This window comes from Dipteris shenzhenensis, chromosome 14, assembly GCF_047967505.1.
Source record: "Dipteris shenzhenensis isolate YYH24624 ecotype China chromosome 14, Dip_SZ_1.0, whole genome shotgun sequence".
In the NCBI taxonomy this organism is placed as follows: domain Eukaryota; kingdom Viridiplantae; phylum Streptophyta; class Polypodiopsida; order Gleicheniales; family Dipteridaceae; genus Dipteris; species Dipteris shenzhenensis.
This window is the reverse complement of record NC_141609.1, coordinates 11,947,612-12,070,258: the sequence shown is the minus strand read 5'-3', so window position 1 is coordinate 12,070,258 and position 122,647 is coordinate 11,947,612. Positions and strand designations below refer to the sequence as shown.

Sequence of the window (122,647 nt, the reverse complement as noted above, 5' to 3'; positions counted from 1 at the left end):
TAACATGCTATTAAATAAGACCTTTTACCATTTACCAAAAAGTTTATCAATGGGCAGATTGCATGAGCAGATAGCAGATATCAGTGGACATATTACATATATCAGTGGACAGATTACATGTCATGGGGCATATTGGAGCTTGATGATTATAGTGGTCATTTTATTTCATTGTAAATCTTTATTGGTTATTTTTCTTGCATTTGTACAAATATTTAAGCTCATTTATTGTCATAAAAAACCTTGCACAGCCTTCTAGGCTATTTTTCACATTTATTGCCATATGAAGCGCCTTGTAATAAACCCAACCATTCACTATTTAATGAGTATCAGTGGGCTGCATAAGTGGATATTAGTGGAATAGTTTTTAGTGGGTAGATTGCATCAGTTGGGTATCAGTCCACAGATATTAATGGATGGACAAATTACATGTCATCACGAAGATTGAAGCTTTATCACTAGAGGGCATTTTATTTCATTTTCAAGCTTTATTGGCTAATTTTCTTACATTTGTACAAATATTTAAGCCTTGTAAAGCCTTCTAGGCTATTTTCCACATTTATTGCTATAAAATACTTTGTAAAGCCCTCTCCGCTATTGGTCACATTTATTGCCATATGAAGCCTTGTAAAGTCTTTTGGGCTATTTCCCACATTTATTGTATCAAGCGTTATATATTGTACTTTCCTTGTATGTATCTAAATTCTTCATTATCTTTTCTTATAGGCATGGTGTACCAACTTCTAGGTGCTTGCTTTAAGCCGTATAGACTTTTCTTGAGATGGCAAACTTGATTCTCCTTTCCTGGTTCAATATAACCTGCTAGTTGTTGCATGTAGACTTCCTCGTCTAGATAACCATTGAGAAATGCATTCTTGACATTGATCTGGTACACATTCCATTTGTTGAGTGTCGCTAGTGATATCAAGAGCCATATGGAATCCATCTTTGCTCCTAGAGCATAAGTCTCATCATAATCTTGACCGCTATGCAAATCCTTTTGCAACTAGTCTAGCTGTGTATCTTTGAATGCTTCCATCTGGATTGTACTTCACTTTGTATACCCATTTGTTTGCTATGGCCTTCTTTCGTGGTGGAAGGTCGCATAATTCCCAAGTATTATTCTTATACAAAGCATTTATTTCTTCATTCATAGTAGTTTTCCATTTTGTCTTGTCTACTGCATCTTTGAAGAAGTACACTGGCTCTTCTATAGCCATGACGATAGTCATAAGAGCATAGTTGGTGGTTTCATTTTGTAGATGATTGTGAAATCGATGCATCTATCTCCTATGTGTTTGAGGTTTTTCATTTTGATTCCTCATCAAAAATTACATCTCTAGAGATAATGCCTTGTGGTTGATGGGATCATACAACTTGTGTGCTTTGCTTTTTTCACTGTAGCCAACCATGATGCATTTACGTGACTTCGCATCCAATTCTTTGCATTGGTCCTCATGTATGTGGGCATATGCTATGCAACCAAATATGCAGAGATGCCCAATGTGTGGCTTGTGTCTAGTGAATGCTTCATAAGGTGTCATACCCTGAATCGGTTCAATCGGAAGCTGATTAAGCAATTAGTTTGTAGCAACTATTGCTTTTGCCCAATACTGATTCGAAAGATGTTTCTCAGGAAGCATTGCTCTAGCACTATCTTCTAAAGTACCATTCTTCATTTCAGCACTTGCATTCTACTAAGGAGTATCTGCACAAGTGAATTGTCTTCTAGTGCCATGACTTCTGCAAAAGTTCATGAATGTTGAAGACATGTATTCACCTTCTCTGTTTGATCTCATGACTTTGATCTTTCTGCCTGTCTGGTTTTCTACCATGGCTTTGAATTCTTGAAATCTGGAAAAGACTTCACATTTCTCTTTCAAAAGTAGACCCAACAATATCTCTTGTAGTCATCGATGAAAGTCAAGTAGTAAAGTGAACGATCGCATCTAGGCATAACCCCATACATCTCTATGTATCAAATCAAGAATACCTCTTGCTCGAGAGGTGCTTCTGCCAAAGTTGGTTCGCTTTTGTTTGTCGAAGCAACATGCTTCACAAATTTTTCCAAGAAACTGTAGCTTAGGAATCCCGATTGCCATATTCTGATTCCTAAGATCTATCAAGCTCTTGAAATTGATATGACCATATCTCTTGTGCCATTTTACAGATAGTGGCATCTGTTGCGGTTGAGCTGACATGGCATGCAAATTTGGTACTGTAGCTAGCATTCGATACAAGCGTCCTTCCTTGACTCCTTTTCCTACTAGCTGAAATCCTTTGGATTTGTCTCTGATAGTGCATTCATCTCCATCAAAGATGACTCGATAGTTGTGTTCCGTCATTTGACCTACTGACAAGAGGTTCTTACTGAGCTTTGGAACAAAGAGTATGTGAAATTGTTCATAGGGATAATTCATGTCCCTTGAGCTAGATTCGATGTATTGTCTGCTGTGTAGATGTCTGCTGTGTAGATGACATTCTTCTGACCTTCTAATGGTTTCATCTCTGTGAACCATTCGTGATGATTTGTCATATGAGATGATGCACCACTATTGATGTACCAAGGATCCTGATCTTCTTGATCGACTTGATAGCTTAAATCCTCTTTTGAATTGCAATCAGTGTCTAGATACACTGTATCAGTCTTCTACATTTCCTCATTGTTGAGATATCAAGCTCTACCCCTGATATATCTCCTGGATGACTATCATTTATGTCACCGCCTATGTTAGTTGTACTTGTGGTGTAGTTAGACTACCACGTATGTTTTTGGTTTGGGTTCACATATGAACCACGTATTCTAGGGTTTGACATATAGGGTATTTCCCTCTTCTATTGTATTGTTGTTGTGTGCAAAAGTGAAGAAAGGCTTCACCCTCCAACCGTGTGTCCTCTCTCTTTTGTGTGTTGTGAAGAAAGCTGCACTTGAGTCTCCTATCTCTCTCCCTTTTTCTTTACATGGTATCAGAGCCTTGTTCGTGGTAAGGAGCTCAAGAAAGCAAGCCAAGTTTGTGGTGTCCTGGTAAGAGGACCAGTGTTGCTTTCCTATTTCGAGTTTGGGAGCAAATCTCTGCAGGTAGCACAGCAAGAAGTGCAGGAGTGCACTGTTTCAGATTGAGAGGCCCTTCGCGGTGTGGCGAGAGCCCACAATGACTTTATTTTTTTGATTTGAGGCCATTTCGGGGCCCGTTTTGAAGGCGGAAGTTCTTCGCAGGCACTCAGAAAAAGGCCCTGTTTTTCGCTGTGCGACCACTGCGCGTGCAACCACTGCGCGACCACCGGCTAGTCGGTGGAAAGGTGCCACAGAAATTGCATCGTATGCCTGTGTGCAGAGATATTGGGAGTTGCAGATTCATGCCTGTTGCCTGTTGATGCAAAATCGTCACTAGGAAGTGACTGTGTGGTGAAATACCACTTTCGTCAGTGTTGCGGATCTGCCCCTGTGAGGCTTTTCGCAGAAGTTTTGCTATTTGCCCTTGTGAGGCATTTGCTATGTTTACAGGTTGCTGTTGCAATTCGTGATTTGTAAAATGTCTGAGAATCTGTCTACCATTGTCAGTGAGAAGCTTGACAAGAACAACTTCCAAGCATGGAAGTTCAGGATGACAAACTTCCTTATGGGAAAGGGAGTTTGGGATTACATCAGTGGTGAAACTGCGAAACCAGTTTTGGGTGCTGCTTCCACTCCTGCTGAATTGAAGGCCTTTAAAGAATGGCATGAAAAAGCCAAAAAATGCTTGTATTGGCTATCTGTTAGCATTTCAGATTCTATGATTGTGCATATACAGGATGTAGAGACACCTAAGGAGGCATGGGATACATTGGTGAAGCTGTATAGCACAAATACCAAAGCATGAAAGATGCAGCTAAAGCAGGAGTTGCACAATGTGCAAAGGAAAAATCTGAATATAAATGAGTATTCCTTGAAGGTGAAAGGCCTTGCAGATTCTCTTGCCTCCATTGGAGCACCTGTTGATGATGAGGACTTAGTGTTCGTGACCTTGAATGGTCTTGGGAAAGATTATGCACAGTTTCGGACATCCATTGGAGTCCGTGAAACATTTCCTGATTTTTAGGAACGTATTGCTCTCTTGCTGACTGAAGAGCAAAGGAATGGTTGTTCAGCCACCTCAACTTCTCAAGAGACTGCTTTCTACTCGAATACAGGTAGAGGCAGGGGTAGAGGAAGAGGCCGTTTTGGTGGCCGTGCAGGAAATCAGAACCAACAGCAACAACAGGAAAACCAGTCCTATGGAGGAGGACGTGGTAGTTCTAGAGGCAGGGGGAGCCAAAGAGGCCGTGGTTCATGGCAAAGGAACCAGCAAGTAAATAGCAGCACAGAATGCTATTATTGTGGAAAGCCTGGACATAAGGAGAATACATGCTATAAAAAGTAGAATGACATCAAAAGTGGGAAGTTGCAGCAAAGCAACTATGCATCATCAAGTGGGCATGGTGACGACAGAAATGAGCACCTTTTTGTGATGCAGCATATGGTTAACTCCATGTCAGGAGATGCTGCAGCTTGCAATGATGTTTGGTATGTTGATTCAGGTGCCTCTAACCACATGACCAGTCATGGTGAGTGGTTTCATGATGTTAGAAATTTGGATAAGCCAGGTTATGTTGAAACAGGTGATGATACTGCGCACCCAATTACGCAGGTTGGTAAAGTGCCATTGGCTATGTAGGATGGCAAAACGAAGTACTTGGCAGATGTACTTCATGTTCCAAAAATCACTAAGAACCTGGTTTCAGTTGGCCAGATGGTTGAGCAAGGTCTGCAGGTTAGATTTAATCCTGATGGATGCTTTGTTGAGGACTTGAAAAATAAGTGCCGCTTGGTTGCAAAAGGCAACAAAAATGGCAGAATGTTCACCTTGGATGTTGATATGCCTGAGGTGAAAGCTGCTATGTTTGCGCATGGGAGAGGTGTCATTGCAGATATTGAGATATGGCACAAGCGCATTGGGCACGTGAATATACAAAGGCTAAAATCTATGCAAACGAAAAATATTGTTGCAGGTTTGCCTAAATTCAGAGTTGAGGGAATGCAAAAGGTATGTGAAGCATGCCAAATGGGTAAGCAGGCCAGACATGCATTTCCCAAAAATGCTAAGGTGAGCAGAAGACCTTTGGAAGTGATCCATTCAGATGTTTGGACAACCAAAGCTGCTTCTATTGGTGGATGCCATTATTATGTGACGTTTATTGATGACTACACTAGGAAGGTGTGGATTTATTTTATGAAGCACAAAAGTGAAGTGTTCAGCCATTTCAAGGCTTTTAAGGCCATGGTTGAAAAAGAGAAAGGTGTGCATATTAAAGTGCTAAGATCTGATGGAGGGGGAGAGTACTTTTCAGAAGAATTTTGTGAATATCTGAAAGAACAGGGAATTCAAAGGAAGTACTCATGCAGGTCTACCCCTCAGCAGAATGGGGTTGCAGAAAGGAAGAACAGGCATATTGCAGAAGTAGGACGGGTGATCCTAAATGAGAAAAACATGCCTGATTATTTTTGGGCTGAAGCAGTAGCAACTGCTGTTTATATTATGAACAGAACCCCCACTGCAGCTGTCCATGGCATGACGCCTAAAGAAATGTATACAGGCCAAAAACCAGATATTTCTCACTTGAAGGTATTTGGTTGCATAGCTTATGTTCATGTTCCTGATGAGAAGAGAACAAAGCTGGATCCAAAGGCAGAAAAATGCATCTTTACTGGATATGCTCTGCATCAAAAAGGGTATCGCTGTTATAACCCTTCCACCCGCAAAATGCAAGTGAGCAGAGATGTTGTTTTTGATGAAATGAGCAGCTGGTATGCACCAACTGTTATGGTAGGAGATGCAGATGCAGGAAATGGGAATGCTGCAATAAATGCAGAGCAGCAATCTCAAGCCTTGAGTGGACCCAGAGAGTCCTCTACTAGTGGATCTAATGCATGGACAGGGAGATTGAGATCTAGTGAATCGTCACATGGCAGTCCTGATAGTGTTGTGCAGATATCACATAAGGGAAAAGAAAAAGTAGACAATGCTCCAGTGTTTGATGTGTCTGCTGGTAGCTCTCATGTTGATGGAGAGTCAAGTGGCTCTCAAATGAGCCTTGATGAGGAACTTGGGATTCCTTCTGTTGTTACACCTGGTGCAAGGAAAAGCAGGCATGATTTAAAGACTCCTGCAACTGATCCAGCTGTACGGAGGTCCACTCGTATTAAGTATCCAGTTGACAGGCTGAGATATGATGGGTATACAGCACATCACTATGCTTATATGGTCAAGGTTCTAGAGGAGCCAGAGCCCACATGTTTTGAGGATGCAGCAGGGCATAAAAATTGGGAAGCAGCTATGGATGAAGAGATGGCTTCCTTGGATGCAAACCACACTTGGGATTTGATGCCTTTGCCTCATGATAAGAAGGCTATTGGCTGCAAGTGGGTTTACAAAGTAAAGCACAATGCTGATGGGTCTGTTAGCAGGTACAAGGCAAGATTGGCTGCCAAAGGTTTTGCGCAGACATATGGAATTGACTATGAGGAAACTTTCAGCCCAGTTGCAAGGATGGCAACCGTGAGAGCAGTAATTGCTATGGCTGCTGCAAAGGGATGGTCTTTGCATCAGATGGATGTGAAAAATGCCTTCTTGCATGGTGATTTGCAGGAAGAGGTTTATATGATGCAGCCAGAAGGTTATGAGGATAATTCACACCCCGATTTTGTATGCAGGTTGCGCAAAGCCTTGTATGGCTTAAAATAGGCGCCGAGGGCATGGTCAGACAAGATAGGGCAATATCTTGTCACTATTGGATTTCAGATTTCCAATTCAGATTTTTCACTTTATGTGAAAAGGACAAACAGAGGGATTGTGCTTATAGTCATCTATGTTGATGACTTGATTATTACAGGTGATAGTGATGTAGACATTAATGAAGTGAAGCTGCTCTTGAAGCAGAAATTTGAGATGAAGGATTTGGGAGAGCTGCGTTACTTCTTGGGCATTGAGGTTATTAGATCCTCGAGTGGGATATGGCTATTGCAAAGGCAATACGGTTTGGACATGCTGTCCAAATATGGGATGACAGGCTGTAAGCCTATCTTTGTTCCATTGGAGCAGAATGTGAAGCTCAATGCAGAGACAGGTGAGCTTCTTGAAGATATTACTATGTACAGGCGCATAGTAGGTAGCTTGATTTACATGACTATAACCAGACCAGATTTGAGCTATGCTGTGGGGCTGGTGAGTCAGTTTATGCAGGCACCGAGGAAGCCACATTTGGATACGGCTAGGCGCATACTACGGTATGTGAAGTCCACATTGCATTATGGACTGTTTTATGAAGCTGGGTGTGCATTACAGGTACATGGATACACAGATGCTGACTGGGCTGGTAGTGTCTCAGACAGGAGATCTACTAGTGGTTTTATGTTTTCCCTTGGGAGTGGTGCCATCAGTTGGAGCAGCAAGAAGCAGCCAACAGTTGCCTTGTCGAGCACAGAGGCTGAGTACAGGGGTGCAGCAATGGCTGCATGTGAGGTAGCTTGGTTACGGAATCTACTTGCAGATATGGGACAGTCAATTCATGCAGCAGTTGTCATTCATTGTGACAACATTAGCAACATCATGCTTGCTAATAACCCAATTTATCATGCTAGAACGAAGCACATTGAGGTGCATTATCACTTTGTGAGAGAGAAGGTTCTAGCTGGTGAGATTGATCTTGTCTATGTCAGCACTGAGGAGCAGGTGGCTGATATTTTTACGAAGGCATTGGGTACCGAGAAGCTTTGCAGATTTAGGAGCTTGCTTGGTGTACGTGAGATGGATTTGAGCTTGAGGGGGAGTGTTGAGATATCAAGCTCTACCCCCGATATATCTCCTGGATGACTATCATTTATGTCACCGCCTATGTTAGTTGTACTCGTGGTGTAGTTAGACTACCACGTATGTTTTTGGTTTGGGTTCACATATGAACCACGTATTCTAGGGTTTGACATATAGGGTATTTCCCTCTTCTATTGTATTGTTGTTGTGTGCAAAAGTGAAGAAATGCTTCACCCTCCAACCGTGTGTCCTCTCTCTTTTGTGTGTTGTGAAGAAAGCTGCACTTGAGTCTCCTATCTCTCTCCCTTTTTCTTTACACTCATTTGCAAGAAACATATTCCCATGTTCATTTGCATAATGATTGTGACTAGAATGTCCACCATGATGATTTCCTCTTCCGCAAAAATTCCCTCAATTGTTGCTGGATTGACCGCCTTGGTCGCATCGCTTCTTGTGGCAATCTCTTTCATAGTGTCCAAACTTATGATAGTAGTTGCACTGAACTTTTGACACGTTGATGGATGCATTCCCTCGTCCTCGAAATTTTCCTTGATTGGAACTGTTTCCTCTTTACTAATTCTAATGTTGCTAAGGCTGATGTTGATGCTGATTCTGACTTTGCTGATGATTTTGTTGCTGATGATGACCACTTCATTGGAATGATCTACCTCTACCTCTGCCTCTACCTTCACTTCTATGTGAAGCTATGAATGCATGATCATTAGAATAACCTTTGCATGCATGAATGGCTTGCATCCTAAGTTCTTCACCAAGTAAGATTGACTAAAGTTCTAGTGTCAAAATTTACCGTTGGATGGAAATACTCTGGACTAGATTCTCGTATCCCTCTCTTAGTCCATTTAGGATGACTTGAACCATTTCTGTGGGATTCATAGACTCTCCTGCTACTACGAGTTGATTGTTGTAGTCTTTGATCCTGAGCACATAAACATGATCGGTTTCACTGCTATTGCAGAAACTCTAGTTGATTTGGTTTCTCAGTGTGAGAATCTTGGGAGCATTCTTGGACTCGTAGAGAGCTTCGAACATATCCCATGCTTCTTTGGATGTCTAGCTAGAGATCCCACTGTAGCTCCCTGTGTTGGTGCTATGATAACAGGTGGAGTAGAGCTACTACTAGCTGGATCATCCAATGGTCTAGGTGTAGATCCATCAACATACTCCCATTTGTCCGGAATGGTCTCCATTTGGTATTTCCATGTGCCATAATTGGGGTTGTCTAGCTTAGCAGATGCCTCCAGATTAAGGTTGCTAGAAGTAGACATGGTGCAAGAAATGTAAAAGTGTGGTGAAAATCACTACCTGAATCAACTACAAAACACTGATTGTATCAAGTGAAATCTAAATCGTCGGTGAAGGTAGAGCTGTAATATATAATCCAATCTATTACAAGGCTTATGGCAAATGATGTTAGGAATAGCCAAGGTGCTTTACAAGGCTGGAATAAAGTGCGCAAGCGTGAAATAGCCAAATAGGTTTTACAATGATGGCATGTGTTTGTGAAATCAAATCATGTGCTATCTGCCAACTGATCAACGGTCAATGCCTATGAACACTCTAAGGTCTACTCATTGAACTGATGAACGTCAAGTTTTAGGTAATGTGATGATGTGAAACTGTATGTGAGCGTACAGATTGACTGCGAATAGGAACTAGTCGGGAATTTTGGGCATGGCTTAGATTGGCAACTTGAAGAAATTCAAATTGTCTCCTCTATGGTGATCTAGTCTACTTTTATATAGATCTATACAAACCATTGATCGATGAAAGAACATCAAATAATTTCTTTTTCTTTTGTTATTTTTATGTGCTGGGTCAGATGCGTCGATGTAGAGGCTGATGTGCATGTAGAAAGTGGATTTGTTGGTGAGGCTTAAAAGTGAATGATAATTGCATCAAAATGTGTGCATGATGTCATGAGCATGTAGAGCACCAAAAATCGAGCGATTTTCCTTTTTGGAGTGCACTCAAATTCTTCCTGGATCAAGAGATATGACTTGATCTAGGTGGAGGGGCAAAAGGAGTGCAAATGTGCTCAATGATGATGTGGCAGTCAGGGGTCACATGCAGAAATAGTGCCTGTGAAGGGACTGTGCCTGTGGAGCAATGTGTTGAGGTGGGAGTGAATGGTCACATGCCAAATGAAAGTTGTGCCTGTGGAGAGACAAGGGTGCCCAGCTAGCACTAATGAGGTGTCACTGCCAGGTGGCATTCTGACATGGCTACTGATTGGGTAGGCTTATGATGTGGCACACAGGCCCATGCTAATGTGGCACTAAGGCCACCTTGATGATGTGGATGCTAACATGTTAGTGATGATGACATGGCTTGGGGCCAAGGATGCTGACGAGGTAGATAAGGATAAGATGCCACGTGTCAAAATGTTGACCACACTTCTCTGTGGACACCCAACTGTGGGTTAACCTAACCGAGGGTTGGCTTGACCAACCTGATCTACTCTTAACCTTACCTGAGTTACCTTTACCCACTAACAAGGTGCCACATTTCAAAAAGCAAACCACCCAGTGAGCCCAAGTTTAGTTAGACCTATCCCGGATAAGTTCCTATCTGCCATGTGGCCTAAGGTCTGAGACCTTGTGGAAGACTTGCAGGATGCAAGGCGACGGAGTTTGGTGCTGAAGGGCCATGACTGTTAGCTGCTTCGGAGGTGGAAATGGTGCTCAGAGATGATGGCTAGGAATCTGATTGGTTGTCGTTCTTCTGCCTACAATAGGAGTTGGCCACCTTGAGCCATGCGTGGGATTTGGCTTTGGAAGAGGCATTGTCTGCAGTCGTTGAAGGAGGCAGCCATGTGGAGAGCTACCTATTGGATCAGTTGTGGATTTGGAGGTTTGCTATGGAGCAATGAAGGCACGTAGGACATAGAGGCTGGCTATGAAGCAGCTGTTTCTGTATCTTCAAGCATGTCTAGGTACATTTTGGTCTGCCAACTTCCATAGTCTTTAACAAAGGTTCTAGGTTTATTTCTACTTATCTTGTGGAAATCTATGTACACTGAGCTCAACATTCTATAGCCTAGCATCCACACACTAATGGCCAAAAAGAGGCTATTAATTGAGTTTTAGTTTAGCTCATTAGAATTTATTCTCAATAAAAACTCATGAATTAGGTTACCCATTTTACATGCCTATAACAGAGTCCCTCATTCTTCCATTGGTGAAAGTCCCTTTGAAGTCTATCATGGTTGTGCACTAGATTTATATATGGATTTGACTTTACAAGGCCCTTTTTCAAAGCATCTTCTTCGAAGGTAGTCAAAGAAATCGTCAAAGTAGAAGACTTTTCCAAGCATCTCCAAGAGTTCCATCAATTGGTGCATCATACTTTGGAACAAACTTAAACAAATCACAAACACCAAGCTATAAGCACAGGTACTATTACATTTAAAGAGGGGGGTATGGATATTTTCATTTGCACAAAAAATAGTCCTAATGTAAAGATCCAATCACTTAGAGATGGACATTTCAAATTTCTCAAACTAATTCATGCAATTGTTGATCTACCCCTTGGACTCTTTCTCAACCTAGTCTTCAATGTCAAGTTGTTAAAACCCTACTACTCCTCACTTATCTTTGATGATTTGCTCGAATCCACCGTTCTCTTCCCATGTAAGAGTGAGCTCAAGCTCTTCCACCTTGGCCCGGTATTCTTTTGCTCTATGTATTGCGGCATGGCTTGTTGCCTGGGTGACGACCATTGTTGATTGGCTTTCATGCGCAGAGAGCTAGGCTTGGATGAGACTGGAGGAGAGTTGTGAGGTTTGCTCCTGCCTCCTTTGTAAGATCATGCAGGCAACCTAGGACAATTGTGCCATGGCTTCAAAGAGGTTTAGCTCCATCACATCTACACGTGACAGCTACTCTATCGTCATGTGGCTATATCCACCCAGTGCCCTGTACTGGGGCATGCTACAAAATTGTATGGCCTCCGCTAGGCCTGCCCATGGAGTGGAAGAGGTGCCGGTGGTGAAGGATGTTTTCTCCTGAGGGGTGGTGGAGACTGAGACATAGGGTGCAGCGGCGGTTGTCGGCATAGTTTTGACTCCTGTATGGAGGCCGATTTCGATTGTCTCATTGCTCTGGAGGTCTTCAATGAGAATAGGCCCTCCTTGAACCTATTTGCCCTTATCTTGAGGATTTGCCCGCTGGAGGCGTAGTTGTTGTTGCATGAATTCATGCAACTGGTAGTCCTCATATTGGTTGACTTCCTAAGTAATAGGGGACCAACATGTACAACATGGGATTATCGATAATGCCCCCATGGGTGCCGAGATCATTTCACATATGGCTGCAGAAGTAGTTAGCCTAGTTCGTCTCTTGGAAGTTCACCATTTGCAGCAAGATATTGGGAACAATGGATTGATGATGGTCTATGTGCTTAACTTGAGTGAGCCATTGCAAGGAACTTGCTGGTCACTCTACTTCGGGCTTGTAGATGGTGGTGAATTGGATGCGGCCCCTACACATGGCAGTCATAGTGATAGACTGTCTTGATGGCGTCGAGCTTTTTCTTTCGCTTGGAGTATTTCTCCCCAACCACTAGCAGGTTGAAGGTTGCCCGGACCATGTCTTGATTGATTTGGTAGTGCTGGGGGTTGCCTGCCGCATCACGTAGTACATCGATGTTGGTGTTGTTGTTGTACGTCTTGAGAAATTCCATCAGTAGTGTCATGTCCAAGTGGCATGGGAGACGGGTGGCAATTCTGCCCAATCCTGCAAAGTTGAGTGCCTCCATGACTGCCTGGTCATAGAGAGTGGCGTATGCTACTGCTGTATGATATTGGAGGCTGTATTTGTGGCCCTGTATGCAAAGTGTGAGTTTATCATGCAAGCATTTAGCTCTTGGAGCCATGCTTCTCCAAGTGGCGAGTGTGCTTGTGAACGTACGATTTTGTACTCGCATGCGGTTGGCGTCAGGATGCGCTTTCATGTCCTCGTGGGAGGCATGCCTACCATAGTTGGATCTTCTTGAGTGGCATGCCTGGTGGAAGTTTCTTCACCTTGTTTAAGTCTTCCACAGGTATCTCGGTCGTCATGCAGATTGTGATAGGAGTGCTTTGTGAATCCGATGGGCCAATGGCCTCTAGGTAAGGGCGAGGGTGGAGTCCCAGGTTCGCTTTAAAAGTCATGTTCGAAATCCATCGCAAACAGGAATGGAAGTTGAATGATGAGGTAACCGGTGGATGAGGAAGAGCAAGAGGACATAAACTTGCTGTTTGGATTGTAGTGGAAGGAGGCAGGAAATTGTCAAACTTCTGGGCAAATTTTGCAAGAGTTCTGTGGCAAGGGCTATGGCGATGTCCCGACAGGGTAGGCCTGCTTATATAGATTTCCTATCCCCTAGACCGGCAGGATACTGGTATGGCGATGGTCGATTCTGAACTTTGATGGTGGCGGCTGGCGGGATCTGGCCAAGGCCGCGACTGGTGTGGTACTCAATGACAACCGGGTGGTGCGATTTGGGATGGCGACGAGTGGCAGTGTTTGTCTTTGGCGTCGATTGATGGGATATCGAGATCGTGATGGTCAATGCTGAACTTCAATGGCAATGGCCAGGAGGATGTGGCCAAGGCCACGATCGGCATGGTACTCCATGACGATGGGGTGGGATGGCGACAAGTGGCGGTGTTTGTCTTTGGTATCGATCGATGGGATATTGGGATTGCGATGATTGATAGCGTACTGGTTTAGTGATGGTTGATGGCATACTTGTTTGCGATGGCCGATGGGGTAGTGACTGTGTAAAAGAGAGAAAAAGAAGGAAGGAGTGGTGTGCGAGGAGGGAAAAAGGGTGACTAAGCAGAGTGCACTTGTGTGATGCAAATGTGATAGTGTGGTCAGCGTGCAAGATCATGAACACTTGTTAAAAATGCAAGAATGGACCCTAATCACGTGGTGCTGACCGTGTATGTGCGTGCAGTGTGTTTGATAGGGACTAGTGGACTGCGGGTGTGTCAGGTGAGATGCCTACCATACTGACTCACCTAGACTTGGACGCAATGATTATGATAAATGCAATGGAGGCGGGTGCCGTACTACGGCATATCGTGTAAGGAGCCATGAAGAGTATGTGTTCAGCTTGTTCTTTACCTTGGATACTAGGGGCACATTTGTATTAGACTTCATTGTTGTTGCAGGGTCTGTCTTCTTTGTAGAAGCAAGCTTTCATGAGTCTACCGATGGGATCAGCCCTTGCTTGTCTTGTAGCTTACTCTTTGGACTTCCAATAGTGTTTCGGAAAAACAACCCTCACCATGGCTGCTACAAATTGCTCCACCGTGTTGGCTAGAACTTGCTCCATCATGGTGGCTAGAACTTGCTCTACCCTACCTGCTCTCTACATCATTCTTGGCTTGGGGAGCTGCCTCGTTGTCTTCCCCACCTTAGCTGCTCTCTATCCCATCCTTCCTAGCCTTGAAGCTCTCTCGCAGTTCCTGCATCACCTTTTTGGTTTTTGCGTCACCTCTGGTTTCTGCATTCTCCCTTTTTAGCTCCTCCATCATCTGGTCTTTTTCAATGTTCAATGTGTTCTGCATGTTGTAGAGCCATTTGTAAAGACCCTCCTTTTTGGCTCTCTGATCTTCAAGATATTTTTGCATCTTTTCTTGCTCCTTGTCTACCATGTCCCCATCATTTCTCACTTCTTTGAGCCTATCTCGGAGCTCCTTCATGTGCTTCTCTGCTTCTTCTCTTCTATGCCTTTCCATGTTGACCAATTTTATAGTGGCCTTAGCTTGCTCTCGTGCCTGCAAGGCCCTTGCTTGTGCCTCCACTACCTTGGCTTCTGGACCTTCCTTGAGACTTTTCTCAAGTTGCTCTACCTTTGCTGCATTAGTGGCTTTCTCTTGTAGAAAAGTCACCTTTCGAGACATCTGCTTATCATATTGCTAAAAAATCCATGCAATTCTTCAGGTTGGTTAACACCCTCTTGGAGACCGCCCTTGAGAAAGATACATTATGTCCTTTCAGTTCTTCTACTACTGCTTGAACGTACCAAAACTTGCAAGTTCCTCTTGTATCAGAAAAGAAGTGAATGGTCTTCTTCAGCACATCTTGGAGGTCTATTGGCAAGCTTGAAATCTTGACTCCACCTTCTTTACTAGTTTGAGCATTGGGGTATACATCTAGAAGCTTCTCAAAAAAGTGTGCTTGCAAACTAACTCCAAAAATTCCTAGAGCCTTTTCAATCACGCTTTCATTGATGGTAATCTTTTGATCTTGACAGACTAGTTGCCCCTCCTTCACATTCACCTCCTATACCAACCTGGTGAAGTTTTGGAGAGCATCCAAATTGGGCTTTTGAAGAGCGAGAGAGAAGCTCCATATGTCACAATTTCAAGATCAGGGGAGGAGGGGCTCTCGCACTGTGCTGCAAGAGAGAGGAGCTCCCATATGTCACGATTTCAAGATCAGGGGAGGAGGGGCTCTTGCACTGTGCTGCAAGAGGGGGAGGAAAGATTGTGTGAGGAGCTCTTGGACTATGCAAGGTTCATTACAAGAGGGGATAGAAGTTGCTCGAAGAGTGCAAGGGAGATAGAAATGGCCGAGAGGGATAGAAGATGAAACAGTGAAGGAAATGGAATAGTGGAGGCTTGAGTTTGCAGTTTGATTGCAAGGGAGAAAGAAATGGTCGAGAGGGATAGAAGATGAAGCAATGAAGGAAATGGAATACTGGAGGCTTGAGATTGCAAGGGAGAATGAAATGGTCGAGAGGAATAGAAGAAGAAATGGTTAAGGGAATGGAATAGTGATTTGTAGCCTGGCTACACTGTCAAGGTGAGAGCCACTGTGTTGGTTGTAGCTTGACCACTGTCAAGGTGAGAGCCAATGATGGTGGTTGGCCCGAATTTCTATTAATTCAAGGCGGCAACACTGACTTGCATGGTAATGAATGATTAAAGGTGGTGGCATCTAAGATTCCCATCCACGTTTGTGGTGGCGGCTAAGATTCATCGGGATGGTAGTTAATTACCAGCCACCATAGTGGCCCGCAATCACTCAGCTTCCAGTCACCACCACCAGGCTTGCATGCATGATTACTACGAGTGCAGTAAATTACTAGTCATTGGGCTTGAATGATCAGGAGATTACTAGAGTGCATGGTAATGAGGGATTCAAGGTGATTAGGCTTCATGATTTACTTTTGTGGGAATAACTACCCAATGGTGGTGGCTTTCATCAACCATGTCTTTTTTGGCTATGATTCCACCATGCCACTACTCACCCACCACTGGGCTTAAGCATGCATGATAACTATGAGTGCAGTAAAAATTACCCACTCAGTAGGCTCGGATGCTCAGTAGAGCATAGAGTGCATGGTAAGGAGTGATTAAAGCCACATCTGTCAAGGCTACAATTCCATCGGGCTGGCAATTAAAATTACTAGCCACCGCTCACCCACCATCAGGCTTAAGCATGGATGATCACTATGAGTGCAATAAAAATTACCAGTCATCAGGCTCACATGCTTAGTAGAGAACTAGACTGAATGGTAATGAGTGATTAGCCTAGCGGTGGTGGTCCTCATCAGCCATGTTTGTCGTGGCTAAGATTCCATCGGGCTAGCAGTTAATTACTAGCCACCTAAGTGGCACCACATGGCATCTTCTTCATTATTACTAGCCCGTCTTGGGTGGCATCTAATATTCCACCGCAGTGGCCTGCAATTAATATGGATGGAACCTCGGGCTCCACCAGCTGCCATGGTGGCTCGAACTTTATAATATATGTCCAAAATAGAATTCAACCCTAACCCAACGCATGCCATGTTATTAAGCCAGTGAACATGCTCCATTAGTAAGCCAGCGAGCATGTTGCACTAGTAACCCAGCGTCATCTATAGGGCTAGAATTTTCAAATTTCAGCTTATTAAAAACATGTGAATGAAGTTTAATTATACTTAAACCAATTGAAACCTTGAAAATGCTAGCATGGCTAATATATGTAACTCTACCCCATACCCTAAATCCTAAACCTTGATCCCTATAGCCTAAACCCAAATTTCCTATACCATAAACACTATTTCCTATAACTTAAACCCTAAAACCTATACCCTATACCCGATAGCCTATATCCTAAACCTTAAGTCAAAAAATAGTATTTGAGGTGTGTTATTTGACCATGCACATAACCGATGGGCATAATCCTTTGGACATGCGTAAATAAAATCTATGTTAAACCATGTGCAAAGTAATATATGCATTAGATATGACTTCGATCATCAAAGTCCCCACAAATCCCATTTTTCACCAAGTGTTATGCACAACCGTCAATAAATAGTATTTGAGGTGTGTCATTTGAATGTGCACATAACCGATGGGAATGATACTCTTTACACACGAATCCAATCTATGTTAATGTATGTACAAATTATTGTACCCATCATATATGCTTTGGATGGTCAAAGTTGCCACAAACTCCATTTTCCATGTGTAACAATGCACAACCATCAAAAAATATTATTTGAGGTGTGTTATTTGTATGTGCACATACCTGATCTGCACGATAATCTTCACTTATGTCAATCCAACTTATGTTGAGGCATGTACAAAGTACTTTTCCCATCGGATATGCTTTGATGGTTAAACTTGCCACAAACCCCATTTTTCACCAAGTGTTATGCACAACCACCAAAAAGCATGCTCTAAGGTGTGTTATCCGAGATGCACATACCCGATGGGCATGATACTTTGCACATGTATAAAACTAACCTATTTTGAGTTGTCTGCAAAGTATCATGCCCATCAAATGTGCTCAATCAAATGTTGAGATATCAAGCTCTACCCCCGATATATCTCTTGGATGACTATCATTTATGTCACCGCCTATGTTAGTTGTACTCGTGGTGTAGTTAGACTACCACGTATGTTTTTGGTTTGGGTTCACATATGAACCATGTATTCTAGGTTTTGACATATAGGGTATTTCCCTCTTCTATTGTATTGTTGCTGCGTGCAAAAGTGAAGAAAGGCTTCACCCTCCAACCTTGTGTCCTCTCTCTTTTGTGTGTTGTGAAGAAAGCTGAACTTGAGTCTCCTATCTCTCTCCCTTGTTCTTTACATGGTATCAGAGCCTTGTTCGTGGTAAGGAGCTCAAGAAAGCAAGCCAAGTTTGTGGTGTCCTGGTAAGAGGACCAGTGTTGCTTTCCTATTTCGAGTTTGGGAGCAAATCTCTGCAGGTAGCACAGCCAGAAGTGCAGGAGTGCACTGTTTCAGATTGAGAGGCCCTTCGCGGTGTGGCGAGAGCGCAGTATATGCTGCGGGTCGGGGCGAAGCCCTCGGTGACTTTATTTTTTTTATTTGAGGCCGTTTCGGGGCCCGTTTTGAAGGCGCAAGTTCTTCGCAGGCACTCAGAAAAAGGCCCTGTTTTTCGCTGTGCGACCACAGAGCGCGGCTAGTCGGTGGAAAGGTGCCACAGAAATTGCATCGTATGCCTATGTGCAGAGATATTGGGAGTTGCAGATTCATGCCTGTTGCCTGTTGATGCAAAATCGTCACTAGGAAGTGACTGTGTGGTGAAATACCACTTTCGTCAGTGTTGCAGATCTGCCCCTGTGAGGCTTTTCGCAGAAGTTTTGCTATTTGCCCTTGTGAGGCATTTGCTGTGTTTACAGGTTGCTGTTGCAATTCGTGATTTGTAAAATGTCTGAGAATCTGTCTACCATTGTCAGTGAGAAGCTTGATAAGAACAACTTCCAAGCATGGAAGTTCAGGATGACAAACTTCCTTATGGGAAAGGGAGTTTGGGAGTACATCAGTGGTGAAACTGCAGAACCAGTTTTGGGTGCTCCTCCCACTCCTGCTGAATTGAAGGCCTTTAAAGAATGGCATGAAAAAGCCAGAAAATGCCTGTATTGGCTATCTGTTAGCATTTTAGATTCTATGATTGTGCATATACAGGATCTAGAGATGCCTAAGGAGGCATGGGATACATTGGTGAAGCTATATAGCACAAATACCAAAGCACGAAAGATGCAGCTAAAGCAGGAGTTGCACAATGTGCAAAGGAAAAATCTGAATATAAATGAGTATTCCTTGAAGGTGAAAGGCCTTGCAGATTCTCTTGCCTCCATTGGAGCACCTGTTGATGATGAGGACTTAGTGTCCATGACCTTGAATGGTCTTGGGAAGGATTATGCACAGTTTCGGACATCCATTGGAGTCCGTGAAACATTTCCTGATTTTCAGGAACTTATTGCTCTCTTGCTGAGTGAAGAGCAAAGGAATGGTGGTTCAGCCACCTCAACTTCTCAAGAGACTGCTTTCTACTCGAATACAGGTAGAGGCAGGGGTAGAGGAAGAGGCCATTTTGGTGGCCATGCAGGAAATCAGAATCAGCAGCAACAATAGGAAAACCAGTCCTATGGAGGAGGACGTGGTAGTTCTAGAGGCAGGGGGAGCCAAAGAGGCCGTGGTTCATGGCAAAGGAACCAGCAAGTAAATAGCAGCACAGAATGCTATTATTGTGGAAAGCCTGGACACAAGGAGAATACATGCTATAAAAAGCAGAATGACATCAAAAGTGGGAAGTTGCAGCAAAGCAACTATGCATCATCAAGTGGGCATGGTGACGACAGAAATGAGCACCTTTTTGTGATGCAGCATATGGTTAACTCCATGTCAGGAGATGCTGCAGCTTGCAATGATGTTTGGTATGTTGATTCAGGTGCCTCTAACCACATGACCAGTCATGGTGAGTGGTTTCATGATGTTAGAAATTTGGATAAGCCAGGTTATGTTGAAACAGGTGATGATACTGCGCACCCAATTACGCAGGTTGGTAAAGTGCCATTGGCCATGCAGGATGGCAAAACGAAGTACTTGGCAGATGTACTTCATGTTCCAAAAATCACTAAGAACCTGGTTTCAGTTGGCCAGATGGTTGAGCAAGGTCTGCAGGTTAGATTTAATCCTGATGGATGCTTTGTTGAGGACTTGAAAAATAAGTGCCGCTTGGTTGCGAAAGGCAACAAAAATGGCAGAATGTTCACCTTGGATGTTGATATGCCTGAGGTGAAAGCTGCTATGTTTGCGCATGGGAGAGGTGTCATTGCAGATATTAAGATATGGCACAAGCGCATTGGGCACGTGAATATACAAAGGCTGAAATCTATGCAAACGAAAAACATTGTTGCAGGTTTGCCTAAATTCAGAGTTGAGGGAATGCAAAAGGTATGTGAAGCATGCCAAATGGGTAAGCAGGTCAGACATGCATTTCCCAAAAATGCTAAGGTGAGTAGAAGACCTTTGGAAGTGATCCATTCAGATGTTTGGACAACCAAAGCTGCTTCTATTGGTGGATGCCATTATTATGTGACATTTATTGATGACTACACTAGGAAGGTGTGGATTTATTTTATGAAGCACAAAAGTGAAGTGTTCAGCCATTTCAAGGCTTTTAAGGCCATGGTTGAAAAAGAGAAAGGTGTGCATATTAAAGTGCTAAGATCTGATGGAGGGGGAGAGTACTTTTCAGAAGAATTTTGTGAATATCTGAAAGAACAGGGAATTCAAAGGAAGTACTCATGCAGTTCTACCCCTCAGCAGAATGGGGTTGCAGAAAGGAAGAACAGGCATATTGCAGAGGTAGGACGGGCGATCCTAAATGAGAAAAACATGCCTGATTATTTTTGGGCTGAAGCAGTAGCAACTGCTGTTTATATTATGAATAGAACCCCCACTGCAGCTGTCCATGGCATGACGCCTGAAGAAATGTATACAGGCCAAAAACCAGATATTTCTCACTTGAAGGTATTTGGTTGCATATCTTATGTTCATGTTCCTGATGAGAAGAGAACAAAGCTGGATCCAAAGGCAGAAAAATGCATCTTTATTGGATATGCTCTGCACCAGAAAGGGTATCGCTGTTATAACCCTTCCACCCGCAAAATGCAAGTGAGCAGAGATGTTGTTTTTGATGAAATGAGCAGCTGGTATGCACCAACTGTTATGGTAGGAGATGCAGATGCAGGAAATGGGAATGCTGCAATAAATGCAGAGCAGCAATCTCAAGCCTTGAGTGGACCCAGAGAGTCCTCTACTAGTGGATCTAATGCATGGACAGGGAGATTGAGATCTAGTGAATCGTCACATGGCAGTCCTAATAGTGTTATGCAGGTATCACATAAGGGAAAAGAAAAAGTGGACCATGCTCCAGTGTTTGATGTGTCTGCTGGTAGCTCTCATGTTGATGGAGAGTCAAGTGGCTCTGAAATGAGCCTTGATGAGGAACTTGGGATTCCTTCTGTTGTTACACCTGGTGCAAGGAAAAGCAGGCATGATTTAAAGACTCCTGCAACTGATCCAGTTGTACGGAGGTCCACTCGTATTAAGTATCCAGTTGATAGGCTGAGATATGATGGGTATACAGCACATCACTATGCTTATATGGTCAAGGTTCTAGAGGAGCCAGAGCCCACATGTTTTGAGGATGCAGCAGGGCATAAAAATTGGGAAGCAGCTATGGATGAAGAGATGGCTGCCTTGGATGCAAACCACACTTGGGATTTGATGCCTTTGCCTCATGATAAGAAGGCTATTGGCTGCAAGTGGGTTTACAAAGTAAAGCACAATGCTGATGGGTCTGTTAGCAGGTACAAGGCAAGATTGGTTGCCAAAGGTTTTGCGCAGACATATGGAATTGACTATGAGGAAACTTTCAGCCCAGTTGCAAGGATGGCAACCGTGAGAGCAGTAATTGCTATGGCTGCTGCAAAGGGATGGTCTTTGCATCAGATGGATGTGAAAAATGCCTTCTTGCATGGTGATTTGCAGGAAGAGGTTTATATGATGCAGCCAGAAGGTTATGAGAATAATTCACACCCCGATTTTGTATGCAGGTTGCGCAAAGCCTTGTATGGCTTAAAACAGGCGCCGAGGGCATGGTCAGACAAGATAGGGCAATATCTTGTCACTATTGGATTTCAGATTTCCAATTCAGATTTTTCACTTTATGTGAAAAGGACAAACAGAGGGATTGTGCTTGTAGTCATCTATGTTGATGACTTGATTATTACAGGTGATAGTGATGCAGACATTAATGAAGTGAAGCTACTGTTGAAGCAGAAATTTGAGATGAAGGATTTGGGAGAGCTGCGTTACTTCTTGGGCATTGAGGTTATTAGATCCCCGAGTGGGATATGGCTGTTGCAAAGGCAATACGGTTTGGACATGTTGTCCAAATATGGGATGACAGGCTGTAAGCCTATCTCTGTTCCATTGGAGCAGAATGTGAAGCTCAATGTAGAGACAGGTGAGCTTCTTGAAGATGTTACTATGTACAGGCGCATAGTAGGTAGCTTGATTTACATGACTATAACCAGACCAGATTTGAGCTATGCTGTGGGGCTGGTGAGTCAGTTTATGCAGGCACCGAGGAAGCCACATTTGGATGCGGCTAGGCGCATACTGCGGTATGTGAAGTCCACATTGCATTATGGACTGTTTTATGAAGCTGGGTGTGCATTACAGGTACATGGATACACAGATGCTGACTGGGCTGGTAGTGTCTCAGCAGACAGGAGATCTACTAGTGGTTTTATGTTTTCCCTTGGGAGTGGTTCCATCAGTTGGAGCAGCAAGAAGCAGCCAACAGTTGCCTTGTCGAGCACAGAGGCTGAGTACAGGGGTGCAGCAATGGCTGCATGTGAGGTAGCTTGGTTACGGAAGCTACTTGCAGATATGGGACAGTCAATTCATGCAGCAGTTGTCATTCATTGTGACAACATTAGCAGCATCATGCTTGCTAATAACCCAGTCCACAAAACTGAGAGACCTAAGTCTCGTAACCGGTCAAAGAGAACCAGTGATCTACTGGAAGTGAGGGCTTCATGCTAGAACGAAGCACATTGAGGTGCATTATCACTTTGTGAGAGAGAAGGTTCTAGCTGGTGAGATTGATCTTGTCTATGTCAGCACTGAGGAGTAGGTGGCTGATATTTTTACGAAGGCATTGGGTACCGAGAAGCTTCGCAGATTTAGGAGCTTGCTTGGTGTACGTGAGATGGATTTGAGCTTGAGGGGGAGTGTTGAGATATCAAGCTCTACCCCCGATATATCTCCTGGGATGACTATCATTTATGTCACCGCCTATGTTAGTTGTACTCGTGGTGTAGTTAGACTACCACGTATGTTTTTGGTTTGGGTTCACATATGAACCACGTATTCTAGGTTTTGACATATAGGGTATTTCCCTCTTCTATTGTATTGTTGCTGCGTGCAAAAGTGAAGAAAGGCTTCACCCTCCAACCTTGTGTCCTCTCTCTTTTGTGTGTTGTGAAGAAAGCTGAACTTGAGTCTCCTATCTCTCTCCCTTATTCTTTACATCAAAGTCACCACAAACCCCATTTTTCACCAAGTGTTATGCACAACCATTAAAAAATAGTATCTAAGGTGTGTCATTCGAATGCGCTCATACTCAATGGTCATGATACTTTGCACACACATGAATAAAACTTGTGTTGAGATGTGTGCAAAATATCATGTCCATCAAATATGCTTTGGATGGTCAAACGTGCCACAAACACCTTTTTACCCCTCCCCGCCCCCCTTGACCCCCTTCCCCCCCCTCTCTCCCCTTTTCCCCTCCCCCCCCTTTCCCCCCCCCCCCCCCCTCCCCCTTTCCTCCCCCCCACTTCCCCCCTTCCCCCCCTTTCCTCTCCTCCATTCCATTGATTTCCTTTTTTCCCTACCCTCCCCAAGGTAAATTTTTAAGGGCGAATATTGTCCCAAAGACGAATTTAGGAGCTTCTTCAACTAGTGCTAATATTTCAATCTGGAAATTTGATAAATTTGCCCAAAAAGTAACATAACTTTATCGTATGAGATCCAAATTTTAGTTAAGTTCAACAACCTTTGACAGTGAAGAAGAACTCAATCTGGTGGTGAGAACTAGCACACTCATGTTCTCAGTGTGTTGGATCTCACCACACTAGGTTGAGTTCTCCTCCCCCAGTGCCGAAGGTTGTGCTCAATTAACAAGCGGCTCTCCACCAAGTTGAGTTCTCTCCCAATGCCTAATGAAATAACGATGATATGCTACTAGGTTGAGTTCTCCTCTCCCCTGGCCATGAACCCCCAACCTGACAGAATGACGATGATATGAGAGACGCTAAACATGTTTTGACCCTCACCTTCAATCAAAAAGAAATGGATAGGCATACAAAAGGCACCATGTGCTCAGGTAGGAGCTAGTTCTCTCTGCCACTATAGGCCGGGTCTTCACCTCTTCATGGGGGTCTCCAAACATAGCACCAATTCTACAATCCCCTCCTTAAGGACCATTTCCCTTGGCTCCCCATTTTGCAACTCCCTTCGTCATGGCTATGGCTGGTGGCGTGTTGCAGGATGGAGAGCCAAGGCAAACAATGGATCCCATGACTTGGGCAGCATTATGTAGAAGGGGCATCGAGGTTACAATAAAAGATTCATCACAAGGGTGGAAGGGGGCTTGGAGAGTGTGGAAGAGGGTATGAAAGGGATTTTCTTGGGTGCGGTGAATTGTTTCTCTGCCCTTACGGCCTTTATATAGCTAGAATTTCTACCCTCCCACTCTTTTCCCCTTCATTTCTTATGTCAGTTTGTGCAGCTCTAGTTGGTTATTGCTACTAAGAGCACACAATCCACCCATTGGATTTTGCTTGGTAGCCCAGCCTAGCATAGGCAATCATATACATCATTTTCTAGCCATGGCATGCAATTAGATGGTTGCCAAGGGATAATTTCTCAGTAATCAAAGTGAAGATCATAATAATTCAATGGGATGAGGGGGGAGAAGCGGTGGCACATGCACCCAGCTTGTTGTTGGTAGCTCGGCCTAGCGTAGATGGTCATATACATCATCATCTAGCCATGATGTGCAATTATACCTTTAACTAGGGAAATAGGGTAAGTAGGGTAACCACCCCCATCGGCTCTATAAGTACAATGGAAGGGCCCCTTTCAGGTCCCAAATCCCATGTATCCAAAGGCAAGGCTAAGGCCCAAAAGACCACTGCTCTGGCAGAAAAAGAGGAGGAGATTGAGGATAAAGAAGACCTATGGCAGGTACCAGCCCAATACAAGGCCTATACTATTCAGGATCGTAAGATCTTATACCAACAAGCCAAAAGATCTCGAGAGGACGGTTATTCTCAAGGGTATGATGGGCCGGCCTCGGTCAAAGAGGTAAACCTAGCCCCAAAAGGGCAAGACCCACAACCCTTCCAACGTATGATGATTATGGTATTCCAGGAATATCTAAGGGACTTTGTGGAAGTCTTCTTGGACAATATCTGCATGAATTCGAAATGGAATGACCACCTAAAATATCTCAGGCTCGTCCTCAAGAAGTGCCACTTATACTGCATATCCCTCAACCTCCTCAAGTGCCAGTTTTGGGTCAAACATGGTGTCATCCTAGGCCACATAGTGTCCTGAAATGGAATCTCTATGGACCACAATAAAATCAAACTCATCTTGGAGTTACCTCCCCCCACCAATACCAAGGGAGTCCAATGATTTACTAGCCATACGGGCTATTATCGGAATATTCATCTTGTTCTATGCAAACATAGGCCGCCCATTATACAAACTGCTAGTATCCTTTGAGTGGACTGAAGAATGCCAAACATCCTTTCAAACCCTCAAACTAGCTCTAGCCACCGCACCAGTGTTGAGGTCACCCGACTGGAATTTGATATTCCATGTCCACATTGAACTTTGCCATTGGATGTATGTTAGCTCAACCTAGGGAGCATAATTTGGATTACCTGGTATACTTTGCAAATGCCAACTAAATGAGGCCGAGGTTAACTACACTACCACCGAGAGAGAGGATCTTGCCATCTCACTTCTTCCTTAATGTCATTCCCGAATGGACCACCAAAATCGACCACTACTTGGCCAACAGACTACCCTTAGGCCAGGACCTTAAGAAGGATAGAGCCATTAAACTCATTAAGGATGCAACACCATATCAACTAATAGCAAGCCAACTATACCGCATGGGCAAGGATGGCATATTGCGAAGATGTGTACGCAAACACGAATGCATCGAGGTGCTTGAAGAAGCCGACTCAGGAATTACATGAGGTTGTTTTGCCAACTGAGGTTATAACACGTAAAGTGCTGCACGCTGGTCTCTAGTGGCCAATGCTCTTCGAAGACATGGCCAAATATATCAAACGATGTGACCCCTGCTAGCGTATCCAAATCTCGCACAAGGCAGACATGATGCCCTTGACCGAAATCCTAGCCAACCAACCCTTCGAAAAATGGGGCATCAATTTCATTGGTCCCATAAGCCCAGTAGCTAAGGGGACCGGGGCATGATACATCACCTTGGCCACCGACTACTTTACCAAGTGGGTAGAAGGAAGAGCCACGATTAAGGTTGATGCAAGATCTACCGCCAAATTCTTATATGAACAAGTCATTACACGGTTTGGATGTCCGTTGGAGTTAGTCAGCAACCTAGGAGCTCACTCCCTCAGCGAAACCATAACAATCATGATGAGTGAGTTTATGATCATTCATAGGAAGTCAACGCCATACTATCCTAGAGCAAATGGCTTGGCCGAGAGCTCCAACAAAACATAATGTAAGATCATCACATGCATGGTAGAAGCCAGTTGTATCGACTGGGAGCATAATCTCATAGCAACATTATGGGCCTACAGGACCCCCTACAAAGTGGCAACACATTGCACCCCCTTCAAGTTAGCCTTTGGGGTGGAGGCAGTAATGCCAATGGAGTATGTAGTGCCTAGCCTCCATCTTGTCATAAAATAAAGACTCACAGAAAATGCGCTAGTTGAATGGCTAGTCGACCTCAAAAAGTTAGAAGAGACAAGGTTGCATGCAACCTACTGTCTTTGGGTAGAAAAGGCCCGACATAAAAAATGGTTCGACCGCAACCTCAAGAACAAGGACCTAGTAGAAGGAGATTTGGCACTCCTATATAGTGTCCGCAATACCAAATGTAAGCTTAAGTACCGAGGTATGGGTCCTTACCACATAGTTGAGATCACTCCCTAGGGGTTGTGCAGAATAGCCACCGTTGATGGAACTGAAATGGAACAAATTAAAAAGATACTACGGACCACTCACTCTCTCCACCCTTCAAACCGTGCATAGAGAAAAGGAACTTAAGGCAGAGGTGGCTAGGATGAGGCATCAGGCCATTGACAAAGCTAGAATGCTAAGATCCAACAGCGTAGACAAATGACCCTGCATAAGGCAACGATTGAACAGATGCAACTAACAGATGAGCTAATAGTAGAGCCAGCCAGGTTGCTTGTTTAGCTACAGGTTCCATGCATGTGCATCAAAGCACTCGTGGACCCAGGAGTGAGCCACAACTTCATCTCTCGAGAGGCATGGGAAAAGCTACAAGTACCCCTAACCCTCACCGTCGCTTCAATAAGAGCTATAAATGGCCAACTTCTATAAACCTTGGGTTATGTAAATCTAAGTCTAATGGTTGTTCACCAAGCTGTGGATATACGCTTTTATGTTCTCCCTACAGAGGCAACCGAAGAATAGATTATTCTTGGAAGAACCTGGTGCTACACCGTCAACTGTCAAATCGATTGGTGCACCACACTGCTTCACTCACCAATGGTGGCCACACAGTGGTAGTTTCGATGTGCGGACCAAGGCCCCCTCTTTGGCTCTGACCTCGCCAATCCATGATAATGAAGTGACACAACAAGGCCAACCGAAAGCCCTAGCCTCCACTAGCACCCCACTTAAGGGCCCAGCTCAAAAAGAAAGGAAAGCTCATTGCAGTTGCCTGCTCGACTGATGCCGCCATCCTCTGCCCAAGAAATCCGAGAGCTGTAAGTACAAGATGCTATCCTCTATGCCCAATGTCACTTCAATCAGAACCGACACCCAGAGAATGGTAAAGCAGCATGACAGCTCTGGTTATCCCAAGATAGTCATGCTCCCAAACCCATCGACTACTAAAAGAAAGGTGCACTGTTTACTCGTGCTCCCACCCCATCCACCGCCACACACTGCCAACAATTCGATCAACACCACCCGCTTGGGCGGCTAAGGCAAGAAAGTTGCCAAGGTTCAGAAATCGACAGTGCAAACCATGAAGGTGTTATAGGCAACACCACAAGAACCTGTGTCTTTTTGAGATACAATACCACAAGAACCTACCAACGAACCGAACAAAGTAGACCAGCCTCAAGGTACCATATATGCACTGGTGCCACGGGTGGTCCAACTTAACACAAGTATCACCACAACCAGTTGAGAAACTCCATAGTAACCAAATTCCACCCCATGAAGAGTTACACAAGAACCTCCCTCTGGGGATGAATATTCAAACGTAATGGCGAACATATCCCCTCCAATGGAACCGATTCCACTATCCCGTCCTTAATCAAATCATGCACATAGTGATATTGAATCTCTATATGTTTTGTGCACGCATGAAACACTGGATTTTTAGCAATGGCCATGCAACTTTGATTGTCACACCTCAGCACAGTTGCCTCATCCTCTTGCACTCCCATGTGCCATAAGATCCTCCTCAGCCACACTACTTCACAAGCAGTAAAACATGCTGCCTTGTACTTAGCCTTGGTAGAAGACAATGCCATTGTTGGTTGTTTCTTACTGATCCAAGGGAAGATACATGAACCTAAAGAGAAACAATATCCAGAAATTGATTTCCTGGAATCAACATCTCTAGCCCAATCTAAGTCATAATGACTAGCCAAGGAAGTGCCCGTACCATAAGTGATGCCATAATCAAGAGTGCCCTTCACATACCTAAGCACCCGCATCCCTGCATTCCAATGATTCTCCCGAGGCTTATTAGAGAACCTACTCAAAATGCCAACAGCAAAACTGATGTCCGGTCTGGTGTTGCACAGATAGATGAGACCGCCGACCAACTTCTTGTACCTCCTAATGTCTGCTGGTGGTGAGGAATCCTCATAGTAGCCTTGCATTTACCTCCATAGGTGTAGCTATCTCCTTGCACTTGGACACACCAAATGCCTTCAAGATATCCCTTGCATATTTCTACTGAGAGATGAAGATCTTGCCTGGCTCTTGCCAGAATTCAATCCCTAAATAGTAGTGCATCAAGCATGCTATCATCTCAAACTCTGTGCTCAATGCCTTTCTAGTCTTGTGGATCATGTCTTCATAATCACCTGTAATAAAAGGAGATCATCCACATACAGAACAATAATAGTAGATTTTCCACCTTTCTAGTCTTGTGGATCATGTCTTCATAATCACCTGTAATAAAAGGAGATCATCCACATACAGAACAATCCCCTTCTTAAGGACCATTTCCCTTGGCTCCCCATTTTGCAACTCCCTTCGTCATGGCTATGGCTGGTGGCGTGTTGCAGGATGGAGAGCCAAGGCAAACAATGGATCCCATGACTTGGGCAGCATTATGTAGAAGGGGCATCGAGGTTACAATAAAAGATTCATCACAAGGGTGGAAGGGGGCTTGGAGAGTGTGGAAGAGGGTATGAAAGGCATTTTCTTGGGTGCGGTGAATTGTTTCTCTGCCCTTACGGCCTTTATATAGCTAGAATTTCTACCCTCCCACTCTTTTCCCCTTCATTTCTTATGTCAGTTTGTGCAGCTCTAGTTGGTTATTGCTACTAAGAGCACACAATCCACCCATTGGATTTTGCTTGGTAGCCCAGCCTAGCATAGGCAATCATATACATCATTTTCTAGCCATGGCATGCAATTAGATGGTTGCCAAGGGATAATTTCTCAGTAATCAAAGTGAAGATCATAATAATTCAATGGGATGAGGGGGGAGAAGCGGTGGCACATGCACCCAGCTTGTTGTTGGTAGCTCGGCCTAGCGTAGATGGTCATATACATCATCATCTAGCCATGATGTGCAATTATATGGTTGCCATGGGAGAATTTCTTGATCATTAGAGCCAAGAAGATGATAATTAAATGGGATGAGGGAGGAGGAGCAGTGGCAAATGCACCCAGTTTGCTGCTACTCCTAGCATAGGCGATCATATTCATCATTGTCTAGGCATGATGTGCGGTTAGATGGTTGCAACGCGAGTTCTCCTTTAACTAGGGAAATAGGGTAAGTAGGGTAACCACCCCCATCGGCTCTATAAGTACAATGGAAGGGCCCCTTTCAGGTCCCAAATCCCATGTATCCAAAGGCAAGGCTAAGGCCCAAAAGACCACTGCTCTGGCAGAAAAAGAGGAGGAGATTGAGGATAAAGAAGACCTATGGCAGGTACCAGCCCAATACAAGGCCTATACTATTCAGGATCGTAAGATCTTATACCAACAAGCCAAAAGATCTCGAGAGGACGGTTATTCTCAAGGGTATGATGGGCCGGCCTCGGTCAAAGAGGTAAACCTAGCCCCAAAAGGGCAAGACCCACAACCCTTCCAACGTATGATGATTATGGTATTCCAGGAATATCTAAGGGACTTTGTGGAAGTCTTCTTGGACAATATCTGCATGAATTCGAAATGGAATGACCACCTAAAATATCTCAGGCTCGTCGTCCTCAAGAAGTGCCACTTATACTGCATATCCCTCAACCTCCTCAAGTGCCAGTTTTGGGTCAAACATGGTGTCATCCTAGGCCACATAGTGTCCTGAAATGGAATCTCTATGGACCACAATAAAATCAAACTCATCTTGGAGTTACCTCCCCCCACCAATACCAAGGGAGTCCAATGATTTACTAGCCATACGGGCTATTATCGGGATATTCATCTTGTTCTATGCAAACATAGGCCGCCCATTATACAAACTGCTAGTATCCTTTGAGTGGACTGAAGAATGCCAAACATCCTTTCAAACCCTCAAGCTAGCTCTAGCCACCACACCAGTGTTGAGGTCACCCGACTGGAATTTGATATTCCATGTCCACATTGAACTTTGCCATTGGATGTATGTTAGCTCAACCTAGGGAGCATAATTTGGATTACCTGGTATACTTTGCAAATGCCAACTAAATGAGGCCGAGGTTAACTACACTACCACCGAGAGAGAGGATCTTGCCATCTCACTTCTTCCTTAATGTCATTCCCGAATGGACCACCAAAATCGACCACTACTTGGCCAACAGACTACCCTTAGGCCAGGACCTTAAGAAGGATAGAGCCATTAAACTCATTAAGGATGCAACACCATATCAACTAATAGCAAGCCAACTATACCGCATGGGCAAGGATGGCATATTGCGAAGATGTGTACGCAAACACGAATGCATCGAGGTGCTTGAAGAAGCCGACTCAGGAATTACATGAGGTTGTTTTGCCAACTGAGGTTATAACACGTAAAGTGCTGCACGCTGGTCTCTAGTGGCCAATGCTCTTCGAAGACATGGCCAAATATATCAAACGATGTGACCCCTGCTAGCGTATCCAAATCTCGCACAAGGCAGACATGATGCCCTTGACCGAAATCCTAGCCAACCAACCCTTCGAAAAATGGGGCATCGATTTCATTGGTCCCATAAGCCCAGTAGCTAAGGGGACCGGGGCATGATACATCACCTTGGCCACCGACTACTTTACCAAGTGGGTAGAAGGAAGAGCCACGATTAAGGTTGATGCAAGATCTACCGCCAAATTCTTATATGAACAAGTCATTACACGGTTTGGATGTCCGTTGGAGTTAGTCAGCAACCTAGGAGCTCACTCCCTCAGCGAAACCATAACAATCATGATGAGTGAGTTTATGATCATTCATAGGAAGTCAACGCCATACTATCCTAGAGCAAATGGCTTGGCCGAGAGCTCCAACAAAACATAATGTAAGATCATCACATGCATGGTAGAAGCCAGTTGTATCGACTGGGAGCATAATCTCATAGCAACATTATGGGCCTACAGGACCCCCTACAAAGTGGCAACACATTGCACCCCCTTCAAGTTAGCCTTTGGGGTGGAGGCAGTAATGCCAATGGAGTATGTAGTGCCTAGCCTCCATCTTGTCATAAAATAAAGACTCACAGAAAATGCGCTAGTTGAATGGCTAGTCGACCTCAAAAAGTTAGAAGAGACAAGGTTGCATGCAACCTACTGTCTTTGGGTAGAAAAGGCCCGACATAAAAAATGGTTCGACCGCAACCTCAAGAACAAGGACCTAGTAGAAGGAGATTTGGCACTCCTATATAGTGTCCGCAATACCAAATGTAAGCTTAAGTACCGAGGTATGGGTCCTTACCACATAGTTGAGATCACTCCCTAGGGGTTGTGCAGAATAGCCACCGTTGATGGAACTGAAATGGAACAAATTAAAAAGATACTACGGACCACTCACTCTCTCCACCCTTCAAACCGTGCATAGAGAAAAGGAACTTAAGGCAGAGGTGGCTAGGATGAGGCATCAGGCCATTGACAAAGCTAGAATGCTAAGATCCAACAGCGTAGACAAATGACCCTGCATAAGGCAACGATTGAACAGATGCAACTAACAGATGAGCTAATAGTAGAGCCAGCCAGGTTGCTTGTTTAGCTACAGGTTCCATGCATGTGCATCAAAGCACTCGTGGACCCAGGAGTGAGCCACAACTTCATCTCTCGAGAGGCATGGGAAAAGCTACAAGTACCCCTAACCCTCACCGTCGCTTCAATAAGAGCTATAAATGGCCAACTTCTATAAACCTTGGGTTATGTAAATCTAAGTCTAATGGTTGTTCACCAAGCTGTGGATATACGCTTTTATGTTCTCCCTACAGAGGCAACCGAAGAATAGATTATTCTTGGAAGAACCTGGTGCTACACCGTCAACTGTCAAATCGATTGGTGCACCACACTGCTTCACTCACCAATGGTGGCCACACAGTGGTAGTTTCGATGTGCGGACCAAGGCCCCCTCTTTGGCTCTGACCTCGCCAATCCATGATAATGAAGTGACACAACAAGGCCAACCGAAAGCCCTAGCCTCCACTAGCACCCCACTTAAGGGCCCAGCTCAAAAAGAAAGGAAAGCTCATTGCAGTTGCCTGCTCGACTGATGCCGCCATCCTCTGCCCAAGAAATCCGAGAGCTGTAAGTACAAGATGCTATCCTCTATGCCCAATGTCACTTCAATCAGAACCGACACCCAGAGAATGGTAAAGCAGCATGACAGCTCTGGTCATCCCAAGATAGTCATGCTCCCAAACCCATCGACTACTAAAAGAAAGGTGCACTGTTTACTCGTGCTCCCACCCCATCCACCGCCACACACTGCCAACAATTCGATCAACACCACCCGCTTGGGCGGCTAAGGCAAGAAAGTTGCCAAGGTTCAGAAATCGACAGTGCAAACCATGAAGGTGTTATAGGCAACACCACAAGAACCTGTGTCTTTTTGAGATGCAATACCACAAGAACCTACCAACGAACCGAACAAAGTAGACCAGCCTCAAGGTACCATATATGCACTGGTGCCACGGGTGGTCCAACTTAACACAAGTATCACCACAACCAGTTGAGAAACTCCATAGTAACCAAATTCCACCCCATGAAGAGTTACACAAGAACCTCCCTCTGGGGATGAATATTCAAACGTAATGGCGAACATATCCCCTCCAATGGAACCGATTCCACTATCCCGTCCTTAATCAAATCATGCACATAGTGATATTGAATCTCTATATGTTTTGTGCACGCATGAAACACTGGATTTTTAGCAATGGCCATGCAACTTTGATTGTCACACCTCAGCACAGTTGCCTCATCCTCTTGCACTCCCATGTGCCATAAGATCCTCCTCAGCCACACTACTTCACAAGCAGTAAAACATGCTGCCTTGTACTTAGCCTTGGTAGAAGACAATGCCATTGTTGGTTGTTTCTTACTGATCCAAGGGAAGATACATGAACCTAAAGAGAAACAATATCCAGAAATTGATTTCCTGGAATCAACATCTCTAGCCCAATCTAAGTCATAATAATGACTAGCCAAGGAAGTGCCCGTACCATAAGTGATGCCATAATCAAGAGTGCCCTTCACATACCTAAGCACCCGCATCCCTGCATTCCAATGATTCTCCCGAGGCTTATTAGAGAACCTACTCAAAATGCCAACAGCAAAACTGATGTCCGGTCTGGTGTTGCACAGATAGATGAGACCGCCGACCAACTTCTTGTACCTCCTAATGTCTGCTGGTGGTGAGGAATCCTCATAGTAGCCTTGCATTTACCTCCATAGGTGTAGCTATCTCCTTGCACTTGGACACACCAAATGCCTTCAAGATATCCCTTGCATATTTCTACTGAGAGATGAAGATCTTGCCTGGCTCTTGCCAGAATTCAATCCCTAAATAGTAGTGCATCAAGCATGCTATCATCTCAAACTCTGTGCTCAATGCCTTTCTAGTCTTGTGGATCATGTCTTCATAATCACCTGTAATAAAAGGAGATCATCCACATACAGAACAATAATAGTAGATTTTCCACCTTTCTAGTCTTGTGGATCATGTCTTCATAATCACCTGTAATAAAAGGAGATCATCCACATACAGAACAATCCCCTTCTTAAGGACCATTTCCCTTGGCTCCCCATTTTGCAACTCCCTTCGTCATGGCTATGGCTGGTGGCGTGTTGCAGGATGGAGAGCCAAGGCAAACAATGGATCCCATGACTTGGGCAGCATTATGTAGAAGGGGCATCGAGGTTACAATAAAAGATTCATCACAAGGGTGGAAGGGGGCTTGGAGAGTGTGGAAGAGGGTATGAAAGGCATTTTCTTGGGTGCGGTGAATTGTTTCTCTGCCCTTACGGCCTTTATATAGCTAGAATTTCTACCCTCCCACTCTTTTCCCCTTCATTTCTTATGTCAGTTTGTGCAGCTCTAGTTGGTTATTGCTACTAAGAGCACACAATCCACCCATTGGATTTTGCTTGGTAGCCCAGCCTAGCATAGGCAATCATATACATCATTTTCTAGCCATGGCATGCAATTAGATGGTTGCCAAGGGATAATTTCTCAGTAATCAAAGTGAAGATCATAATAATTCAATGGGATGAGGGGGGAGAAGCGGTGGCACATGCACCCAGCTTGTTGTTGGTAGCTCGGCCTAGCGTAGATGGTCATATACATCATCATCTAGCCATGATGTGCAATTATATGGTTGCCATGGGAGAATTTCTTGATCATTAGAGCCAAGAAGATGATAATTAAATGGGATGAGGGAGGAGGAGCAGTGGCAAATGCACCCAGTTTGCTGCTACTCCTAGCATAGGCGATCATATTCATCATTGTCTAGGCATGATGTGCGGTTAGATGGTTGCAACGCGAGTTCTCCTTTAACTAGGGAAATAGGGTAAGTAGGGTAACCACCCCCATCGGCTCTATAAGTACAATGGAAGGGCCCCTTTCAGGTCCCAAATCCCATGTATCCAAAGGCAAGGCTAAGGCCCAAAAGACCACTGCTCTGGCAGAAAAAGAGGAGGAGATTGAGGATAAAGAAGACCTATGGCAGGTACCAGCCCAATACAAGGCCTATACTATTCAGGATCGTAAGATCTTATACCAACAAGCCAAAAGATCTCGAGAGGACGGTTATTCTCAAGGGTATGATGGGCCGGCCTCGGTCAAAGAGGTAAACCTAGCCCCAAAAGGGCAAGACCCACAACCCTTCCAACGTATGATGATTATGGTATTCCAGGAATATCTAAGGGACTTTGTGGAAGTCTTCTTGGACAATATCTGCATGAATTCGAAATGGAATGACCACCTAAAATATCTCAGGCTCGTCGTCCTCAAGAAGTGCCACTTATACTGCATATCCCTCAACCTCCTCAAGTGCCAGTTTTGGGTCAAACATGGTGTCATCCTAGGCCACATAGTGTCCTGAAATGGAATCTCTATGGACCACAATAAAATCAAACTCATCTTGGAGTTACCTCCCCCCACCAATACCAAGGGAGTCCAATGATTTACTAGCCATACGGGCTATTATCGGGATATTCATCTTGTTCTATGCAAACATAGGCCGCCCATTATACAAACTGCTAGTATCCTTTGAGTGGACTGAAGAATGCCAAACATCCTTTCAAACCCTCAAGCTAGCTCTAGCCACCGCACCAGTGTTGAGGTCACCCGACTGGAATTTGATATTCCATGTCCACATTGAACTTTGCCATTGGATGTATGTTAGCTCAACCTAGGGAGCATAATTTGGATTACCTGGTATACTTTGCAAATGCCAACTAAATGAGGCCGAGGTTAACTACACTACCACCGAGAGAGAGGATCTTGCCATCTCACTTCTTCCTTAATGTCATTCCCGAATGGACCACCAAAATCGACCACTACTTGGCCAACAGACTACCCTTAGGCCAGGACCTTAAGAAGGATAGAGCCATTAAACTCATTAAGGATGCAACACCATATCAACTAATAGCAAGCCAACTATACCGCATGGGCAAGGATGGCATATTGCGAAGATGTGTACGCAAACACGAATGCATCGAGGTGCTTGAAGAAGCCGACTCAGGAATTACATGAGGTTGTTTTGCCAACTGAGGTTATAACACGTAAAGTGCTGCACGCTGGTCTCTAGTGGCCAATGCTCTTCGAAGACATGGCCAAATATATCAAACGATGTGACCCCTGCTAGCGTATCCAAATCTCGCACAAGGCAGACATGATGCCCTTGACCGAAATCCTAGCCAACCAACCCTTCGAAAAATGGGGCATCAATTTCATTGGTCCCATAAGCCCAGTAGCTAAGGGGACCGGGGCATGATACATCACCTTGGCCACCGACTACTTTACCAAGTGGGTAGAAGGAAGAGCCACGATTAAGGTTGATGCAAGATCTACCGCCAAATTCTTATATGAACAAGTCATTACACGGTTTGGATGTCCGTTGGAGTTAGTCAGCAACCTAGGAGCTCACTCCCTCAGCGAAACCATAACAATCATGATGAGTGAGTTTATGATCATTCATAGGAAGTCAACGCCATACTATCCTAGAGCAAATGGCTTGGCCGAGAGCTCCAACAAAACATAATGTAAGATCATCACATGCATGGTAGAAGCCAGTTGTATCGACTGGGAGCATAATCTCATAGCAACATTATGGGCCTACAGGACCCCCTACAAAGTGGCAACACATTGCACCCCCTTCAAGTTAGCCTTTGGGGTGGAGGCAGTAATGCCAATGGAGTATGTAGTGCCTAGCCTCCATCTTGTCATAAAATAAAGACTCACAGAAAATGCGCTAGTTGAATGGCTAGTCGACCTCAAAAAGTTAGAAGAGACAAGGTTGCATGCAACCTACTGTCTTTGGGTAGAAAAGGCCCGACATAAAAAATGGTTCGACCGCAACCTCAAGAACAAGGACCTAGTAGAAGGAGATTTGGCACTCCTATATAGTGTCCGCAATACCAAATGTAAGCTTAAGTACCGAGGTATGGGTCCTTACCACATAGTTGAGATCACTCCCTAGGGGTTGTGCAGAATAGCCACCGTTGATGGAACTGAAATGGATGGTTACCTAAATGGGAACAAATTAAAAAGATACTACGGACCACTCACTCTCTCCACCCTTCAAACCGTGCATAGAGAAAAGGAACTTAAGGCAGAGGTGGCTAGGATGAGGCATCAGGCCATTGACAAAGCTAGAATGCTAAGATCCAACAGCGTAGACAAATGACCCTGCATAAGGCAACGATTGAACAGATGCAACTAACAGATGAGCTAATAGTAGAGCCAGCCAGGTTGCTTGTTTAGCTACAGGTTCCATGCATGTGCATCAAAGCACTCGTGGACCCAGGAGTGAGCCACAACTTCATCTCTCGAGAGGCATGGGAAAAGCTACAAGTACCCCTAACCCTCACCGTCGCTTCAATAAGAGCTATAAATGGCCAACTTCTATAAACCTTGGGTTATGTAAATCTAAGTCTAATGGTTGTTCACCAAGCTGTGGATATACGCTTTTATGTTCTCCCTACAGAGGCAACCGAAGAATAGATTATTCTTGGAAGAACCTGGTGCTACACCGTCAACTGTCAAATCGATTGGTGCACCACACTGCTTCACTCACCAATGGTGGCCACACAGTGGTAGTTTCGATGTGCGGACCAAGGCCCCCTCTTTGGCTCTGACCTCGCCAATCCATGATAATGAAGTGACACAACAAGGCCAACCGAAAGCCCTAGCCTCCACTAGCACCCCACTTAAGGGCCCAGCTCAAAAAGAAAGGAAAGCTCATTGCAGTTGCCTGCTCGACTGATGCCGCCATCCTCTGCCCAAGAAATCCGAGAGCTGTAAGTACAAGATGCTATCCTCTATGCCCAATGTCACTTCAATCAGAACCGACACCCAGAGAATGGTAAAGCAGCATGACAGCTCTGGTCATCCCAAGATAGTCATGCTCCCAAACCCATCGACTACTAAAAGAAAGGTGCATTGTTTACTCGTGCTCCCACCCCATCCACCGCCACACACATTCGATCAACACCACCCGCTTGGGCGGCTAAGGCAAGAAAGTTGCCAAGGTTCAGAAATCGACAGTGCAAACCATGAAGGTGTTATAGGCAACACCACAAGAACCTGTGTCTTTTTGAGATACAATACCACAAGAACCTACCAACGAACCGAACAAAGTAGACCAGCCTCAAGGTACCATATATGCACTGGTGCCACGGGTGGTCCAACTTAACACAAGTATCACCACAACCAGTTGAGAAACTCCATAGTAACCAAATTCCACCCCATGAAGAGTTACACAAGAACCTCCCTCTGGGGATGAATATTCAAACGTAATGGCGAACATATCCCCTCCAATGGAACCGATTCCACTATCCCGTCCTTAATCAAATCATGCACATAGTGATATTGAATCTCTATATGTTTTGTGCGCGCATGAAACACTGGATTTTTAGCAATGGCCATGCAACTTTGATTGTCACACCTCAGCACAGTTGCCTCATCCTCTTGCACTCCCATGTGCCATAAGATCCTCCTCAGCCACACTACTTCACAAGCAGTAAAACATGCTGCCTTGTACTTAGCCTTGGTAGAAGACAATGCCATTGTTGGTTGTTTCTTACTGATCCAAGGGAAGATACATGAACCTAAAGAGAAACAATATCCAGAAATTGATTTCCTGGAATCAACATCTCTAGCCCAATCTAAGTCATAATGACTAGCCAAGGAAGTGCCCGTACCATAAGTGATGCCATAATCAAGAGTGCCCTTCACATACCTAAGCACCCGCATCCCTGCATTCCAATGATTCTCCCGAGGCTTATTAGAGAACCTACTCAAAATGCCAACAGCAAAACTGATGTCCGGTCTGGTGTTGCACAGATAGATGAGACCGCCGACCAACTTCTTGTACCTCCTAATGTCTGCTGGTGGTGAGGAATCCTCATAGTAGCCTTGCATTTACCTCCATAGGTGTAGCTATCTCCTTGCACTTGGACACACCAAATGCCTTCAAGATATCCCTTGCATATTTCTACTGAGAGATGAAGATCTTGCCTGGCTCTTGCCAGAATTCAATCCCTAAATAGTAGTGCATCAAGCATGCTATCATCTCAAACTCTGTGCTCAATGCCTTTCTAGTCTTGTGGATCATGTCTTCATAATCACCTGTAATAAAAGGAGATCATCCACATACAGAACAATAATAGTAGATTTTCCACCTTTCTTGTACACATACAAGTTAGCATCTGAGGCACATCTTTTGAAGTTTAATTTATGAAAGAATTTGTCTATCCATTGGTACCATGCTCTTCGGGCCTGTTTCAGCCCGTATAGAGCCTTCTTCAGCTTACATACCTTGTTCTCAGAATGGGGGGCTTCAAACCCAGATGGTTGAGCGACGTACACCTCCTCCTTGAGGTCACCATTCAAGAATGTTGATTTAACATCCATTTGATAAGCTGGCCACCTTTTATGAGCAGCCACCGATAGTACTGTGCAAATAGTGGTCATTCTAGCAGTTGGAGTGAAAGATTCCTGAAAATCAAACCCTTCAACCTACAAAAATCCTTGTGCAACCAATCTGGGCTTGTACTTTTCCAAAGTCCCATCGGCCTTGTACTTTACCTTCCAAACCCACTTGGTGCCAATAACCTTTTTGTTAGGTGGCCGATCTACCAACTCCCAAGTTTCATTCTTCATGATGCTATCATATTCTACCTGCATAGCATTTTTCCAATCTCGATCTGCAAGTACTTCCTCCAGACTCACATGCTCCTTTACTTCTGCAATACTCTCAGCCAGCATCAAGGCCATATTCCAGCCCTCCTTTGCTCCTCGATTCTCTAAGACCGCCTTGGTCAATTTGCATGCTGCTTAATAGACATAGGCATCTGGTTATCATGGTTGTAGATTTGCCTTACCCATCATGGCAAAGGCTTTTCTGGTGGTGTAACAACAGGTTGGTGACTTATACCTTCATCATTTGATATTTCCTCCTCCTTTATAGCTCTTGGGGTAGGTCCCTAGTGAATTACCTCTTCGCTTGATGATAAAATGGAAGAGCTCTTCTCTTCCTCCACTACATGTGGCTGCTCCTTGAACACCACATCGTGGCTCGCTATGATCTTCTTTGCCTCTCGATCATACAACTTATAGGCTTTCTTCTCATCACAATAGCCTAAGAAGATACATTTGGTGCTTTTTGGTTGTAGCTTGTTCTCTCTTTGTTTGGTGCATGCACATAGCCTTCACACCCAAATGTTCTGAAGTGGGAGACAGATGGCTTCTTACCGCTATAAGCCTCATGTGGTGTTTTACCTTTGAGTGCCTTTGTATAGCTGCGATAGATGTGTGCACAAGCTTGTTGTGGCTTTTGACAGTTATGAAAAGCAATCCGTCATCCTGAGAGATTTCCAAACTAGAGTGGAAGTATTGGAAACAGCTCATGAAGATGTTTTTTAGTAATTTATGTAGCTTTAACAGATGCTGAGGGATTCAGATGAAGCTGTTCCAGAGGAGATGAAGGAGAATATCCACAGCCTTAGGATGAGGGAGGAAGGAATCAACAAGCAATTTTGTCATGTATAGAGCAAGACTATGGTATTGATGGCCGCAATAGTTAAATTAGATGCCTATCTTGCTATGCAACAGGGTCCAAAATGCATGGTCTACCATACCCCCATCATAGATGATTGTTGTATCCGATGGCTTGCACGCTACCACTAGCCGATCTGATTTTCTTCACTTTTCTCCCTGTTTCATTTTCAACAAGTTGTAGCCATTCTTTAAATTTACCAAAATCTTGAGCCTTTTTGCAAAGAAAGTACACCCACATCTTCCTACTATAGTCGTCAATGATCAATAGAAAATAGGAAGATCCCCCCAAGGCCTGTGTTGGCATCTTACCACACAAGTCAACATGCACCAACTCTAGAGGAGTGTTTGCTCTATTCTTGCTTTCTTGTGGGAATTCCTTTCTTTGTTGCTTGCCCATCATGCAAGCTTCACACGGTTCTTTGATTTCTGCTACTATAGGTAAGTGAACAACCATATCTTGCTTCTGCATCTCCTTCAGCACTACGAATCCGATGTGGCCGAATCTTTCATGCCAAATTCTACTTGTGCCCACTCTAGCGGTGGCTATAAGAGCACTTAGCTCATACAGGTTGTTTCTCCTTACTCTTGTGCCAATAAGATTGCCTACACTATCTAGAATTTTTGCTCCTGTCTTGTTGAACCTCACCTCATGGTCAAGGTCAATTATGGAAGCAACTAATAGCAAATTTCTCTTGATTTGTGGAACATAAAGCACATTAGATAGTTTCTTAACATCTCCATTTATAGAAACAAATGAAACCATATGTGTACCCTCAACAGGGCATTTTACATTATTACAAAAACTGTCACGGTGATGGGTTCCTGTAGAGGCTACATGGAGCAATATAGACCCTTCTTGCAGGTCATGTGACGGGAGGCACCACTATCCAACACCCATGAATCAATGGTTGAAGCTTCTTGAGCTAAGGAACACTGTTCGCCAATGGCCAGAAATAGATCCAACTCTGCTTCCGCTGTGTTAGCTATTTCTTTCCCCTTATCTGTCTTCTTCAGGGTACCATTCTTTTCATCTTCTTTCTTGACCCGACAATCTGCATCACATGGCCCTTCTTCTTGTAGTAGAAGCATTCTCCCAGAGACTTCTTCTTGCCGCCCTTCTTCTTTTTGTCACCACTAGTAGAGGACTTACATTTGGTGAAGGAACCACCTTTGCCTTTTGCAGTGGCAGAGAACACAACATCCCCATTGCTGCCTCCATCTCGAGCTTTAAGCCTCAATTCCTCCTCCATAAGTAAAGCACAGAACTCCTCAAATGACAATGATTGGGGTCTCACCTGAGTGTTAAGTGCTGTTACCAGTCCATCAAACCTTGGTGGACATATCCAAAGACACTGTCAAGCTAGCTCTTCACTAGTCTTTTGTATCCCAGCACCAGCCATCTGGTCACACAGATTTTTGATTTGGGTTATGAATGCCTCCACTCTCTCCTTCATTAAACTTCTTAGCTGCGAGCTGATTCTCTAGGTTTTGGATCCTTATCTGATTCTACATCTCATACTGACTCTTCAATATATTCCAGGCCACAGCCTTAAATGTATGTTGAATCAAGGTCAAAACACTATCAGTAGTACTTGTAACCAGGGCACATAGAACATCTGCGTTCCTATGTTTCCAAGCTCATAGAAGCTCGGCATTAGGAGGTATCATACTCCTCGAATTTTTTGGGTCGAGGGTTCCTTATGGTTTTGGGTCAGTCCCGAGTACTATCTCCAGAAGCTCATATGAATCTAGAATAGTAGTAATTTTAAACTTCCACTGAGTATAGTTCGTACCATCTAGCTTGCCTTTAGTGAAGGCTGGTGGGCGAATCCTCAATGCTTGGATTGTTGGTGCAGTAGCGCTACTGAACTCGAGCTGCTTACCATTGCCATCACTCTGTATGCTATTGAAGTCCTTGCCTGTCTTCTATTCTTTGATCCTTAGAGTCGTGCCTGGGCTCTGATACCATGTTAAATTACACGGTGCAGCGAATTAAGAACTGAACAAAGAATAGAGAGTACACAGCAAACTAGAGAGGAATATAATTTTCCTTCAATACTGATGTAGTACAGGTGATGGCTTCATCCACCCGTGCACTCCCACAGTGGAGCTTAGATGGCAATCTAGACAAATCATGAATGTTGAGTCAATGTAGTTACACTTTTACCATAGCATAATTCATTTTCTCCTATTTTTGTGAGAACTATATATATCTGGATAGAATATCACTTAAGGATATTTTAATGTTTGTAGTTTTGTTATAGTAATAAAATTACATCAAACATCATATCATACCCTCTCTCTCTCTCTCTCTCTCTCTCTCTCTCGCCACAAGCATCATCATACACTTTCACAAGGTAGGGGATCCCATAGATTTTGCCCTCTAATGAACAAGGTATTTGGATCACTGCTTTAACATTATTGAGCATGCTGAGAGATGGGCTTGTGCACAACACCTAGGATTCATTTATTTTTTAAGGTTTAATGCATTATATGTTCAATAAACACATAAAGATAACTCACATCATCAACAAAAGCTTAAGCTTCATTTTGATGCATACAATTTGTTGACATGTTTGTAACATATTTGTTAAATGCTAATTGAACAAATATGACTTTTTGAAAGTTGAGGTAAGGACTTTTTAGAATTTTAAAAAACATAGGAAAATGAGCACCTCATGGTATATCAATAGTTTATGGATAGCGACGACAAAATTATAGAGGGGGAAATGGTGTGAGAGATAGACAAAACTAAGATATCTGTTTAGGTAAGGATTTTTAAAGAATACAAAAACCATAGGAAAAATCATGTTAACAAAGTTCCAAGTATTCACTATTCTTAATAAATTATACTAACACCCTTTCATTCATAAAAATGAATATATAAGCTTCTCAACCATGTTGGATCATTAGCAATTCCCTGTGTGATGATTGTACAAACTTATAGTCACTACACTTATTTATGCTCACTAGAGGAATTCATGCAAGAATGTGAGAGCTTTTCGATGGTGGTGAGAGCTTGCAAGTAAGTTGTGGATGCCTTGGTGGTCATGCTTTTTGCCTATCTTGGATTCTAATGTTTGCCAAAAAAACCTGCGTTATTATGAAAAGTTGACTACTCTTGAACAATTACTGAATATTTTGAGCGATTTACAAAGAACCGTCCCAATGGCCCATGCCATGCTTGCATGACTTTCTCATCTATTTCAAAAAATATTTCCTTGTGCAAAATCCAACAAGTGGTCAACAGAGTGAAACACTATTGTACGCCTGGCACCATCATTTTTGCACATATTTTCTTAGCACCACATGCCTAGCAATGTGTAATGGCCATCAGCTTAATTATTCTCCTTCCAAGCATCTTGTTTTGCCTTCTACCAAACGATGTATGCATTGCCCATGGTTGGGACTTTCACATTGATAAGCTTCTAGATGGCAACCAAATGGGTCTCATTGCATCCACCACAATGTTTACCCCCTCTCAAATGCTAGCACTGATGCAAAGATTCTTTAGGTTAGTGGATTTTTGTTGAAATTCATACAAGTGCTACTCCACTTCCATTAAGATGCCCCTATGCTATTGGCTATAATTTTGCTATTGTGGCTAGGTTGGGGGTTTCTTTTAATGTGCTAGGATTGGTACTTTAGACCACACTGCACACATAGCACATCAAATGTATCACACTTACATAAATCTCCAACTGGCTTGGAAAAAAATTCTTTCTGAGTAAGCGGTCCAAGTTGCAACATGACAGTATATTTTTCCAAAGCACACCTCAATAGGTTTGATGAACTCTAGAGGCTAAAATGTACATCGTTTGTCCCTAAATATTTCCAACAATCGTTTGTGATCAAGTACATAACAAAACACTATTGCATATTAAGTGAGAACTATTGCAAGTTATCCACTTTAAAGATTCCCTAAAAAAGACCATATTTCTACTATTATTTTCAAACTATGCTAAAATTTACTTTTTTTTTTGAAAAAATGTAAAATTTAAGTTTTTTTATAAATAAGGAGAAAATCTATAACAATAAATTCAAATTATAAATAATCGTTCATTATATAATATATTCACATATATTAAAATTTTAAAATTATTATTATTTAAATAGTCTAGTCGATAAAGCTTTAACATCGATATAGATTTTAGTATTAAAATTTTTCTCTCTTATTATTAAAAAATATATATTATGGTGATTAGAAAAATGTGAGTGAAAAGTGATTCTTAAAAAAAGAAAGGGAGATTCGTAGTGTTGAGATAAAAGGAAGAGAACTAAACTTTTCTCACAAGTAAAAGGATATAAAGAAATCTATGAAAAATCTACTCCAATGAACAATTTAACACAAGATAGACACCATTAGGAGAAAAAACTCTAATTTTGTTAATTGCTTGAGAAACTAATAAAGGAACGCTCTCTTGAAAAGTCATGTTCAATTATTAAAATATGTGCACACAAAAGTGATGTAAACTTAAAAACCACACCTAGGTGCTTAAACTTTACTAATGATTATATCTAATATATGAAAATTACTATATATAATACAAGAAAATTAGTATAATAAACAAAATGTAAATCAATACTTTTAGTTTTTTTGCATAAATAGATGTCTCGTGCCTTGATGATAGATTTGATATGCTATGTGATGTTTTGTCATATAAAATGACAATTATGGCCATTTGAAGAATGCTTGTCCATTAAGCTTTGTTTCAAAATTTGATTCTATCCTCAAGATTAGAATTTGGATCATCTAAAAAATCTTGATCCCAAGAATCAAAATTGCACGTAGTGTAGGTACATGCAAATCCAATCTAGAGGATGAGATTTGCATGCAACTTTTGTACAATTGCATGGAAACCCAATCCCTAGGATAAAAAATGCATGGTGGCTTTCCCAAATGAGCCAAATTTTGATCCAAGTGATAGGATTTTGAAATAAAGATTGAAAGACTAGGCAAAGTTTAAACTATCATAACTTTCATCTTACAAGTAAAGTAGGTCATGTAGCATATCGAATCGATTGGCAATAATGAGGCATCTATTGATGTATCGGTTGATCCATGTATTGCTTTTAAAATATTAATTTTTCTTTTTTGTCCATAAAAGCAATTTCCATGTATCAGATACAATCACTAGTAAAGTTTGTGCATCTAGGTGTTGTTTTTAAGTTGATTGTATGCACATAGCTAAGATATTTATTATGATATGCTAATTTTAATATATTTTGGTCACAAATCTCTCTTTTATTTAAAAATTTTAAGGTTTGAATTTATATTTACTTTTTTTGGGCCATTGTTTGTTTATGTAATTTGAGTCATCACTTCATTTGTTAAAATTCTAAGATCTTATGTAAAAGTTCAAATAGCATCTTCCCATTCTTTGCACATGTTTTTATAAAAGGTACAATATTGCATTCTAAGACTCTTCAACTTTTTTCAGATGCAGTCCGATTTCAATATTTTAAAATGTAAGATATCGTTGAAGTCCAGTTTATACATAATGGTTTGACTCTATATAATTATCTATTTGATTGAAAGTTGTATTATATGATTTGACATGTAGAATCTTTGAATTCTTTGTCATTATAAAATCATGAATGTTGAGTCAATGTAGTTACACTTTTACCATAGCATAATTCATTTTCTCCTATTTTTGTGAGAACTATATATATCTGGATAGAATATCACTTAAGGATATTTTAATGTTTGTAGTTTTGTTATAGTAATAAAATTACATCAAACATCATATCATACCCTCTCTCTCTCTCTCTCTCTCTCTCTCTCTCTCTCTCTCTCTCTCTCTCTCTCTCTCTCTCTCTCTCTCTCTCTCTCCACAAGCATCATCATACACTTTCACAAGGTAGGGGATCCCATAGATTTTGCCCTCTAATGAACAAGGTATTTGGATCACTGCTTTAACATTATTGAGCATGCTGAGAGATGGGCTTGTGCACAACACCTAGGATTCATTTATTTTTTAAGGTTTAATGCATTATATGTTCAATAAACACATAAAGATAACTCACATCATCAACAAAAGCCTAAGCTTCATTTTGATGCATACAATTTGTTGACATGTTTGTAACATATTTGTTAAATGCTAATTGTAGCACCAAATGTGCATTGATTTATGACTTTTTGAAAGTTGAGGTAAGGACTTTTTAGAATTTTAAAAACCATAGGAAAATGAGCACCTCATGGTATATCAATAGTTTATGGAAAGCGACGACAAAATTATAGAGGGGGAAATGGTGGAGAGATAGACAAAACTAAGATATCTGTTTAGGTAAGGATTTTTAAAGAATACAAAAACCATAGGAAAAATCATGTTAACAAAGTTCCAAGTATTCACTATTCTTAATAAATTATACTAACAAGGTTCCAAGTGTTCACTATCTTCATATTTGTCCCCTACCCCAGTGCCTTCACTCCACCCTACCCCACTTGCATCTCAAAGCATCTACCAATTTCACCTTTGGTAGTGATAGAGGATTTGCACTCAACGTGCCAATCTTCTTGATCGCCACTTCATTCCTAATAGATGAGTGGTGGCTAGTAGGGGCTTTCTAGGCAATAGATCTCAAAGAAGAGGAGTTGAATGGATTTGAGAGTCTACAAGTCAATCATGATGCTATCCCACATTATTCTAGGGAAGCAATGTACCTCACATGACATCATCATAGCAAAGTTTGCAGCAAGACCTCTCCACACATGCCGCATTCCGAATCATTACACATCTAGACTGAGTCAAAGAGCTTGGATGGGAGGATATGGGTTAGTAGAAACCTCCATGGAAAGCAAGCTCATCATCTATGCATCTTGCAATTAAGGGAGATGAGAAATGTTGGTATGCATGAGTATCTAGATGGTTTTAATCACAAGGCATGTCTACCCCATACAAGTAGTCTCTAGATACCCCTTTCTTGCACCTAACTTAGCAAGACATTCATCAAATTATACGAGACAATCTATGATAGGTATAGACCCATAGCACATGGATGCACCCCTATAACCACACGTGACCAAGTTGGTCTTTTATAGAGATAGGCTCATCCAGGTTTGTGGATACTACAGATCCACCTTTCCCATTTACCATGAGCAGCTCAAGACTTCATCCCACACCGATTCCAGATTGATAGAAATTTGAAATTGCACATATCAAGTGGAGACCAAGGAGCATATCTTAATGAGATGCCCGAGATACTACGAGATCTGAGGGAGGTACCACTATCTCTTCACCCATGGACACAGAGACATGAGGAGAGTCATCAACTACCTAGGCAGAGAGTTGCACCACATTTTTCATACAAAAGGATACCTGCAATATCAAAAAGTAGGAGATTAGAGACTTCTTCATTACAAGAGAATATGTGATTGGGGGATGTCGACGAGACCTTGACTTTCAAGTACGTTAGCAAAAAATTGGACGCAAGTCTTGAGAGCACACGTCCCATGTGCGGCACCATCATTGTGCCATCTCAATGATAGGCTGGCTCACGTTGCCCGCGAGTAATCCCATCTCGGACATGTTCTAACTTCTATAGACGCCAGGACTCCAAATGGGAACCCACCTAAGCCCACGCGAAGTTTCAAGTACTCATGGCTAACATAGCTCACACGACACCGCAAGACACTCCTGAAGATTTGTTCTATCCATGTTGATGCTACTCCTATCATCTAATCATCAATAGTCTTTCTCTCTCTCTCTCTCTCTCTCTCTCTCTCTCTCTCTCACACACACATAATGATGGTTCCTCCCTTATATTATGTGGCATCTGAGCTACGAATTCACAAAGGAATTATTGCAACTTTACGATGACGCCTAACCTTTAGTTCATGCTAGTCAATAAATCGAAAGGATGCTTCATTGAGTAGACGCAATGTTGACATGACAAGTTATTAACATGGATCCTTCAAAGGTTGAAAGAGCTATCATATCCATGTACTTTCACCATGAATCCAAGTCTAGGGTCTCAACATGTAATTGCCAAGTAACACTCACCATGGATCCAACCTTATGTAATTAAGTTACCATATACTTTCACAAGGTATCCAAGTCTAGTGTCACCATGTGGAATTGCCAAAATCCTTTCAGAAAAGCCCAATGTATTGATGGCTAGATGTGTAGCGATCACATTTCTAGGCTCCATGGTTAATTCATAAGGATTCCAAAAAGTATGCGTAAAATACTTGGATTGACAATGTTGAGGACGATAGAGAGGAAGATATGTCAACTACAACCTTGACACCATAGTGTGTAGAGATTTTAAATCACTAATGCTACCGAAGTTCTAGAGAGAGATGTCAATCTACAATCTCTCTCAAGAATTGTCACTAATTACCAATCACATGTAATCGTTTTAGATGTTGGATTGTTCTTGTCTAATATGAGGATGTAGAGAGTTTAGGCTTGCCCTTGATATTAATCTAATGCAATCCATTTGAGATGTGGATTTTAACATGTCTTCAAAAGAGAAGGCAATTGACAAACATGATTAGTGTCCTCTCCATGTTGGGGATAAAACATTGTCGATTGTGTTTGATAGTGTTCCATGTTTAGTATCTTTGATAGTATCAATACAAAGTTTGCATTATAAGGAGACTCTTTAGTAGTGCGTCGCCATTAACCAGGTCCACACCTACAATGTCTACTAGACTACAATGTTTGGGGAACTACATTTTGCTGAAGGATAGGATAGATGAAAGAAAGTTGGACGAGATCCTTGAGAGTACATTATCCAAACCATTTCAACAAATAATATTATAGGGTAGATTTAGCTTGGAGGGGGAAAATTTTATCAATGATTTGCGTGGAGAAGCCCTTAAATGAGGTCAACAATGACTAACATACCATGGTACCTAGCACAAGAGGAGGTACTAGCCTAGGTGGTCTGATCATGGCAGAAAGGGTAGCCATTCAAGGTGCCTGTTATGGCTACATGCAGTATCAATAGATGGAAAAAAAGCACAGAAAAGTGATAACAATATGATCCAGAAGTCCATGTGGATGACTCTATTGAAAAAAAGACAATGCCAATGGGTGTATGACTCCTGTGAATACGATAGGCTCACCACAACCGGGTCGTATGCAAGAAAGAGTAGAACCACAAGACCTGACGTTCCACTCAGCTATGCATGTAATGAATTGGTAGAGTGACTTTGATAGGGTCACTCAACCACAACAATTCAAGACAGTAGAAAAGTGTCACCAAAAAGCCAGAAGTTAACCATTGTCAGTGTGGAAGGTAATGCAAGTCATTGAACCCTCCTGGAGTAATTATTCCACCTTGTCAAGCTGCAGTCCTAAGCAATGGCATTTACATAGCAAAGATGGGACTCAGGATTCCATCGGCTTTAATTTAAAAAGCCTGCGTTTTTCACTGGACAGGTTATGATAAACTTTCTCCAATAGTTGAGCAATTTGTTTTCTTTTGGGGAACCTTCATCTTATGTTATCACATTGAATTTTCAGGCCAGCTATAAGTTTGAAATGAAATCTTGGCTTATTTATCTGAATTAAGTATTTCATTTGGCAATCTACCCAAGGGCTCCTGCATTTAAACTCTCTTTGCTGCAATAGAGTTTGTCCAATTATAGTCTGCTGTAGATTCACTCTTGTTTTGCCATTCCCATTGTTTCCCCAAGAAAGCATTATAAAGAGGACCATGAATAAAATTCCTTTTTTAGAGAGAGAATTAAATGTACATTAATAGGATGGAAACTGTGTCCAGTTTCAAACCCTGGGCTATAATATAGCCATCATCAGCCTGGCCAAAAAAAAAAAGAATAGGTTTGCAAGTAGCATAACAAATGCTTTTGCTGATGATGGCGATCCCTTGTATTGCAGCTTTGGCACAACACAAGACCAGATTCGTGCTGTGAGTAGGAGTATGGCACATTAGCATAAGCAAACACCATTGTCATAATGCTAAGCCTCAATGATTTCTGGTGAAAGCAATGTGATTTCGGTATATCCATATACTCTCGGAAATTTCAATGCCAGATAATGAGTGTCTCAGTGCAGGACCTTCACTATTTCCTCTTGAACCTGCACCAAAGTTGAACCATAAGAAATTGAGGAGAATCACATTAGGTCTCACAACGGTTCTTAATCATGTGGTGTTCCTGAATTTTGTATTGCAAGCACAAATTTATGAGCTCAACATTATCCACAATACCTTGCTTTACTTTTGAAAGATCTTTTGGAAATGCCTGGCTTCCTCTTGGCTGATCCAGAAGCACCTTTTCTCGAGTCACCATTTTTTCTCTTTAACTTGCTTGGCTCCCCTACAAAGAGTTCCTGCATCTCTGCTCCTCTTTTGCTCTCCCTGGGAGGCTTTGATAACCTTTTGTGAGCACCCAAAGTTCTGTTCCTCACCTTTCCAGACTCCTTACCTTTTTCAAGAGCTTTGACAGCTTTAGCCCTCCTGTAAGCCCGCTCAGGCATTGTGGTACCACCCTCTTTACCTGATATCTGACCTCTCCTCCTTTCAAACCTTTGACCACTTGACTGCACAAAATACAGAACTCAGTATTGACTCATCGAGCTCCCTTTGATGACTGGGTCTAATGACAAAACATCATATGACAAAAAAAAGAAGGCTAAAAAATTCAACATCTTCATCTTCATGGCTGTCTTCATCAGTAGCTTCTCTAGCAGCCTCTAGTCTTCGTCTTTTCTTGCGGGTCATATGCTTCTGCAAACAGGTGCACAACATAAAAATGTTCCTGAGAAAAGTGGCAACTTCTAAACTCAGAATTACAATTCATTTAAGTAATTAATAGAGGCTGCAGGTTTATGGTTTGCATACCTCCCGTTCTTGTAGAGATGTATTGCGCTTCCTTGTTTTCTCTGCCTCTTCAATGCTGACTGACTTCTTACCAGCTATGTCCTTGACAGTTCCACTTTTGGCAGCCTGCATATAGGAACAAAGGACATCGAATTAGAACTTGGCATTAGATGTGATAGGACACTGGCTACCTTGCAAAACTTTCCAATGCTCTGCAGAAAAGGATCTCTCGGACCGACTTCTTATCACCTATGTCATTAACCTATGTAATCTCATAAGCAAAAGCACATATCCCACAATACACAAAACCTTTTAGTGGAAATAACAAGAGCTTAATCATGCTGCTGCATTCAGCGCAGGACATTTGGACAGGGCACACAAACTCTTAAAGGATTGCCAATGGTAAGTCAAAGTCATTATCCAATAGGAAAAAGTGAAATATTAGTTCGTATTGCAATAGCAAAAGATCCTAGGGCACGAACTGCACATTACTGTGACTGTGTGGGCAAGCATCAAGAAGAGCATGAGGGTATGGTAGATTATACATGCCCTTTGGCAATTGTAGAGTCTAAGTACACTTTTTGGCCTAAAATGTATGAAACTTAAATTTGAAATCTTCATAGTCCAGACAGCAACCTTTTAATCATCAAATTTGTAGCCCATTCATGGTCTCTACTATCTAGAAACGAATAATTAAGTAATAGCCTGTTCCTTTGGCATCTTAAAGGAAGAAGAGTGAAACTAAGGGTTTAAGTCGTGTATGTTTCCTTGTCCAGGAAACACGCAAAACGCATGTGCGTGCACACACACACTAAAACATGTAATTGAAAACATATGTGTTTTGGACCTGCAGTTGAGTTATACATACATACATAGCGTTGGGGTCAACTCCCCAGATGTAAGTTCCCGAGTAAGGAGAGCACAGGGGAATGACAAGCTTGCCTACCAAAGGCTTCCCTACTGGCTGACCTAGAATGGCAGACCAGTCTGCTGTTTGGGGCCTAAAAACCCAACTGTCAGGCACCTTCCAGCTCTGATGCAGCTCCATTTGCCGCTCCTGCCATCCTGCCCAAATTAGGGCCCACGTGTAGCCCAAGGAATGGCTTACACCATGGCTGTCCTATGGATAGATCTTCCCTAAAAAGTGTCATATTTAAACCTAAGAAGGATATGTATGTGATGTCCACAAGGCAGCCAATGTGCTGCCCCTGTGACAGCCTGTTCACCCCTCATGTTTCCCACTGGTCAGCCGAAATTGGTCTGGGAGAAGGCCTGTCCGGCCAGTTTTGGAGGGCATACAGCCTATATGAGAGCACCCCCCCCCCCGCGCATGCAAATGGAGGCAAGCATCTATTCATACGCTATGGATTCTTTCATTTAAGGATATGCAATGGAACCACCTTTTTCAAGAACACATATCTTTACACAGTAGATCCCATACGTTGCATGACTAAAATGAGTCGGTCAATCAAGTCAGAACAAAGAGTGCATGATCACAATAACGACCCTAAGGAATGAGCTAACAAGCTTCACCGCCCAAGGCCTAATTACAAGGGTTATGCCCAAATAGCCTACTTCTCTTGGACCAGCCTTGCTCTTCTTAGAATTGCTCTTTCCACAAGGTCCAAACTTCATCCATGCTAGGTCAAGCCTCAACCTTAAATTATTTCTTTGTTGTGCTCTAACCCTCAGCCCATACTCATATCTAACTAGTCTCCACCCCCTTTGTTACCAACCTCTTGGCTAGATTGGCTTCAAACCCTAGATCCATCCGCATCCAAGATTGGACGACTCCCCACCACCACTTGCTTTTATTAATGAGCTCCTTGTGTGGATACAGGTGCACAGGAGAGCTGGGATCCACATTGCAAGCTATACTCTTCGCTTCCTACACTATGCAAAAAGTCAAAGAACTCATGGCAATGAATTGGAGGGTAGTTTGCAATCTCCATTCAGTATAAACGTTGTACCTTTGCAGCAGTTGCAATCTGCCTTTTCTCTTTTGGAGTTTGAAACCATATCTTCTTGGGTCGGGAAAAAATCTCAGATTCATGATCCATGAGATTCTGTGCCTGTAGAAATAAACATGGCAAACCAAAAAACATACTAAGACTAAGCTCTGAACAGTCCGTCTCTGAACAGTCCGTGACAGATAATACGTGCAAGAAATCAAACCCCATAACACAAGATTCGACCTTGTTTGCCTCCATCTCAGCTTTTCGCAATGCTCTTTCCTCCCTGAGTAGATACAAATGTACATACTCTAATTCACCAAGATGTTCACACACAACTACTCGCATACATATTATATGTTGAAGCTTAGTCATGAGGTGAACTGCCTACCTCTCCTCCTGAAGAACTGCACGGACAGCCCCTTCAAGTTCCTGAATTTTGTCATGCCACTTTAAAATAGCACCGAGGGGCACTACTCTACTAGTTAATTTTGATCCAGCCCTCTTAGCCTGCATGTAGTGTATTACAACCATGAGAATGACATAAAACCAATGCACAACGTTTTTTAAAAAGGTGGTCAAAGATGGCATACCATAAACTACCTACCACAGACTTCAGCAAAGAGCGATCTTTTTCAGAAACAAAGGTGACAGCACATCCCAGCTGACCTGCCCTTGCAGTTCGGCCTACTCTATGCACATAGCTGCATAAACAGAGATTTGATATTCCCCTCTTTTTGTAATACCAAGTTAAATTTGCATCACATTAAAGGCATGTAGACCATATCAGATTAGAAGCAATATCAAAGTTAGGTAACTTACGTGGTAATGTCCCGAGGACATTCAAAATTTATCACAGTCTCAACCCCAACTATGTCAAGGCCCTGCAATATGAATTCATCCAAAATTCAATTGACTGCCTAATATTTATACAAAATTTCCACCTAAGCATGGTCCTCAATAAAGCAAGCACAATTTACTGTCAAAAAGGAAGTAAATCCTGAAAGTGACTTAAATCAAATACTCCTTCAAAATGCTTTCGACTTACACGAGCAGCCACATCAGTTGCAATCAAAAAATCTACCTCCCTTTTCCTGAATAGATCCAATGCCTGCACAATAAGAGGACACAGTCACAAAAAATCATGTATCAAAAGCCAACATGGAAAGAAAAGTATCGTTCAGATAAGCACATCTAGACGTTGTGCTTGAGTCAGATTCCCATGGAGCTCCGCAGCCTTCAAACCAGATAGCCCAAATAAAATTTTCAGTCGGTGAGCCTCCATCTTTGTACCACTGCAAAATCATTTTATGATAGGAAAGTCCATGTTAACTGACTAGTTGCACACGTGCTGCAAGACTACAGATTGGAAACCACAAACAAACCAAACAGCCCACCAGAACATGCATATCAGATAAGTAGAACACATAATGATCTTGAACGTTCAAGAACACAGTCCAAATTGTCCAAAGCTTTCAAGACTATAAACTCGGGACACAAAATGATGTTGAAGGTACTCAAAACTGTTCAAAGGTTTCAAGATATTAGACCTGGACAAAGGAAAACTTTACAGACCGAAACAGAAGCTCATCTGTTTTAATGAACATAAGGGAAACCTAATATGTCCATAGGGAACTATTAAAATGAAATGCCGTTTCCACTTCTCTTCTCCCCTTCCCATCATCCCTCACAAACCAAGCATCATCTTAGTGACATACAGCCTTCCTTGCAGGAAGAAAGGCACATCTTGTCATCAAAAATCTCTTGTAGCATAAAAGGATCACTTTCAATTGTGTAAAGACAGGACTGAAGCGTTCATACCTAAAAATAATGGCTTTTCTTGTGAAAGATCGAGAGCAAACTGCTAAAAGGACGGCCTCCCTGTCTGCTTCATGTTGTGGTCTTATCTTTATTACCCTTGTCATACACAACAGAATGTTTCAGATGCTGTAATGCACATTCTATTTGCTGAAATATAGCTTGTTATTGTTTTTGCAAAAGTAATCAAACAATATGCCAAAATTCAGCACATCCCCTTTTGAGGGACACAAACAACGGAATTCATAAATTTGTGTCTGAAACAGAAAAAAGGTGATGCAAACTTTCACACAATGCCAGCAGGCTGCATGGCTTCTCTAAGATTACTTGAAAGACCTTTCTGAAAAGCCCATGTCATCATCCAACAACATGCATGGAAAATAAGTTGAATTATAAATAAAAACAACCATCGAAGTATACAAGCTAAACACCTGGAGCCTAACTGTGGGCACAACAGCACAAAACACAATAAAATCAGGAGGTTGCATTATATTTGAGATTAGCTTGGGAAATGAGATTTGCCAAGAAGTCAGGCAATTTGCAACACGCCAGATAAACATTTTGTGAAAAAGAAATTAGCAATGCATTTTCGTACAATGCTGGTTATCCTCTATGAATAGTTCAGCATACCAGTGCCTATATTAAATCATGCTTTTACATTGAAATATGATTAAGGATCCATAACACTAATGACGCAGCACCCTAGCTCAAACAGCATTTCCATGTTGGGTGAGCTGAACAGAACCATACTCAAGCCTTGTTATGGTCACGTAAAGAAGCTAGCTGCCTATCATCAACCAAGCTTGTTGGAGAATATGGTGGAGAGAAAGAAAGAAAGAAAGATATATTAACGTCCGTGGAAGGCCTCGTGGGCCTATGGGACAAAGTGCAAAATACACCAAAAGGGAAAAGAACTCATACAAGCCACAAAGGGCTGGAGCAAAGGGCGTGCTAAGGCCCTTGCTGAGTACTATGCTGAAGTAAAAAGCTCAATAGCTCAAGCAAACTCAAGTACAAAATATATCATGTGCTATTTGAAGTATGTTGAGACTGGAGCTGGAACTCAGAATCCGAAACCCGGCACTGTGGTGACTTGTCTATGAGTGGTGAAAATGTCTCGGATCTGCATTTGTCGAGCTGTCTCATGTTGTGGTGGCGGAGGGGGATGTGGTCTCCTTGATCTTTGAACCCACTGAGCTATATTCAGAGTGACCCCTTGTCTCGGGCAGTCTCCTCTAAGGAAATCTGTAATAGGTTTGACCTCAATAGAGGGTACTCTGGTCGCTCTCCGTGTCGCGGGTAGCCTCTGCGCCCCTTTCTTAGTAATCCAGACTGCCCGCATATCGGCTAGCCCCTCCTCCTCCATCCCACTGTGTCTTGGAGCTGACTCAAAAACATAGAAATCTGTGACTCACCGCTGTGTCTGGTCAACCTCTGGATCCCAGGGTCTGATCGGCTCCCGCTGCTCTCTGATCTGTCGTAGCAAGGTCTCCTTGTGTCACTACATCTCAAGCAGATAGAGCCCAATGTAGACCTGGTCATGGAAGTGGATCAATCGTGATAGTGGGCCAAAGCCACTCCCATCTTGATAGAGACAGTGGTATTGCCCCTGGATCTCGTAGTAGGATGGGCAGGCGCATAGAAAGTGCTCCTTTGTCTCAATCACTCCCAGTGTGCATACCATGCAGATCCGCTGCTCTCCCTGTCTCAATCCTCAGCTGATGGAATGAAACCCACATCTGCCCAATAGTGATCCTCAATGCATGTAAGACTCCTCTGTCCTTCAGATACTAGGGTCAGATGATGAATCCCTCCTCCGAGACGCTCAAGATGAGTGGCAGTAGAACTGGATCTTGGTGGGGATCTCTTGATCTCCCCTCCAAGTATGAGATGTGTGGAGCTAGAGGAGATCTAACCGTATGATACGCTTAATCTCATCTCACGAGATTGACTCAGGGGGTGCATCCATACTGTACTGAAAGGGAGGGAGCCTGCCCATATGAATCCCTTGTCTGGCAAACCATGTGGATATACGTGCATACCATGTGTCTACCCCACTCTCAGCTAATCTTCTGGATGACTACAGTGCCAACCTCAGTAGTCTCCAGTGGGGTAGGTCCCAAACTCTATGAATGAATGTCATTGTCTGGAAGATGGCATTAGTTTAAGGAGAGAGAGAGAGAGAGAGAGAGAGAGAGAGAGAGAGAGAGAGAAGCTACTGAAAACACTTCAATCTTATTCTCCATGAATGAATTGCGTAGTTTTATAGCCATATGGGCTAGACATTATCTATGAGGTCACCAAGATATCCATAATCTTCTCCTTATGGGCTAGACCATTATCTATGAGGTCACCAAGCTATCTATAATCTTCTTCTTGATTTTTTCCATCAACCTATCTCATGCCTCACTCATATAATCAATCACACCTACCAATTACACGGTGATCACACACAAGCACACAATCATACACAAGTCATACACCACACAAACACATAGGAAAGACGTTGATCCCAACAAAGCTGATCTGTCATGCATTGTTAGCTTATCACTACCATCCACAGAAGACTTCACAGGTTTGCAATTGTGCATATTTAAACCTCACAAGTTGAATATCTCTAAGATATTTTGAGGACAGGATGTTCATGTCAAATAGCTGCCATATCTCAATGCCCAAGAAATAATGCATTAGTCCCAAGTCCTACATCTCAATTGACTTGCATAAATCTTTTACCTATTGACAATGGACAAGGGGGGGAGGGGATAGCAGCTTGGAGGAGAAGACCCTGCCAAGTGTCACAAAGAAAGATGTGCAATAGAGGCTTTGCAAGGGGAGGAGGTGGAAAGACAAAAGGTTGCTTTGTGAATGGAGGAGATGGAAGGTCCGGTGGACAAGATGCCCCAAGTGCTTCGATGATTGTAATTTAACTAATAGCTCTCGAAGGTAGGTACAATTCAATAAGCCAACTATCAAAGAATGAAATGTATTGAAAGTAGGCGAACATCCACATTCATTTGTACAGAGCACAACTCGAAGGATCTTTTGCATTTGGCAAGAAAATCGAGCACTTCATCAACCAAGCCATCCCAGCCATATCCTCAAAGGATGGTTATGGGCCTGCGGCAAGCCATAAGACAGTTGGCCTTGCAAAGGTCTTGGAGAATAGCAAGGAAAACCAAGAACGGCTCTTTCTCATGGACCAGAAGTGGGAGACAGCATTAAGGAGGGTTATTTCGGGCATGAAAGAGGGGTTAGTCTCAAGGAAGAGGAGGAAGAGGAGCTCGGGGTTACAAAGTTGAGAGAGAACGACCGAAAGGCTTGGGGGGAACTGGGCATTGAGGAGAGGTATTTCCATGGGCTTGAAGGGGTTTCTTCGGGAGAGGATGAAACAGAGGGCACGCTCGGGCAAAGAGTTGGGAAGGGGAGGAACGAGAGGAGAAGGTATGACACGACGTGTTAAGGCAACGAGGGAGTTCATCAGAGGGTTGATGAAGGAATTGATGGGATGAAGCTCTAAGTTGGTGTTGGCTTTGGCAATGGAGGAAGAGATGGTTGTGGCGATGAAGCAGAAGGAGTTGCTGGTGGCTATAACGATGGAAGTGGTTCAACCTTGAGGGAAGGAGACAATGAAGTGCTCTCATTCGTGTCCTTCTCCTCCCTACGTCCGGATACATTCCTTTTTCTCTATTGGGCGATAGATAACAGATCCATTCTTGTGCTCCTTTGCGAGATTTCTGAACCTAGCGCCACAGCACTACCCTGCCTTTAGCTGTATCACAGTTTGCTCAGTTGAGAGGTTAAGCACTTCCATCCACTTGCCATGGAGCTTGCCACGGAGCCAACTCTAGCTGCAGCTGTTCCGGTGGGCACTTCTGCGTTTTGGAACGCTGGACTTACAAGGCGTCCCATATAGATCGTAAGAAACCTTTCCGCAAAACTACACCATTCATATGGATCGTTTCTTCAACAAAGTTTGCATTGACGAACACCAACTGGATGCTTTAAGATCTTCTCGACAAAAAAGAGAGTGAGAATAAAATATGCTGGATGGAATTTTTTGCAAATAATATATTGGATTAAGTTTTCCATGTGGTGACTGATAGATGACATGGGATCGCTCCTTTTGTGTAGTAGTCTATTGACATTGTCCTTGAGGGGTCCACTAACATAGTTTTTCCGCTAGTGCTTGGCTGGATTGTGGTAATCCTTGGTGCTCTTTATTGGAATTTACCTCCTATATATTACAGGACTACCTCGAAACTTGCTGGTGATCAACTTCGGCAATTCCCTGGTCAAAGATCAAGCTCGAGGGACTATCCACCTAGAAGAGAAGAAGTGGCATGACACAATACAATCACAATTGACCCTATGCATGAGCATGATCTCATCATTTATTCATTATTGGACTGTTGATCTACTTTGGGTTCTGTTTCTAGGTTATACAACCTTGTGATCAATTTCTTTGGGCGAAAACACCAATGGAGAAGAGACTTGTAGAAAAAGGGACGAGGTAGATTTAAAGAAGAGGACATAATAGCAATAAGGAGAGCAAGCGCACAAGAGGGAAGGGGGCGGGGGGCGAGGGGGGAGAGAGAGAGAGAGAGAGAGAGAGAGAGAGAGAGAGAGAGAGAGAGGCATGGCCTCAAATAGAGGGAGAGAGGGAGAGAGAGAGAGAGAGAGAGGGGTCGGGAGCAAACAGAGTAGAAAGCGTGAAGATGGAAGATATATTTTAGGCTCTAACTGATTTTGATTTTCCAAAGCCATTGTTAGGGGCCATTCATGTGGAAGAACTCATCGCGCGGGTTCCCTATTAGTCATCTTGTATTAGTGCAACACGTACAATATTGCTGCAAGTAATGAGGATACCATGCCTACATAAAATAACAAGCACCAAATCATTTCTTTTTCTGAAATAAAACACACAAGCTGCTCCTTCCCTTCCTAAACAAAGCCCTTAGGCTATTCCACATATACCTCTTCTTCTAGGTAGCCATTTTTAAGGCTGTTTCACATATACCTCTTCTTCTAGGTAGCCATTTAAAAATGATGATTTGATATCCATCTGGAAGATAGGCCAGTGATTTTGTGCAATTATAGAACATACAGTTCTAATAGTGCTAAATCTTGCCACGGATGCAAAGGTCTCTAGATAGTCAATACCTTCTATGTGACAGTACCCCTTTGAAACAAGCCTTGCCTTATATTACTTTTGGAATCTCTATTAATCCTATGAATCCATTTTGTGCCTATGGGTGATGTCTTCTATGGTAAGTTGTAACTCATGTAACTCCCATATTAAAAAGTCTCGTTAGTATTGAAGATCATGACCTTGATTTTACCTAGGTTATTCATGCCGCAGCTTTCGCAGAAGGCTTGCAAGCTGTCAAGTGTATTTGTAGCCCCTCAACTATGTCTGAAATCATCATAACATCATTTGGCATATAGCAGGATAGGTATGACACATTATGCTAGAATCAAATCATGCCCTCCTAGTGTGTCTACAAAAGATACCAATTTATCGATGTAGAGGCCAGAGAGGCTGGAAAGAGGAGGCACTCATACTTCACCTCAATGATACTACTTACTTCCTCTAACAATCCTTATGTTGTCCGCACTCCGACTGTAACTCTTGTTAGACAACGGGCTACCTCACTAAGACCATAGAGGAGGAGGAGGGAGGGACATTGACAAACTGATCAGGCTAAGCATCAAGAACGATCCATCACTGAATTTTATTCCTCAACGACGCAAATCTTCACTACATATAGACGACCTCAACTTGTCTATCCTCGAGTTGGTCCCACAGACAACATACCTAGGACCAATCACTCTGATGAATAGCTAACCTCTCTCTCTCTCTCTCTCTCTCTCTCTCTCTCTCTCTCTCTCTCTCTCTCCGTCCCTCATAGCCTCCCGTCCGTCCGTCTCAGCCCTCCGTCATTGATCTCCATCACTCAACGCTCAGCCCTCCGTTGCTTCGTTAATCCATCAGCCCACTGTTTCTACGTTCGGTTGCTTCGTTCGTCAGCCCCTCCCCTCCTTCATTCGTTAGCCTGTTAACCCCTTACAGTCCACCAGCCCGTTACATCCCACAACACACAAGCCCATCAACAACGTAAGGCCCGTCGGCAGCAGCAGCGCAAGTTTCATCAACAACTCGTCAACAGCAGCGTCAAGTTCGTCCGTTCGCAGTGCAAGTCTGACAGCAGCCGCCTCTCCTTCATCACCTAACCCCGAGCTGGGCTGAAACCCCGAGCCCAATTGGGGGGTTAGCTCAGCAAAGGGGTTGTAGGAGACATTGCTAGTAAAGAATGGCCCAACCTCTCTTCCCCATCAACTCCAACGGCTCCTTCCAGCAGGGCGAAATATGCCACAGTTGCAGCTCGAACACCCTCTGCTTATGCACATATATATGAGAGAGGAGGTCTTTTCAGCTGCCCTATTATTGGATATCATGAACATAATGTGTTCTTACAAGATCAACTGAGAGAGCTGAGGACACAACTGGCAGAAAATGTAAGCAGGAGGTAATTAATGAGGCTATAAAGTCTTGCAAGGATTCCCCACCTTACCCCCAGTTAGTCTCCACAATCAAGGATTTGGTTCAAACTGAAATGCAGACAGCGAAGCAAGAGTTTGGAGCAAAGGTGAATAAAGTTGATATCCAAGAAGAGACTACGGAACATGAAATTAGACGGGATAATGCATTAAAAATCAGAATTGGGGGACTCCTAGATGGATGGTACAACGAGGAGGATTCATTCAGTGATACTTTAGCACACGTGTTAAAGCAGCAATGCCTAGCATTGACTGGACAGCAGATGGGGACGACAAGCCTAATAACTCTAAGGATGATGGTGAAGCTTCAGTAGTCCATATTAGTCATCGTAAAGGACATGCTGTTATCGCATTTCACTCGCGAGATTTAAGACTCAAGATCCTACAACAATCCTACAAGCTGAAAGGAACTAAGCTATGGATAGTTGAGCAACTTACAAGAGCTCAATTGAAAAATAAAGCAATGGAGTTAGCCAAAGTTAAGGATGTCAGGAAGGATGGAAAGTGGGAAGTGTACCATGGAGGAATAGCACTCATTAAGGAATTCAAATCAAAACCAAAAGACTCTCTGCCTTAAAATGATGTACGGCCAATTATATATAGGTTAGGATCGAATATAGGTACTTTAAATAATTGGAGTTGCTTTATGCACTCCTTGGGAGCTGCCATGTGCCCTCCCTAAGCTATTGTATTGGATGGTTTTTTATTGTCCCGTAGACGTTAATATACTCTCTCTCTCTCTCTCTCTCTCTCTCTCTCTCTGATCTTTTCCCACAACTCGATCCACATAGGCCCGAGCTGGGAAGATGCCTCAAAACCCTCAGTTCGAGCGATGAGTGCAAAGACATGAGAGCCCACCTCACACGGGAGAGAGCGCGGGGCCACCTGACGCCACTTGAGATACAACGGGTCTTCTGACGGTTGACATGCTATAAGAGGCGGGCCTTCTTCACACACAAAGTGGATGAGGATCAAATTATTTCGAGGGGGAGATCCCACCATTGGATGGGGGCTTTTATCAGAGGGAAAGCCACCTATTCCCATTACAAATCTAGATGTTTGGCACACATATGCATGCTCTCTCTAAGACGTCCCAATGCAGGCACCACCTGACATGTCCTCTATACCCAAAACAACTAGTCACCTATTCACCACACAAGATGTACGGGCTGCACTCCGTTGGCTACATAACCGGAAAGCACAGGATAAGCGAAAGGGGCCCAGCTCAAATTCAGAGGAGTCAAAAGTGCATTCATGTGCTGGTCACATAAGAGCTTTTCTTCGCGACATCTGGTGTTACAGTGAGGATGTCTGACATTGAGAGATGGTAAGATGAGGACTGAGAAATCTTTGTGAAGGTGAAGGACAACATTGAGTGCTTAGAGCCGTCTAGGTGCTTGGCTGGTATTGTTTGACACAAAGGAGGATTCTTTGACAGGACCTTTGCATCCAAAGTGAGATGGATGCTATGACTTAGAGGAAGACATCACAGGACTACACATGGAAGCTGATGGTCCAAGTAATCTGGATGTATGCTTGGGATTTGAATTGTAGAGTATGTTATTTGGTTGCAGACCTTGCCAGAGTTGAAACAAACCCTAAGAGCATGGTGTTTGGAAGACTCTGGCCTATTCACCCATCATGAGGGGGACAATTGGAGAATGTTAGTGCCTAGAGTGCTTTGAAGAGGGGTACGTGACTGAAGCACGTGGTGCCATCTAGTGCTACCAAAGATGGACATGTATACCAAGGTGGCTTGCTTGTACGGGACTGGACCTAGTGGAGTAGGAGCCAATGGATGAAAAGCCAAGAAGCGACACCAACAACGCAATGTTCTAGAGGGCTATGCCATGGGAGCTGCTAAAGCATCTTCATCAATGGGTTGGAATCGGCCCAAGATGCCTCGGTGAGAGGGGGTGTTGCAAATGGTGTGGTCATCTCCCCATTTGTAATCCCCCATATGGGGAGAGCACGGGGGAAGGGGGGGGTGAACCAAAGGGTGCTGTGGCTGCCACATGGGTATAACTTTGGCTGCCATGAGGGCAGCAAGATCCCAGCAAAACAAGAAGGCATGGGGCTGCCACAAGGGCAGCACATGAGCTGCCATGTGGGCAGCGCAAAGAGAGGAATACCTGGGAAGTCAGAGGCTATTTGGAGGCCTGAAGCGGTACAGAACTGCCACATCAGCAGTACGTCAGATTAGGAGCCTGGATCAAGGCTTCGGGGTCACAGAAACTTGACAACATGTACAACTGGCTGCAGCACTGTACGGAACTGTACTAGGGACTGCAGGACTGTGTACGGAGCTGTTGGAGCAGATCTGAAGGCTGGAAGAGCCCTGGAACAGAGGCGGAACAGCAGAGATACATTGTGCATGGTTTGGGCAGGCTATGGCCAAGAATCAGTCCTAGATCAGGTCGGGTATGAGCAGGACTGCCTGGGCCAGTGGCAGCCTGCCACGTGGCCAGGTAGGGCCTGCAAAAGAGTGCCCTATAGGTCAGCTCCACAGACCAGCCAGGTCGGCCAGTAGGGGGGCGTGTTTTGGTCGGCCCTACTGGGTCGATTGGGAGCACCAGACCAGCATCTTTGGGCCTACATCCATGAGGACAAAGAAGGACTGGAGAGCTGCAGACAGGGGGGCTGCAGACCTAGGCTGACATTTAGGGCAGCAAGGTGTAGATAGGTCTATCTCTAGCACTTTGAGGGATCTAATCCAAAGTCAAGTAAACCCACCTGTTTGGTCCCCATACGTGTTATCAAGGCATGGAGACTAAGTTTATAGAAGCTCGATGAGCAGCATGTGGGCTCAGGGATCTAGAAGTGCCACGGAGGTAGTAGGACAACACCTTTTGGGGTAAGGATAGAGGACCGCGATTTGGAGGGACTTTGGACTTCTTTTGTATAGTGTCCTGTCGGACGGAAATATATTTTAGTTGGTTCTGTATCGCTAATGGAGCATAACATTGTCTACTCCCTAGCTTGCACACACATATGTTTGTTGAGTACACACAAATAAAGAAGTTTTGGATTATGTAGTTAAACACTTCTACGTAATTTCCTGGGACGCTCTAACAGTCTTCCACATGGGGTACCCTCTGTTTGGTTCATTTCTAACAACTGGCTCCACTCCTCCCTCCACCTCCTCAATCTATCTCTGCCTTTGGATCTACAAGATCCTCGTCAAGGTCAACAAGGAGCTCTTCGTCCACATAGGTCTACTCTAGGGGTACATCCCTACGTGCATAAGCTCGACTAACAATTGTAGCACCTTTATCTGGAGCATCTGTGTCACATCACACCGAAGATGACTGTCAAAAATTCGAGCATGACGATTCCCAGTGCTGGTATGGCAAAAATTGCACTAAACATGTAAACCAAGTGGCAAAAGATACCAAGCCCAAAGATGGACAATCACCGAGGTCCGAGCAAGGTAATGGTAAAGGTAAACATGACAAAGGGAAAAACCGAGGGCCACCATAGATCATATCCTACTTGTAGGCCATCATCTCCCGATCGTATTGATGCCATCTGGGCCCTGGTATGTGCCATGTAGCTTTAGTTATTGGCACTTAGGTCACCTAGTACTTTTAGTGTCTTATGACACCTAGTACTAGTGGTACCACTAGGACACTGTCCTAGGGTTTCCCTTTATTTTGTACTTTGTACTTTCATTTGTTAGTTGTTGATGTGATGGCTTTCAGCGTTCTGCTCCACGTTTGTACCTCCTTCCGCTTCCTTGAGCCTACAGTGGTTTCAGAGCACTTTGTATCCTATTTCTATGAACATTTGCTTCAATTTCCTTCTAGCTTCATCTTTCATTCGACATGTATCTTCATTGCCATAGTCAGCGCCTGCTCAAATGTACTGCTCAACATATTGCTTCATGCCTGCTAATGCATCGTCATACAATTGTACGGTTTCTTGCTCAACGTATTGCGTCAACGTTGGTGCATCATTCGTACTACACATCGTTTGCCGTACCTTCTATACCTACGTCGCTTAGCTGTGTCAGCCGTACAATAGCAAGAATTGTCAAGTTGTCACACTAGCAAAATCGTCAAGCTCACACTTCTTGCTGTACAACTTTCAAAAGTTGTCCGTACAGTCTGCCCAAATCTGTCGTACAATTGATCATTTTAGCTGCAAATCGTCAAAACAATTCAAAATCATTGCATTTGTGACACAATTGGGGCTTTTAGTTGACCTTGGTTCATCCCATTGGCTCAGATTTGCAGCACTTGCTCTTTTGGATCTCCGAAATCGTTGCATTTGTCACACAATTGGGGCTTTTGGTTGACCTTGGTTCATCCCATTGGCTCAAATTTGCAGCACTTGCTCTTTTGGATCTCCGAAATTGGGGCTTTGGATCTATTGCAGGCAGATTGCAGGCTACTTTCAGATTTGCACGTTATTGCTACTTTCAGATTTGCAAGTTATTTTGTCACATTCGCCTTGATAGCAGTGACATTTGGGTGCTTTGATTTGAAATTTGAAGGTTTCTCAATGACATTGGCAAGGAATTGCGTAGATCTTGTCACATTTGCAAATTGCAGCTTAATTTGGGGCTTTCCATGATTTTGCCCTCTTTTGTTGCAATTTGCCTTTAAGAAATTGGAGCTTTTCATATTGGGCTTCAGTTTTGCAAAGGACAAGGCCTTTGGCAGATTTGCAAGACATTTGGTCACATTTGTAGAGTTGCAGCTTAATTTGGGGCTTTTCCACATTTGCTCTCTTTTTGACCATTTTGCCCTTTTAGATTGTGGGGCTTTTGCCTTAGCTTCTATTTGCAGTGATCTTCCTTTGATTCAGCTCTCATTTGGTCACATTTGCAATTGAAAGCCTTGAGGCTATTTTTGCATCACTTGGTCAATGCACTTTTACTTGTGCTATTTACAATGGCTGGCAACAACAATGATTCGTTTGGTGTTCTCCGTGAAGATGATAAGTTCGATGGCACCAACTATCCTATGTGGTCCTACCTTATGAAGCATATTCTAGTTGCAAGAAACTTTTAGTTGATTTGAGGCCAACCAATGCTCAAGTGGCTGCCCCTACTGCTGGCACTCCTACAGGGGGGAATCTTCTTGACTCTTCTTCCTCTAATACTCCTGTCACTACTACTCCTACTCAGGATCAGATTCAAATGGGACTCCAGAGATGCAAATGCACACTCATGTATTGCCTTATCATGCAAGAGAATCATTATTCCACACATCCGGTCATGCAAGACAGCAAAGGATGCTTGGGATAAGCTAGCTTCTCTTTATCAGGTTCGCAATGAGGCACGGGTTGCATAGAAGACAATTGCAGGAACTCACCATGCAGAAAAGTGACTCAATGGATACATATTTAACAAAGGTCAAGGACCTCATGGAGCAACTTGCAAATATTGATGAAGTGGTGCCTAATTCTCAGCTTGTTAGCACTACATTGAATGGACTACCAGACACATATCAAGGATTTGCTACAACCCTTCGACTTGTAGCCAATGGAAATCAAGAGGCAAGGCTTCCAAGCCTATGGGCAAGCCTAAATATGCGCCTAACAATGGCAATTCCTCCAATGTATCTCAAAATACAGCACATAAGTCAAAGAAGAAAAGATGCAACTATTGTCACAAGCCAAGGCATGAAATTTCAGAATGCAGGAAGCCCATTGCTTCAGAGAAGAAGAAAGCAAGATTGACAGTAAATGCCTCACATTGTCATCCTGCTTCAACATGTATCCACTTGCTTGGTACTATTTCTTTTTGTTTTTCAATAGTATGCTTATTAAGAAATAAAATGTTTTCCTACTGTTCAGTTACGGACAATGGGGACTAGGTCTAGCATTTGAGGGTGGACCCCCTTGCTTGGGGTTATGGGCATTAGTGACCCACAAGAGTGATGGCCTCTCTTTGAGAGGGACATCTAGAAACCACACCCCACCTGAGTACCCAAACATGGGACCAATCCAATGCACAAATTGCATACCGACCTAGGAACCATTCAAGAGAATGTTCCTTGAGCTTTGGGTGTGGGCCTGGCAGCATGCCAAGAGTAATGGAGATACAAGATAAGACGACAAACAAATGAACTCAGTATGGCTCAATTATGACCTTAGAGTACGTCAATAGATAGTCTAAGCTGTTAGAAACCCGTGGGTGCGATCAGAATTGAATTCTGACAACTTTGAAATTTTAGGGTTTTTGGGAGTGACACGTGGCAGACTGCCACATGGAATCTGAGCTGGCAGGTCAGTCCACCTGTCCCACACATGTGGCAGCATGCATGGCAAGTGGCAGGGCATGCAGGCCAAGTGTTTGGGCCCAAATCTGGTAGATTTGGGGCAAGTTGTGGGCTGTCCTCTTTGGGACTGCAGCCCACCAAAAATCTGGGACAAGTGTCCACCTTCCACTCTAGGCCTGGGGGGGGGGGGGGGCTGAGCCTATAAAAGAAGGCCTCTCCCCTTCATTCCTCACATGAAAAATTCGTCACTTTTCTTCTCCCTCCTTTTGGATGATGCAGCAGAACCTCTCCAGCTCCTTGGGTGCAGCCAGCTTCTCCCCAAGCCATTCTCTCACCTCAGCAGCACTTTCTCTCTCTACAACAGCACATTCTCTCTCTACAGTTCCAGCCCCTCCTCTCCAAAAATATGCCCCCTCTCAGCTCTTCTGGAACAGCAGCAGCATCCTCTCTCCTTCTCCTAGCCTGGAACAGCCACAGCCCCTTTCTCTCTCCTGCTGTAGTCTTTCTCTCTCTACTGCAGAATTTCTCTCTCTACTGTTCCAGCCCATTTCCCTTGCAGAAATCTGCCTTTCTGTGCACCTCTGGAACAGCAGCAGCTCCTCTCTTACATCCCCTCGCTTGGGATCAGCATTGGCACTCTCTCTCTACAGCTATCACTCCATAAAAGCTTTCTCTCTCTAGCCTACAGGCTGTTTTTCTAAGCTGTTCTCATTCCAGCCCCATTTCCACACTCTCCTCACCCAAGGTAGCTTCAGAGGCATCAAGGACTTCATCTACAAAAGGGTCAAGTCACGAAGGGAGCTTGTATTGTCAAGTTTATCTCATTTACAGCACTATTTCATGTTGTTTCTACTATCTTTCTAGAAACTAGTGCTTGTCTCTAATGTTGGATGTAAGTGGTGATTGTTGCAGGCTTCTTCCTTGTGGATTGGGCAAGCCAAGAGTTGAAACCTGAGCTTGAATTCCTCCTTTTTGTTGTCTACCTTGCACATATGCTCTTGAGTCTTGTATCTAGGTCCTAGGTTTTCACTGAGTTCATCAGTTTGGAAGGTGCATTGCACCTTGGTCTTGTATCTTCATTTTCAAGAATAAAGTGAGCCTGGATAAGGGGGGGGGGGCCGTCTTGGCCCCTCAATCATATTGCATTTTCCAATGATGTCACTTTGTGTTTAAGCTGTATAAGTCTTAATTCCAGCTTAATTGCAAACTCTTAAGTTCAAGTATATGTGTTTGGCAACTCGCAATCATCTCATTCAAACGCCTCTGCAAAATCCGTTGTCTGAATTGATAGAAAGCACCGAGTAGTTTACACACATGCAATTGAATCCCATGAGCCAACAGATGCCTCACATGCACATGCTCTCCAGGATGATTGGGCATGGGCTGTCCATTGCTCTTTTGATCCCTCCAAACTTGATGCCTTCTTTTTTGCTAATGATGCTCAGTCTTGGTATTTTGATAGTGGTGCTTCCAAGCACGTAACCTCTTGCAGACAGTTGTTTCATTCCTTGGCTAATGCTCCTTGAGGGGGGAATGTCACATGTGCTAATAATACTTCCTATGCTGTAAAAGGAATTGGAGATGTGCAGCTCACATCCATTTCAAGCCATCCTGTCACTTTGACAAATGTTCTTTTTGTGCTTGGAATTGAAGTCAACTTATTTCAATTTCAGCAATTGCCACTTCAGGTTTCAGAGTGATTTTTGATGGATACAGATGCCTAGTATATGATCTTCAAGATGACAATGCCATAGTTCTCGCTGGCACTTTGCATTGCATGTTGGATGTCTCATTTACTTGTGCCACACCAGACCTGACTTACAATATGCAGTATCCCAGCTCAGCAGGTTCATGCACATGCCCAGTTCACAGCATTGTAGGCAATGAAGAGAGTCTTCAGATATCTCAGAGGCACTCAGGATTTAGCCCTCTTCTATGGTGATCAGGGTTCACTTACCATACATGCTTACACGGATAGTGACTAGGCAAGTTGTTCCAACACCAGAGTGTCACACACCGGCAACTGTTTTTTGCTTGGCAGTTCATGTATCTCTTGGCTCAGCAAGAAGCAACCAACAGTTGCCACATCCAGCTATGAGGCTGAGTACAGAGCAGCCTTCACCGCTACAATAGAGTGTGCCTGGCTTCGACAGTTACTTGCAGATCTTGGTATCCATTAGACATCCTCCACTATGGCCTACACTGACAACCACAGTGCTTTGGCTATTGCGCGTAATCCAATGTTTCATGCGCGTACCAAGCACATTGGGGTTCACTATCATTATGTTCGAGAGCGGTTGTCAGCACAAGACATAGAGTTGTCCTACCTTCCCACAGAGGACAACATAGCAGATCTGTTTACAAAGGCACTTCCTCGTCCCAAGTTTGAAGTCTTTCGACAGGTTTACTCTTGGTTCCCTTTGTTACATGATCTAGCTACCTTGTACATTCATAGGTGGCTATATCCCTTGGGACGAACATGTGCCACCATGACCAGAAAATACCAGGTATTCTGAGGCGTTTCCAGAATACTTCATCCCATACCATGGAGGGGGGTTTGTAGGCCATCATCTCCCGATCGTATTGATGCCCTCTGGGCCCTGGTATGTTCCATGTAGCTTTAGTTATTGGCACTTAGGTCACCTAGTACTTTTAGTGTCTTATGACACCTAGTACTAGTGGTACCACTAGGACACTGTCCTAGGGTTCCCCTTTATTTTGTACTTTGTACTTTCATTTGTTAGTTGATGTGACGGCTTTCAACGTTCTGCTCCACGTTTGTACCTCCTTCCGCTTCCTTGAGCCTACACTACTTCTGTGGGAAACATTGCCATACCAAGCCTGAATGTAAGATTTGGTTGAAGCACATCAAGTTGCTTAACAGTAATGCGAATTGGTCCTGATTGTCGAGAAATCCTAGCTAAGATGTGACTCATTGGATGCCAATGTGGTCACTTGGTCTCAATCCTACTTAGGAAATTCAAATTAAGGTTTATGAGCATTGACTAAAATTCACATAAGAGGTTAGACTTTAGAGTCTGTAGCTAGTTCTTCAAAAACTTTGAAGTCCAAACTTCGATTGCATGGGACCAGTTATAACTCTTACCTCCACTATCAATTTCCTTGGCAATAGCACTCCTTGTCTCAGAGCGAATGATTAGCCAACAAATATAACCATCTCACTAGAATAATTCAGGCCCTCAAGCTTGTTAAGCCTAGGCAAAGCTTTTATTAACCTAGCCAGCACGAAGTTATTGAAAAAAGAATGAAGTAGTTATCTGCAGACTTCACAGAATGGTACCCCAGCTCCAGATATATAGCTCAAATTTGCAGGGCTATCATAAGTACCAGGCCCCCACCTAAAAGAAACAAATTCACTGGAGGGAGAAACTGAGTCCAACTATTTGTCTCTAGCAAACTCCATTAAAAAACATTACCACCTTGCCAATTTATGTAGGCATTAAGGTAGTTTGGGCCACATGGGAACCTTATGCAAAGAGATTTCTTGGAATGGCATGCCTTTTACATGCTTGTTGTTTCAGCTTGACAAATCGTAGAAGCTCTAGAGTGGATGACTTACTCATTCAATCAAAGACAAAGAAAGATACGCCAATTTGTCAGTCTCTCAAGGCTAGAGGTAACTACTTGGCACTAAAGGTCTTGAGATTGTAGAGCATGCCTAGAAAACTATTCAACATGAACAAAGAGCAGAGATGTAATGGAAACAGCAGTACTTACGGCCAAAATTATGCCATCAAAAGTTTTGCTCATGTAGAGGCGCCACCTCCCCAAAATTTCAGAAACCTTATGATTATCCACAGGGAATCCAGAAAGGAAAGCTGTGCATAGATACAAAGAGGCGAATGCTTTTTCTGTGTTCCACATACCTTGCCAATAGCAATAAAATCATCCCCTCACAACTCATTAAAAAGATCAATCCAAACAAGTCGCAAAACAGGAGAACATCATTTTTAAAGGCGATAAAAAGATACATAGCAACCCTCTAGAACTTCTCAAAGCACCATAGCAACATTGTGCTCAGTAATATACCAACAAAAATGGTCATCAACACTCTGAGATGCACCCTACACTAAAACAGACTGCCATTTAGGTGAAGCTGTATTTGTGGGTTCATGTGTTTGAGGGGAGATTAACAGACATACTGTTCCAGGAGTGTTGAAGGACGTTGTGTGGATGGATCAGCGGAAAGACGCACTGGATTTATTAACGATAGCTTTACCAACTCATTTACTTCCTCTGTCATTGTAGCAGAAAACAGCATGGTCTGCCTTCTCTTCGGGCAAAGTCGTACCTGTGAAAGAAGACACAAAGCACAAAGTCATGAGAATCAGACCTGTAGTAGATTGGATATTCTAGCATTGGAAGAAGAAATCCCCATCACTTCTCACTTCATTTCCCTTACCTCTCCAAAAAGAATGCAAAAAAAAGGAGTAAAAGAGGAAGGGTGGACTTGGGGAAGGCCAGAAGCCAATGTTTAGTGTCATATCGCAAATATTAGACGTATGGCCGATATTAATGGAATCAGAACAGTGAAATTTGTGAGGATCAGCTCAACCTCAGGTACACAGACCCTACCGAAATCCAACCCATCCATCTTTTTCATGAGAAAAAGGGTCCTCACTGACCCCTTTCAGTAAAGAAATAACCTTCTATATAATTAATAGAATATCAGCTTCTATGAGGGTACTGACAAGAAAGACCAGCTGCTTTGGGCCCTCCTTCTCAAGGTTTCGGGTCCCTACCAAGGTAACCTGAGAGCACGTGCCAATTACTAGTGACGTGCCTTCTCAAGGTTTCGGGTCCCTACCAAGGTAACCTGAGAGCACATGCCAATTACTAGTGAGGTACCTAAAGGCCAAGCATTGCAGAGACACTGATGATGCTTTGTGGCCTTCCTGGAACCCACGGAACCTTGCTCCCAATCGAGCACAAGGTGTATATGATGGCCAGCCATATGTTGACGACGGTGGCAGCAAGTCGAGACTGCTCTTCCCCCGTCACCAGGCTGCATCACGCTAGATGTGCCATGCCATGTTGCTGGCTGCTATCTCCCAGACACTGTCCGCAGGTAGACTCAAGTGGCACAGCCTGGAGCATAGATTTTGCATCATAGATCCCTGCTATACCACTGTCTCCCCACTCTTAAGCAGAGATATCACCTATCTGGAAAGTGTGCCCTCACACCGTGACCCCAGTTATCATCCCCCAGTGGACACTCAGTATGCATGATACGCATGAGATCATCCACCCTGAGTGAACAATGCCCAATCCCCTAAACTCCATAACCAGTGTGAGATTATCTCCTGTACCACTGCCATGCAGCAGTAGCATGTGCATTCACTCCTCATCTATTGGGCAAAGGACTTATGGGGAGCTCTCTCTACATCATTGGCCAGAAGAAGGAGGTCTTTTGAGGCTGATGACTGGTTGATAGCCATGACCAGAACCTAGAAAGGACTACATGATGTACCTGCTGCTCAACCAATGCCGCTTACGAGAAGGACTAGGGAGAAACTGCTATCCAGCGTCATCTACCGATGGGAAAGTACAAAAAACACGAGGGCACTGTGCAAGTCCATGCAGACTGCACTGCCTGGGCGAGTCAAAGCTGAGGCACAGGGCAGCGGATGAGAGAGATTGACGTAGCCATCCCTAAGTCCTGGTAGGAGGGACTTTGCGTGTGGATGGACAGCAGATGGTTGGGCCAGTTTTTCTCGGACTAGTGTCCCCATGAGGATGATGATGCAGCGAGGCAGCACGCAGCCTGATTTTTTCCGTGTAGGACCTGTAGGCCTACTCCAAGCACTCACTGAGAGAGACCCAGAGATGGATGGGATTCATTGGCAGATGATCAGAGTGGTGGGACGTTTGGGGAAGGAGTGGCACATTGATCCTCCCAGTATCTCAAAGCAGGATGCCCCCAGATGGCGCCTCTGGCTTTGGGAGGGTAGGCGCTTGAGGGAGGTCCAATGGATCCAGGAGAGTGGTTATGGCCCTCCAAGGGCAGCCTTGCTGAGCAGGTGGACAAGGTGCCCTTCTTTTTCTACACCACACGGATTGACAGGAGGCTTCATATGGACTCTTCGATGTGGACCCCTTCGAGGGAGAGGCATTGGGTGACCTAGAGAGTGCCCCGGGAGGCGCGATTATGGTCCAATTTGCGGCTCAGGAAGATCTCCTACTTCTTTTGGCTAGCCGCCCACGGAGGCTTGCCCATCGGCCCGTGGTTGGAGCAGATGCAAGTGGAGGGGCAGTCATTGCTCTGCTAGTTTTCTGGAGATGATCCCTCACTGCCTCTGGAGTTGTCGTAGCGCAACGAGGATTTGGATGGGAGCCCTCAGGATTATGACCCATATGCAGAGACTTCAAAGGGACTACACATGGGGGATGGTGGCTTGGTTGACTGAGGGAGGACACGCGTTCCAGATTGATGAGATCTCCCCAACTTACCGAATATAGGGTCAGAGCATTCAAAGGATAGAGCTCCATGAGGCGGTCCCTCCTGATAGCCTCGTTCCTCCTCCTCTAGAGGACAGCGTATGGGAGGTAGTAGCTAGAATTACTGCGTGGAACATTTGGGTTGCTCGCTGTAGTCTAGTGATGGATGAGCATCCGCTTCCACCCTCGGATACCTTGGTCGCCATCTGGCAAGATATCATCTACACCCTCCGCTCCTCCTGGGAGCGTGGGACCCCAGGCTCTAGGGCGATTGTCGCGAGACGCGCTCGATTCTGCAAGGCTTGGCCTACAGGTGTTTTTTACATATTCACTCCGCGAGGGATTCGCTGGTTGTATAGTCCCCCCACCTGGCTGTTAGCCCCACTACCAAAGATCCCCTAGGCAGTGAGCTGGGTTTCTCTAGAACAGGTCGGTTTTTCTTTCAGCCTTTTCCGGTTTATTTCCATACTTAGCACCTTCGGGGCTGCTGTTTTGTATGAAGTCTTTCAAGCATTAAAAGAAGGTTCTTTTCTTTGAAAAAAAGAAAAGCAAAAGTATAGTGAACTACCTACTGGGCCCATTAGCCTTTGCCTCGCGGATACACAACCCCAATGTACCCCCTCCCTCACTCGGAGCTGACCACTCATACCTGGCCTTCCGTATCTCTGCCCTTGACCCAATATTTGTGAGTCACTTAGCCAGACAGCTTCCGGCCCTACTCAGAGATGATATAGACGTCGCCCACGCCTCGAACATCCTTGCCTCATTGGTACAGGAAACTACCACCAAATCCTTCCCGCGACATGATCCACACAGGCCCGTGATGGGAAGATGCCTCAAAACCCTTGGTTCGATGACAAGCGCAGAGAGTCGAGAGCCCACCTCACACAAGAGGGAGCCCTGGGCCATTTGACAACATTTGAGGCATACTAGATCATTTCAAGGAGGAGATCCGACCACTGGATGGGGGCTTCTCTCAAAGGGGAAACCACCTATTCCCATCACTGATCCAGATGTGTGGCACACTTATGCATGCTCTCTATATGATGTTCCGATGCAGGCACCACCGAACATGTCCTCTAGGCCCACTATCTGTCACTTGTTCACTACACAAAATGTATGGGCTGCACTCCGTCGGCTACACAACCGGAAAGCATAGGATAATGAGGGCCTACGGACTAAGGATTTTGCACACGGCAAGAGGTCCCATTCTCACACAGATGTTCAATCATGTTGAATTGCACGGCTTCCCACCTACTACTATTGTACCCATACACAAAGGATCAGACGGAGGTTCGGAGGCAGCGGGCACTAGGACAAGCAAGATTCCGAAGGCGGCATTCCACTCTAGATCACAGCTTCACTTTGAGGGCTATCATTGAGGAGGCGAAGTCCATACACCAGCAAATCTATGCTTGCTTTGTAGACTTTCAGAAGACCTTCGACACTGTCCCGCGATCCCGCGTGATCAGGAAACTACAAGAGATGCAGATTCTAGAGACTTTGATTTGGGGTGTGATAAGACTTTATGAGTCCATCAGAGGGAGAGTCAATGCTCCAGTGGGTTTATCGGATTGGGTGGAGAGCATGATAGGGGTGAATCAGGGTTGTCCCCTCTCACCGACTCTTTTCGGACTCTACATTGATGAGATCACATCCTTCATAGACTGCCTGGGGGGGTGAGGGGTCACTACTAGTTGACCTCATGATACGTATATTGATGTACGCCTATCATATCATCTTCAACCAAGGGGCTGTAGAGACATCCTGAGGCCCTAGAGGTGTTTTGCAGAGAGAGAGACCTGACAGTAGCCCTTGGAAAGACCAAGGTTATGATCTTCAATACCTCACGCGCAGTGCTTCACCGACATAGCTTCACTTACCGAGGTGAGCCAATGGAAATAGTGCAGTCCTACACATACTTGGGAGCAATCTTCACAGGACCCGTCTTCATGATGACTCAGGAAACCAAGGCACAACTCACACAGGGATAGGGTGCTTTGGCCCGACTAGAGAGACACTGCTTTCAGGCACATTTTCAAGATCCACCGACGAAGAGCTGGTTCTTCGGCACTTTAGTGCAACCAACGGCCATGTATGCAGCACCCTTCTGGGGGTGTGATCTCTCGATGATAGAGCGAGGAAATCTGAGCGGCTACAAGTGACTATGGGATCTAGGATGATTTGGAGTAAGCCCTCAGTCCCACATGAGATAGTACACACAAAGTTTGCCATGACACCTCTCCAAGTTGACACCATCTTTCAGACAGTGACATTCATCCACAGAGTTTGGGACTTACCTCACTAGAGACTACCGAGGCTATCCCTAGAGTCATCCAGACGACTGAGTACAGAGCAAGTACATGGTATACACGTATATTCACATGGTTTGCCAAGCATGGCATCCAGATGGACAAACTTCCCCCCTTTCAGTACAGCAAGGACGCGCCACCTGAGTCAATACCACGTACCGTATGGTTAGATCTCCTCCAGTTCCATACATCTCAGACTTGGGGAGAGGGAGGAGGGAAAGAGGGGGGGCCCACCAAGATCCAATTCTATCGCGACCACTTTCTGAGCGTATCGAAAAAGGAATTCATCATCAGACCACAGTATCTCGAGAACAGAGGAGTTTCACACGCACTGAGGATCGAGATGCGGGTTTCGTCCCATCAGCTGAGGATTGAGGTGGAGAGAACCGCATGTATACACTGAGAGCAGCCGATCTGCATGTCATGCACATTGGGGTTGGTTGATTGTGCCTGCCCAGTCTAATATGAGATCCAAGGACGCTACCACTATCTCTACTTGGAGGGGAGCGGCTTTAGTCCACTCTCATGACTAATCCCCCTCCATGATCATGTCTGCATTGGGCTCTATCTGATGGAGATGCGCCAACACAGGTACAACAGCTAAGAGAGCCACAAGAGGCGACCAAGCCACAAGAGAGAGATTGACACATCGGAGTAGAGGAGGAGGAGCTAGCTGATATGAGAGCACCCTCTCTCTCTCTCTCTCTCTCTCTCTCTCTCTCTCTCTCTCTCTCTCTCGAGGCAACCAAGCCACAAGAGAGAGACTGACACAATGGAGTAGAGAAGGAGGAGCTAGCTGATATGAGAGCACCCTCCCTCCCTCCCTCCCTCTCTCCCTCTCTCCACTCTTGCCCTCCCGCTCCTGTCCTCCGCTCCTGCTCCCCGCCCTCCCGCTCCTGCTCCCCGCCTGCGCCTTCGTTTGCATCTCCTCCTGCAGCTCCGTCGCCCCTCCCTCCCACGCTGCGCTGCAGCTGCTGCAACCCCGCCTCCTGCTGCAGCTCCGCCCACCCCTCCACCTAAGCCTCCTACCCGCTCCCTCCTCACCTCTCTACCTCCCCACCTCCGGCTGCTCCTCTCTCCCGCCACGCCTCATAGACCCCCCCTCGTGGGCAGCTCCCTCCTTCGCCTCTCCAACTCCAACTCCTCCGACTTCCCTACCTTCCTCGCCCTGGGTGTGCTTCCCACCATGGGGGGGGGAGCCTGTGCTCCCGTCCCCAATCGCGCACTAAAACCTGCATCAAGGGGACACGAATCAATCCAAGGAAATGGGAAAAGCCGAGAAAGAGACGGATAAAGCCAAGAAAGACGACAACAACAACAACAAAAAAACAACAGACACAACTGAAACTTGAGGATGTGAACACGTGTGTCAACCAAAGCGGACTCGGGGTTGAAAGCAAAGCAAACGCGAGGCCCACTTCAGCCTCAGCTTCAGCCTCTATCTCTACTTCGACTTCTGCCCCCGCTTCAGTTTCAGTTCCAGCCTCAACTCCCTCTATCTCTACTTCGACTTCAGCCCCCGCTTCAGTCTCAGCTCTAGTTCCAGTCTCAGCTCCCTCTACAGAGTTCAGCTTCCACTTCAGCACTAGTTTCAGCTACAGCCTCCACATCCCCAGCTACAGCTACAGCCACTATCAGTGACATACTTATGCACGTGGCGCCGGTTGTTTCCTTCCCTTCCTCTCCTGTTACAACTCTTGCACCACTTATGAGACCTACTTCGGAGGTGTCATACACTGCTCCACATTACGCTTCACTCTCCCCTCTCCCTCTCAGTCAGCTCACACTCCCACATCCCATTGGGACTGCCTCATCCATTCCATTGTCATCTCCGTACCTCACCCAATTCACCCAGCCACCGCCCAGCTTCCGGACTCATCCCGACACTTTCATGTCACAGCCATCACACTTTCAGGTAGAACAAGGGTGGGCTGATACACCAAAGGCTTGGGAGACCTTGCTCATGGAGGTACATAGTTTCCGTGAGCGCAAGATGGAGCTTGTCACGGGAGCAGGTCCGCTTCAACCAAGAGCAAAGCCGCATCATACAAGAGCAGGCTTGGGCCATTTGGGAGCAGGCTGGTCTCATTCAGGGACTCAGACAAGATATCCTATAGCTCCAGCAGGAGGTCACAGCCATTCAGTCCCAAGGAGTACCCCGGTTGTCGAGGCACAGATTGCGAGCATGCAATCTGCTATTGAGGAGACATCCACATGGGTTAACGTGGCCAAACGGGAACCTGCAAGGCTAACCGTTTCGGCTACCCTCATGGAGCAGCAGCAAAGAGCCAGTAAGGCTCTCAACATCAGATGCGGGATCCCACGCACTGAGGCTACACCAATGGCAGATGCGACTGCTTTCATGGCCGCTACTCTAAGTGTGGCTGAGCACAAGATACAGAGGGCATGGCGGGTAGGGAGAGAGACCAACCGAGAGCAACCCCTGATCATATGGTTCCATGACACTTAGGCACGACTTTCAACTCTATGACGCAGGTCAGTCCTTCCATATCAGCCAACGATCTCCATGGATGAGGACCTCACCCCTCTACGGGTTGAGGAGAGACGCTCTTTGCTGCAGCAACGGGATCATGCCCGGAAGGAGGGAAAGTAGGTAGTGGTACGAGAGGAACGACTTCTTACATGCCCCCGTAGGGCACCAGCCCCCTCCCCTACATAGGGAAGCGGGATCTATGAGACTCAGAGATCTGAGACCCTATCCTGCACCATTTGGAACTGTAATGGTACCTTATGGTCAGAACCAAGGTACTTCTCGGGATCCTACACATGTCACGACATAGTCTTTTATACAGAGACACATCAGAGTCCAAAGCGCCCACTTTCAGTAGTCAACGGATATACATGGGAGTTTGCCTACAGAGATGAGACGAGACCCTATCCTGCACCATTTGGAACTGTAATGGTACCTTATGGTCAGAACCAAGGTACTTCTCGAAATCCTACACATGTCACGACATAGTCTTTTATACAGAGACACATCAGAGTCCAGAGCGCCCACTTCCAGTAGTCAGCGGATATACATGGGAGTTTGCCTACAGAGATAAGACGAGGGATACAAGGGGAGTTCGAGGGTCAGATGGAGTTGCAGTCCTTTTGAGATCCACACTTTTGGGGACCATTTCAATAGAGCAGAGAGATGCACATTCCATGTTTCTTTGGATCTAGATTCGGCACATGGACAACAGGGATCTATTTGTTGCAGTTTGCTACTTCCCCCCTGAGACCTCTCACTATGCCAGAGAGATCCGAGGTGAGGATGAGACATATACCTAGATGAATCCAGGAACAATCCCAAACTCATCCTCTAAAAACACAACATAGTGCAGTTTCAATCCCACAATAGTCACTCATAAGATTGAAAACCATAAACTCCATCACGCATAGCAAGGACTAGCTACTATGACATCCCCACTGACGTCATCAGCGCCCAACAGTGGGTGTAGAGACCTCGGCAAGATGCATGATCTCATTATCTATAATGGTCTTGACAAATGGCCTGCCTCAGAGGGTTTCACGTGCTTCCCACATGGGGGAGGCTCCAGTGTTGTTGATAACATCATGGGATCCCCTGCCTTCACATCTCGCATCACAAACTTCACTGTAGCACCTCTCCCTCCAGGGGCTGATCATACCTATCTTTTCTTTAGCATCTCCACTCCCCGTCGCATAGCACCTTCCACCCCACTGAGTTCTTACACCACCTACCAGGATATACGCTTTGACCGCGATCACTCACCTACTTACTTTGGCCATCTCTACATACTTCTCGCTTATATTGACTCCCCTTTTAGAGGATCGTGCTACCTTGGTCACCCGCTCACTATACGAGGCTGCCCTTCACGCTTTCCTCCACACCACCCGCCCACCACCCTCGGGACCGTACCCTGTAATAGCTAGTACGATGATGAGTGTAAGGCTTTACTCTGTCAGCTCAATTTCGAAACCAAAAACAGTCTTTCAAGCGCACCAAAGACGCTACGTGAGTACCGTAGACTAGTACGAAGAAAGAAACTAGACTTCATTCGTCGGAACGAGGAGGAGCTACTGAAGATTTTGTTTAGAAACAACTCTAAGGACTTTTGGAGGAGATTTCCAGAAGGGCGGTCCCCCTCACCATTCATTGACACTTAGATCGCACACTTTATGACATCCCAAATTAGCCAATCCCTCACCTCTCTCACATGCCACGCCCCACATCCTGCACCCTCTTCACTAGAGGAGGGGTAAGGATGCCGTAATGAAACTTCATAATGTCCGAGCAAAGGATCATGAGGGGCTATGCACTGAGTTAATTGCATATGGAATTAACCTCCTAGCCTCGATCTTAGCAAAGCTCTTTAATGAAGCTGTTTGTTTGGGATTTCCACGCACCTAGACCATTAACACTATCTCACCCATCCACAAGGCAGGGGATCCCATGAGCCCAGAGAACTACAGGACCATTATGATTGGACATATCATGTCCAAGGTTTATGCATCAGTACTTGCTTCCAAGGTTAGCAGATTTGCGGAGTGTCAAGGACTTAGAGCAACAAGACAAGCCGGATTCCGGCGTAATCATGGAACCATGGACCACATTCTCACGCTCAGATATATCATCGAGGAGACAAGGGCACGGAAGCATAGGGTTTATTGTTGCTTTGTGGATTTCCACAAGGTTAGCAGATTTGCGGAGTGTCAAGGACTTAGAGCAATAGGACAGGCCGGATCTCGGTGTGATCATGGAACCATGGAGAACATTCCCACGCTCAGATATATCATCGAGAAGACAAGGGCATGGAAGGAGAGGGTTTATTGTTGCTTTGGGTGATCTGGCTGAAAGAACTCCGTGATAGAGCTCTAAGAGGGATCAACCAAGGAAGAAGTATGCTCTTGTCTCTGTGCTCGGAGTATCCTCTCGCGGTGTCTAAGTACCTCATGAATGAAACCTGCCAAAGACCGCTGGTCGGGGTAGGAGAGAAATCGGGCCAAAATCCCACAGTTGAAGAGGCAATAGAAACGCCCTCGGATCTCATAGTAAATAGGACACCTGAAGATGAAACGCTTCTCCGTCTCAACCTCCTGCATGTCACACAATGTGCATATGCGCCTCTCCCTAGGAAGTCGCTCTGCTCTGTCGCTCTCGATACGAAGTCTGTGTGAAGAGATCCAGAACTGCCCAAAAGAGATCCTCAGCGAATGGGGTAGGTGAATCTGCGTGTATCATGGTGGGTCAATGAAACCCTCCGCTATGATATGTAAGAAGTGATCTCTATAGAAGCTAAGCTTCACTGGGAGTTCACTTGGTCCCAACCAGGTCCAAAATGTGTGTAGCTATAATAGATCCTCACGAATAACCTGGTTAACCTTGTGTGATAGGAGGGGAGAAAATGGTGCATCCATGCTGTACTGGAAGAGAGGTAGTCTATCCATGTGGAGCCCCAATCGCTTAAACCATCTCTATGTGCGTAAATACCAGCACCTCTGGTCCCCTCCTGCTGCAAGGGCCATAGAAGAGGACAGAGCTACCCATGGTAGCCTGCTACGCCCAGAGGTGTAATGCCCATATTCCCAGACTCAGTACACATACGTGATGACCTAAAATGCAGCATCTAGTTGTAAAGGGGGTGACCCAAACTCAGCTTGAATGACCTGATGACGAACGGATGGCCTACCACGAATCATCAACAATAGCATGAGAACCTGTAGCCGCTTCACATGGGCCCACTCTGTATCCGACAAGTCTGGCTCCCAACATGGGCTGCCGTACATCCCCGCTGGGCGGACCAAGGCTGCCGTACATCCCCTTGGTACCTGGATCCTGAAAGTGCGAGCGGAAGCACTGACTCTCTAGTTTGGCCAATGAAGGATACCCTCTGCTCAAGCGTGCTTGCATCGCGGGTCTCATAGTGAAGATGGGTCCGAAAAATATAACCCAAAGATAAGTATATGATGAAACTATCTCAATAGGTGACTCATCAAATGTAAACTACTCCTAGCGCATGATGGCTCGAGATGTATTGAAGATCATGACCTTGGTTTTACCCAGGTTGACCTTCAAATCATGAGACTCACAAAAGGACTGTAGTGCGTCAAGGTGTCTCTGGAGCCCCTCTGCAGAGGAAGACAAGAGAGCCACGTCATTTGTGTAAAGCAATATCCGGATCATGCCCGCAAGAGAGCAACCTACCTCCCCTGTGTCTGCATCACTGTCTCAGGCTCGTCAATGTAGAGGCAAACAAAGTAGGCGATAAGGACACCCTTGTTTGACCCCGATAGTGCTCATGATCTCATCTGTCCACCCAGATCCTGCCTGGACTCTGCTTGAAACTCTCTCGTAAAGTGCCATGACAGCCCAAATGATCTCCTAGTCATAACCCAAGTCCTGTAGGCGCCGTATGAGGCAGACTCTTAGAACCGTGTCAAGAGGGTTGACACACAGATCACACTTGGGGACATCCCCTCCTTGTTTAGAGTCGGAGCTCGATCAACGGGGGTCCCAGTAGCCCTGGTTAGACGTAGAGCAACGACCAGGAGACGTGCCAGGACTGCACCTTTGAGTGGCCGACAGCACTCTATTGCCGACTTCATGCCTCCATTGCCTCATCCACCCTGATGTCCTGCTGATGATGATGATGATGATGTTGATGATGATGCTGAGATTGATATATAGTCGACCATCGACATGACTATGTTGTACTTGGACTTAGTACTACCATTCTGCATTTTTTGCATTTTGCATTGGTGTGGATGCTCATTTAGTAGCTCCACTACCACAGCTCGTTTGTACCCGGTTTTTCACAATCTCATAGACCCATCGATCTTCCGAAGACTTTAATAAACTCTCTCTCTCTCTCTCTCTCTCTCTCTCTCTCTCTCTCTCTCTCTCATTGATTGATTGATATGATTATAATTCTGTTAGCATAGACTAGTACTCAGCAAGGGTCCTAGCGTACCCTTCGCTTCAGCCCACTGAGACTTGTATGAGTTCGCTTTTCTGTGCACTTTGTCCCATAGGCCCACGAGGTCTCCTGAGGACATTAATATATCTTTCTCTCTCTCTCTCCCCCCCCCCCCAAGAAGCCACCGTGCGCCTCAGCAAGGGACACGTAACCCCAGGGTTTGGGCTGAGCCCCAAAACCTAACCCTGAGGGTTAGTTACAGCAAGGGGCGCCTGAATATATGCAGGCCATTATGGATGGGGATGCCAAGACACCTGCAGCCTTCCCCAAGATCGAGACACTTGTCTCGACCCCGACAAAAGCAGTATATTCCTCCGTTGCAGCTCTCCCCTCGCCTCCCCCCTATGTGTTTGCAAAGACGCATTCCCCATATGCAAAGAACTATCTACAGCAGAAGAGAATGGTAAGCATGATAGACCCACAAGAGCATATTTATTACTTACAGCAGGAAATCCGTGAGCTCTCACACTTGCAGCTTTAGAGAGGAAAACGGATGCATGGGAAGCACAAGGAAAACAGGAAATTATTCACGAGGTACTGCAGATACACAATACAGCAGCACCCACACCACAGATGCTGACTAAAGTCCAGGACCTGGTCACAAATCAGCTCCAATCAGTAAAACAGGAAATTACAGCAACACTGGACACTAAAGTTAACACATCGGATGTGTATGAAGAAGTACAAGAACAGGAAAAGAGGGTGGCTAATACACGACTCATACGCATAGGGGGGCTACCAGAGGGCTGGTTTGAAGGAACTCAAAAGGAAAAACTGGAAAATATCATGGAAAGAACCCCACAACTAGAATGGGATGCTGAAGATGTAATAGGTGTCTTACAAGAGGGGACGCAAGCCAAAATATGCTTCCAGAACAAGATGAAAAGAAACATGATTCTTAAGCAAACCAATACGCTGGAAGGCACTTAAATATGGATAGCGGAGGAGCTCACCCCTACTCAGCTCAAAATGAAGGCCACTGAATTGGCCAAAGTGAAGGATGCTCGAAAGGAAGGAAAATGGGCTGTCAGATATGGAAAAGCACTTATAATCCAAACCTAAAGACTCTCAGTCTTAAACAGATGTAATGCAGGCCGATTATCATTGGTAGTAGACTGTAGTTAACCTATAATAATTTTATGAGTGCTATATACACTCCCAAGAGACTCTCAGTCTATAACCGATGTTTTGGTGTTCACCTTTTTTGTCTTCTTCCACTTCTTCTTCTTCTTCTCCTCTCTCTCTCTCTCTCTCTCTCTCTCTCTCTCTCTCTCTCTCCCCACTCACATTTTCAAGACCCGCGACCAAGGTTCTTCTTTTCGACTCCTTGGTCCGACCTACGGGCATGTATGGTGGCACCTATTGGCGACCAGACCTCTCTGACACAGAGTGGACTCGAGTGGAGAGATTACAGATTCTCCTACTCTCACGGATGATACGCAGCAAGCCATATGTCCCTCATCAGTTCATTCAGGCTGAGTTCGGGGCATCCCCACTACAGTTAGATGCAGCATTCCAGACTATCATTTACCTCTACCGCATGCACGCGTATGGCTCATAATTTATTGAAAAATGTTTTCATAAAGTTCTGGAAACCGCGTCTTTCTCCTTTAAAAAAGCCAAGTATGATTGGCCATACCATACGCGTACGGAATAATTATTTCATATGCGTATGGTTCAGCCAAACATACGAGTACGGAACCAACTATGGTTTTCATATAGACAGGCTGCCACCCTTCCAGTACAGCATTGACGCTCCATTTGTCCCATTTCAGGGCAACGAATTCAACCCAATCATACGGGAGGATCTCCTACAGCTACACACATTCAGGACCTGGCTAGCACAGGCAGAGCTCCCTATGAAGCTCAGTTTCTATCGGGACCACTGCTTGCACATTTCAGCAGAGGGGTTCATCATCCCACCGGGGTACACTCAGATCCACTTACCACATTCACTCAGGATTGCCCTTGGACAATTACGTGTGTCATCACACCGACTCCGTATCGAGAGCGAACGAGCAGAGGGGATACAAAGGGAGAGTCGTATCTGCACATTCTGTGAGCGCCATGAGGTGGAGTCAGAGGAGCACTTTTTCTTCCGTTGCCCTGTCTACTATGAGATTCATGGACGATACCATTGCGTTTTCATAGACGGATTCGAGGGCCTCTCCAAACTCCTTCTATACTGAGGTCAAAGATGCTTGACAGCTTTTGTTCACAAGGCAATTCAGCATAGAGATCGTCTAATCAGGTTGAGAAGACGAGCAGCGGACCATGCCTGGCCCATCACAGAGTATAATCACAAAGTTCTTCCAGGCAGAGCAGGTTGCTGTCCCAGACACAATTAGCAGGAGAGGTAGAGATCCTGAGATTGAGACGTGGCACACCCCACAGAGGACAGATGCACAGATCACACTCACTGACATCTCCTCTATTTTCAGACCTGGGGTACAGCCGACCGGGGTTACAGTGGCACTCGTCAAACATTGGGTAGCCGCCAGGAGGGCACGAAGGGTCACTCATCCAGATAGCAGGCAGTGATCCCATCACAAGCTTTCTTGCCTACAATGCCTAGTCCGTCATTGTGTGCATCTTCAAGTTCTGTATGCCTATTGTATTGTATTGTAATTTGTATTGTATTGGATCTGACTACGTCTCCACAGGCGGATGATGACGCCATGATGGATGTGTGTATGATTATGGTGGACATGTACGATGATACCACTGACTATGTCTACACAGTTTCCTAGCATGGGTTAGGATGCTTGCTTGATCGCTCCACCCTTTTGTTCATTGTATCAGGTCTTTCTTCAGTCACATAGACCCATCGGTCTTTAGTAGACTTTAATAAACTTTCTTTCTTTCTAGTTTGCTCCCCCCAAGCCCTCTGCTCCAACCTAGCCTGCGCAAACCTGCACCTCCACCTCTACACTTCAGCTTACTTCGCCCCACCCTGCTTCCCACTCCAGCTCTGACATCCACCCCTCCGCTCCAGCCTATGCCTCCATCCCTCCCCTCCCTCGCTCCTGCTCTCCACTCCCTGCATTTGCTCCCTACACCACTCTGCTCCTAGCGCTTCCCTCCTAGCCCTCCATCCACCCACACCCTTCAAGGGGAAATTGGGCCGACCCAATCAGCCCCCCCACCCGACTTTGCTGACTACTATAAACCCCCTAGTGGGGGCACACCTCTTGAGGGCTGGCTGGCCCAGCCTGGCCACGTGGCAGGCTCCCACTGGACCAGGCCTGTCCAGCCCTAACCCAGCCTGCTCCAAGGCCTTTTCCAGGCCCAAATGCTTCCCAAAGCTGCCGCGACAGCAGCACCTTCCTGCTGCTACAATTCCACCTTTTGTCACGCCTCTTGCAGGCCCTGGAACACCTCAGGTCCGTAGGGCCTGCTGTACCTGCCCATACCTCTACTGACATCAGCCCTGCCTCATCGCAGCTTTTCTCTGCTGTATACCCTGCGCAATCAGGTCCTCTCCACCTGTGGACAGCCTCTGGGCATTGCTCTATCACATCACCCCCCATGGAGGCTCTTCATCTCCATGTTCCATGTACTCTCTCTTTCTTGTGCTGCCCACATGTCAGCCTGTTTGCTGTCCATGTGGCAGCCCAAAAAATCCCTTTCTTTTTCTCTATGGTCCACCCCCATGATGCACTCCTCATATGGGGGCTCACAGATGGGGTGGTGACCTCTACAATCCCAACCCCCTCCCCCCATTAAACTACCTTTCCGTTCAATTCCTAGAAACCCCTGACCATTCCGGAATCCGCCCCATTCCCAGCTCCCCCCCCATTGCCAGTCTGCCTTGATTCGCAGCTCCCCCCTTGGCCATTCTACCTCCATTCCCAGTTTCGATTTCTAGCCCAAGATATGGCCTCCTTTAAATCCCTTCAGTCCAAGAACTCCCCCGACACGTGTAGCCCCTATAAAAATGATGGGTAGACACCTGAAGGGCAATGGCCCCTTTTCCCTGTCGTAACTCCAGGGAAAAACAAAGAAAACTATGAAAAAAGCAAAAAAGCGACATGGCAAAACGAGAGAAAAGAGAAAAGAAGGAAGAGAAGCCAAAAAACCAGCAGCTCATGCAAGTGCCAAAAGGACAGCCAGAGGTTGATTACATCAACCACCGCTGCAATGGCAGTGGTCTACAGACAAGCAGTACGGCTTTGCAAAAGCTTGCAGCTACACCATCAGCTCTAGCTTCAGCGTCCGCATCATCATTGCCACGATCATTATCAGCACCAGCTTCAGCTTTGGCATCAAAGTCAGCATCGACACTGGCCTAGACATGCCCTTCTCTGACCTCCGCCTTAACCCCCATATGCCTCCATACAGTACTCCACTTTCTTGTCACCTCTACCCCTTAGCCAGCCACCCTTTCCATGTACAATCGAGCTCACTTCAGCCATCACCCAGATGTCCCAACACCCCTCTTAGTCTTCTGTCATCTCCACCCCTCTGTCCCTATCCCCTATCCTACTCACTCAGCCATCCTAGTCACATCAATCACACCAGATTCCACCTAAGACTTGGGAGCAACGAGAGATGGATTAGGATAGACTTATCCATAGCCTTGGCCAGGAGGTGTTACGGCTCTGCAAGGAGCTTGTTGCCATAGCGACATCCCTAAGTAGTGGGCCAGTAGTGGAGGCACAGATAGCCACCATGCAGTCAACTATCGAGGAGACCTCCACATGGGTGGACGTGGCGAAACGAGAGCCTGCGAAGGCCACCGTTTCAGCGACCATTCTTGAGCAACAGTAGAGAGCTAGTAAGGCTCCCCGCATTAGAGTCATGAGGATCCCTCGTACCTCCATGACCGCCACATCAACAATGCCACTAGCTTCGTGGCTTCCACTCTGGAAGTCCTAAAGCATGGGGTTGAGGACGCATGGCATATAGGACGCAGCCTATATGCCGTCTCTTGTCGTCCGATTCAAGGATGCTCAAGCACGCCAGGCAGCACTACGCAAGCGAACATTTGTACGGGATCTCGTCAATCTTATGATCTTCAACACAAACAATTGTTCACATTCATTGGAGCATAGGTTGAGGTCGTCACATCCTACATCTATTTGGGATGCATCTTTGTAGGACCTCAACTCACAATATGTCACCAGTAGCATAACCCAAACTGACCAAAGGACATGCCTCATTGGCAAGACTAGATAGGCACTCCTTGTAGGCCCACTTCCAACATGTGCACACGAAAACCCTCCTATTTGATTCTCTAGTCTGACCAACAACACTATACACGGGAGCCTTCTTAGGAGTGGATCTAGAGGGACCGAGTGGGTTCGGTTCTAAGAGACTACATGTTGGGTGTTCTAGACACCTCTAGTTCCCTAAACAAGGTGTATGAGCTACACGGGGAGTTGAGGATGCCAGCACCGAATCTCGTATAAGTTTTGGAGACACCAAGACTCCTAGTGGGACCCTTGTCATGCCCACAAGGAGCTCGGGCTATTCATGATTTGACACATGGTACATGATATGACACGGGAGTTTTTTGCCCTATTTTTACTAGATTCATCAGTAGCCTTTTTTAGAGGGGTGATAGACACCTCTAGTTTTCCCTCACCAGGGTATTCAGTGTTTCATCTCATAGACTTTTGCCTTCTACAAATGTTACTAACCTTCTATCTTTCTTCTACAAATGTTACTAACCTTCTATCTTTCTTTCTTTCTCTTTTTCTGTGTGTGCATGAGCACTCACATGTGCAAGCGAAGCTAGAAGAAGCTGCTAGCTTTTGCCTTACTAAAGACTAGAGACAAGCCTTGGCTAGGAGGTCTTGTAGAATAGCAACAAGCAGCTCACTGTCCATTCTTGCACATGCATTTGAAGCTGCTAGAAGAAATTAGCAAGTAATTCTGCTCCTCAAAGTTCATAAAAGGCTTCTCTACATCTGATATCGAAAGGATGGGGAAAAGCTCTACTGGAATCCATGTCCCAGGTCTACTGAATTAGACAAATCTTGTACGGAGCTTTTTTGGTTAGTAGCTAGTTTCTACATTTTTCTCAATTGCTACCAATTAACGTATTGTTCTCCCTCTTTTCATATGTCTTTCAGGGCTGCTCATCCAATTTCGGTAATTCCTGTAGCGCTAAAATTGGGTAACATGCCGTGCTTCTTTCACCTAGTTATTTAGGCTTCGATATACAACGCAGAAAATGACACATGGCCAACGACAACCTGCCACCATGCTTCAATCCGCCAGAATTAGAAAGGTAGATTGTGTAACCCCTACTATATCTATTATCAATTGTATAAATTACTACAAAAGCACTTAAAGAACAAGCCATATTGAAAGCAGAATGTTATGTTATAAGAATTTACCAGCTCCTGAACCTCGTTAGTGAACCCAAGCTCTAAGAGTCGATCCGCTTCATCCAAAACTAAGATTGCTAGATCCTCCAACCCCACCGATTGCGTGTTGTGCAAGTGGTCAATCATCCGTCCTGGTGTAGCAACAACGATGTCGGGATGTGACCGTAGCCCAACCTCTTGAACCTGTAGTAACATTCAACACTCCCAAAGCATATTCAAAAAAGAGGTACATTAAATGAACTAGGTACTGTTTGCTCACTTCATATGCCTAAACTAGCTTCCACATCACACTAGCTACACATTTCGATTGCATGGCAAATAGCAAGCTGACTGAACAAAAAGGACACATTCCCTCTATTCTCACCCTGTAAAGTTCACTTTATGATAATTCAAAAAATCATGTATGATTCCACACAGAGCTTAGGAGGGGCAGTCTACAAAGCGCCTTCATATAAATAAAATTGTGCATAGCACATCCAATGAGCCTATTTAACGATAACAATAAAGAAATCCCCCATGGTTGACTGCACAACACCATATTAAAATGAATCCAAACCAAAAGTTTACCTTACTAGAAAGGCCCCCAACCACAAGACAGCAGCGTACATCAGTAAATTGTGCCAATTTTTCAATCATACTGTGTACCCTGTCCACACATTGATTACAAAGAGTAGGCATTAATCAAATCAGTAAGCTATTCTTTGGATCCATTAACAGTTCAGGAGTGACAGAAAAATATACAAGTTAAGGAGGAGTAGACGTAACAAACATGGGAAATATGCTACTAAATATAGTAGGCATGCATGTGCTAGCTAATTAAAGCAAAGAAGAACCAGATGACTCTAAAGAGTGTGAGGGAGACAAACGTACACAGAGAGGACGGGGGGGGGGGACATCCGTTGCAGTGGAAGATCAAGTAGGCCTATATTCTGAGAAAGCACCCCTGTTATGGGATCTAAAGGTGTCTAGCACACCCATAAGAGTGTAGTGTTGAAACTGAAGTAGAAAAGGGGATACATCCCATGTTTCGAGAGTTATTCCTGTCATGGATCATTCATGAGAAATCTCATCTCTAAGTAGGCCAGACTGCGGTTCCAACGGCAATATAGAGTCAAGGATCGCAACGCCTCCAGAACATGTCCAAAATCCGCTGTTGTCATTGCCTAGCCTCTCTGCGGGGTGCACTTATGAGTGTCATGAAGCAGCCTGGCACCGTGATGCAGCAATGACGGTGCATTGGATGGGGCAGAACCTCACTGGGCCTATGTCCAATTTCCTACCACCTGACATATTTGGAGCGTAGGCTCAGGGTCTTGAGCTCTACGGCACCCAGTCCTTGTAGCTCCCTGCAGAACTTCCCCTTGCTCCTGGAGGGAACTGATGCATCAACAAAGGAAAAGAACCCCTCTTGCTATGGATAAAAGCAAGGGCTACAAACTAGCCAACCATTGAAGAAGTGCTTTCAGCTCATGTCAACAGATGGATAAGAGCCGACTCTGATCTCATGCTCAAAAAAGTGACACCAGCCTATCACTAGTGTTACGTGTCAAAATTGAAAAACATTCTAACAACTGTCCTGGGACCTTGAACATAAGAGCTCATAGCAGAGGAGGAGGTTTTTTGAAGGTAAGCTCACAGTCTCGCCAAAGGAGCTCTGATAGCAACATCATGGAAGGCTATTGACGCAGACCTAGTTCAAAATAACAGCTAAGACTTTGGTGATGGGAGGCTGCCTACACATAGGAGTGCCATGGAAGCCCAACGATGGACTTTGACCTACAAAAGACCCTTTTTTTAGTACACCACCAGATGAGCTTCCTCAAACTTTCACACATTAGCCATTGGTGTCAATAGCAAGTCCCAACCAACCTTCCCTCCAAATTATGGACTTGACTTGTCGACATGCCCTTGGCCTCTAAGCCATTGGAAAAATCCATAGGCATGTTGGAAGTATAGGTCAATCCCCCACTTCTGAGCCCCAAATGAGGAAAGAAAGAAAGAAAAAAGAGAGCAAGGGGATTGACACCTACAGGATGTTGGGTGTAGAATATGCGACATGGACACAAGTAGAGGAAATGAGAGAAACTGCTACACAGCAAACAGACTGCCATGTGGGCAGCGATCAAAAGGCTTCCTAGGGCAGCCACATGGGCCATTAAACCCACCAGAGCTGGTTGTTCCACAGTCCTTCAGGCTGTACATATATCCATTTTCAGGGCTGGTGCATCACATAGATGTGCAGACTCATCAATAGACAATGAACCAGCCAGGTAGAGAAACCACCAAAATATATATTTCCGTCCAAAACTATGGACACAATACAAAAGAGATAGATCCAGAGTCCCACCAATGGTGTGGTCCTCTGATCTAACCACAAGGTCCTTCTCCAATCTGCTGACTATCTCTAGACTCGAGCCCGCGTGCTCCACCTCGAGCTTATGTGGACTCTCCGTCCTTTGACCTCAACTCAGACAGCCAAAGTCTCAGCCTCACACTTGAGCTAAGTCTGCAGCAACACTGGTACTCCTTCAGCTTCTGGATGTAGGCCCCAAGGGTTGTGCTCTGCTGCTCCTTTCTGCTCTGCTGGAAGCTGCACTGCTGGATGAGAAATGAGGCCACAAGCCTCTCCTTTTATAGGCCCCAAGGGCTCCTGGACTTAACCGACCAGCCAGCCCTAAATGGGCCGACTGGCTGGTCTGTTTGGGCCGACCAGTCTGCCCCAAAACAGCCCTTTAAGGGCTCACAAAACTAGGTCCCTTTGGCCCACACTTCTAGGGCTTTTGGCCCTCCAATCAAGGCAGGGGCCCAGCCTATATAAGGCATGCCACTGCCCACTGGCAGCCCCATTTGCTGCTCTACCAGGCCCCATGCAGCCCCGTACACCTGCGCTCCTGACCTGCCATGTCAGCACCTGTTTACCCTGTTCTCCTGATCTGCCACGTGTGCACCTCAGCTCTGTACTATTCCGTACTGTTGCTGATGTCATCCGTGGTCTCTTCTCTTGGGTCCCTACTGCTGTCCTCTGCTCCGCCTTATGCTCCTGCAGATCAGCCAGGTACCCGCCTCTCTTCTTTTGGGGCACATCCTGCCCTAGGTCTCCCTCCCCCACGCTCTCCTCATTTGGGGGCTTACAGATGGGGAGGTGACCTTTCCAACATCCCCTTTGTCAACCTGAGCCAAGAGGTTTGATTCTTTCGCGAAACGATGCAGAATAGAATTGGTATGGATAAGGGCCCCACCGATATACGGGTTATTTTACCCTATCTTATCCAATCGTACAAATTCAGATTTTTTTGTTCTAAAGTTAAGAGAAATTTTTAGCTATTGGGGCTTCTGCACCCGTGTAAGATATTTTGATACGGTTGAATAGCTGATCACCACTTGGACGAAAATTCAAGGAATTTGCATGTCCGCTAAGGTGGTATACCTTTGTAAGACTAAAATATGTCCAATCGCACAAATTCAGATTTTTGTTGTTCTAAAGTTATAAGAAATTTTTAGCTGTTGGGGATTCTGCACCCGTGTAAGATATTTCGATATGGTTGAACAGCTGATCACCACTTGGACGAAAATTCAAGGAATTTGCATTTCTACGAAGGTAAGATAGAAAGATATACCTTTGTAAGAATAGAATATGCCCAATCGCACAATTTCAGATTTTTGTTGTTCTAAAGTTAAGAGAAACTTTTAGCTGTTGGGGCTTCTGCACCTGTGTAAGATATCTTGATATAGTTGAACAGTTGATCACCACTTGGATGAAAATTCAAGGAATTTTCATGTCCACTAAGGTGATAGAAAAATATGCCTTTGTAAGACTAGAATATATCCAATCGTACAAATTCAGATTTTTGTTGTTCTAAAGTTATGAAAAATTTTTAGCTATTGGGGCTTCTACACCCGTGTAAGATATTGAATAGCTGATCACCACTTGAAAGAAAATTCAAAGAATTTGCACGTCCACTAAGGTGTCAACTATCCTGCAAGCTGAATAGGTGGCATAGTACTCATGTGAGCTGAATCCAAAGCTGTGAGAGATTACAATGGTCTGTGTGCTTAGGGAGAAAAACCGTAATTGCTAAACTTTCCTCCTGCTATTCTAATTTTGCTACGCTGATACTGAGATACAAAGTTGGAACTCCTACAGTTGGGACTTATAGAGGTGGCACATGCAACAAGGTGTAGGCAGAAAGTACAGCTGGTTCCCCTTGATTAGTACCCTCAATACAGTGGGCAAGCATCTACATAAGTCAATCCCACAATTGGACAATCAGAGGCTGCAGTAGGTGCCTTCAGCTTAGCCTCAGGAGAGAAAGACTTGTGTAAATTGGGGTGGTTTAGGGTTATTTGGCAAGAGCTCACGAATTGGGAAGCCTGCCTGAATTTAGGAGAATCTAGGAGGCGAGATGACCACTATTCAGGGGAACATCAGCAAATTAGATTTTCTCTTGAAAAAAATCTACCCAGCGTCTGCCAGTAGAGTTTTTGTTCGACGCCTTCAAGCTTTGTATTCACTAGGGCCCTGATTATCAAATCAAAGTACTCTTACAGAGGTTCTATTACCTCACCTTTCTATTCTTCATTATTGAATTTTTCTCTCCTGAATCTATCTAGGATAATGTTGATCAAACAACACCACAGTCCATTAAATAATTCCTTTTCCATCCACAGGTTTTTTTTTGCTTTCTTGAAACTATTATCAAAAAATCTAACAAATTAATATCTTCTATGCATTTCGCACTTACGGTTTACATGAAAAGTCTTTCTTGATCTTCAGTTTAGCTTTAAACCATTTATTTTTAATAATTCTTGTGAGCCTACCTATCCAAGGGTAACAACTTCATGTCAAAACCATCAAAAATAATAGTCTCATACTCATATCAAGGGCCCTACTCTCTGCCACTTAATGCACCTTGCATAGCCAGTTGTCCAGAGGTAATTCAAGCTACTTCTGGCATGATGAATGAATTTGAAAAGTTTTATTACTATGTCATCCACAGCTCAAAATTATCAGCCTTAAGCATTCAAAAGGACATACAAACCAAATAAGATTTCATATTTGCGTAAACACTGATACATAATTAGACAGGTTAACATCATACTGCACAGCAAGCTCCCTTGTTGGTGTTAGAATTAAAACGCGAATTGCAGGGATCCTTCGTGGTCTGAAGAGGAGCCTTTCAAGTAATGGCAAAGCAAAGGCTGCCGTCTACAATGTATCAAAGAAAAGAATTAGATCATCACGGAACCACCAAACAAAATTGGGAACCAACCATCTTAACCAAGACAGTACACAGCATTTATGATTCAACCCATTTAAACATGTGAACAAATCAAGCCCTAATACAGCATCTCTCATGGATTCATCAGCTTTCTAAAAAAATAGCCAAACTCATCAAGCCCCTTCCCTACAAAATAGGCAGCTCTTAAAACAGTCTGAAAGTGCAAGAAGTTCAAAAACTGCATACTTTGCCAGAGCCGGTGACTGCACTTCCGCATATATCCCTCCCTGTTAAAGCCAATGGTATGCAAGCTGCCTGCAGCCATTAGACCCAAAGAGATCATATTGATAGTTGTCATTCTGTTCCCCACAAAAAGCGTTGGCAAGCCACCGCCGTCTTTCAAATAGATACGGCAATACAAAAAATTATTAGCATTGAAAGCCGGTTTGTTTTTTTAATCTGTGTAAGCTGTCTGTTCATTACTGCATAATCTTAGAGTTTACCATTAACTGGGTAACAGAGTTCTAGTATGGTGCAGATTCCTTGTATGCCAAGGAAGAGGATGCATAGCAGTCTGGAGGAGCAAATAATATGCTGAGCTCTGGAACTAGCAATTCACAACTTTCCGCAAAAAACAGTTTCATTACTTCTAGGCAATAATGTGCTGCTATAATCAACTCCCGCTTCTGTTCTTCCCTAGACAACTTATGATCCAAATAATGTGCTGCTATAATCAACTCCATGCGAACGAGGACAAAAAGACTACATTCTTACCTGTATAGGAGTCGGCTGTTTGTAGCCAAGAGCATCACATGCACGTAAAAGGGGACGAGAGATGTTGAGCTCCATAAACGCTTTGGCATTGAATGTGGTGCCTTCCACAGAGGAAAAGAACTTTTCTGGTGCCTTTCTTGTTTCTTTCTGCACAAGTGCACAGCTTTTCAATGCACTTTCCTATAACAAATAATCCATTGTTTTGGAGCAACTCCCCACTTTCAAATGGAGGCAACATATAAAGTAAAACAAGCTTAAATTTCACTGCAAAAAGGCATAGTCAAGTTAAATTCTAAGTAGCTTTATATATGCCTTCGTAAGACTGAAATATATCCAACCTTAAGTAAACAAAGTAGACAGAAAAAGGAAAAGGAAGGAAGAGGTGTGTAAGAGCCATGAAACCAAACTAAGAGTAACCAAGAAAAAAAAAACAAAAAACTAATGTAATAAGCAAAGCTACGCCTATGTTCTCATCAGTACCAAGCATAAATTGCACAAATAAAACTTTGGGCAAAGTCTCTCATTATACAGGATCCACATGACACCACATAATGTCTATAATGACAGCCTTCACACTCTCCTACGGACGCTCATGCATTGTACCACACAACTGCACAATATCTCTTTGCTCGAGCAACACCAACCATGTTGGACAAACTGAATTGTGTGGCACCAGAGCATGGTCCTTTAATCTTACCGCCACGTACTTCTACTATCTGCCAGATACCACTAGAACTTGAGCCCGTGTGCTCCACCTCGAGCGTATGGAGACTCTCCATCCTTTGACCTCAGGTTCTTGCTGCCCTGGGAGACAGCCAAGGTACCAGCCCTAGTAGAGCTGAATCTGCAGCCACTCTCTGGACTCCTTTGCCTTTTAATGTAGGCATGAGGGCATGTGAGCTGGTGCTCCTGCTGCTCCCTTTGTGTGCTGACTGCTGGATATTCAAATGCCCTGTAATGGGCTGCTTTTAGAGGGCCCAAGGCCCCTTGAATTGGACCGACCAGCCTGCTTGGATCTGGCCAACTCAGCCTCCAAAAACCGTCCCCACCAGCCCTATATCTTGGGCTGTGGGCAGCTCCTCTTGGGCTGTGTACTCTCTCCATTTAAGTGGGGGCCCAGCCCCCTTGCTTTGTGTGCCAGCTGACAGGCTGGCCCCCTCCACTCTCCCCCCTATGTATGGGGCTGTGGGCTAGGCCATATGGCCGACCAATCTAGCCAACCCTTTGCTGCTGCCAGGCCCTCCTGCAGGCCCTTGCCCTGCTCATGATTGCGCCACTTGGCTAGCCTTCTGCAGCCCCTTTTCTTTCTCTGATTTCTGCCCACATGGCAGTCTTCTTTTTGGGCACATGTTGCCCTAGGTCTCACTCCCCCATGCTCTCCTCATTTGGGGGCTTACAAATGGGGCAGTGACCTTTCCAACAGTGTTACAGCTCTTGAAAGGATTGGGGTTGACTGCAGAGTCCATGGATGCGAGAGAGGATACTGAGCAACTATTAGTAGAGGGAGTATCCAGGAGAAGTAGGTTCTTCAAATAGGAGATATTATCCTGGTGGGGGAAGGGGAACCTTGCTCAAGAGGATATTTGGGTCCTGAAGAATGGGGGAGAATACTTGGGAGATGCTGAAGCAGATGGGTAAAAGTATCACCAGAGATGGACAGCAAACTCATGGGGAATAGCAGGTTCTAGGCATCAACGTGTCTTGTGAAACACAACCTGTACCATGCGGAGGAAGTAATGAAGTTGCAGATGGTCTTAGCAAGTTCCCTCTAACTTCTCTTGTGGTGATCTCTACACTCTCTATGGATATTCCAAATTCTTCAAAGGCAAATATCTCCAAGATAAAGACTTCGGCCCAACAGTACGGGTTCTGTCCAAAGATCGGCCTTCTACCTCGGAACAAAAGATTTTCTCATTCTACTCTTATATATACCTTTGTAAATCTAGAATATATCCAATCATACAAATTTAGAATTTTTGTTGCTCTAAAGTCCAAAAATCTACACGTAGCTGTTGAGGCTTCTGCACCCGCATAAGATAAATCGATGTAGTCGAGCAACTAATCACCATTTGGACAAAAATTCAAAGAATTTGCATGTCCGCTAAGGTGAGAAAAATATACCTTTATAAGACTAGAATGTATCCAATCGTACAAATTTAGATTTTTTGTCATTCAAAAGTCCAAAAATCTACTCTTATGTTGATATTCTATATTATCAAGATAGCATCTGTGTACCACACGACAAGGATGTTTGACGTCTTTTGTTAAAAGAGCATCATATATTTCCTTATGCCGCACATCCCGACGTAAACAAGACTTACAGGTTAAGCGACGCATCAAGATGGTTACGTCTTGCTTATCTTGTCAACAAATGAAAGCAAGCAAACCACATCCAGCGAGACTTCTTCAACCGCTTCCTAACCAATTGAAAGATGGAAAAGCATTTCCATGAATTGTATTACAACATTGTCACGATCCTCCAGAGGAAACACTATGGATCGGTTGTCTGAAATGGCACATTTTGTTACTTGCATGAGAAGTGCCCAAGCTCCAGACATCGCATGACTATTCATACAACATATCTTCCGACGCCATGGATTGCCAAAAAACCTCGTCCACGACAGAGATCTCAAATTGACTTGTCATTTTTTTATTTCTTTTTTCAAATCTTTGGTACAACTTTGTTATTCAGTTCAGCTATCACCTAGAATCAAATGGACAGACTCAAAGAGTTGATCAAGTCTTGGAAGAAATGCTACAACAATATGTTCAATTGACATTGTCATCTTGGGAAGAGTATTTGCCACTCCTCGAGTTCACCTACAATAACTCTTTCCATAGTGCCATCAGCAAGACTTCATTCCAAGCAACTTATGGACACACTATGATAGTACCAATGAATTTCGTATTTCAAGAAAGAGTCAAAGTAAATTCTCTATGTTGCACGTTCTGGCGAGAAGCATTTTTTAATTTAAAAACCGGAGTACATAATTCTGAATGTGTACCTTGGCGTTTCTAGCCTGCGTTTGCTCTCCTTCACCAAAAGAACCAGGAAGTTCCTCTTCTCTTTCATCACTCTCTTCACCACCGTCCTCACTCTCTTCACCAGCATCCTCTTCACTTTCACCACCCTTGAAACGTTCCTCGGAAACATCATCAAGCGCAGAGTCACCACCATCATTAGAGAAACCTGCTTTGGGAATCTGAATGCCTCCTTCGAAAGAGTCATCACCTTCATCCTCGCTCGCTTCGGCAACCCCATCGTTCTCAATCCCGGAGTTACTGACAGCTGTGTGAGGCCGACCTGTACGCCGACTGACGGGGGCTCTGAGCTTCCTGGCGTGCAAATTATTTGCCTGGGTCTCCGCATCAGGCGCATTCAAAGCAGAGTGCTGTGGTTTCGGAAGGCGAGCCTGGGAGATTTTGTGGTCGATGGAGGTGGTACGGCGTTGCAAATGTTCCTCAGCGACGGTGTGAGAGTACTTGGAGAACTCCCAGGGCGACTGGGATGGCGCGGGGGCAGGATTGTCGAAGTCTTCATCTGTATCGAACGTGAAGGTTTTGTTCATGGCGACCGCCACTGCAATTCTCCTACTTCAAAACTTTATAGAGATAGGTTGGATTATCAAGGATTGCCTCATGCCTCGAGTGCTATAGTGAAACTCCCTTGCTTAAATGTAGTGCTATAATAGAGTGCCCCCTTAAAAGAGAGTGCCCCCTTAAAAGGGTGCTATAGTGGAGGATTTGTGAATTTCCTTTAAATAACTTAATTAAGTTGTGTGTTTCAAATTGTCGTTTATGGAGATCATCTTACAGAATGCCCTTCAAAAACTGTTCGCTTTCTCTTTTGCATCCAAAAGCGCTTGCTTTACCATTATTCTAGGAGGCAATGCCCATGCACATTTACTACTATACTAGGAGGTAGTACCCACACACTCTTGTTGGATTGTTTGGCGTTGTAGAAGATTAGTTCCGTGGCAAAGCAAGCCATTGGCTCAAATAATGGGTGGAGTGGGGAGATGCAAGGCTTGACCTAGCAACCACATTAGCTCTAAGTTTCAAAGTTTGACAGGCAATGCATAATGCACTTGCTTTCCACTATTGTTCTTAATTGTTTTGATTGGCTAACACCAACCATTAAAGGTGAATGATGCACACCATCTATGGAATCTGGTGTCGTATGACACATCCCAAAAAGACAGACATGCACAATGTGGCAAGCTGAGGCCACCATTGACTGGCAACGGCTTGGCAAGGGGAATAGGATCATGGTGCCCTCATAGCTTGCATTAGAAGGCGAGCCGACTGTATTTGCCTTTCACAAAACCTCATCTTTGACAAGTATGGCCAAGTATCGTGGTTTCTGTGCACCAGCCATGGATACAATCGTCAAGAGCGTGGGTCCACTTGTGCCCTCGAATTAGGGCAGCTTCAACAATCACCATCTTTGCCACCCTCAAGTCACTACCAACCTCTCCTACTCTCGTGAAGCAAACATGTCTTTACACATTGCTCTCATTTATCATTGTCAATCTCCAAGAATTGATGTGGCAAGCTGTGGTTCTTCCTCCCCACAAACCTTGGCAAACAAGAGGGCTTGAAGTCGGCCCATCCCCACTCCCTCAATATATTTTAGTATATTTATATGATTAAAATACATTTAAAATATTAAACCTAATACTAAAGCTTGTGTGCGCACGCGCTTTAAAAAACTTTCACAAAAAAAAAGTATGTGCTTTAAAAAAAGTAAAATTTAGATATGTATAAATATAAATAAACAAATATGTACATATGTAAACCAACAAATGAATAAATATATAAATATAAATAAACATAAATATATGTGTGTGGAGAGAAATTTATATTTATATATAAATTACTAAAATATATTTAAAATATTAAACCTAATACTTAATATTATAAATATATTTCAAAAACTAAAATACAGTATGGTTTAGTATTAGGTACAATAATTTAAATAAATTTATGTATATTTAAAATACTAAACCTAATACTAAAGTATTTAAATATATTTTAGCATATTTAAATTATTAAATCATATTTAAAACAATAAACCTAAAATGTGTGTATGTGTGCACGCGTGCGTATTAGAAAAAAAATAGATATATAAATATATATATATAAACAAATATGTGTGTGTGTGTGTGTGTGTGTGTGTGTGTGTGTGTGTACGTATGTATGTATGTATGTATGTATAGATATAAATTAAAAATAAGTAAATATAGAGATACAAATAAAAATAAATAAACATAAATATATGTGTGTGCATGTAGAGAAATTTGTATTTATATATAAATTACTAAAATACATTTAATAGTTAATATTTTAGTTATATTTTACAAAATGTAGTATATTATAGGCTTAATATTACGCATAATAATTTAAATATATTCATGTATATTTAAATTACTAAATACTAAACCTAATATTTAAATACTTAAATATATTTTAGTATATTAGTTTTAAAACTTATCTTCGTCTCTCATGCTCCACCAAGCATGAAAGTAAGGATAAGATCAGTTTTTAACCCGATCTTATCCTCTCGTCCTTCAACAAGGTTAAAAGGCTAAGATCAGTTTCAAAACCAATCTTACCCTCTCATCCTCGACGGAGGATGAGAGACTAAGATCGGTTTTAAAATCGACATGAGCCTTCCTTTCATGCTTGGTGAAGCATGAGAGGCTAAGATCGGTTTTAGAGCTAATCTTATTCTCTCATTCCTGGTGGTGGAGGAGGATGAAATGTTAAGATCAATTAAAACCAATCTTAGCTTTTCATCCTCCGCCATTGAGCATGAGAGGCCTATATTTGTTTTAAACTTGAGCTTAGTCTTTTATGAGTAGTAGGAAAGGATAAGAATGGTTTTAAAACCCATATTAGCCTCTCATCCTCCACTGAGCATATAATGCAAGGATTAGTTTAAAATTGATCTCAACCTCTCATCTTCCATGGAGTGTGAAAGGCCAAGAGGCTTGATTTTAAAATCAAGCATGAAGCCTAGATCAAACCACTCAGATCTTAGCCTAGATCAAACCACTCAGACCAATCCAAATGCAATTCAAATGAGAGAATGAGAGAATGAGAGAGAGAGAGAGAGAGAGAGAGAGAGAGAAAGAGAGAGAGAGAGATAGAGAGAGAGAGAGAGAAACTAACTAGGTAGAATTATATAAGAGAATGATTTTAGAAACATAATTATTTTATAGGCAATATGCTAAACAATGGTGATATGGTGGAACTTAATATTAGTGGCAATGTTGTTGCATGTGGTTCAATATCTAGCAATGATGTAGCCAGTTTATGTTAGGGTGTCCAAATTGGGCCTTCATGTGTCAATTGATGCCTGTTTTAATGGTGACTCTAAACTTTTGTTTCTGACAATGGATACATGCAAACTTGGTGAAGCAGTGGGAAGTAAAAGACTTGAAGCTTTATGATATAGATAGCACTGCATAGGAGGAGGAAGTAGATGTAGAAATATAAGTGTACTACTTAGTAGATCAAATGAACATGATGTATGAGAGAAATGGAGAGAGAGGAATATTTTGCTATGAGCAGAGAATAAGACACAAGCACCTAAACAGGGGTGGTGTTTCTAGTACAACCTTGTATACTTCCAAGAATTGGGTGAAAATTGTATTGGAGTGATAGTTGACGATATTATGCATCATTTGAACAAGGGCACCTGCTAATAGTAATGTTGAGACAATAATGCAGCCTACAGACCTAGTTGAAGTTGTTGCAAATGTGGAGAATAATGTTAAAATTCCAAGTGGCAAACAATGGAGATGTGAAGTCTGCCATCAAGAATACAGTGGTTCTTGCTCAAGAATGAGGTTGTATTTCTTGGGTGATGTGCATAGAGCCATTGTAACATGCAAGGGATCAGGAGCTAAGGCCATTGTTGCTTGACCAAAAGTAGTGTTTCATGGCATTGTAAATCTCCTTTTTGATTGAGGATAGTATTTGAAGTTTGTGTTGCCATTCTTATTTTAATATGGTGAAAATAAAATTTGCACTCCCTAGTTTGTAGTGCTGCTAAACATGTTTCGTGAATAGTGTGATAATAGCATTGCATTATTTGCGATTTTACTTGATAGTATCACAATCGATGTTTGTGCATTATTTCAACATATCCATGTTAATTACTTCAACAATTGCACAACAATGATTTCACATGATGCGCTAAACATGTTTCACATGATAATGGCATTGCATTATTTTAAATTCCACGTCAATTACTTCAACAACTGCGCAATAAAAATTTTGCCTGCAAAGTGAAGGTGTTGAAAGCAAAGTGACTCACTCATAACTATAAAGATCGATAGTTGTTATATATTTCAACTTACAAGGAGCTTACAAGATGCAAACATCCCAAATTCCCACATTGTAGAGTTACATCTCCAAATACATTATAATTACCAAAAAATGGGATGGGCAAAAAATGAAGCCAACAAATGGCAATACCCATGTAAAATGGCTCATAACTATAAAGATCGATAGTTGTTATACATTTTAACTTATGAGATGTTCACATCCCATGTTGTAGAGTTTACATCTTCGGAAACATTATTATTACAAAAAAATGGGATGGGCAAAAAATGAAGCCAACAAATGGCAATCTCCATGTAAAATTGAAGAGGCAAAAACTAAAGCCAACAGCTGCCAAAAAATGGTACTCCAGAAGCTTTTTACATCGTGACTTGTGCAGCAACAACAGGAGGCTAGTGTGCCCCCATCAAGATATGCAGCCCATGTCAATACAAAATGGCAAAGCAATCGCACACGATGAATACCGCCACGAGCATGCTGGCAATGATCAACAAGATGGTGGGAATGATCAACATTGTTTGCAAGATACTAAAACAAAGTGTTACGCATTATGAGAATTGATTCAATACTACATTGATTGTGAACTGAATGAGAATTGATTCAATATACCATCAAAAACAAACTTACTAAGAACTAAAAACAAAACGTATATTGATCCAATACACCATTGAAACAATCTTTTGACACAATTCTTGCAAATCAATTTGACATGTCAAAAAATGATTTTATATAATATGTCAAGTTGTATACAATATTTCACTTTCCTGATTATTTAAATGCTACCTAGCCTCAGATCAGGAGAGTAGGTTGCTTCGATGCCAAGCATGTCATACAATTCATGTGCCATAGGAGCGTTGCACGCCGCAGATGCACTTCTCACCTTTAGAGTATTCACGAGGCAAGTAAGGTGAAAGCGATGACAACGGAGAGCATAATATCCTGTGGCCCTGTCAAAGCGATCTTGGGAGATTGGACAACATGGCCCATCCATGATGAACTGTAATCGTGCAGGTAATGTGGATGGTTTGCACCCGGCGAGGCCAACAAAATCGCAGTTGATTATTGTTGAGAGTTTGCCTCCTTAGTCGATATGTTGCAAGGTGGCTTGTGCATCACGCACCTATTGGGAATAGTTGGTAGCTATCAAGGACATCTCTGCGTATGCATTGTCAATATCAAGTCTTTGTCCGGTTTGTGATGACAGTGCGTGCAATCGCTCATTGTTGCTTGTCAGCCGCTCATTCTCTTGCAGCACCCGCCAATGCTCCGTAGCTGCATCTTGCATAGTGACAAAACCTGTGTGCCTCAGGATCTATGGAGCACTCTAAGGTGGATGAAACCTGTGTGGAAACATGATGAAGAGAGTGCTCATGACATGTACCTCAAGTCAATTAGGTTTCAAGATAGCTTAGCTTGAACTCATAAAGAGAATCTTGAGATAGTGCAAAGTGCTTGATTGATATTACTTCAAATGAACCTCCCTTTTATAGGTGAGGGTACTTACATCCATTTTGCTTACTCACATGTGGGATATCTCCTCCATGCCATGTGGCAACTTTCCCTTTACTCATACCTTTGCTCTACATGTGCTCATGGCACCACAACTCTCAACACCTCCCCTTGGTGCCATGATCCTTTGGCTACTGCAAGGTGGTCAAATGTGAGTTACAACATCAAATCCTCCCCTGGGTGCCTTCATGGCTACTCTCAGGTGCTCAAGCTTGATTTACAAAATATAGGCAAGGTTGGCAAGGTTTTGGTTTCTCAATACATTCCATTGATGTCACCATTTGGGCTTGATGACGATGCGTTTGCTTCTTTGCTTAGTGTAGCTACCTGCATGATGTTTTGTTCTTCCATGTGCCTTGATGCTTTATGTGTGGATGCCATGCTTTCTGCTATGGTCATCTCATGCACTTGTGCTTTTGGCATGCTTATGACAATGATGTGTGCATTCATGCTTTAATTTTCCATTTGTTGCAAAGGTTTTACCAATTGATTTCTTTCAATATTGGTAGTGTCTAATTGCATACAATGATTCTGACTTAACAGGCGTGTAGAGTTCAAAAAGACGATCACTTTTCCCTTTTGGAGCATGTGCGAATTCTTACTGGATTGAAAGTTACGGCTTGTCAAAGTTTTATGAAGAAGAGGTGACCTGATGATGTGGCACAAGGATTCACATGCTGAATTCCATGCTGTGCTTAGCAAGAGGTTCTGTGTGCTTAGGTGGCACTGTGGTGACCTTTGAACCCAACTTGGTTAAACCCAAAGTTTACACCAGCTTTACCATAGTTCAACTAACCTAAGTAGCTGAACCTAACCACAGTTAGCTTTGACCACCTTATCTGCCACGTGGCCAGAAGGTGACCTAGCCTCTAAACCACGGGTTAACCTCGCCTAACCTTGGTTTAATCTTATATGCCACATCTCAATCATTGGTGACCTTGGAGGCTTTTGGTTTTTTGTTGCCTCCGATTTTCGTTGCCTGTCGATGGAGTTGTTGGCAGAAGGTCTTCGGTAGCCCGCGATGCAGTCTTAAGCCTGTGCGCTCTATGAAGGAAGGCTTTTGGAGTGTGCGCATCACTGACAGAGGCTACTGCATCGTTTGATGCGGTTGGAGCCGGAGCTGTGAGAAGAAGTCGACGGACGTTGCTGGGGCTTGTAGAAGTGTTGTGAAGGTGCGCGAGGCTATTGGTTAGGGGCTCATAAAGAGCACAAGCCTGTTGATGGTCCTTCCTTTATGGAGGAGGTCCCCGGGTCTGTCGTGCTTTGTAGAAGGGAGCTGCTCGGGGCTACAGAGGAGCCATGGTGCCTTGTAGAAGGCTGATGCAGAGAGTTGCTATTGCAGCTGGCTGAGGCTTGATCGATGAAGAGTTGAAGAGTTGCGGCACCGTCAAGGCTTGGAGACGAGGGAGTAGGCTATGGCTTTAGCCTTCGTTGGAGCTGTGGCCTTGGAGAGTAGAGGTTGTAGAAGCTTTGTTGCGTTGAAAAGGCTACTGGCTGGTGAGCAGTCCAAGAGCTTATATCTGTTGGAGCGTTGGTCATCCATCGTCAAGGACTTGTGGTGGTACCATCCTTGTGTAGAAAGCCGCTTCTTATGGTCGCCTTAGAGCCTTGCTCTGCTATTGCGAGGTTTGTAGTATGTAGCCCGCTCGTGCCTTGCTTTGAGCTCTATTGAGAGATCGATATAGGACACTAGGCTATATTGTAGAGAATAGAAGGCATAGACTAGTCTCTTTCTCTCATAATGAAGCTATTTCTCTCTCTCTCAACTGAAGCTATCTCTCTCACATAAGAAATGCAATGAACAGAATTCTCAAATGCAATGGAAGGAATCAATGGATGGAACTTTTCTCTCTCCAGGGATGGAAATTTGTTTTCAATCTAAAACTAAAACTAACCTAGGAGAACTGATGAGCTCCTAAGACATGCCTACAACTAATCTAGGAATGGAAGCAATCCTAGTGAACTACTAATGAGCTAAACTAGGAGAGCTAAACCTGGCTCTGATACCATGACAAAACATGTGTGCCTCAAGATCTATGGAGCACTCCAAGGTGGATGGAACCTGTGTGGAAACATGATGAAGAGAGTGCTCATGACATGTACCTCAAGTCAATTAGGTTCCAAGATAGCTTAGCTTGAACTCATAAAGAGAATCTTGAGATAGTGCAAAGTGCTTGATTGATATTACTTCAAATGAACCTCCCTTTTATAGGTGAGGGTACTTACATCCATTTTGCTTACTCACATGTGGGATATCTCCTCCATGCCATGTGGCAGCCTTCCCTTTACTCATACCTTTGCTCTACATGTGCTCATGGCACCACAACTCTCAACACCTCCCCTTGGTGCCATAATCCTTTGGCTACTGCAAGGTGGTCAGATGTGAGTTACAAGATCAAATCCTCCCTTGGGCGTCTTCATGGCTACTCTCAGGTGATCAGGCTTGATTTACAAAATATAGGCAAGGTTGCCAAGGTTTTGGTTTCTCAATACATTCCATTGATGTGACCATTTGGTTCATGGCTTGATGATGATGCGTTTGCTTCTTTGCTTCGTGTAGCTACCTATATGATGTTTTGTTCTTCCATGTGCCTTGATGCTTTATGTGTGGATGCCATGCTTTCTGCTATGGTCATCTCATGCACTTGTGCTTTTGGCATGCTTATGACAATGATGTGTGCATTCATGCTTTGATTTTCCATTTGTTGCAAAGGTCTTACCAATTGATTTCTTTCAATATTGGTAGTGTCTAATTGCATACAATGATTCTGACTTGACAGGCGCGTAGAGCTCAAAAAGACGATCACTTTTCCTTTTTGGAGCGTGTGCAAATTCTTCCTAGATTGAAAGTTACGGCTTGTTAAAGTTTTATGAAGAAGAGGTGGCCTGATGATGTGGCATAGGGATTCACATGCTGAATTCCATGCTGCGCTTAGCAAGAGGTTCTGTGTGCTTAGGTGGCACTGTGGTGACCTTTGAACCCAACTTGGTTAAACCCAAGGTTTACACAAACTTTACCATAGTTCAACTAACCCAAGTAGTTGAACCTAACCACAGTTAGCTTTGACCACCTTATCTGTCACGTGGCCAGAAGGTGACCTAGCCTTTGAACCATGGGTTAACCTCACCTAACCTTGGTTTAATCTTACCTACCACATGTCAATCATGGGTGACCTTGGAGGCTTTTGGTTTTTTGTTGCCTCCGGTTTCCGTCGCCCGTCGATGGAGTTGTTGGCAGAAGGTATTTGGTAGCCCACGATGCAGTCTTAAGCTCGTGTGCTTTGTGAAGGAAGGCTTTTGGAGTGCGCACGTCGTTGACAGAGGCTACTGCATCGTTTGATGCGGCTGGAGCCGGAGCTGTGAGAAGAAGTCGACAGACGTTGCTGGGGCTTGTAGAAGTGTTGTGAAGGTGCGCGAGGCTATTGGTTAGGGGCTCATAAAGAGCACAAGCCTATTGATGGTCCTTCCTTTATGGAGGAGGTCCCCGGGTCTATCATGCTTTGTAGAAGGGAACCGCTCGGGGCTACAGAGGAGCCATGGTGCCTTGTAGAAGGCTGATGCAGAGAGCTGCTGCTACAGCTAGCTGAGGCTTGGTCGATGAAGAGTTGAAGAGTTGTGGCACCGTCAAGGCTTGGAGACGAGGGTGCAGGCTATGGCTTTAGCCTTAGTTGGAGGGAGAGTAGAGGTTGTAGAAGCTTTGTTGCGTTGAAGAGGCTACTGGCTAGTGAGCAGTCCAGGAGCTTATATCTGTTGGAGCGTTGGTCATCCATCGTCAAGGACTTGTGGTGGCACCATCCTTGTGTAGAAAGCCGCTTCTTGTGGTTGCCTTAGAGCCTTGCTCTGCTATTGCGAGGTTTGTAGTATGCAGCCTGCTCTTGCCTTGCTTTGAGCTTTGTTGAGAGGTCGATATAGGACACTAGGCTATATTGTAGAGAATAGAAGGCATAGACTAGTCTCTTTCTCTCATAATGAAGCTATTTCTCTCTCTCTCAACTGAAGCTATCTCTCTCACATAAGAAATGCAATGAACGGAATTCTCAAATGCAATGGAAGGAATCAATGGACGGAACTTTTCTCTCTCTAGGGACGAAAATTTGTATTCAATCTAAAACTAAAACTAACCTAGGAGAACTCATGAGCTCCTAAGACATGCCTACAACTAATCTAGGAATGGAAGCAATCCTAGTGAACTACTAATGAGCTAAACTAGGAGAGCTAAACCTGGCTCTGATACCATGACAAAACATGTGTGCCTCAAGATCTATGGAGCACTCAAAGGTGGATGGAACTTGTGTGGAAACATGATGAAGAGAGTGCTCATGACATGTACCTCAAGTCAATTAGGTTCCAAGATAGCTTAGCTTAGACTCATAAAGAGAATCTTGAGATAGTGCAAAGTGCTTGATTGATATTACTTCAAATGAACCTCCCTTTTATAGGTGAGGGTACTTACATCCATTTTGCTTACTCACATGTGGGATATCTCCTCCATGCCATGTGGCAACTTTCCCTTTACTCATACCTTTGCTCTACATGTGCTCATGGCACCACAACTCTCAACACATGCTTCCAAGAGGAAATGTGACGTCTTGCTCAGCACATGCTCCCTATTGTCCTACTCCAACGTCCTCTTCGATGGTCATGAAGAGATCGTTATTCATCACTGACACTACATGTCTAGTGAGGTCACATAAAAACTTGTCAGTTAATGTTGGGCTTGAATTGTTCCAAAAAAGAAGAATCAAATAGTCAAAAAGATATTTAAATATTATAGTCACCTGACGTTGGATTGTCGATGTGTGCAAGAGGTTCTACTACCACGGGTTTGGCGCTTGTCACTTGTGGTTGCTCACGTACTCGAGCACTTGAGGCAAAGTCCACTTCACGGCCAAGCATGAACTTTGTGTATAGCATCTTTGCAAAGTATAAGCGAATATCTCCGCGAGATTTCTTTGTGAACATCATCTCCCAGATGATGGTTGCATTCTCTATGATGGCTTGGTTGTGACAGTGCATAATGAGCCATCGTCCATGCTCAATGGAAGATGAGCCTCCCTCCCTATAACATCGTCCTTCGAGACGAGGGTCTTTACTTGTGCATACTTCAAGCCTTCAAGGTTATAGAAAGGACTAGCAATGGCAATTGCCTTGGCGTAGTCTCTCCTCGTAGGTTGCGTGGTGGCATCATCCATGTCCATAATGAACTTTATGGCTTGACTAGCACATGTGCATGCATCTTGTGCTTGGTACTCAGCCTGTGTGTGGATGGTCGAGAGGGTGTTCTTGATGATGATGCCATTGTTGTGAACCGTGATCCTAGAAATGCTAAACTGAATAACAAAGATATACGAGTTCATAACATGAGCCATACATACATTCCATCATTTTGTTCTCATACAATTGTAAGACATCATCTCATGAGAATTAGGAATATTTGAAAAGTACAGACATAAAGCAACAAGGTCACAAAATTAACATCATTCTCTAAATACAAAACTATCCACATTGTAAATTGAGGCATGATGAGATGCCAAAATATATATAGGTTTTCATATCATCAATTGGTCGCATTGCAACATTTTTGTCAACATTGTGTGCATGTAGTTTGGTTAGCAGCAAGTCCATTGTCATCCTTTCCTGGGGCTCATTCTGGCACAAGTGTGTTTTGCAATCCCACAATAGCTTGATGACATGCCCTGGGTATATTTTGATTAGTTGAAAGTGCAAACTTGTAGCCCACAAGAAAATTGGCTATTTTGCCTAGTAGACAATCGACAGCATAGCAATCTGACATGTTTGACCATGCGCCATTTGGTTGAGGATATGCATTATTTCTTGTGTATAGCTCATGTGCAAACCAAGGAAATCATGACTTTGGAGCAAGCACTTGAATCTATTCAGGATTGCTCTCAATCCTATGGAGACATCTTCCCCAGTTAATAATGCCCACATGCACAAATTTTCCATTTGGTGTGAAATCCAGAACGTAGTTGCCGGCATTCAAGTTAGTGTGTTTGAACCCATGCTCATGCACCGCTTTCATTCCACTGGCAATAGTAGCACAAATTGCCAAAGCGTTCTCACTCCACATATCATGCCACCCATTCCAAGGTTGCTCATGGGGGTTACCTTGCCTTGCCTAGTTCTGATAATCATGGTACATGGAAGATAGACTCATGGGCAAGTCATGAATACTACCTCCATTGAAGTATGGACGGATTAACCAAAGGACACTATCATGCATGTAACCAATGGCTCGACACATGGCCATATGCATTCTAGTCATTGCCATGGTCTTCAACCATTTATGCATCTATACCATTGTAGAGCACATGTCGGTAAACTTTGTGCATAAATTTATTTGTGCCTTGCCGTCTTGTCTTCTCAGGTCAATCCTTTTTTAGGAACCACTAGCAATCTAGGTATAATATTGGATGGCGACAACCTCTTTCTCCTTTCACTCCACCTCTCCGCCTTGTTCAGTTGCATTCAAATTGAGCAAATATGTGCTCTTGCATTTCATTCAACATAGACTTGGTATGAGGAATCTCTCTAATTTGCTCCTCACTTAGTCTAATAATATGCCAAATGCACACCCTACGGACAAGGTGTTGCAACTCGATTCTTTAAGTCTCTCTCTCTCTCTCTATATATATATGAAGGGGTGGCTGCCATGAGGAGAGCAGAGATATAGATCTAATCCACACAACAATCATTATGTAAGCACTTGGTTGGTTGTGCTACCACAATGACGTGTACATACAAAAAGCAATGTAGAAGCAATTAACTAATTCACACACTAATCATAGTGCATTATGTCAACACTTGACAATCATTACAAAAACAAAAGTGAAAGAAATTATGTAATCAACACAACAATCATTGCTATGTTACGATGACAACGAAAATCAAATTGTATGTACAAACACACAGAACACACGCAACACAATTTCTTTAAAACATATTTGAAGTCAAAACACACTTGCAAACATGAAACTCCTAATAGATAATTATAGCGTGGACCCTATAAGCAATAGCGCAGATTGTACAAGCAATTGAGGTTGCATTAGCATGCAAAATGTAGGTAAGCCATAATGGGTCCAAGAAACCCTATCAAAGGAGGATAGGCTATAGAAGATGAAATAAGGAAACATATAACAGCAATCACAGAACCAAGATGATCTAGATTAGTGATTGTGTGATCACACATCTGGTTGGGAAGGTCGTCGTCGAGATGAATCTAGTCGGTCGAAGCGAGCCATCATCCGGACATTAACTAGCTCTATTGATAGTGGACACCTATATATATATATATATATATATATATATATGAATATATGATACTAGACCAAAGCGAGGTGAATCCAACCGGCCGAAGCAAGCCATCACCCAACTTCGATCATCATGCTACCTAATAGAACATCACTCAGGGTGAGATGAATCCAACCGGCTGAAGCAAGTCATCATCCGTCCCTAAGTGATAGATGTCATACATGCACACACACACAAGCAAGCAAACATAGACATAAGACACACATCCCTCTCTTGCTGGCTCTCTCTCTCTCTTTCCCTCTCTCAGCTGGGGCGAGGTGAATTTGGCCGGTCGAAGCAAGCCATCACCCGGCCCTGACTGAAAAAAGAGAGAGGCTAGAAGCTTACTAGGATGCAAGATAATACTGCACAGTGTGTGCCCTTACCGTGTGGTGTAATTTTATTGTACAATGTAACACCACACCGTGCGGTATTATTGTGCAATACCATGCAGTGTGGTGTTACACCACGTGGTATGCTACCGATCAACTGGTACGCTTTGACCGGTTTTTAAAAACACATTTTTTGCATTCTGAATGTTCCCAAACATTTTAAAAGCCAAAAAAACATTATTTTCTAAGAAAAAACATATTTAAAAATCCCAGGTTGTCAGCATGTATACTATTCATGGCATTACAAATCACAGAAGGACCCTCAACAAGTCTTATGTGTCATATACGTTAAGATGGATCACAGAAGATAGCCATACTGAGGCTCAATGAAGACAAAAGTTATCGATAAGTCATATCGGTTGCCAATATCACTGACTAAAACGTTGACACATAGATATGGACATTTTTCACTTGGTCTTTGGCCCATAGGCCTAAACTTTAATGTGGGATCATTAGCACTATGTCTTTGAAACTTGGAAAGAGAAGATAAGCATGATAATGGTGATCTTATATGTAGTGCTTTAAATACTCCATGCCAACTTCTCAATTGTGTAACCTCGAAGACATCCCTAGAAGTTAATCTATCAATGAATAAAAATCCTTATGATTAATAGATTCTTGCAAGTACATCTAATACATCCACTTCAAGTTTCAAAAAGCTTCCACCATGGCTCATGTTGCAATTAAAAGAGATGGGTTTCTTAATGGTTGGTCATACCTAGGAAGACATTGATGCATTGTTTAGTCATTTTTCAAAGCAATTGAGGACTAGTCACAGACTCACTCGACCTCATGTTATGAAAAAATTCAATGAGTGCATAAGGTCAAGACCTACCCCATTTTTTATGACAAAGATTTGAGATCCTAGTGATTGAAACTATTGTGTTTTCTAGTAGTCAAATATTAGTTAAGTTTGATTTTTGGGTTGGTTTGGGTCATATACCAATTTATTTCTAAACCGGCCTGGAATGTGAGTGACCTAAATCAGCTCAGTGGTTGGAACAGCATGCCATATATTAGGTGGCTCAAGATAGCATGGTTGAAACAAAAATATATTTCACAAACAAAAATAATCAATGACCAGCCTAGCAATTCAGATTTCATGGCAATTGCCAAACACTAGCAATTCTAGAGCCATGTTCTTTGTGGACCGCAAGCTTTGTAGCCTAAAGCACCATTGGACTCAAATTTTAGAGCTAGCTTGGATAAATTGGAGCAAGCCGATGCAAGCATGGTTTGCAAGCTCAGACAAGGTAGGGCATGGAATGCTATTGAACACTCAGATCAAGTTACGTAGACACTCATACACAAGATCAACTAAAGAAATATATTTTATTGCTGTGGGTCTGGATTCTTTACTACAAGAGTAACAAAATGGATATAGAGGATTCTTTACTACAAGAGTAACAAAATGGATTCATTGATTATATATGTCTTATCAATGTAACGAATGCACTTGCGTTTGTAACCAAGTCATCAAATTTAGCCAAGGATAACACAGGTGACCAGAAAAATGACCTGAGAGAGGGCAGAACTGAAGCAAGTTTGAGTTTTTAAATTCATTTCTTTTGTTAAACTAATGATGTTGTCATGGAGTATCTTAATGAATACAGTTGCTGACGTAATAGAAGATGGCCTTTAGGTCAATGAAAATGTTTGCTACTCTCTAACCTTTTCTTAATTGTAGGTTGATGGTAGCATGTTTCACACACCAAGCTAGCAGAAATTTGGCTTATGGATGTACAAAGTATCCTTCGTACAACCCCCAAGCTTTCAAGTATCGAGAGTTTACTTGAGAAAGTGGAACAGTTCCTATGGGCTAGTCATGAAATGGATCTTGTGAGCATATGAATTGTTATGTTCTCAGTTGATGATGAAAATTTGATGATGGATTTTTGTAGATATTAACCTGGAAACCAAAAACTTTACCAAGAATAAGTAGGGGAAATATTTGGAATGTGAACTACTTTCTTAAATTTTGAATTATTTGTCATGTCAGTTAGCTTTAGAACATATTACATCATGAAGTATGACAAAAGAGAGCATTTTGTTCAAAATAACAAAGTTCATTTGGAAACAATCAAATAGACCTAGCTCATATTCATATAAGGCCATAATATCGTAGATTCTGTAAGAAAACAATACGTCTGTGCTCAACAGATAATAGGATCTCGTATGCAAGAGAGAAAAGTAGATAGTATGGAGAATAAAAAATTTGATTACTATAAAACTGATACAATAGATGGCGCTGCCTCCCAACCATGCGCTCCTGTGAGAGAAGCTTCGATGGCGTGCTGAAAATAGTAGAGGACGGAGGCTGGATGCTAAGGAATCAGGGTTGCTATAGCCAGTGATGAATATGGCCTTTAGAGGCTTGCTCTTATATAGCCACCAGTTGTAGTTGGTTAGACTCAATTGGAAGACTGACCCAGTCCGCCCAAACCGACCGACTAGAGGTTGAAATAAGCCACCGACCACACGATAGAACTGTGGCACAGAATAGAGCAACTCAACTACAGTTTTCGTTCGGCCCACAGCCATCCAAGATCATCTGGGGCTCCAAACGGGCATCACAGCCCAAGAGTGGGCTACCCCGAGAAATGATCCGTCTACCCTCAGTGCGGTCAGTCATGGGATGCCTTCTCGCACTTGCATGTAGCCTAGTTCGTAGTGTGCCAACTCTATTTGAAGCTGTCCAGCCATCAGGCCACACATGGCCCCCATCTGGTGTCCAAACTAGGACCTATTGGATAATCGAGCTACTCAAATGCCTTCTCCTCATATGAGGGGCTTACAAGTAGAGTTCGCTGGTTCCCACGTAGTTACACGAGAGTGGAGCATTGATATCTAACACCCCCCCTCAATGTCCACCCGCAAGTGAACTTAACTTTTTAGCCCAATGCCAAGTCGATGAAGATGCCTCTCTAGCAAGTCTCTTCCAAGAGCCTTTGTGAAGATGTCCGCAGCAATCTCTGTAGTCGGATAGTACACCAAGTCGACCTCTCCATCCATGATAAGCTTGCATACAAAGTGATATTGAATCTCAATGTGTTTTGTGCGAGTGTGGAACACAGGGTTCTTTGCAATCGCCATGCAACTCTGATTGTCACATGATAACTGCGTAAGCTTGTTCTACATTGCACCCATGTCCCCTAAAATCCTCCTCGACCACACTACCTCACAAGAAGCAAAACATGCTGATTTGTACTCAGCCTCGGTAGAAGAAAGAGCAACTGTGGTTTGCTTCTTGTTGACCCATGACACAGCTCTAAATCCAAGTGAGAAACAGTAACCTGTCACTGATCTCCTGCTGTCCACATCTCCTGCCCAATCCAAGTCACAAAATCTGATCAAGATATGTTGCCCTTGGTATATGTGATGCCATACTCAAGTGTGCCTTTGCTGTATTTCAACACCCGCATCCCTGCCCTCCAATGGTTCTCTCGAGGCTTATTGGAAAACCTGCTTAGTACACCAATCACAAAGCTGATGTCTGGCCACGTGTTGCACAAGTAAATCAAGCTGCCCACAAGCCTTTTTTTACTTTGGTTCATTCGGAGTGGTGATGAATCCTCGTTTGAGAGCTTCACATCAACTTCCATAGGGGTGCCAACTGTCTTGCACTCAGCCATGCCAAATGCCTTCAATATCTCTCCAGCGTACTTCAGCTGTGAGATGAAGATCTGTTTTGGCTCTTGCCAAACTTCAATCCCCAAACAGAAATGCATCAGTCCGCTATCATTTCAAACATTCTTCCTAGCAAATGCTTTGTCTATGAGATCTTCTCTTCATGGTTCCCTGTTATGACAAGGTCATCCACATAAAGGACCATGATCATACATCTACCTCCTTCTCTATAGTTATACAAATTTGCATCAGATGGGCTTCTCCTGGACCCATTTTGTAGAAAGTAGGCATCAATCCATTGGTACCACGCTCGTGGGGTCTGTTTCAGCCCATAAAGTACCTTCTTCAGTTTATAGACTTTACCTTCTGAACTGGGGATCACAAAACCTGGTGGTTGTTCCACGTATACCTCCTCCTTGAGATCTCCATTCAAAAAGGTGGAGTTAACATCCATCTGAAACACGGGCCAACTTTCTTGTGCTAATATAGCCAAAACACTGTGAATTGTGGTTAGTCGAGTTGTGGGAGAAAAAAAATCTTGATAATCAAAACCATGTACCTGTGCGAATCCTTTTGCCACGAGCCGGGCCTTGTACTTATCCAACGTGCCATTGGACTTGTACTTGGTCTTGTACACCCACTTGGTTCTGATTACCTTGCTTTTGGTGGTATCCACAAGGTCCCAAGTGTTGTTCTTCATTATGGAGCCATACTCCGACTGCATAGCCTCCATCCACTTATCATCACCCTATGCCTGTTCAAGACACTTAGGTTCTTCAGCACGGATCACCTCTGTCATCAAAGCATAGTTGACCAAGTGTTCCTGTGCCCTTCTTTGCTCCTCTAATCTCTTGGACCAGCGGTGTTCGGATGGTTCATCCTCAATGGTTGGAGGTTCTTTGCCATCAAAAAGCTGCTTTACCCACTTTGGAAATGGCCATTGCCGTTGTGGTTCCGCAGGCTCTTCTTCCTCTTCTTTATCTTGAATCCTCCCAAGCATTGTTGGGGGAGTTTGGTCTGCTATTGGTGGTTCAACTGGATGGATATCCTGGTCCTAGTTGTCTAGGAAGGAAGCATCCTCCTCCAATTGATGCGGCTATTCTAAGAAGACCACATTGCGACTTACTATTACCTTCTTAGTAATAGGGTTATAGAGACGGTAACACTTCGGCTCTTCACTATAGCCCAAGAAAATACACTTCCGGCTCTTCGATTTCCATTTGGTCCTATTAGTATCAGGGACATGCACAAAACAGTCACATCCAAAAACTCTGAAATGTGCAGCTGAAGGTTTCTTACCAGAAAAGGCTTGCAATGGAGTCATCCCATTCACAGCCTTCGTGTAGCTACGATTCAAAATGTAAACTGCCGTGTTACATACTTCAGCCCAGAAAGTCTTTCACAAATCTTTCCCTTTCATCATACTCCTGCCCATTTCGTAGATGATGCGCATCTTGCATTCTGCTACTCCATTTTGCTGTGATGCATGTGGCAAGGGTTTCTGCCTCTTGATCCCATGACTTTTGCAGTGACTTTTGAATTCACTTGATGTGAACTCACCACCTCTGTTTGATCTCAACTTCTTCAGCCTCCTCCCCATTTCTTTCTTGACCATTACATGCCATTCTTTGAACTTACTAAACGCCTCATCTTTAGTCTTCAGGAGATATATCCATATCCTTCTACTGTAGTCATCGATCAGCATCATGAAGTAGTAGGAACCACCCAAAGCTTCCGTCTCCATCTTTTCGCAGAGGTCCGTGTGAACGAGCTCTAGAGGAGCCTTTGCCCTGCTAGCCTCTTTAGGAAAGGGGTACCAATGCTGCTTGCCCATCATGCAAGCTTCACATACATCGAGCAGATCTGTAATTTCTGGTAGGTCTGTAATCATTCCAGTTTTATGCATCTCCTTTAAAGAACTAACCTTTAGATGACCAAACCTCTCATGCCACAGCTTAGTGTTCTTCACATTGGTTCGAGCACTAAAAGCTAAGAGTTCATAGATGTTCTGCCATGTACCTTTACCAACAACCTTTTCTTGAAGATCCAAAATCTGTGTGCCATTCTTATCGAATTGAACTTTGAGGTCCCGATCCATGATCACAAAAATGGACAACAAGTTCCTCTTGATATCTGGCACATAAAGAACATCGAACAACTGTTTTACAACTCCATCTGACTTGAGAGCAATCGTACCTTTTCCTTTTGCTCGACATTTTGCATCATTGCCGACTGCTACCAGGATGTTATTCCCTACCGGATGTAGAGAGGTATACCAATCCTTCTGACTAGTCATGTGGCGTGATGCACCACTGTCAATAATCCAAGGTTCATCCACAGGTACATGAACTGCCTCCGTGCAAATCTCCTCAATTGCCATGAATAGCTCTACTAATACTGTCTGCATGCTATTGCTGGACTCTTTCTTTACTCCGTTCTTCTCATCTGCAATCTTCTTCCGGCACTCATTCTACTTGTGCCTTGCCTTGTTGCAATAGAAGCACTTGATCTTCTTCTTTCTCTTTTTATGATCAGAAGAAGATGGGTTACCAGAGTCCTTACCCTTACCTTTCTTTGATCTAGCATAGAAAGCTGATCCTCATCTTTTGATGCATCTCCTCCTCCAGAAGCATTGCACTGAAATCCTCAAAGTTGAGGGGTGGATTTCTGTTATGCGTATTCAGCACCATAACAAGACCATCGTACTTTGGTGGGAGGATCCATATGCACCTTTGTGCTAGATTCTTGCTGGTGATGGTGATGCCAATCGCAGTCATCTAATCGCACAGATTCTTTACCCTGGTGATGAACTTCTCTGCCGTTTCAAACTCAGACAGTTTCTTGTTTGCGAGTTGAGTCTCTCGATTCTGAATCCGCATCTGATTCGTGGTCTCGTACTGATTTTTCAAGACCGTCCATGCCTCCTCCGCTGTGGTGACATGTTAAATTAATGCCATGATAGAATAACTTACACTGCAAACAATAGAACACAGTGCATCTACATTTCTTCTTGTCCACGCGAGAATCTCATCCGTTCGCAGTTGGCACTATCTATTGTGCTACATTGGCTAGATTCGGTCTCGCAACTCGGCTTTAGGTCCACCCCAGTAGTAGTATCCCAAAGCTCGTATGCACTTAGGATGGTGTTCATCTTGAATTTCCAGAGTGGATAGTTAGTGCTGCCCAACTTTCCACTTTCACTAACGGTGGGATTCGCAGTCTTGTGGGCTGGGCCATCTCTCACAATCTACTCGCAAATAGAAATACACTACCAAATCTTCTTGCTAGAGCCCAAGCTCTAATACCATGTAAGAAAATAATACGTCTATGCTCAACAGATAACAGGATCTCGTATGCAAGAGAGAAAAGCAGATTGTATGGAGAATCAAAAATTTGATTATTATAAAACTGATACAATAGATGGCGCTACCTCCCAACCGTGTGCTCCTATGAGAGAAGCTTTGATGGCATGCTAGAAATAGTAGAGGACGGAGGTTGGATGCTAAGGAATTAGGGTTGCTGTAGCTAGTGATGAATATAGGCTTCATGGGCTTGCTCTTATAGAGCCACCAGTTGTAGTTAGTTAGACTCAATTGGGAGACCGACCCAATCCGCCCAAACCGACCGACTAGAGGTTGGTCCTGAAATAATCCACCAACCACATGATAGAAAAGTGGCACAGAATAGAGCAACTAGCCTACAGTCTCCGTCCGGCCCACAGCCATCCGGGATTCATCTGGGGCTCGAAACGGGCCCCGTAGCCCGAGAGTGGGCTGCCCCGAGAAATGCTCCGTCTACCCTCAGTGCGGTTGGTCATGGGATGCCTTCCCGCACTTACATGTAGCCTAGTTAGTAGTGTGCCAACTCTATCTGAAGTTGTCCAGCCATCAGGCCACACATGGCCCCCATCTAGTGTCCAAACCAGGACTTACCGGATAACCGAGCTACTCAAATGCCTTCTCCTCATATGGGGGGCTTACAAGTAGAGTTAGCTGGTTCCCGTGTAGTTACATGAGAGTGGAGCATTAATATCTAACAGATTCAACCATTGCTATGCATATGCACTGATGAAAGAGATACGACAAAGCAAATTTGTAAACTAGTAAAAAAAAATTACATACAAATGGTTTCCAAAGACCATGGCTGATACAAATCATGAAAAAAACACTATCAAAGCAATATACCAAGTCTAGATATGATCCATAGAAAACAAAATCAATACTAAGTAAGCAAATAGGTGCTCATTAGGCCAACCACAAACTAGGTAGCCTATAAATGACACCTAATCTAGTTCAATTATCAATTAAATCATCACAATTAAAGTAACTGAAATAGTTTGTTATGAGGGATGAATGGCATGTACCCTAGGGTGCCAACTCCCTTTAGTAAGAAAACCTACCAAAAACTTGAGTATGATATGAATTTAATAATATGCCATGAGTAGAAATTGTTCAAATTAACATGGTTGTGTTCTAAAGTAAAAGAGCTTCAAATATGTCTTTACACCTTGAAATTTGGGTAACACATGAAAAAGTTACATTAATTTCAAAGGAGATGGGTTTTCATATTTTAGCGTATTTTTTGTTTTACCCCCCCCCTTTGGCCTCACATATGATGAAAAATATGTACAAATCTTAACATCTTACATATTTTTCAAGGTATATAACTTATATTTTGTGGGAAGGGGAACATGAAATTTTCATATTTTTCCCTTGCATATTTGAAAATTTTTAAGAAAATCCATGCATATTATATAATATGGGCCTTGTTCCCCCATACCCTCAATTTTGAATGAGGGTAGTAACATATTGCATATTGAGTTGGTGCCCCAGGGCAAGTACACACACACACACACACACACACACAAGTTCATGAAGACTTATAAAAATTCCATGATCTTCTCGCTTGAGATGTGGGAAATCTTGACATAATTGATCCTAATAAGCAAGTACCTAGCTCTACCATGGCAAAATGCTACCCCTAACATTCAAAGGATACACTTATTCAAAAACATGACAACCTTACTAGTCATGATGTAATAAATTACATTGTCATAATACTAATAAGTAGATTGACCCCTTCTTAAAGAGGTATGTGCACTACTTAGCAAAATTTGTACCACCAACATGCTAAACCAGGAAGTCAAAAATGGTGAAACAAGTATCACGGCCCATAAGATGACATGGTAAAAAACTTGGCTTGCTTAACTAATAGCAAAGGGTATAGTCTTAGTATCCTTGCACGTAGAATAATGTTGATCATGGCCAATGTAAGTTGACAATGCTAGCATGATTGCGAGGTAACACCAAATTTTGGATTGCCATCAAGCTACGAGTATTTGAATTGTCACATATCATGACTTGGTTACTTAAGAGCCTTGTTTGTTCTAATATATGCTCTAAACCTTTTTGTTTGAGTGGTTATGGCAATGGAAAGTCTAAAACTTGGACTTTAGGGCTATCTTACCTTTGCCAAGCTAGAAAATCAATTACATCATAGCTTTTACGTTTGACTATAATGACTGATTTTGCACTGACTTGTCATAAGAGCCGTCTAGGTCAATTGGAGAAAAATCCATTAGGTTAACCGACCAAGTCATCCTTTGAGCATTGGAGCTATATAAGCATGGCCAAACATTGGCACCTTCATCAGCGGTGAAGCTATAAATTGATCGTCTTTACATGTAGCTATGACTTGACGGACCTACTTATGTAATTAGATGGCACACAGCTCAGATTCATGGCAAATTGGAAGTTGATCGTAGGATGGTATAGCAGTCAGATCCTCAAGTATTCTTCTACAATGCTTAATGTATAGCAATCAACCTCGAGTCATCTTAAATGCTTGCATACAAAATAGTAAACTTGACATGGAGGTGGGCAGTATGTGAAATCATTGAGGTGTGGGAAGGTTGATCATCAAAATTGGGTATCTTCTCAACACAGTCACTTGTCTACTAGCTTCTAAGATATACAATACTCTTGACTAGTCTAGGGATGTGAAAACTAGTTATGCTTAGGTTTCGGAGCCAAGCACCACGCCTTGGCCTTTTTAGATACCTGTGATCAATTGTCATAATGATATGGGCTCCTTACAGTTTGGAATCCTTAGATGCCAATCTACATGATCTAAAGAATCGAATGGGCACGGAGCACTAGGTTTGTGACCAAAGGTTGTTATTTCAGCAAGTTTGGTACATCAT

General features: G+C 43.8%; 1 protein-coding gene across 3 annotated transcripts; it reads right to left on the bottom strand.

Moving 5' to 3' along the window:
• Positions 1-50,254: 50,254 nt before the first annotated feature.
• On the bottom strand, positions 50,255-99,887 carry LOC147894200 (DEA(D/H)-box RNA helicase family protein). 3 transcript variants are annotated; one of them, XM_087384865.1, is made up of 20 exons: positions 99,324-99,887; positions 99,262-99,290; positions 96,257-96,403; positions 95,729-95,797; positions 95,363-95,469; positions 90,831-90,909; positions 90,273-90,446; positions 72,359-72,507; positions 55,414-55,509; positions 54,785-54,887; positions 54,641-54,703; positions 54,415-54,476; positions 54,200-54,296; positions 53,984-54,102; positions 53,836-53,878; positions 53,611-53,712; positions 51,662-51,766; positions 51,467-51,547; positions 51,029-51,360; positions 50,257-50,898 (listed from the first exon to the last, which is right to left on the bottom strand). In XM_087384865.1, the coding sequence occupies exons 1-20, from the start codon at positions 99,823-99,825 to the stop codon at positions 50,883-50,885; spliced, it is 2,475 nt and encodes an 824-aa protein (XP_087240991.1). In that variant the 5' UTR covers positions 99,826-99,887; the 3' UTR covers positions 50,257-50,882. The 3 variants fall into 3 exon arrangements, with proteins under 3 accessions (XP_087240990.1, XP_087240991.1, XP_087240989.1); XM_087384864.1 differs by having other exon boundaries at positions 50,255-50,898; positions 51,467-51,544; positions 99,262-99,887; XM_087384863.1 differs by having other exon boundaries at positions 99,262-99,887.
• Between the last annotated feature and the right edge of the window lie 22,760 nt (positions 99,888-122,647).

Bases quoted from the DNA above. Each gene is read 5' to 3' on its own strand.
- LOC147894200 (XM_087384863.1), bottom strand. From the start codon at position 99,825: ATGAACAAAACCTTCACGTTCGATACAGATGAAGACTTCGACAATCCT. The intron at 90,447-90,830 runs GTAAACTTTTGG...ATGTTACTACAG, and splicing joins TTGGGGGCCTTTCTAGTAAG to GTTCAAGAGGTTGGGCTACG. The intron at 54,103-54,199 runs GTAGGTAGTTTA...CACTACATGCAG, and splicing joins GCTCTTTGCTGAAGTCTGTG to GCTAAGAGGGCTGGATCAAA.